General features: G+C 37.4%; 4 protein-coding genes across 12 annotated transcripts; 2 read left to right on the forward strand and 2 right to left on the reverse strand.

Annotated features, from left to right (window-relative positions):
* Nucleotides 1-10,880: 10,880 nt before the first annotated feature.
* On the reverse strand, nucleotides 10,881-23,594 carry CRELD2 (cysteine rich with EGF like domains 2). The gene is made up of 10 exons (XM_056511201.1): nucleotides 23,322-23,594; nucleotides 22,337-22,419; nucleotides 21,340-21,450; nucleotides 19,052-19,143; nucleotides 17,853-18,029; nucleotides 16,519-16,617; nucleotides 14,887-14,964; nucleotides 14,008-14,103; nucleotides 13,035-13,175; nucleotides 10,881-11,453 (listed from the first exon to the last, which is right to left on the reverse strand). Exons 1-10 carry the CDS (start codon nucleotides 23,490-23,492, stop codon nucleotides 11,395-11,397), a joined length of 1,107 nt encoding a protein of 368 aa, XP_056367176.1. The 5' UTR covers nucleotides 23,493-23,594; the 3' UTR covers nucleotides 10,881-11,394.
* A 310-nt stretch (nucleotides 23,595-23,904) lies between these two features.
* Nucleotides 23,905-38,570, forward strand: ALG12 (ALG12 alpha-1,6-mannosyltransferase). Of its 2 annotated transcripts, none has more exons than XM_056516128.1 (10): nucleotides 23,905-23,995; nucleotides 27,562-27,751; nucleotides 27,894-28,026; nucleotides 28,547-28,720; nucleotides 29,865-30,059; nucleotides 31,349-31,452; nucleotides 31,906-32,129; nucleotides 32,859-33,028; nucleotides 33,213-33,288; nucleotides 37,252-38,570. In XM_056516128.1, the coding sequence occupies exons 2-10, from the start codon at nucleotides 27,587-27,589 to the stop codon at nucleotides 37,481-37,483; spliced, it is 1,473 nt and encodes a 490-aa protein (XP_056372103.1). In that variant the 5' UTR covers nucleotides 23,905-23,995; nucleotides 27,562-27,586; the 3' UTR covers nucleotides 37,484-38,570. The 2 variants fall into 2 exon arrangements, with proteins under 2 accessions (XP_056372103.1, XP_056372096.1); XM_056516121.1 differs by lacking the exon at nucleotides 23,905-23,995 and adding an exon at nucleotides 24,704-24,757.
* A 6,048-nt stretch (nucleotides 38,571-44,618) lies between these two features.
* On the reverse strand, nucleotides 44,619-70,508 carry ZBED4 (zinc finger BED-type containing 4). Its single transcript, XM_056507837.1, has 3 exons — nucleotides 69,949-70,508; nucleotides 63,547-63,623; nucleotides 44,619-49,917 (listed from the first exon to the last, which is right to left on the reverse strand). The coding sequence occupies exon 3, from the start codon at nucleotides 49,514-49,516 to the stop codon at nucleotides 45,998-46,000; it is 3,519 nt and encodes a 1,172-aa protein (XP_056363812.1). The 5' UTR covers nucleotides 49,517-49,917; nucleotides 63,547-63,623; nucleotides 69,949-70,508; the 3' UTR covers nucleotides 44,619-45,997.
* A 7,129-nt stretch (nucleotides 70,509-77,637) lies between these two features.
* Nucleotides 77,638-137,276, forward strand: BRD1 (bromodomain containing 1). 8 transcript variants are annotated; one of them, XM_056507823.1, is made up of 14 exons: nucleotides 77,638-77,703; nucleotides 84,695-85,375; nucleotides 85,883-86,075; nucleotides 97,527-97,683; nucleotides 103,883-104,014; nucleotides 107,083-107,211; nucleotides 108,047-108,359; nucleotides 109,041-109,301; nucleotides 112,471-112,959; nucleotides 127,756-127,891; nucleotides 129,053-129,180; nucleotides 131,018-131,127; nucleotides 133,298-133,452; nucleotides 136,154-137,276. In XM_056507823.1, exons 2-14 carry the CDS (start codon nucleotides 84,709-84,711, stop codon nucleotides 136,335-136,337), a joined length of 3,054 nt encoding a protein of 1,017 aa, XP_056363798.1. In that variant the 5' UTR covers nucleotides 77,638-77,703; nucleotides 84,695-84,708; the 3' UTR covers nucleotides 136,338-137,276. The 8 variants fall into 8 exon arrangements, with proteins under 8 accessions (XP_056363798.1, XP_056363751.1, XP_056363768.1 ...); XM_056507776.1 differs by having other exon boundaries at nucleotides 84,695-86,075; XM_056507793.1 differs by having other exon boundaries at nucleotides 84,695-86,075; nucleotides 131,021-131,127.
* The last annotated feature ends 6,903 nt before the right edge of the window (nucleotides 137,277-144,179 follow it).

Genomic DNA, 144,179 nt, shown 5'->3' on the forward strand with positions numbered 1-144,179 from the left:
AGCACTGATTCCTTGAACAAGAGGCTGTGTAAATTCTAATTATGACCATACAACCAAAGCTTGTATAATCAAAAGTAACTTTTTCTCACTGCCTGTTATTTTTCTTGAATTCTGGCCAAAATTGCAGCTGCCTGTCCTTACAAAGTTTACATTAATTGTCAGATTTGTTTGAACTGATATGTGTTAAGCTCCACAGTCCAAAGCCTGGAGTTATTTCATCATTTTGGACACTTCACACTGGAGTTTTTGAGTGGTTCTCCCACTTCTGTGGTGATGCAAATTTCACAGAAGCACTAGAAAGCACAAAATCCCTGTGCACTAGAAAGCACTATGATCCCTGTGCTCAATAGAGATGTTTGGTTTGCACCAGATACCACTGAGTTCATCCAAAGCCCAGGCTGCCACAGGCCTGTCAGATTCTCCAGAGTAAGTCAGCTAACCATACAGATGCCTCCAATTAACAATGAATATGTGTGGTGCATTTAGCCCACTAAATTTCCTAATTAAGGTCAATGCTTTTAATTCTGGAGTCTGGCCTTCAAATTCAATGAGAGGCACCAGAGACATTCCACCCTCTGTATTAAGCTCTCCTAGCTCACACTGGGATAACACTGTCCAGGCCAGTTTATCAAGTACAGGTCTGCCCAAAGGATAAAGCTCAATGAAGCAAACGATCCAGAAATCACACAAATCATTTACAGGATGGCTAGATCTAAAACTCAGGAATCTCATCCCTGCCTGCACTCCACCATGGATTTGTTTATGGATGTGTTATCTGAACATCCTATGCTTTAAAAAACGTACTTCAAAGGTGAACCTGCAGAAACTCAGAGCAATCTTTGCTGAAATCTTGCAGGATGAAACTGACTGATGCCTTGATGTGCTGCCATTACACACATCTCAATCCACTGGTCATCTGTCCTTGCTGACAGGTGTAAGTCAAAAATCTTTGGGGTTTCACAGCTCTTCCTGTGGAATAACTAAAGTAAAATGTCAGTGTGCTACTGGAATGAGTTTTGTGGCAAGGGTCTGCTCATTCCATTTCACTGGTGTCACATTTACCATATATTTTGGACTACCCTGGTTTTCAGAAGGTTCTATGTTTTGTTCTACATGTCACCATATCTATTTTTTTCCTATAGTCCTATTGGGTTTAAAAAAAAAAAAAAAGAATTGCCGAAACTCGCTTAGTTTAGATGCTTTGGTAAAAATCTTCTTGCTGCTTATTCATAGAGTGCAGCAGGATTAAAAGAAATGGTATTAGAAATGACAAAACTCACCAGTGACTATTTCCCACAACTTCTTATTTTAACAAATTCCCATAAACTCTTCCTTCAACCTGTTACTAGGAACTGTAAGGGTTTTAAGGTTTTCCTGGAACCTTTAATACAGTTATCATGTTTGCAGAATTAGGAGGTTTCTTTCTCCTCCTTTATATTTGTAAATACAAGGACTCAAAAAGTGTTGCCTGTCCATTCTTTTACTGGCAGACTCATAAGCCCACAATCCTGTGATAAAATCCCTGTCTATTCCAAAGAACAGTGAAACTTTTTGTCACAGTATGAGTATTTCCTAGAACCATTTTTAAGTTCAGAAGTAAACAAATTTCCCATGAAAGTTTATTCAACTGCTATTCAAAGAACATTAACTCATATAGCTGCTTCTTTCCAGTACTGTGCTTTTAACTCATATAAACACTGTGTTCTTACTTCACATTGAGGCAAGTCCAAATATTATTACAATACAGAATGCAAGCCAATACGAAGCATGTACCTCCACTGGTGAGGCTTTCCCTGGTAAATATCAGACTATTTTCAGAGTAATAGCAGATAACTCTTCAGAAGTACTACATATTCTTGTTTATAGATTTCTATGAAAGCTGGCAGGTTTTTAAATTGCTGTTAATGGACACGTAAGTTTACAGGATTTGAAACACATGCCCTGATATAGATAAATTCAACAACTACGAATGTTTCCTGTGAAAGTGTGAGATGTAGAAGAGGGGTCAGCATCTTTTCAAGTGCAGTGTGCCAGGCTACTTTTTTCCCCCCAGCTAGAGGCTAAGTACACTTGAAAAAGCTCAGTGGCAGCTAGAAAATACTACATCTGAAGGGATGACCTCTCCCCCACTTGTGGCACTTTATGTTGTTGACCCTTGCCTTAGATGGAGACATTTCAGCCATATGCACACCTCTCTCTCTGCAGTACCTTGAACCCGCCAGGCTGATGCTGATCCCTTTCCCATTAAAATTTAAATACATCAGTTACAGACTGAGATTATTCATAACCTTAAAATGAAACAAGTAACAGAAGACTAACTTCACCTTTCTTCAGGCAACAAGAATGGTAACTGTCTGGTCTATACATATTCCAGCACTAATTCCCTCTTTGCTAATCTCTTACTTTTTCCAAACATAAAATCATAAAAAATGAAATTAAAAGAGAAGTACACATATTTTTGCTGATCCAGTACATTTCCACAAGGCTTTGAGAAGAAATAGGTGGAATTTAATTTGTCATAGTGTCAAGTCAAGGGTCTTGTACAAAATACTGCTATACTGCCCCTAATGAATCACCATCTTTCATCAACTCCTCTGGCTCTTGTGGTGCCAGGTTGCAAATTGGTCACTAAAGTTGTTCCATTAGTCTCAGTGCTCTAACAATCCTGGGAGCTCCAGATGCACAGCAATAATTCTGAAAAGTCCCAGGTGTTTCTTGCCACCTTATTGCTAAGCTTGTGATCTGCAGAAAGCATGCAGCTGTAAACAGTGGGAGTAACTGGTGATATAGTTGACTGGCAGAGGAGAAGACTGAAGAACAGTGAGGGAGCAACTGTTGTGCTTTAATAATCTCTGTGTCTACACATGAATAATGACATAAATATATTTGGTTTTTAGAGAAAGATTATGATCCTTTAAAAATAAAAGTAATACTTATAGTGAGGTTTTCATCACTCTGTCAAGTTAAATGTCCATTTGTTCCTTGTACCTTGACTATCATATCACAGGAGAGATATGTAAGCTATATAAGAAACTATTTTTCTTCTTGACGTATTATTTTTCAAAGAAAAGATAAAACTCTGTCCCTCTGTTATTCCCTGAATAGACTAGAAATCCATGATGTAATTTTGCAGTTTAACTTGTAGTAACATTGTGTACAAATATGTAATCCACAAGCCTACAAATTTTTTAAACTTCATACGTGGTTGTAGTAAATTCATTCTATTAAAGGCAGCGGAATTGTTGATTTGAATGAGAATGGAGTGTAAATATAAGAATTCATTAAAAAATGGGATCTAGCCAAGATGGAGGAATGGACTGACAGTGCCTTATGAAACTCAAAAAGGACAAGGCCAAATTGCTGCCCTTTGGAAGGAAGATCCTCTTGCAGTGACACCATCTGGGGACTGAGAGCTGGACAGAAACTCTGTGAAAATAAAGCCCTGGGGGTCCAGTGAGCAGTGAGATGAATGTGAGCCAGCAGTGCCCGGGCAGCAGAGACAGCCAGCAGCCTTCTGGGGTGCATTAGAAGGAGCAGAGCCACTAGATCAAGGATTCACTGCAGTGCACAGCAAGAGACAAGAAATAGCAGGTGTCAGCTGGAACACAGCAGGTTCAACCTGAACACACAGATGAACATTTTGCCTGTGAGAGCAGCTGCCAGAAGAGAACAACGTGCAGTCTCCATCCTTATGGGTTTTCAAGAGTGGGTAAAGCACTACTCAGCTCTCACAGCAGCCCTGCCTCACCACTTGTTTGGATGACAAACAACCTGGAGTACCTCCAAGCCTGAATTTCCCCGTTTTTAAGATTGTATTAAACTGACAAGATCTTGTTTTGTGCTTTTGGAAAAACAGCAGTGTAGGTTTATTCAACAAAGTATGTGGCCTATTGAACACTTTTACTTAAGTACAATGGGGCCCATATAATTAAGCGCTCGCATTTTCAGCCCCTCCCCTCAGTACAGTAACTCTGATGCAGTAACCCACTGAGGCACCCAATCTAACATATTCTGGGAAGCTGAAGAGTACCCTCTGCTGGCTTAACGCTGAAGTTGTGAAAGTCTGCAGCACAAAATACTGACTAGGCATGGCAGACAGAAACTCCTTTTCCTGAGCTGTGCATCTGTGCATGGGGCAAACAGCTGTGCTGTAACATTTATCACCTACAAAGGGAATGCCTGAAGCAACACTGCACCACAGGCCACACAGCTCTTTCCCAAACAACTGCAATTCCAGACCAGTCCCATTAGAATGACTGTCTTGTCAAACAGCCTGTCAAGTACCATCTGTGTGAAGAGCTCTAGTCTAAAACAAAACTTATTCTAGGGACACTCTGTTTGTTTTGAACATGAACAGTGTGCAATGAATTGATAACAGAATTATGTCCTAAAAGACACAACAGCTTGTGTCTTAGTGACTCATTTTTTCTCCCTTGCAAGCTCATGGGAAGAGTTTATCCAGCTTCTACAGCTCACATTGCAATAAAATTTCTTGTTGCAAAAGTTGACATCAGGTAGGAAGAATTTATTTTAATCACTGCATATCTTACGATACATAATAAAAAAAAAATTAAAAGTTATGAAGTACTTCAATTGGCAGCTGTTTATCTATGGCACACAAGTCTATATATGCCTACCTATGAAAGTGTTGCTTTGTAAACAAGCATTTTGATGTATAGATGAGTAAATGAAAAAATGGAGTAGAGACAATTCTTTATTTCTGAACCTAAATACCAAGAAGCTGCTGCTTCAGTGCAGGCTCTTGGCCAAATTATTAAAGAGCTCCAAGAGATTGTCACTGAAGGTGGATACCACACCATCCTTTCTGGAGGCTGCTCCATACAACTTTGTGGTGACTTTGTATTCACTCTTTTCTACTCCCAGTGATGTGTGATCTTTGCCCATGCTGAGCTGCCACAGCTAACCTTGCTGTTACTTGATAAATAAATGAAAATAACTTTCTTGAAGTTACAAAATCACTGAGGGGATGCACACACAGAAAAACATCCTGAATTTCCCAAGAGCAAGTTGATTTATCTTAGAACTGAAACTGTGTTTCACTGCTGCCAAGAGTTATGGTTAGCCATTTTATTTAGGTGACTATATTTCATACAAAAATGTCAGCTGCTGTTATGCTTTTCTAAATGGTTCTTGCTTTAGTGCTTGAAAATGTGGCACTGCTTATTTCAGTAACCAAAAAGTTTGAAAGCCAACTAAAAGGCTGCATATTTTTTATGCTAAAGGTCAAAGATGATTCTCAGTTCTCGGAACGTGTTCCTCTTCTACCTTTTGCAATGCAAAGATCTTATACAAGACTATCTTTTGTGTCTGTGCATTACCTCAAACAAATGAGGCATAACCACAGCTGCACATGGGAGAGTTCTTGTTTATTGTGCTATCAAATGATAATATATTCTGATAAATAAAATAAGGTGGAATGATGGAAAATATATTACCTAGGCAATTTTTAAATTAGATACTGTATTTCCAAATGGCACAGAGAGAATAATTCCACACTGGCGAGGGAAGAATAAGATGACCCACAAAGTCTCACTTGTTAGAATACTGACTAATTTATTAATATATCCCTTTTTTTGGGGCAGCCATTTTTATCTATGAAGAAAAAAACCATACCAAACTACCAAACAAAAAACACCAACAAACCCCAAGTATGACACTTTATATCTTAGTTTTAAAATGTGTATCCCTTCTTCTTCTATCTCATTTAAACAAACAAACAAACAAAACAAACAAACAAACAAACAAACAAACAAACAAAAAAGACAAATTTTCTTAACTAAAAAATACTAAAGAAAATCAATGTTTGGTTTTTAATTACAGAAAATTTCTTACAGGTACACAGAATGGGCAAGAATAACAGGACCAAATTCCTAGAAGCCACTGAAAAAAAATCAGTGTGAACCAGAACTGATTTTATTTAAAGAGCTTTTTCCTTTTTCCTCAAAGAAGATAAATTTGCTTAGCCCAAGTATGATATCTATCAGAACTCCCCCAGAGATACAGAAAGATTTATGAAGTTACTGTATACATAATCTACCACAATGATACACTATGTGGACATCACAATTTGCAAAACATGAAGCACCACATCCATAATTTCTCAAATATGCTTAAAAATACTGACATAGCAGCCCCAATATGTATTTAAAGATCCATTTACTTTTTGCCTCCCTCTTGGATTTACTGTGCACTGTAAACACAGAATTCAGCAATAAAACACATTCTTCTAGCTGCACAACTTTCCAGCTACTGCTCATGCAGTTTCTGCATTAGTGGATGCAGAGCTAGATGTGAATCCTACACATCAAATGCAGTGATGCAAACTGGGGGACATGTGAGGATCAGGGCATACCTCTAACAAAAGCACATCAAAAAGTGACCCTGAGTCCAAAGTGCCTACAGACCCTACCCCACCAACTAAGACGGGTTGGATTCAACAAAAAAGCACCATTAAGTAGAGACAGTATTTTTACCTCAGCAGTAGACCAAGAAGTGTTACCAAATACTATTTTGCCTTCAAAGAAGTAGCAGGATCATAACCCTTTATATCAGAAGAGTAGATCTGGGCAGTTCAAGTATCAGCATGAGAGGAAAGCTAAGGCAGGCAGTCCTAGACAGAAGGGTCCAAGGCAGTTGGTTGATTTTCAGTGATCACTTTCTCCAGTTCTAATGTGTGGGAAATCAAGCAAAGGTGGCAGGAAGCTGACAAGCTGACAAGAATGAACAACCAGCTCCTGATTAAAGTCATAAAAAGGAACACGCAAGGTGGAAACAGTGGCAAGTGACCTGGAAGGAATACAGAGCCACTGTCTTGGCATGAAGGGATGGAATTAAGAAAGCCAAAGCCTGGTTGGAGAACAGGCAAGGGATTTGAAGGGTATAAAGGGCTGCTACAGGCATTTCTGCAGCAAATGAAACCATGAAATTAGACAAGGTGTGAAGTTGCTGAAAGGAATGAGAAAAATTCAGTTTTGATGCAAGGAAGGGAGGACAAAAAAAGCACAGGCAGTTGCTTTGAATACCCTCAGAAGATTCCTTTCAGAACAGATAAAATACAAACTTAGGCAACAATTCATAGCAGTCTGACAGACAGAGGCAAAGAAGGGGTATCAGGTTATCTAGGACCATTATGGACAGCTGTCCTTTATATTATTGCTACATGTGATTCAGAACTTCTTGGATTTTTTTAAAGATTTTCTTGCTGGGGATTTTATTGTTTATTTGCCTCTCGACACATTTTTTTCAGTTAGTCATTTGTTAATGCAAACTTGAATTACTTGTGTGCCTTACTTTGTGCAGTATTAAGAATGGTCTGAAAGTAACCTGAAGGGCAGGGTGCACCCTGTTCATCAGGGAGGAATGTCTCAATATATCCACATAGTGCCACATACACCAAGAGCTTTATGCTAGAAGTGTGGTTTGGTGAATTTCACAATTCTCAGTGTTTTTTTCAATTTGCAAATGTCACTGTTTGACTCTTCAATTGACAACTGCCTGAGTAGTGCCTCTCCCATACAAGTTAGGATGATGTATGATCAGTCCTCATCATGCATAAAACATCCTGTGTTTGTACATAAAATATATCGCATATATTTTACAGTCACCTGTGTCCTGATCTTGTCTATAACTTACAGACTTTGGCTCCTTCCCCGAGAAAGAAGATTATGATTTGAACCCTTTCAGGTAATCGCTGACTGCCTAAATCACTTAAGTCATCAAGGTGTTCTGCAAAAGAAAATTCATTTCCCTTATTTAGGAATGGATGATATTACACTTTGAAGAGAACTCAGTGTCTACTACAGATATGCTGGGAATTTACATCAAAGAAAATATTCAATGTTCAGCTGAAAACATTGCAGCACATACCTTGACTTCTAAGTTTAGATACTGCAGGTTGTGGTATAGATGCTGCATACTTGAGATTGCTTTCCTGGTCTTGTTTAGAGCCTTAACTGAAACATGAAAGTCTCTAAGTTTCCTTGCTCTGCAAAGTGTTTCTGGACCTTCTGTGGAGTCCAGCTATCACATACAAGAAAATCTTGTCCTCTCAAGTGCCTAGCTACACTGTTCAGTACTATTTCCCATAGCAAAATCCACTTAGTTTTAGGTCAAGAAACCCCAAAGAAATAGGAAAACAATCTAGGAAAAGTGATGCTTCTTCCAGTTTGATACCACAGTATGACACTTACAAAATAAATCATAGGTGTGGGTCTAGAAGTTCACCTTGGTATTTACGACAGAAGTACCTAACAAACACTTCACTGAGGCACAAACCTTGTTTGTTGGATATCTCAGATCACTTCTGAAATATTTACCAACACATCTGTATAGTTGAACATGAGACCTATAATTCCAGACAACCCTAAATACAAAGCCTAGTACCACATAACCAGATGTCCTAACAATGCAATGAAAAAAATAAATGGAAACAGCTCACTTTCTCTTAGCACCAAAGTATTAACATACACAGTAGAAAGCACTGATAGTCTGGACTGGGTTGGTTAACAAAATGCACTTCATCACCAGCTTCTGCTAATCAGTTCAAATTCTGCTCCTCCACCCCTTTTATTCCGATTATAAAGGGCAAAACCCAACAAAACTCAGAGTCCAATTCCCACTGTATTCAAGACAGAGAGGGAAAAAAAGATTAAGTTCAGTCAAAACAATTTTTAGTTTCAACTTCTAAAATGCAGCAGTAATTACAGTCTGAAACAGTGAAAAGAGAATACAGAATAAAACAAGGGAACTAACTTGTTAAAAACTCAGCATCAAGAGAGCATAAGAAAGTAGCATAGTACTAAATATTTACTGCATACATACCTCGGCCAATATTCCCTCAGTCAAAGCTCTAAATATTTTAATTCACCTTTCTGGACTCCACAAGAATTTAATACAGAGCAACACGTGCCTTATAATTGGTGGCAGGAGAATGGGAGAATTGAGGAAAATAGAATATTAGTGACTCCTAATACCCGGTTACTACATCTGTATGTTTTGTAGGGAACACCATTATAATGGTTCTACTCTGGTAATGGAAAGCTGAAAACATTTCTCTCCAGAACTGAAAGACAGTCTGGTTGTATCAAACTAGTCATTAATTTTGCAGGTCAGGCAAGGAAGAGTTTCTCCTCTTTATCACCACAGAAAAACAAATTATTTAAGTTTTTGGTTTTTATCAGTTCGTATCAGAGTTGAGCTTAACTAAGGCAATTCAGCTAAGGCTTTCTGTCCAAAGCTTTGGGAGGTACGAAGCAAATGCTTCCACAATTTAGTTAAGCACGTTACCAGGTATCCCCCAGAGTCCCAAATAAGATGAAAGGAACTTAGTAAGGGTTTTGTTCATCAGGAAGCATTATTTCAGGCTTGGAACATTAATAGTAGAGTTTGTATTAGAAAGACAACTCCCTTGAGTATGAGTGGATGGTAGTTTCTAAACAGAACCAACATTTCCTGTTATGATTAACAGTCATTCATACCACAACCTGCAACACCTGGAAGTTAAATGTGAGTGAGTAACAGAGAAGCTACACTCCTGCAGGACCCTTAGGGGCTAATACTAATGGAACTGGCTACACCTGTACTAAAAAAAACCTTACAGATCCTTGCATTGTATTCCATATGCTTCCCAAACTGCCTACTTTTTCCTCCTTTTTTAGTACTCATTAAATACAATGCCTACTCTCCAACTTGCAAGATTTTGTGGAAAAACAAGCCCATATTTGACAATTACAGCTGAGAAAGCTGTATTGAAGATTAAGCAAGATAATATTAACTTGGCAAGTTAAGAAATATCTAGATATAACAGCTAAAGAAAATTGACTTAAAGAAAACTGTTACAGATACTGTAATACCACTAGGTATTTAAACTACCATGCACAAGATCAGCTTAGACAGTTTTTGACGTAAGAGTCTAACAGAATCAGATTTTGTACACTACTCACCTAGGTATCTATCACACATACAAATTTTCCATGCACTGTGACTTAATTTGAACAAAAGTCTTCAAATGTATGTAGATGTCTGATCTTTATGTTTATGAATAGGTCAATCCTATTCATAACCTTTTTATGTCCCCTTACCTCAGGATACTGTTTATAACTTCTTCATAGTCAAGCCTAAACTATGCTCTTCCTAACTGTATTCTACAACTCCTTGCTATACACCCTGTATCCACCACCACAATGTATTCTAAACTTAATTCACTTCCTCCAGGGACTATATGTGGATGGTCTTTATTTTATTTACAGCTATGACAGTTAAGGATATATCCATTTTAGCTCTTATACTTGCCTTTAAGGTTAGAGACAACACATAGAAAGTTGTGTCTATGCAATGCTTATAAGCTTTTCCTCTGAAACGGCACAAGAGAAAAGATGAAAAATTGATCGTAGTATGCTTGCTCTGCAGTTGACAGGAAGCCATTACACACAGAAGGCTGCAGTGAAATTTCTGTATTCATCAATTCTAGAGAGTACTCACATAATAACTATGAGCCATTGCAGGTATGTGTTAGCCAAACCTACCTTCCATCACTTTGAAATCTAGTTTACATAGTTAATGCAAGTATCTGTCAGAAAGACCTGCTCACCTGCCTTTGAAAAGTTAAGTTGACATCATTTCCTTTAGAGGAAAGCATGTGTGAGAGAGGGGATGTTGTTGGGATGGGGTTTTTATTTCATGTATATTCCAATATAACTGAGTGCTAGAATTCAGTGCTGAACAAAAATATAGTTCACAAGGCTCTGGGATTTTGGTTCTTTGAGGGTTGTTTGGGCTGCTTGTGTGGTTTTGGGATATTTGAAGAAAAACAGGCATGACAACACATCAAGGTATTAACATCTTAAAAATTTTAAGGCACGTTCAAACAAAATAAACCTTTATTGAATGCAATATTAGGCATTCTATTTTGTTTAAGGGAACAGTGCTTCCCTCCCCCCCAGAGAGATTTCCTTTGACAATTTCCAAAAACTGTATTTCAATTACAGAAATATTTCTCATGATTAGAAACAACAAACTTCAGTCTAAATTTTCCTTGAATTATGAAGTGCAACTAAATTCTTCCAGAAGGTAATAGCTTTCAGTAGGCACTAGAATGAGAAGCCTGCAAGTTGTTTACAGTTGCTGGGTACAGTGTTACGTTCATTCAAATTTTATAGTAACCCATCTAGAGTGCTGTTTTTGAAGAATTATATAAAAAGTGGGATTTAAGAAAAAAGAACTGCAGCTTAAAGAGTAGGTTGTCACCATTGTAAAAACAAAGTCTTAATGGCAACCTGTGTATTTCATACCACTTCCACAGTATGTCAGCTAGCAAAGGCTTAGTCCAATAATTTAAAACTGTAGATAGGAATGTCTTTTGGTTCTGAATGCAGATCATAAGTCAACATGTTCAGTATGTGAAGACTCAGTTGTTTCACTCTCTACTTCCCCTCCTGTGAAGTTAAAATCACAATTAGAATATAAATCTACTATCAATTATATATATATAATTAATTTTATATATAACTATGATTTTTGAAATTAGGATTTTTTTTTAAAGAGAAACCCAAATTAACATATCAAGACCAGAGAAGCAATTAAGCCATATATAACACCTGCTTGCATCATTCACCCAGCCTAAGTTTGTATTTATTTATTTTACTATATACAAACAAAATTTTTCAAATAAATTGGTATTACACTATTAGTGGAAGGAAAAAGAATAATCAGCACAGGCACTTCTGTTCTTGGCTTTTCTTTTCAGCTATTCACAGTGAATTTCCTCCTTTCCACACAACCTGTCAGTAGTAGTTCCGGTATTTGGAAAAATAGGGCAAGTCTTACTCTGAACTGTTTTTTATAGTACAAACTGCTCAACTCAGATGTTAAAACAATCTTTAAAAAAGCAGAGCAATTTTATTCTATTGGGAAAAGCATTATCTAAACAAAAAAAAAAAAAAAAGTCAATTCATCAACCTTCTGATTTCCCTTTTAGTCTCAAAATGTCAAACCACATTAACAAAAGTAGTAACTGATACCCTGCATACCTGTAACAGAGAAGTATGTAACTGATTCTAAAGGAATAATAGCAGTAAGCACTGAGAGTAAAAGGAATGAACCAAGTGGTCTTGAGAATCAATGCAACATCCATCTTTACAACTTATTAGGATAGTACAGGATGAAAAAAATCAGTCTTGGAGATAGAAATGGGAGGACAAAAAAACCACTCAAGCTAAAAAGGGGAAAGAAAACAAAGGTATGAAATTAGGTGTTTCTCATCTATTTTTCTATAGCTGTTACTGCAAAATAATCCCATCTTTCTCTATGGAATTGTAAAAGAGGCCTAGATGAAGTAATGGAACATTTAATGAATGTAGTTCTGTCCATATGGGTTAACACATCCTAGAAAATTGATAACTGAATTTTTTGACTGAAGGGCTAATTTAAGTGATGCTAAACAGTTCTCTATGACTGACAGATGCATGTCTTCCCCATTCTCACCTTAAGCTCTGGCACTTACATGATCAGAAAATAAAAAAATTCAGCTTTGTTACCCAGCAAAAAGAATTCATACTTATTTTTTTAATTTGTAATTTTTTGAGATTTCAATGAGTTGAAGATTGCATACAATCAGATAAACCCTTAATTAATGATAAAGGAAAGAAGTGAGGAGGACAAATTCGTTTTCATGACAGCGGAAATTTGCTAGCTCATTTTATGTAACAAAGCCAAACCCTTAAGTGACCTAAAAACACAACCTTGAGTTAAGCAAAAATGTAGCAACACAAGAATAGAATAGAATGTTTAAAAACATAATTATCTTTAAGCAAAAAAAAAAAAAAAACCCAACAAAAAAAAAACCAACATATCAGAGAGTGGTCTACACTATAAACTATTGATACAGACCACACCTGTATGAAGATGAGAAATAATACAGAGGGGTTTACAAGTAACTAGACCCTTAGATTTAAATAAAATTCCAAGTTGTTGATACAGCATATTTTTTTAAAAATTGTCCCTGAAAAGCTACTTGCCTGGTTTTACAGTTTGAACACAGGTTCCATCCTTATCTTCAAACCCTTCTGAACATACACACTTGTAACTACCTGATGTATTAACACAGTCTTGATTCTCTTTCGTGCAGACCTTTTCAGGAAGGTTACATTCATCTATATCTAGAGATAGCACAGGGGAAGAAAGAGTCCACTGCTGTTATTTTGATATAAACCTTATTTGTGCTCAGTCATATAAACAAAATCCTATTCAAATATGAAGAACTGATTAGCAGAATGCTGCTGCAAGATTTAACTTCTGATAAAATAATCTAATTCTTCTTTATTTGAACTGTTTCAAAGTTACTCAGGTAACACACAATACTCTTGTTTTTTAATGTTTTGCAGGTCCCTTATGGAGAAATGTTAAGCAGTTATATTTGTAACAATTAGGCAATTTGTCTTAACCCATTTAACATTTCCCCCAGAGTAATTTTCTATTTATGCCATTCAAGTATAGCTAAAGGGAACAGAGCTTGTAAGTACTACATAATCACAGTTAATAGCTACTTCAGGTTATGCATATGTTCTGCTATTTCCCACAGAGGAAGTCTAATTTCATGTTGTAATTCTGTAAGAATGAATATCTTTGAACTTGGACACTGATGGATTATCAGAATGCCTGCCTTTCTGTTACAAAATGAATAGAAACACAGATCTGATAAAGTGGTAAATAACTGACAAAAGACTCATATAGCTGTTTTCTGAACCTACTATAAAACACCTTGCTCCTTTGTACCAGTGGTTCACTTTAAGCCTTGTCAAGCATATTAGCTCAGTAATATAAAGGAAGTTACTGAGAACGTCCTTGCAGCTAATACCAGAACGACTGGGTTCATTTTGACAGGCATGAAAGCTGAAGCACACAAATGTGAATGTACTTATGAGCTCCTCAGCATGGCTAACCAAGAGTGAGCTAACCAGCATTCTACCAGGTACTGCTAAATCCACCAACCTGTACACTTCTCATCTTCCTTCATGTATCCAGATGCACAGGTCTTACACTTTTCAGAACCCTCTCCTGTGCAACCGACACAGCTGGCATCACATGCTAAAAATAAAATATTTTATGCATAAAAAAATTGTATATCTGGGGTTTAAAATACCACTCTTAAAGTCAGACAGTTTACCCACACAAGGAATCATAAAATGGCTTGGGCTGGACATTGACCCTAAAGATCATCTAATTCCAAACTCCCGCCATAGGCTGGATGCCTTTCACTAGACCAAGTGGCTCAGAGTCCCATCCAAGCAGTCTTTGAACACATCCAAGGACATGGCATTTGTAACTTCTCAGGTCTGGTGCCTCAACACTCCCATAGCAAAGATTTTCTTCCTAATATCTAATCTAAGCCTACTCTATTTCAGCTTGAAGCTATTCCCCCTTGTCTTGTCTACTTACATGCCCTTGTAAAAAGTCCTCCACCTTTGTTGTAGGCCTCTTTAGGTACTGAAAGGCTCTGGAGCCTTCTCTTGTCCAGACTGGACAACCCCAGCTCTCTCAGCCTGTCCTCATAGGGGAGGTGACCCTCTTGATCAAGACCTTCACACTTGTCCTCTGGACCCCCTCAGGCAGGTCCATGCCTTCCTTATTTTGGAGGCCCCAGAGCTGGCTGCAGTACTCGAGGTGGGGGGGATCTCACAAATGGCAAGTAGAAATAATCAGAAATCTCTTGTTTAGCTCATGCAATAGGTCTACAGCCTCATCCTCCCTGTGCCCAGTGAGGATCAGATGACACTGCACCAAATAGCTATTACACATTTTCTAAGCATTATCTCTAGCATTAGTTTAGAATTCTAGACAGTAAAATACAACAGCAGTTTGAAATGAAACCTTTGCATGAGAAAGATCCATCTGTGTTCAAACAATACTGGTGATCTTTGCAAGGAGAAGCAGCACATTCATCTAAATCTGAAAGATAAAAAGTGACAAGTTACCTAAAATAGTCATGATTAAACAGCCAGATTAACACTTGAATCCTATAAACTGACTGCACTGTTGCGATGAGTTTGGGGTCAGGTATGCAGCGTGGTAGGAACTGGGATGGTAACATACACTGTTTTGCTCAGCTTAAACCTGTATTAGAAAATCAAAACTGATCCTCATATGCTTTGTGATGACAATAAGAGATGTATCAGAAATTCAAGAGCTCAAATTAAATAAATTTCCAGGATACCTGCAATCCTTGTCATTTTCAAGTCGTGCATTTATGCAAATATAACAAATAAGCACACAGACTATAGTTCTGGAACACTATTTTCTCCTGTATTCACATTACCAAGTTACAGACTTTTTATATGACTAAAAAACTTATACTAATGCACGTACATGCAGCTCTTAGTATTCTACACAAAGCAAATTGGAACAAACCAGATTATGATTAGGACCAAGATGAAAATCAAGTCTACTGTAGAGTTAAAACATGCAAACCTTATGATTTTGAGGAAAGTTAAATAAAAACTTCAAACAAAGAAGGGCTATTTCAGTTCCTCTCTTCCTGTCATTGCTGTCACTCTCATCCTGTTGCTGCACCCATCATTCATACTGATTACTCAATTGATTTATAGTTCATTAGTGGCAATAATTATTTGGAAAAAAACCTATCCGTACAGAAAACGGTATCAAAGCATCTTAAAAATGCCCTGGGAGTGTTCAGTAGTTGCCTAAGCAGGTATTGCAAGACCTGTAATTCAAGCCCAGCTCTCTGTGGCACTTTGTAAAGGAAGCAGTGTTTATATAATTTCTAAGACACTGTTTCCGGGCATTATGTTAGAGGTCTTTAAAGGGTCACATTCAACCACTTAAGCAGAATATGTTACTCTCCTCTAGTGCATTCCTGCATTGGGAATATTTCTAGTGTTTGCATTTTTTTTCCTGAAGTTTTTCCCTCTTATCTCCTCATAAATCAAGTTAAATGCTAAGATAGAAACAGGTAAGAATTAATGGAGGCACACAGCTTGATATCTCCCGCTATTTCTGGAGAAGTTAGCAAGCATGGCTTTTAGTGAAGTGGTTGAACTCTATTAAGGTTGAGCATTTACGACAAAGTTATGTGAAGGTAAATGTGCAATTAGTATAAAATATGCAATTAAGTTTATACTAACCTTCTACTAATTGACAAAATAGCTTAAGTCAAGAGCAGAACATTGCTTAGTATTCAAACAAGCACCAAGAAAACTCATCTAAAAAGAAACACCCCACTTGCTGCTCTTTGTATTCCACTAAAGACATACAGTGAACAGTATGATAAAGATAACTATCATCACCAGGCAATCAGTGGTGAGAAAATACTGCCTTCCTGCAACATGAAACAAGTTAGGAAGAGAGAGACTTTAATAAAACTGTAGAAATCTAAACTGACAGATCATTTCCATAAAATACAATAAAACTAGGAAGTGATGTCATCTAATCTAACTAGCCATTGTTACTACAAAACCTGCTTGAAATCAGCCAAGCGTTACTCACCCACACAAGCTCCACCTTCATTTTTAATCCAGCCTTCTTTACAGTCCTGGCAGTCCTTGTTACTTGAACCAGTACAAGTCTTACAGGCAGCATGGCAGGCTGAGAGAAGAAAACTACAACCTGAGTTTTGTTGAGAGATCCCAAGACAAGTTCAGGCATACAAACTCCCAGAGACAAGTTTATTTAGGATTCACTAGAAGCCATAATTTTTTGGTAGCTTGAAACTCCCATTCACAAGACAGCACCTCCATAAGGTCAAGATTTAATTTAGAAACATGCAGCTATCTGACTAAAACAACTGCAAAATCCAAAAATATCCCTGGAAACCAAACCTAGCAATTACAAGTTATTTGCACCACTGAGAACACTGCCATGAAATTCTAAGTGACTAGAAGTGGAAGGTCCAATTTCTAAAATATTTTGAAAGAGGAGATCAGGAAGGCAAACTTAGCTCAGCCCCTCCAGGCTAGGACATGAGTTTAAACATCAAATTCTGCACTTCTCTACATAATGAATCCTCACATACTCACATTTACAACTAGCTATGAGAGCAATGTGTGAAGTGACTTAACTCTGAAGAACTTCAGAAGGAAATATCCTAGAAATATATATATATGCAGCTGTATATGCATATTGTAGACATATATATACATAACATGCATATATGCATTCTATGTAACATATGTATGTTACATATTGCAATCTAAAACAAATCATATAGAAAAATTACTACACAACCAGATTAGAAGAAAAAAAAAAACAACCCAACCCAATATAGACTATTTAAAAACAATCTTATTAGACCCCAGGGTCAGGATGTAGTTGTTGCAGAATCTCATCAAGGGTCTAAAAACAATTGAAAAATCTGACCAATGAAAAATTTTTTTCCTATGACCTGACTTTGCTTCTCTTCCAAAAGTACTGTTAAAATCTTTAGGTGAAATTACTACATACTAGACTGCTTTAAAAGCTAGGTTTTCCTCATGTCTCAGATAAGCTTAAATGGAATAAATGAGCATGGAAAAAGTTGATCTGTACTACAAACTACTTAAGATTCCAGTTAGATCTGCGTAAGTTTAATTTTGAAACAAAGGCTTTTATGAATTCTGCTTCTTAAAGCAGAAGAAAAGCCAATTTAAAAATGAAGGGCAATGTGGAAAGATGACTTAGCAAAACCTTAGAATTCCACTAAACTAACATGTCTTTTATGCTTAAAGCTGAGTGACCAAAATATGTTTTGTTTCTATATTTGTTAGGTTCAACTCTCTCTAGCTTTGCTTGCAAAAAATGAAGTACTAAGACAAAGATATAAACACATGTTAAGACTTTGTTACCTGTACAAACAGAATGTGTCTCATTTCTCAAGGAACTGAAGTAACCACTAGAACAGTCCAAACAAAATTGTCCTGTGTACTCCTTCTTACAGCTACATGAGCCATCTCCACCTCGGGTACCATCACCGTCACAGTGGCCGTTTCCATGGCAAGGTCGCTCTGATCCACCATGACAAGCTACAAAAAGACCAAAAATATTTTAAAATCAGATGTTTAAGGAAATAACTTTCTACTTTCAGACACAAGCACCTGAAGTCCCTCCCCCTTCACAGAAAATAAAATAAAAATTAATTTTTAAATGTCACACAAAAGCAGAATATAATTTCCAAGAGTCTTCTCCACTCTTGAAAATAACCAAAAATTTTGCAATAAGGCAATGCTCAATAATATATTCAAGTATAAGGGAAACACAAAACAATCTCCAGGAAAGTTCAGTTACCAATTTGATTTTGGGTAAAGACCATGGCTCAGAATTTTATTTATTTTTCTAGCTTCCCAGATAAAATTGGTATCTTCTATTTTTATTTTTTCTTGATCTCTAAGAAGGCTCATATCACATTTGTAAAAATTTCCTGCTATCATTTAGATCAATAGGGAATGGAGAATTAATTTTTACCAATATATTAGGTGGCCAAAATCAATCTCTTAACAATGTGCACAGTTTTAGAGATTTATAAATTTTACCAGGTTCAGAGGCCAAAATATCTCTCATCACTTTTGCAAAGACTTTTCACCTCCCACATACTTTTACCCAATTTTTCTCATTGCTTTTTTAACTGATCCTCAGTTTCAAGTTTTTCACTTAAACCCCAGCACCACTTGGGTTGTTTTACTCTTGAAACTGGTCAAGGATTCTTGTTTATACAGATTCTGCAAGGTCACCTAAACAACAGACTTCATGTTACAGAGAGCCTTTAAGGATGTGTCAGGTGTGGATATGAGCATCAGATTGATTGTTTCTGCACATCTCATACCCTTGACAGCTTTGCACATTACTATATGCCCAGAAGACTTTTATTCAGGCAGGATATTCACAAGGTAACCACTCAATTATGAAGCAGCAAGCAGGTACATATTACACAGCAGCCTGTGTCTCATGCAAAATATCATACATCACGTATTTGTCCATGACAGTAAGGGCTGAAACAAACAGGTAAAAAAACCTTATCTGCTACGGAATGTTTCAGAAGAAAAATTACCAAGGCAATCTGGTCCATAAGTTCCAGCAGGACAGCAAACTTCTATAGTTTCAATGCAAAACCACTTAAACAAATCTGGATACTTCTTCTTCCTGTATATGAAAGACATTCATTTACAACCAAAAAGAACAAAGATTCTTTCAAAGCCAACTCACACAACTAAACCAGCACAACACAAGAGAGAAACCTATTGCACATTAGAAACCTATTTCTTCTGGAGGTTTTGGGAATCAGTTTCTAGAAGAAGTCCTCCAATTTTAAGTCCTCCTTTTAAAATACAATACTATTAACAAGTTCTACTCAAATTTTATAGATTATATTGAAGAAAAAAAAGTTAAATAAGAGCAACAAATAAAATCAATTCATCTTCATACATGCACACACCCCTTTTCTTAAACACCTTCTAGGGAAGGTTTATATATAGTTTAGACAGTCTTATTTATGTCTTTGTCTTACAGATAATTGCTGTATCTCTACCTCAAGTGTACAGAAGGTAGTCTGGAAGAGATGTTAACACTTGCTCAAATTATTGGCAACTTGACAATAGGGTTAAAATTGCTCCCTTTCTTTAGTATTGACCAAGTATTATTTAGAAGACATTTTTAAAATTAGGAAGTTAGTTATGTGCTACTTGAGCACTGCATACAGCCCAAATAGAGACCAACTCCCTACTCCTCGCAGGACTTCCTACAGTAAACTATGTGAGCAAGAGTGTCCTCCGAACTCTGACAGGCTTGGTGCTGTAGGGAACCTGTTTCAGTGATCAACCACCCTTCATGTAACAACTTGTAAAAAATGCCTAACGTATCCATGGGCAAGGAAACTGTCTTTGTACTCTGCCACAGAAACCAAATGATGTTTGGATACTGCAAACATCAATTGCATGCAGTCAAAAGGTCTATTAAATATAGAAACTTTCCAAACCCCAATGTATTTTATTAATTGTTTTGATAATTTTAGGAAGGTCTATTTCGGCAAATTTTCTGGTTTAAGACCAGTTCTGCAAATTTCAGCTGAATTAAAGACTCTGGGTTGCATAGTTTACCTTTCTGGAAGGCATGTCCTATGAGGAGCACCTAAGGACTCTGTGCTTGTCTAGAAGCAGGTGGAGGGGGTGGCCTCATTGCCCTCTGCAGCTTCCTGAGGAGGGAAAGGGGAGAAGGAGGTGCCGATCTCTGCTGTATTTAATGACAGGACACAAGGGAAAGGCTCACAGCTGCACCAGGAGAGGTTTAGACTGGACATTAGGAAACAGTTCTTTACCAAGAGGGTGATCAAACACTGGGACAGGTTTCCTAAAGAGGTGGTGGAGGCCCCAAGCCTGTCAGTATTTTAGAGGTGTTTGGACAATGACAACATGCTTTAACTTTTGATCAATCCTGAAGCAGTCAGACAGTGGGACTAAGTGATCATTTTAGGTCCCTTCCAACTAAAATATTCTATCTTCTGCTCTGCTATTCTATTCCTTTCACAATGTGTTAATATATATACATCCTGTATAGTTAGGTAAAAAGATAAAGCAGTCATTTAGATGGAAGCGGAGTATCAAAAAGCCTTATCCAGTTATGAAACATTATAATGGCAGTTCACCCTATTGAATTCTAGCTAATTAGGAGTGCTGACAGTCTAAATTAGTAAAAAATACCTAGAAGAAATGAGATTTGGAACTAAAAAATCTAAACATTAAGAAATCTAAATGTTACACAGCCATCCATGCACTAATTATGTTTAAGACTGGTACACAAAAAGCTTAGCTATAACACAAATCTCAGTCTAACTTAAAATGCAGGTAGAAAAGGGAGCTGATACTCTACCACCCTCAAAAGATTCAACTTCTACACTGATTAGCACCAACTATTCTTTTGATTGCCAGGAGAACAAAATGTAGTTTCAGGAAAAAAAAGCAAGCAACCAAAACAAAAATCACAAGAACCAAAGAGCCCCTTGCAGTTTTGTGGCAAAGGAAAACAAATAAGAGCCTAAACTTCAAAACTTTCCAATGTTAGTTTACCTTGACAGCCCACTGGTAAGTAAGTAGACAGTGAGTAAGAAATAAGTGTAGATGCTTTGGTGCAACACTGCTGGAATTGGAAATCAAAAAGAACATAGTACAGCAGCACATGATACTAAATATTAGCCTGAAACCAGCTGCACACAATGGCAACTCTTCAAAGGCAATGAAGAATTACCCATACTGCTACTGTTCAGGCACAAGATTTAACATTATTAGTCCATCCTCTTAGATCATTTATTGACACAAAGATCTCCACCAACAAAATTATACTTACAATTTGAACCACCATTTCTCTATAAGTTCTTCATGTTCTTCTACCATGTTGTTACATTCGAAGTTACTACTGTCACACAGATTCTCTATGATCTCAACAAGACGAATTTCACTACAAGCAGAGAAGGAAAACTGTAAATTTAAATTAAACATTCAATACAACTCAAGACCTGACAGAGCAACCAGACTTCAATGAGAATATTACATCAGTTTATGGGGTACCCTGAATTAGTTTCAAAACATACCAAATATCAGAGTAAAGAATTAATAAACATTATTTCAGCCAAAAAAAACCAACCCAAAACCAGAATAATGACCACAAGAACCTTGTGACTTGCTTGCATTTACTATATTTGCAGATTGTAGGTTTGACAGATTTTTAGCTTCCCAGAAAACTGGAGTGCAGTAGTTTGCTCTTATGTTCAACAACAAATTTAATATATTTTTTATACAAGCCTGTGAATCTCACAGTAACATCTCAGTGCTCCAATTAAGACAAAAAATGAATTTGAAATACAGGAGAAAGGTATCAGGTTACTCTTCTCCATGGTTAACCAGATATATATATACAGTAATCTGCTTCCTCTTTGGTACTGAAATAGTGACAACTCTAGGGAGGAGATACTGCTTTAATTCTAAATCAAGTATTTCAGTACACTGCAATTTTTATGACTAGCAATAAAGTACTGACCATTATTTAGATTCATTATTTTAAGACTTCAATAGGTAAATAGAAAAAAACCCTACAACTAATAACAGAATTAACTTTTGCTGCTTTCAGAAACTAGACAAATAAAGGAAATAATAAAGCCTTCAAGTCTTTACTATAATCTTTAGATTACAATGCAATGTAGCATTATAATCGTTAAGAATTTAAGGTTTGGACAAGAGAAACCTTAGCTGCCAAGCTCAGTATTTAAGTTCCAAACAAGCACTGGTATAGTGAAGTTAAAAACAGTGAGCACGAAATGCAGCTGAATAAGAAGGACTGAGCTCACCTGGACTCATACTTTGACAGCGTCTTCTCTTCCCAAGCAGTGTTTCCACCACCAAAGTTTTTTTTAGCTGTATCTGCTAAACCCTACAAATAAAAAAATAAAAGAAAATTACATAGGGTTTGTTTCTAACAAAAGTTGAGGGCAATAACAGATGCTTATATAAAAATTGTGAAAAGCGCCATGCATAAACTAGAGCTCTCAAGCTGCTGATCAAATTCCTGAGTGAAAGCAATACTAATAACAATATGAAAAGTGAGAAAGTGTATGTTACAGCATAACATGATTAAATTTTCCTAATGCATAAGCAAGGCCATGTTACAGTCTTGATTTACAAAAGAGAACAAAAACTCATGTATGTATGAAACTTCATACCCTTCTCCCTCAAGTTCTCAGGAGATTTATTATTTATTATCATTCGAACAGAACCTCTACTTCATTCGGTTTAGATAACAGCCCGGTCTGCACCACGTTGTAAGTTAAGCACACAAGAGGGCGATCAGCACAGCTGTCACCAAACGCAGACAATGCCACCAAACGAGGGCTCGCAGAAATCCCCGCAGCTGGAGCGACCTGCGAGCCGCAGCAGCCGGTAAGAAATGGCGAGTACAAAGCACCGGGCTCCAGGCGCAGAGTTTACCGTGTCACACGTACGGCTGCTGCGAGTGGCAACAGATAGTCAATGTTCGGGGACGTTCCACCAGCACCTCCCATGGAGCCGGACACGCTCCAACGGAGCCAGGCTTTTTACACAAAAGCACCGAAACACCTTTTGCGGCAGAGATGGAGGAGCTCCGCCACCCGCCCGCCTCAGCACCGCGATCGCTCCGGAGCGGGACCCGCCGCTGCCCCATCACAGGGCCGGGCGCCGCCAACGCGGCTCCGGCGGAGGCGCTCCCGTAGCGCGGCCTCTCGGCACAGAGCCCGCCGGACCTGCTCGGCCCCGCCGGCAGCCCCCGCGAACCCCTGTCCGCACCCCGCGGCCCACCTGGTTGAACCTGTCCACGATGCCCCGGCAGGTGGAGCACGCCAGGCGCCGCCGCTCGCCGGCGCCGCGGACAGGCGGCGGCAGCGCTAGGGCGGCACAGAGCAGCACGGCCAAGGCCGCGCGAGACGGTCGTGGCGCGGGGCTCGGGCGAGGAGAGGGGCCGGGCCCCATGGCGAGGCGCGGGACCCCCGGACGCGGAGCGGGGCCGCCCCAGCCGAGCCCCCTCAGCAGCGGCGGCCGCGCTCGCCCCGCCCCCGCCCCGCCGGCCCGCGAGCTCCATTCAGATTTCCGCGTCAGCCCCGCGCGCGCGCCAGCCGCGGGCGCTCGTTGGCCGAGGCGGCGGAGCGAAGGGACGTGGTCCAATCAGCGGCCGCCACGCTCCGGGCCAATGGGAGCCCCCCGCGTGCCCAGAGAGCTGGGCGGGGCAGGACTGATGAGCGAGAGACGCCCAGCGGCCGCCATCATGAGAAAGGGCAGGCGCCGGCTCCGTAGGGGCTTCACAGCCGCGCGCCATTTGTATTTGGCGGCCGCCTCGGAGATCTTCCGCTGCCGGGGGCGTGCCCTGCCCTCACCTAATATGGCCGGCGGGGGAGGCGGTCACGTGCTCGCGGGGCCGGCGCTGCCGCTCCCGCGCTGCCGGCGCCCTCTGCGGGGCGGCCACGTGGGCGCGCGCGGTGAGTGAGGCCGGGCGCGGGCGCTGCCCGGGGCGGCGGGCGGGACGGGCAGGGAGAGCCGCGGGCTGCCCGCGCCTTCGCTGCGGCCGGGCCACAGGGCGCTCCCGGGAGCCCCGCCGGGCGCTGCCAGCTCTCAGCGTGGTGTGGCGGGACGGAGCGCGGCCGGGCCGGGCAGGGCAGGCGCTGCTGAGGGGTGTGCGCGGGGCGCGGTGCCGGCCCTGCCGCGGGGGCCGGGCGGCCTCGGCATGGCCGGTGGTGCTGGGTCTCGGCCTGGAGCCCGCACGGAGCCCCCTCACAGGAGCGAGCGGACACGGGCGGCACTGCAGACCCGGCCCAAACCTGCGGGGCTGGGCCGGGCGGCGGTCCGGGTGTCCCCTGCTGGGGCGTGCCCGGGAGCCGTGAGGGCTGGCTGGGAGGGCAGGGTGTTCGGGTTGGACTTGGGTAGGTGTCAGTCCAGAGCATTTCTGCATGCTTGTTCCCCGGCCCCAGAATTTCCACATTTCTTTCTCTGTCTTACCTTTGTGTCTGATTGTGTCCCACACTGTATCTCCTCCCTCAACTTTCTCTTCTTTTTTTCCCTCCTAGTTTTTTACTTGTTTTCTTGGGTTTTTTTTTGTTTTTTTGTTTTTTTGTTTTTTTTTTTTGGCAAGTCTCGAAACTTATGAGGAAGTATATATAAGAATAGTGACTGTAGATTTTTTCCTAATGCAAGAAGAAAAAGCAATCCCAGCAACTACGAGGTTTAAATCGGACCTCATTGAGGTATTAACTCTAGAGCGAGCTATTAAAGCATAGGAAAAAAGCCATGGAAACTTAAGAAAGTACAAAATGGGTTTTGCCACAGCTAGATCAAGCTAAAGAGGGAAGACCTTATGCTGGGGTGCGCTTGGTGGTTCTGCTTGGATGCCTCCGTGTGAGGAAGTGAAATGACTATGGGCAGATTTAACATTCAGTTTGACTGCAGACTCTATCATAGCTCTTCTGAAGCGTGTCTGAAAAACGTAAGTGGACTAAATATGGTAGGTTTTTCACGGGAAGAGTAAAAAAATATATGTGAGCCAATGATGTTTCTACTGAAAAAGTATAAAACAGCAACAAACCATTTTTGATGGAAGTACCTTAGCTTTTTTTTTTTTTTCCCCCCACCCAGTGTAATCCCAGGAAAAGATAATTCCTTTGTTTTAAAAACTCCTGCTCTTTTGCGATTCAGTCCTGATGAAGATTCCTGTGGCTGTGTTGTAGAGGCCTGAGGAAGACTTTTCTGAAGTTGCCAGAATGTAATCAATGGACAAATCTAAGTGTATTTGCTTATGATTATCTAAGCTTCATTATTAAATTATTTTATTAAGTGAAAATCTGTTTCTTTGTTTCTGGCATTTTAAAAATAATAAAAAATTAGTAGCAGGTATTTGCTTTTATATAGCAAATTTATTTTAATCATCAAATTCAGTGTCGACCTGTCTTCATAAATTCCACTTGAATTTTGATGCTTGTCAGCATCAATTGTCAACAGAGCAAGTTATCTTGAATCTTGACAAGACCACTGAATTTATTAGGCTTTATCTCAGAAACCTGTGTGTTGTCTTCATGCTTTGGTTTTTTATCTTCTAGCATGTTTCCCTTCAGGGAATTTCAGTATTTATAATACATATAATTATCTTCAAGATGTACAGGTATGCTGGCATGCTTACTTTTTTCAGGCATACAAAAGGATTGGAGTCAACAAGATTAAAAAAAAAAAAAAAGCTTGTGTATGGGATATGTATCTTCACTTTCATTCTGATTTAGGAAGCTGGGGTCTGATTACTCATGTGGTTATCAGCTAAGATAACGAGCAGGCCGTGTTGTAGATCGGTTGGGGGATAATTAATGCAGTATTTATAGGTGATTTACAGCTCTGTGTTATGCAGATGATGTAGTTAAGATGGAAAAAAAAAAAAAAGCTTGGCACTTGGGTCCTTTTGTAAGGATTTATTGGGTCCTGAAATACCTGCAGTGTTAAGAAACTGTGAATTTGGAGTCAGAAATACCTACCTTGCAGGTGAATATCCTGTTTCACCTGATGCATGAGCTGCTCAAGTGCCGTGTTGCTGTGTGCAGCAGTGGAGTGACCCTTCAGTGTCCATTCTTCTCCTCAGTTAAGCTTGGCCAGTAACATGAGATTCTTCTGCATTATTGGAAGAATTCAGCAAGATTGCCTTCTGTAGACAAGATTTTGTGCAACATAAATTGCCTGTGCAGGGACTTAATTCCTGCCAGAAACTTTTTGAGATATCCTGGTGTGGGAGATGAGACCTCAAAAAGCAGGACTGACCCTCAATCCCTGCATCCTGTGTCAGTTCCATACCTCTTTTCCTACTCCTGTGGGAAAACGATTCTGTTGTAGCATAAACCATTGTTATCTATTCTTGTAAAGAAGTAATACTAGCATGGGTTAAAAAAGCTATTCCCACTTCCTGGGATGAAAGGTTTGTTTAGGCTCCTGACAATGCTCTGTCTTTGACCCCAGGCTTAGAGCTTCAGTTACAGTCTGCAGCAGAAGCAATCATCAGAAAAAGAAATGCAGTCAGTGAGGTATTTAAAATAATATGCAGATACATGCAATTTACAGGGAGTACACAAATTTTAGGATTTATTGGTGCTAGTTGTGAATACAAGGAACATGAGCTCACTCATTTTCACTGATGAGCAGCACAAACATCAGTTCAGGAAAAGCGAGCTCTAGGAGGCAGCTGCTAAGTGATCCCAGGAAATCTACCAACTACCTTACATCTGTTTGATGGACATATTTAGACCAAAACACAGGAGAAAACATCTCTAACCAAAACTCCAGTTATACCTTAGAAGTGCTGGTTTTGATATTTGTCTCTGTGAGAACAGAGCAAGAATAAGAATAAATAAAATCTCTTGTCTTTTATTAAATTGTAAACTTACAAAAAATTGGGAAATTTAAATTAAAAGAACATGAAATAGACTTGCTCTGGCATCACCTGGACATGTGATTTTATCATAATAATAAAACACAACATAAATGCTGCCCTAAGAATGGCTCAGTGGTGTTGTGAAATGAAGCACTAGGGAAAGGTGGCCTTCATTTCTGGGTAGAAGTGTGAGGTAAGGGTACAGAATGTCTCTTGCCATAGTGACATGTGTGGGTGCCACAGGGGATTTGTCCTTCTCTGGCTGAGTCCAGACCTAGCTGCTGGCAAACTCAGGAGATCAATGTACTCTGTCCTGAATATTCTCATCCTCGTGGATTCTCTCCCACTGGTTTTGGAGCCCTGAACAAACAAGAAATTATGTCTTAAAGATCAGGTGTAAATCCAGTGTGCAGTTAAAGTGATGGTAAATTACAAAGCTGTTCAACAAATCACAAACATAACTGAGGTGACACTCATCTGTGGGGAAGTACAGAATGCAAAGGGATTTGCTTTCTTAGGTAGAAAGGGTCCATGCTTTTTAGGTGAAAACTAAAACAATTGCATGATCAATCTTTTTTTCTGATTGTATACTTCATGCCATGTTATTTATGTAATTTTTTAAAATTTTCTTTTTATTAATAATAGCATATATCTGAATTTCAAACCCAAGATGGCTCAGAAGAGGAGCTCAAGTGGGCGGTCATTCCCGTTGCTGCTGCTGCTTATTGTGGTGGCCTTTGTTCATTTAACTGTCTGTCCTTTTACAAAAGTGGAGGAAAGCTTTAACCTACAAGCTATCCATGATGTGGTGTACCACCAGCTGGACTTGGATAAGGTAAATTGAAAATGTCTTCATTTTTGGACAGTGTTAAAGACGGCAATTCCCTGCAGTATCTGTGGGACAAATGAGGCATGAATATGATTTATTTTCCCTTGATTCTGATTTACCTGTTTTAAGTAGATTCTCTTTTTTGCAGTATGATCATCATGAATTTCCTGGAGTTGTCCCAAGAACGTTCCTTGGACCAATTTTTATTGCTGCTCTTTCCAGCCCAGCTATCTACGTACTTTCTGTGCTAAGAATGTCCAAGTTTTATTCCCAGTTGATAGGTATGAAACTTCAAATCCTCAGAGATGTCACCCATTAGAGCATCAGTTAAAACATTGTTGCTACATTTGGATAAATGGTTAAATTGTGATATTCTTTTCATCAGTGATGGAAAACCCAGACTGTGGTACTTGGGTCCAGCATGGCCATTCAATTCCCTCTTTGGGGAGTAACTAACAGCACACAGAAAGTCTGTGCTAACAAAGGTCAGGCAGTGTAGAAAAAGCAAATGTCTTAAGTCTCTTCAGAGAGTACACTCCTGTATATGCTGCAGAAAGGATTGTTAATTTTGGCATGGAAACATTGACCTTTGTGCAGAACTACCAGACAGGTTAAAAGTGGATTAGAATAGATAAACTATATTGAGTTTTGTTTGGCTTTTTATTTCTTTGAAGGTAGTTGTGTTGTGGTATCTTATGTATTAATCTTCAGAACATCATCCCACTACATTATATAACATGGCCATTCATCGGTGATCCATCTGTTGCTGTTCTTTGATTTCCATTTTTATTCTTCTGATAGTCCGAGGAAGTTTGGGGCTCAGTGTGATTTACACGTTATGGAAACTGCAGAAAGAAGTTAGAAAACAGTTTGGAGCAACTACAGCATCAATCTTCTGTCTCATCACTGTTACTCAGTTTCATTTGATGTTTTACTGTACAAGAACCCTCCCTAATGTGTTTGCACTTCCATTTGGTAGGTATTTAATGGGAAAAAAATTAAAATCTAAAACTTATTTTCAAATGTATCAGTAGTTAAAGCACATGGAAAGTATGGTCAAAACAAGTTAACACATCCACTTGATTAAGTTGTGTGTTAACAAGAGTAGGAAGTTTGAGATTTTTCTCTTTTTTTACCATATATGCTTACAATGACTGTTGAATCTAGTTTTATTGAATGTGAGTACATGTGGGTTTTGTCAGATGGCTTTGATTAGCTATAGGTTTGAGTACACATCTAGTGCATGAAGCATAGAGTTATAAAAGGGATGAGGTACACCTGCAGTTCAGAAAAGCCCTGTGAACTTGGCCTGCACTTTTTCATGGGAGTGCAGAAGAAATTCCTACTGCAGCATCTCCATCTTCGTTTTCTGGAGCTGTCTACAAACGCAGCAGTTTCTATACTTAAAGTAAAAAAAAAAAAAAAAACAAAAAACAAAGCCAAACCCTTTTTTACATATAAAGTTTTCACCCAGAGCTGATGAAGAGGAGAATAATCACATGTGACAGATATTAACTGAGTCACTAAATGCTTCACTGCAAGTTGTTCAGCTAATAAAATTGTGAGGTTGATGTAAGAATCTGTATAGATGAGAAATGAGAAACAAAAACAGATTTATTGTCAGATAAACAGGTAAACTCCCACAGCAGTAGTCTAGTCTCATTTTTATGTTTGAAATTGGTTGGTTTTGTCGTGAATATAGAATATACTTAACCAAGAGAATAAACTAACTGCCCAGCTGATATTGAGCAGTAATAATTATGAATCATAGTTTGAGAAGCTTTTAGTATTCCCTTAAGGTTTATTTTTCTTTCCCCCTCCTCAACAACTATTAAATATACTGCCTAGAAAGAGTTCCCATGTTTTCCTTCTGTGGTTATACTTTTCCTAATTACTTAAGCATCAACAGTATAAAGCTGTGTGTTACTCCAAATTACATTTCTCTAACAAAGGAAGAATTTCTGGACTAGAAGTGGTAGGAAGACCAAGGGAGGATTGATGGGAAGTTAGAGGAACAAGAAGATAGCATTGAGTGTTACCCTTTAGAAAATAAATATTTCAGTGTGTTGGATGATGTGTTTTGGGGTTTTTTGGTTTGTTTTGTTGTTTTTTTTTGCAGTGCTCCTGGCATTGACATTTTGGATACAGCAAAAGCAAAGGCCCTTCATTTGGTTCTCAGCTTTGGCAATTATAGTCTTCAGATCAGAGCTCTGCATATTCTTAGGCCTCATGCTCCTGGTGACGTTATTAACTAAAAGAATCTCCATTTTCAAGGTGCTTTCCCATGCTGTTCCTGCTGGAATATTTTGGTTGGGTAAGTGTTTTCTTGGAAGAAAGCAAATGACATAAAGTTCAAGTGGAATTTTGACTGAATTATCTGTTGAATGTCCCTTGAGGGTGTTTTTTGGGGGGTAGCAGTGAAGAGAGGGTAAGTGGGGTGTTGTAAGTTGTTTGTTTTAGTTTGATTTTTTTGTTTGCTAATAATATGACAAGATTTTTTATTTCTTTGAAAATTTCTGTGTGAGGAAGTAGATGTGTACAGAGCAGAGCAAGCTAGTGTGGCCTCTGTCTTTAGATGCTTACAGTGTAATGTCCTGGTATTAAAGAGGCTAGGATGTGCAAGTTGACTTCATTACAATTAGTACCTGCTTGTAGCTACTTGTGCATATTATCATTTGTAGTGTCTGTTGCCATGGTGATGAGTCCCAGGATAAAATACAACCGTGTGACAGACAGAGATACCAAGCAGGAGGGTTCTGGGGAGAGTTGCAGTTCAGCTCTCTTCCATTATTAAATTCAATTTAACATCTTAAGTGATCTCCATATTGGAGAGGTTGAAAAATTCCCTTATCTCTGTCCATCTGTGGAAGACCCATGTGTATATGCACATAAATACTCCAAGCTGCTCTGCCAGCTTACCTAATTAAAAATGCTGTTGTCAGATATGTGATGATGACCCCTGGCAGTGTGTTGTCCCTTGCACAATAGAAACACTAAAACAATTATGCCAGGTGCATTTGGTGGCACCTCATGATGTAAGAGTTTGGAGGACCAATGGGAATTAACCACTGGCACTGCCATTTCTGAGCAGAATCCTTAAATACCAGAGCAGTTTTCACTGAGCTGGGTGGAGGAGATAGGGCTGACAATTCTGCTGCTTTCTTTTTTGCCTTTCATCCCTTATTCTCCTTCTCCCTCCACCTAATGAATAGTAGCAAACTTTGTGATTGTTTTTTTCTTAACAAAGAACAATCGTAGCTTTACAGTAAAATTTATTTAATACTATTTGACATTAACATGAAATTCTTATCATTCATTACATTTAATGCTCTTAATACTAAAGCAAAGCTCAATTAAACCATTTTTTTCAAACCTAAGGTTGGGGTGGGGTGAATCCCAATTGGATTCATGTCTACTGTGCTTCTTTTAAGGCCTCTGTTCAGAAGTGCCTCCCTTCCCTGCATTTCTCTGTGGTCTTGGGTGATGCTTACAATGCATGTTTCAGTTTGTTGGTCTCAATATGCTGTGTGTGTGCTATTCGGATGTGTTTGCTTTTCCCTGGTTTTTAGTTCATCCAGATTTGTATCTCTTTAATTCTTTTAGGGCTAACAGTTGCTGTGGATTCTCTGTTTTGGAGGCAGCTTGTGTGGCCTGAGGGGAAAGTGCTCTGGTATAACACAGTTTTAAACAAAAGTTCCAACTGGGGAGTATCCTTTGAAACATCCAGAGAAAAAGAACACTAGCAGCCAAAGCAAAGACTTGATGTGACTTACTCCTGGGACTCAGGATGTTAGATTCTACTTTTCATTATTTAAAACTTATGAGACAATGTCTGTCTTTTAAGTGTTCTTGCAAATTGTAAGTCTCCTCTGCTAACTTTTTTTCTTGCCTCTCTATGTCCTACCAATTTAAAGCCAGTTTCTTCCCCTTGTTTTTTTATGTTGCCCATCATTAGTGCCATTTGATGTGCCTCTGGGTGATGTGAATGTAATTAATCAAATGCTTTTAGTTTTCCAAAGATAAGACAGGAAATGAAAGGCTGGAAGAATGTGTGTACAGAAAGTATACTGCATATTTGCAAAATTTGTGAGTACTAATGTGAAGAATACTTACTTTACTTGTTAGCAGTGAAAGTGTCCTTAACTCTTTTCACCTGGAAGACCTCTCCCTTCTTGTGGTATTTCTATTCAGCCCTGCCTCGTGCCTTGGGATGCAGCATAATATTTGTACCTTTAGGGGTAACAGAAAAGAGAACTCGGATTTTACTTTTGCCAGCACTGGGCTTTATATTCTTGTATTCGTTTCTCCCACACAAAGAGCTGCGTTTCATCATCTATACTTTCCCTGTTTTCAACATAGTGGCTGCTAAAATGTGCTCACGAATGTAAGTTCAAAATCCTGTTGTTTGTTGGCATTTTTTTTCCTCTGAAAATGCAAAAGGAAAACTATTAGTACTATTTCTATGCACTTTTTTCCGTCTTGAATTTTGGATCATATTGAAATATTCATATGCTGTAGAAAGGAGTTCGAGGTCTTTGTACCCACTTGACTGCAGAGAGAAGTGCAAACAGAGAAGTCAAATGCTATGATGGGACTATTAGGAAAGTCTGAAGGAGAACTAAGAATAGAGCCCTGATTTTGCTGTTATGCTGTTACAGTACAGTTTATTTTATCTACCAGAAAAAAGAGACATTGCAGTGTACTCCTGAGCTGTTAACACAACTTACCTCAGGAGATAGTTTAATACACAGGCGAGGCTTGTGAAACATGGAATTCAATAGTTATGTTTGAGTATATTGAGTAAACAAATTGAAGTTCAGAGTTTAACCTCTTTAAAAGAGAATATATTCATAGCTGAAGTTTTTAAACACAGAAATACTTAGCTTTATTGATAAGTTTGTCTTAGCTTTATTAATGAGAATATTCTAATTTAAATGTCACTAGAAGTCAATCTTCTAGAAATTGGTAATAAATTCATGCCGTACAGGATTAATAAAATTTGCATTCATCTTTATCTAGAATTGGAGTTTCTGTAAAAGTTGTCACAGTAGTGAGTGACCAGTATGAATGAAAACAACAGTTTATTCTTCCTTGTTTTTCTCTTCCTCAACAGTCTGAATAACTATCGGAGATCCTGGCTGTACAAACTTGGATCTTTCTTTATTATAATACATCTTCTACTCAACGCTGTTTATTCAGGAACATCTTTGTATGTTTCACATTTCAATTATCCTGGAGGAGTGGCAATTCAGAAGTTGCATGAATTGGTACCTTCAACAGCAGGTATGTAAAGCTGGCTTGAGGTATGTTCACCTAATTTTAATTTCAGTATATCTTTTCATGTATTGAATACTGCTTCTCCAAACTAGGTACATGCATCTTCTTTGTTACTGTTTTGTTAATTTATTATTAATCAGAGTGTACCTGGAAGAATTTTTAAACTATTCTATTTTCTTTATTGATGTAGATGTCTCTGTTCATATTGATGTGGCTGCAGCACAAACAGGAGTTTCTCGGTTTCTAGAAATCAATTCTGATTGGAGGTATGTTTTGAATCTGAGGACAGTTGCCTGCTTTTTCCTTTTTTGCATATGCACAGGGACAAGCATTGCAACCACAATTTCTGCTACAGCATAACTATTAAACTAGCTAAAGAACAGTATGAATCTTCAGAGAATTTTTGATGTCTGCAGTGCTGCCATTTCAGAAATAAAGTACTGCAGTGTTTTTTCATTATTTTGGTTGATTCTGATTTGCCTATATAGCATAGAATAGTTCAAAGAACAAGAGGAAATGGCCTCAAGTTGTGCCTGGGGAGGTTTAGGTGTGATACTAGGAAAAATTCCTTCATGGCAAGGGTTGTCAAGGATTGGAACAGGCTGCGCAGGGAAGTGGTGGAGTCACCATCCCTGGAAGTGTTAGAAGTGTGGATAACTTGGGGCCTTGGCTTAATTGTGGATGTGGTGCTGGTGCTAAGGTGATGATTGGGCTTGGTGCTCATAGACATCTTTTCCAGCCTTAATGATGCTGTGATTCTAAAGACATCAGAAACAGCACAAAAATTGTTAGTTTACCAAAATTTATACCAGTTTAATGCAGCTAGGTTTAATTCCCCACTAGACCTTGTAAAACAGCTGTTCTTAGCAGAAGAGTGCATATAATGATTTGTTTGAATGATGTGTGGCATGTGAGGCTCATGCACATTTTAATATTGAAAGTCTGTTTTTATGTGGATCATCCTTTATATAGATGGCATTGAAGGTGCTGCTGTGAACACATTCATTAGCTCTGAGGGAAGGCTGTTGAGTGCTTTGCTACTATGACCAGCAGTAATACATAGACACTTTTTAAGAGTTGGAATATTGGAATGAATAGTAGGAGACATTGTGGGGTGGCATCATTTGCTTTTCTGGATGAAAACCAAAAAATAAACCTTTCTGATTCTTAGGCCTACCTCTTCAGCTGAAGCATAACTTTTTATTTTAAATAAAATTTATATTAATGATTCATTAGAAGGTGACACACACCCTCCCTCCATACTGCACAAAACAAAAGCAACACAAACAGATTTTAAGAAGTATTCTGCCAGAGCATTCTTTTTCTCCAGTTACAGTATTCAAGATCAGATGAACAAACATAATTTAATTATTCGTATGTTTAGAGATAAAAGTACTTTGGAAGTAGAGCAGAAGAAGGGGAAAGAATGCTTCCAAGGGAGTTACAAAAATCATTGATCTTGCTATGCCTTTTTATTTGCAAGCACTCTCATGATGGTACAGACAGTTTAAAGCCTTCACAATTACCTATCTACTATTTATTTCAGATTTGTTTTTTTGTATGTTGAATCTAGAGAGTCTTAAGCCAAGAACTGGGAGGAGACATTAAGATGCTAGAGTGCACGATAGCTAAAATGTTTCAGTCTTTGGGGTTTTTAAATATACTTAAATACACACACTACTCTGAATACAACTCCACTCTCTCAGTAGTAGTACTTCATTATAATGACCTTTTTGAGTTGGTGAGTGTTGTATTGCTTTGGATTTGTAAGGCTTGTAAGGCCTTGTAGGGTTGGAAGGTGAATTAATAATATCCCTGTCACTGATAGATGTTTCATAGTGTTGCAGCTACAGAGCAGTTTCTCTCTCACTTTTATCTGTACTCAGCAGAGCAAAGGCTCAAAGTTAGCATAAAGTTTCACGTTAAAAAATCAGGCAAAATCCACAATTGAGCATCATACACAGGACTACCTCGTGGTCTGACAGCACAGCAGTGCAAGGTGTAGTGGCACCAACTGTCCATTTTTTGGTTGTCCAAGAAAGTGACAGCCTTTCAGATGGGCTTCAGAAAACATCTTCATAGACAGTATATGTCAGGTGGAAACAGATTAGAGATGGAGTGGCTGTGAAGGCTGATGATTCATCAGATAATTGCAATCCATAAACAAAAGTGTCTTACAGTTATCAGCTTTCAGTAGTGTGCCAGATTAGATCTATTTGCCTCAAGAAAAATGTAAGCAATCTATTATTTTTCTTCAAAGGGCGATTGAAAGGAGCTCGATGCAGGTTCTTACATGGAACAAGTGTTACAATCTTGTCTTCAATTAATGCAGTCTCTTTGAACCCTGAATAAAGATGCTGTGTAAGCTTAAAGTATTTAAAAATAATAAAATTGAGAAATGCTTGCAGCCAGATGAAAGGCCTTTTACTTGCTGATGAAGAAGATGTGAAATTAGTAGTTAGTAAGGTTGTTACAAAGTAATGCTGTTCCCTCTGCCAGTTTGCATGTATCTACCAACCTAAGGGGAATTGTGATATTTTTGGAAATAGCAGATGAAATTAGCATGCAATTGTTTTAGAAGAAGAAAACACCTGTTTAGTGTGCAAAGTCTAATTCTGCATGGTGTATTTAGTGACACTTAGGAATCTTGTCAGCCTGAGTTGTCAAAATTTTAGTTAATAATCCACACAAAACCTCTAGTTTTCTGTAAAGTACTACTTTCAAATATCTTAAATGTTGATGACTGCCCTGTCAGGCAGGATTACAAAAATATCAGAATATCAGTAGAGATTTTTTTTTTTTTTAGGGAATCCAGGCAGATGAGAGGCCAGGCCTGCAAAGATGCAGGCTGGATTTAATCCTAGGTGAATTTAAAGCGTATGTAGGGCTGGGGTTGCACTGCTTTCCTACCTGTATCCACATCTGCAAGGAAAGTCACAGCCTGAGTAAAATACCTGTGAAACATGTGGAAGGGTTCAGGTGCCTAAGAATAGGAGTTCCAAGTGCTGGTGGAAATCAGTTCACAGAACAGGGCAGCAGAAAAGGTGAAGAATGGGACACTGCTCTTCACTCAGGTTACAGAGTCTAACAGTGGTTTATGGAGTGCTTTGGAGTGAACTTACCTCTTTCTTCTCCTTTGAAGTTGCTGGATTGAGGACTCAATCAGGCAGCCGTGTCCAGTATGAATATCCTTACCCTTAAGCTGCTGTAAATTGCACCTGACTCTCCTCAGTGAATGAACAAATAACTATTGCAAAGTAGAACCATGTCCTCATGACACAGTGAGGATGATCTGTCTCAATTCCTAGAAGATTAAAGGGATTCATACAGCTCTTAAGAGATAATGAACTTCAGTTTTGGGCTTAGATCAGATGAAAAGTGACTGAAACTAGATCTTGCACATCCCTGCCAAATGGTTGTAATTTGTTTTCTCATCCTGTAAATTCCCTCAACAGCTAGATTAAACATAAATCCTTTTAAAAAATAACTGTAAGTGTACATAATAAATAGTCCTAGAACTCTGTAGTTACTTTAAAGTATTTTTTAAAATTTATATATATAATTTATATGTATTCTAGTACTTAAACAGTTTATGAAACCTGACCCAAAGTGACCTGCCCAAACATGTAGTAGATCAGGGAACTGAACTTAGAAAAAACAAGTGCCATATTAGTTCTGTAATTGCCAGGCTCTTTCTTTCCTCCAGTGTTCAAGGTGGTCTTCTCCCTGTTATTTTCTCAGACTCCCACTCTAATGTATGACTACTAGAAGAAAAAGGTTTCTGCTTAAGTACCACATAAGGTGTTTTTTAGAATTACTAAAAAAACCCAACAAACAAACAAAAATCATCAAAAAAACCCAAACAAAACCAAACCAGAACTCTCACATTTGTCCAAATGCAATTCTTGTAGAGTAAAACCTAAAAGTGGTTCAGTTTCCTATAATCTTAGGCTTTGGAGTATTTTTTTCCACTGAATTCAAATAGGGAACTAGTAAGAAATTTTGTGATTTATATCACAATAGCAGCAGAAAGACTTGCATGGAATAACTGAGTCCCTACATTCTTCAAAAATACTATTTCTTCCTCCAGTTCTATTTAATCAGGAGATATAATTGAGAATGTTAGTTTCTTTTTGTGTTTCATCTTGGATGCTGCATACGTCTGCAATAATGACCATCTTTAATAGGTAAAGCAAGGAATAAAAATAAACCTTCTTTATTCTTCACAGGTATGACAAAAGAGAAGATGTTAAACCAGGAGACCAGTTGATGTTTTCTTACACACATATACTGATGGAAACAAATCCTCTTCAAATATCACATTACAAGACAACCCACAGGCCACTGGCAAATATACCTGGCATCAGTAAAATTGGGTTGAACCTTACTGCACTACCTCCTTTTACTTTAAACTTGAAACCAAAATTAGTACTGTTGGAAAAACTTCCTCTATCATCTTGACTGTGAATTTTAAGTAAGTCTTTTGATGTGATTTTGCTGATGACTGAACTATACAAGACAGCAACAAGTTGTCATTCCAGCACTGCAACTCACTTTCTGTGGAAAGGCACAGAAAATCTCTGTACTGATTGGTATTTAGCTCCGTCCTGTTTCTTACATAAATAATACAGTGCATTCCTAGTCAGTACATACTCAGTACACTGAGTTGTATTGTTAGATGTTTGAGAGAGGTTGCCTGCAAGTTCAGTGGTATTAAGTAAAACCTGTCTACTTGGTTTGGTAGTCTCTTTCATTATGTAGCACAGGTATGTCCTAATCATCCTATATAAGATACAAAATCAACATGTTTGTGCTAGGGCAATAATTTGATATGTAATCTATATGTGCAAAGATGTATTACTTTAAGTATCTGCAGGATTGTAACCCCCTCAGCTGTCAGATTGCCTGTGTGAAACCTAATGATGTTATCAACATAGGAAAGCCATATTCATCATATCTTCATCATAATATCTAATTGTGCCCTATAGGCTACCAAACTAATGAAACATTCACTTAAAAAGCAGTTGGGCCTCTTGGTAAGTGCTGTTTCATAAGAGATTTGAGTACTAAGGATGATTATCTTCATTCCAACAGCTCATGAAAAAGCAATAATTTGGATTTCCCAGGAAAAAGCATTTTTAAAATAATGTTTCCTCTCTTCTGTTGTAATGATATCTTAATTTGCAGTGCAAAAATTTACCTATGAAAATGTCCACTTTAAGATAGATGCTGTTTTCCTTTTTTTTATAAGTAATCCCTTTGGAAAGGAATACTCTAATGTGCCATGTGCTGCATTCTATAAACTAGAGTAAGATTGCATGCTCTGTAGTTTCTTTATTAGATGTTTTTGTTAAAGATGTCTGCATAGATTGCTGAATGGAATGAGGAAAAAAGGTTAGAATTTTGTTTAGGGCCAGTTGTAATGTGAAAGAAGTTCCATTAGTGTAAAATGTCAGAGTCACTGAAATTATCATGGGCAGAAAACTATTCCTTGCTGACTGAAAAATTGACTAAAATATAATTATGGAATAAAGTGGTTTGGATTTTTTTTGTTTGTTTTCTTTTTATTCTTAAACTTGCTTGTTTCAGCAACTACCTTTCAGTTTGTTTCAGTTTTTGGGACCATGTTTTCTTTTTAACCTCTAGATTATGTATCAGTGGAACTGATCTGGTGGGGTGGAGCTTGCTCTCTCGTGGGTGGCTGTTGCCCAGGCTTCCTTGGCCTGAGCAGAGCTGGCAAAGACAACCTGCAGAACTTGTTGGTCCAGTCTCCGGCTGCTCTTGAAATTTAAATCATTCAAGTATTATCTCTTTGACTTGTCTTTGGAAGAAAATGTAGCTTTCTCCAGAGCCAGTTTGAACATCAAACAATTCAGAAGAGACAGAAGGAAATACATGTGCAAATAGTTGCAAATTTGGAATGACACAAAGGAAAACTTCTGTTTAAGGATTTAGGTAGCCTTCATGTTAAGGCTAATTACTGACTTCACATAACTCCCCCACACTGGCATCCACAACTCAAAAACCCTAAACTGAAATTTATCCTGCCCAGGTGTATACAAATGTCTGTGTGGTTGCTTTGGCTTTCCAGATCCCCAGTTGTCAGAATCCCTCTGCAGGAACTTGCTTCTCTCACCTACAGAGAAAACCTAGGGCTACTGTGCTTGCAGAGTAGGCATCTCAAACTACTGTCTGAAGTGGCACTGAGTATGTTACACGAGGCATTTGAAGAGTTTCATCTTGCTAAATGTCATACTCACATCATATAGAGTCCTTCCACAGACTTACTCTGGTGTCTAGGTGCTACCTGTGGGACTTAAACCAGGGATAGTGTTCAGCTGTGCAGCTCGTGTTCCTGTTCACAGCCTCATCACCCAGCTCAAACTGGCCTTTGACTCTCTTTGGGGTAGACAAAGATAAAATACATACAAGGAGATAGGAAAGAGATTCTGGATTTGAAGTTTTGAATAGTGAAGTTTATTTGGGTCCTGTTACAGAAGTTATTGAAAGTGCTTAGTTTGAAAATCTGCAACTTTGGTTTTATAGCTAAAAGGGCTAGATTGTGACCCAAGCAGCGCATGGAACACCACACTACCTGTGGCTATATGACCTCTGTAACAGCAGGTGTCAGGGCTGGTTTAAGTTGGATAATAGGAAAAGGTTCTTCACCCAGAGGGTGGCGGGGCACTGGAACAGGCTCCCCAGGGAAGTGGTCACAGCACCAACCCTGACAGCTCAAGAAGTGTTGGGACAGGTGGTGTGGTTCTTGGAGATGTCCTGTGCAGGACCAAGAGCTGAACTTTGATGATCCTTGTGTGTCCTTTCCAACTCATGTATTCCTTTCTAACTATGATTCTATGGGTAACCACCTCAGACACAGGCCATGAATATTATTGTGGCCCACACTTGGAATAAGCAGGGGCAGCTGGCAAACTGGGATGAAGATTACTGCAGTTTTTCCCTAAAGGCTGCTTGAATAAAACAAGCAGTCCTTGGAACAGAACCTGAAGCCATCTTTCTCATAAATCAGTCTTCTCATCTCCAAATCTTGTGTTGCCTTTCTTTAGCTCCACAAGAATAAGAGCTTATTTTCTCCTTTAATATAAATTAGTATTCAGTGCACTTGCATGGAAGAAAAAGATTCCCTTAAATACAAGAAGGCATAAAGTAAGTCTCTTGCTCCTTCTACAAACTTGAAGTCAGGTATTACAAGTTTTTCTGCATTTGGGGGGCATAGGAGGGAAGCACCAAGTTACAGAATGAATGGGGCAGGTAGAAGGACAGAGACTGAACACTTGGGATTTTTGAAGGGACTTTAAAGTAATAAATTTCTCATACCTATTAAAGTTCTTCAAAGAAAAATACCTTTTGACTTTCAAAATAACTTTGACTGATTGCAATCCTACCATAAAGTTCAGCTTTTCTTAACAAAAGCAGAAATAAAGTGAGCATATTGAATTAACTGAAGGTTGAATTAAGCAAAAAGACAGATACTATAGTTCATCTATAGTTCTGTTATAGAATGAGATCTATTTTAGGGTGTCTTGTTTAAAATCTCCAAGGGTCAAATGTTGTGTAGCATCATACAACTTAATTTCTTGGAAGCAATGCTTGTTCCTGTAAAAAGTCCAACAGATTATTTGGACAAAAATACATCACTGTACCATTTCACATGGAGAAGGTGAATAATCACAATCTGATAGCCTGAGATATAGGATGTTCTTGTTATAAAACTAAATAAAGTAATTGCATGGAAAAAAAGTTGTGGAACTTGCCAATAGAGGACATTTCTGGAAGCTGAAAGTAAAATCTGCTTCAAAGTAAAGGTTAACTGATGACTCTTGCATCAAGAATGAAAAGAACTAAAGATCAAGGAACAACTTCCAGTTCACAGAGTTTCTAATATCACGAGCTGGAAAAAAACAGACTACACTGACCTTATACCTGCCCTAAGTACTTGCTATGGGACTTCCTCAAACTGAATTGGAGTGAGGAGACATGGAGAATGGTTGTACTGGATCTGACATCAAATACATTTATCTGCTACCGCTGAGGAAAAATCAGAACATGTCTCAGGTTCTTGCCTTGTTTGTCCATCAGAACACAACCTCAATGCCATCCATTTCATGCAACACATTCTGAAGCACTGAGCACAATCCTTTTTCTTGCTTCCTGGCCATTTCACACATCCCCTAGTGAGACAAGTTTCACATGCAGAACAAGCTGGAGATTGTGCTGCTGCTCCTGCAGTTACAGTTGTTCCAGGACCATCCTTACTTTCCTGAGTACTTCTAGTCCTTCCCATAATGTTAAGGAGCTTGAAAACTCATGAGTGGTTAGTATTGGTTTGCTGTATCAATTTCAATGCAAGAGAGTGTGTTCTCCTTGCATCTGACAGCATTTTTTCATAACTTACACAGAAATTCCAGCCTACTGTTGCTTCCCTTTACTACATGTGCTCACTCTTACCTACTCCTGTTCTACCACAACCCTCAAAGAGCTTTCCTTTTTAGTATTTAAAGTTTCTTTCTTGCACAAGTGACGTCACTTTGTTTTTGCAAGAAAATATGAAAACTTGTCATCAAGCTGAGTTTATGACTGATGTAAGTGTTCAGCCACAGCTATCTCAGTGAGCTGAATACCTAATTAGCCCCAACTACACAAAGACTCATGTTAAAAGGCTGTTAAACAGTGATACATGAAATGTATCACTATCTGCTTAACATGTGACACCAAAGACTAAAAGGGTATTTGTAAAAATTCCATCAGCTACGTAAAAATACCTCTACAAAGGTTTTCTTAATTTCCTATTTATATATGTGTGATTTCAAAGTGTAACTGGTCCACTTTGTATGCACCTACCTATTTTAGATCAGTTCTTTAGATAAACACGAGCAGCTATAACTACTTTTTGGTTGCTCAATTCAGACCCTTATGATAGAAGGGGCAGCCAGTGTTTCCTCTGAAATTCCACATTTTACCGTCATGGGCAGTCTTTCACCAATTCTGCTTTATTTCAGCTACAGCTGCCCTTGATTCTGTACCAAGGCTTCATCTGTCAGTTTGTGCCAAGTATAAGGTTAAAATGCTGCCTGAAATGGAATGCACGTTTTCCTTTAAAACTGCCAAGTTAGGAAGTTGGAAGAAGACATTGGTTCAGAGATTAAAAAAAAGGGTCAGGGACAGCTTAAGCAAAGACCCAGTCTTTAGAACCCAAATTGATAGCTGAGTTGGGGACATCGTCATGGTTACTGTTTCTGGTTGCCATACTCATTTGATAAAATCACTTTTGAGTCAGCTTTGCAATGGAACCAAGAAGGTAACGAATCACTAAGATTTTGCTAAGAAAAAAGCAAAAGAGAAAGATGCATGTGAAAGAGTAAAATGCTTAGTTTATAAAACCTAAATATTCTAAAACTAGAAATTGTTATTTTCCTGTGTTTGGAGGTAATGAAATTAAAGTGTAATCTGGTCAGCTCTGAATAATGGTAGGGAAAAAAGCTACTGTAAGGGAGAGATCTCAAAACTGTAAACACCTACTCTGAGCTGTCCTCATCAATTCAATTACATCCTTAACACTAGTCTTGACACTGCTCTAGTTGAAATATGAGTTCTTTATAAATCCAGAAGCTACTTTTGGGAAGCAAGGTATATGAGTATTTGTAGTAAATGCTGACTGGTTAAATTCTGCAAACACATTTCCTTCGCTTGGACTTGGTGGGCAGGGAAAGATGGCACAAATAAAAAGAATCTCAACTGCATCCCCTTCCTACCTTTATATATACAAACTATTTCTTGTTGCAGTGTATAGTTGGTTACACTTGCCTGCTTTTAAAAGCAAAAGATGCTTTAAGGAAGCTTTAAGATTTTTATGATGACCAAGTATCATCTGCGCTAACACTGAAAAGAAGTCTGTTTACTAAATTTATTTCTGAAGTTGCAAATGTACTGAAAGTATCTGTTTAAGTATCACTGTTGCAGGCTCACCATATTATGCACTGTCTGCTGCCACAGGGATTGGTGTAGCACAAACTCAGGTTGATGAGAACTCTCACTGTTTACAGCTTTATTAGTCTGGGGGGAAGCACTGTAAAAATGGGGGTGTCTATCAATTACAAATATGAGAAGGGTTGTAAAAGCATAAAATTTTAGCAATCACTGAGAATGTACATTAAAAATAATAAGGCAAACCCAACACAAAACACAGTCACTCAATAACTTACCTCAAGCTTCAATGAAAGCTTTCAGCCCTTCTTTTGGAATAATTATTTTCTCACAGGCAGCAGTGCCTGATTGAAGGAGATGCTCCCGTAATTCCTATAGAAGGATCAAGGCTTACAACTGAAAACAGCAACTTAAGGTTCTCAGTTTCCCTCATATTTATTTAAGAATTATATGTTTCAATTTTAAGGTCTTTTGGGCCTGCATATTAACTTAAAAAATTATAACATAAGCATTTAATTAATTATTAACCAAGCTGTCACTGAAACAGTATGGTCTTAAGAACTAAGACCTCTAAAAATCCACACCAAACCAAAACTAAAAAGGGAAATCACAGGTATAAATAGACTAACTTGATGAAATTTTACTTTTAAAAATAGTGACTAGTTCTTGTGTTCTCAGGATGTTTTGACAAAAAGCACGACTATACAATTAATTATCTGTATGACTAAGGAGCAGATTTCGGGCTACAAAATTTCATCACTACAACTTTCCACACAGGGAGTTGGATAGGAGCTACAGCAAAGACTCCCTTCAGAGGAACCGAGATTCTGGCATCCAGAGAACTGTGATTTTCAGGTGAACTTGTTCACTGCCAGCATTCCTCCTTGTTTGATGTGACTCCACAATCCTTTAAGTCATGGGCTGTATTTATATTCAAGCCTTGAGTGACAATTATATTGCTTTTTTAAAAAGAAAAATGTTTTCTTCATCCTCTCTCCTCTCCACTGGTTTGGAGAGATTAAAAATCTCCTTTTCAAGGGTCAAGGTTATATTCACAGTTAAAATGTAGGAGAAAATACTGAGATAATAATTAACCAGTAACCATTTAAACATGTTTCCCAGTAAGCTGCTTCAAACTCACCTACTTCCAGCTATATATAAACTAGACCAAATTGTTTTATTACTGCAGGAAAAATGTGTGCTGTTCTCATGTAACCCGAGAAGAACAAAGAGATGCTGATTGTTGATAGAAATAAACATTATTTTTTAAAATACTGCAGGGAAAAAAGCAGTATTAGTCTTTCCCAAGTGCATTATGTACTACTTAAATACTTAAATAGTACAGGTATAAACATAACATGATGGAATAACACTTGAAATACCTGAAACTAAAATATTTAGAGACATGACACATGGAAACATGTGAATTACTTGGGAAGTAATTCAACCAATTTTCCTGAAGTTAAAACAGCCTTTGGAAAATGAAAAGAAGCAGAATCCAGGCTCAAGTCCAAAGAGCTAAATGGAAAACCTGTCTTTTCACGTAGCTTGTTCTGTGGTATATTTATGATTATAATTGTTTTAATTAATTTCTATTCAATGGTTGTCTTAAATCCATCTGAAAATAAAAGGCAGTATTGACTACCACTGGAAAATTGCAAATAAAATGTTTAATTTCAGAAACTGAGTTCACCATTTATAAATACACTAAAACATAGTAAATGCAAAATTGGATTAGGCATAGGTAGAGTATTTTAACAAAGCTACAACTTTTCTAAAAGGTCATAGGCAAATGATGACTTGTTTCCCAAAAATGTATTCAATGAAAACTGAAATTAAAAGATGAATCTTTCTAGTTAAACTAAGGAAAACTTTCCTTTCAAATTAAAATGCTGGCTATTTTTTCCATCTTATTTGAAGTTTTAAAGGCTCTATATCCCATTTGCCTGATGGACACCAACAGTTAAGAATCAACCTCACTATATAAAGTTCTAAGCAGTGCACCATATCCATAAGGCTATAACTGAAAACCAGAAGATCAGTTATTTCTGTACTAGGAGCTTTAAGACAGGCTGTTCTACACAATTGAAATTACATTAGGAGTAAGGGCTCAATTTTTACAATAGGGACCTTATAGTTTTGATGCACTAAGGATTAGAAAAGTCTTCAGAATGACATTAGAGTCTTCTTGGTAAGTTTCTTGCCTTTTTTTGTACATGGCATTAAATAACAAGCATTAATTCATAAACTTTGAGAGAACTTCCAAAGACCTTTTATAAATACCCAGAATATTTCTGTAATTCACTTAAAATGTAAAACGTGAACAGGAGAACCCAGAATGGGAAGTTTTACTGCCGATTGCTGTATAAGTGACATTCCATCTCATGTTAAATTTAAGATTTATTTTCAGATATTAAGTCAACAGTCTCCTGTAAACACATCTTCCTCAATAACTCTTCTTAATCCTTTAAGTACTTTAGGGCTTGCAGTTAAAAACACCGTATGATAAAAAGACAGCTTGAACCCCATCTTTCACGTACAGCTTTCTTTTGACAACTACAAAACCTTTTTTTCTTGCAATTAAAGCAATGTTCAACTAAAATACAGTACCTGGTTTATGGTTTTTACATAATAATTGAATAAAAAACTACAGAATAGAACTGTTTACATCTTTTTTTTTCTTTTTTTTTTTTTTTTTTTTGGCCATTCTATTAAAACAAATGACTGAGCTTTAAAAGTTCATTTACAATTATGGATTAAAACCTACATAATTTTGTATAATTTTACGAGACAGGCTATCTCTAGTGTGAACTTTTAAAAAACATATATACAATATCTGGCCTGAAGTACTATGAATAAGGCACATGTAGACATATTGAAAGCTGAAAAAAATGAACCTAAAATTTGGAATTATAGTCACTGATTAGATGTCATACATGGCCCCTACTGGAGCAATTTAAAAATCCAAGTTATAGATCGTTAATATCCAGTGAGCAACAACAGATTTAGTCTAGAGTTTGTTCATTAGTTTCAATATTGGAAGTATATTAAAGGAAGATTCACTTTCAAAAAGATAAGCTTTTCAAAGTGTTCAATCATTAACCTTGACTGACTAAAGTTGTTGCTTTCATTGGATGTATTGAACAATCTCTCTGAAGGAACAATGCTTGGTGGACAACCCAAGAACCTGACAGCCAATTTTGACAGTACTGGCCAAGATGACTTCTTAAAGTTCCAGTAAGTTAGAGGATCACAGTTATGCTCAAGCACTTCTTCCTCCAAGTAAGAAAGCACCATTTCCTCTGGTAACTTTGCTCTCTCTTTCAGGTCTTTTGTTTTCTTCATGTCACCCATGAGTGACCAGAGATTATCTTCCCCATATGAATTTGTAGATGGTGAACCTATATCACATCCATTGGAAACAGGTTTATCATCATCTGAGGTAGAACTCATTATTTCCAGCTCCCTGATTAAGTCTTGTTTATATTGTTCAGCCTCCTCTTCTGTAAATAATGATGTTTTATACCGGGGATCCAGAAGTGTAGCAAAAATGTACCTTGGATCATGAAGGGTGGAGGACAATCTGCTCACCATAGCTTCTTTCAAAGATTTCAGCATAGTATCTATGCCCATAGTTTCCTCAAATAGCATTTCTATTTTCCTGTTAAGTATATGAATCATTGGAATCACTTGGCTTAGCGTAGACATGTGTGTACTCATCTCCCTGCTTGCAGCTTCGAAAGGTTTGAGAGCATGACACACTGACTGCATGACTTCCCACTGATCACAACTTATTAGCTCCCGAAAGCTGCACTCGATTGACATTTCATCAATTGCTCTTTTCTGTTCAATAAGACGTTCAAGCATATGAAATGATGTATTCCACTTGGATGGAACATCTTGTATTAGCTGATGCTGAGGCAACTCATACTCTTTTTGCAACTCAGCTAACTTCTCTTTTGCTTTTGCTGACCGGTGGACGCGTTCACAGATCTTTCTTGCAATACTAAGCAGATTCTGAACCATTCTCTGGCTTTTAATAGCCTCATTTACAATTACATTAACAGTGTGACTAAAACATTGTACACTTGAATGATCACCTTCATTTAAAGTTTTCTCTATACTCTGATTATCAGTAACAGTAATCCCAATTTGAAGTCCAATGGAAGTAATCCACGTTTCCCACCAGTATTCTAGCTGCTTTTGAATACTGATTCCGTTGTAGTCGCAGTCGATCTGTGATACATTTAATAGTGCTGAACAATGGTAATCCTCACACTGCGGTCGAAATGAAGACTCAAATGTCACCCAGTGAGCGGTCAGGGTTAGATATTCTCGTGTTTGGTTGCTCATCCATATTCCAGATGTAAAATGGATCACTCCACTTTCAGCTTCTTTAAGATGTGAAATAATTATTTGTTTTACATTATCATACATATCTGGAATTGCTGTCCTAGAAAAGTAAGATGGAGAAGGTAAAGAATACTGAGGTTGCAAATATTCAAGCAGCCTGTTAAAGCCAATGTTGTCTACAAAAGAATATGGCTGAAGGTCAAGTGCAATCATTTCAGCTACAAGACTTGTGATTTTTTTGGCAACTGGATGAGAGTCACAAAACTTGTCATTGGTTTCATCAAAATTTGAAGATCCTAGTAATTCTGAGCGGAGTGGCATATGATTATCCGTAGATGAGGATAATACTGTCTCTGGGACATCAGTTTTCAATACATTGTTATGAAACCGCTGCAAATGTCTTAGAAGGCAACTTGTGCCTAGGTTTGTTGGCTTTTTCCCCCTACTTATTATACGTCCACAGTGTGTACATATTACTTTTGTTGAATCTGCAGAACAAATTGAAAAGTGATTCCACAGTTTTGAGGTCTTCTTACTATTAACCGGAAATATAATTTGATTATCATGTGTAACCATTGTAGGCAAGTCAGTCAACTTTGAGGATGAACATTCTGCAGAAGCCAAAGTGGCATAAGGAGAATTTGCCAAACTCATATCAAGAAAGCTCTTTTGGTTTCCAATTACATCAGGATGGCGTCTATATAGATGCCGCATTAAGCAGCTTGTGCCCACGTCTCCTTTCTTACCACGACTTATCATACAACTGCAGTATCTACATACTGCTTTTAGACTGTCTGCAGGTGACAGTGAGAAGTGGTGCCAGACTTCTGACTTAAGCCTTTTCATAATCCTTTTATTTTGCTGAAACACAGCAGTAGGTTCAAATATTAGTGGACCTAATCCCTCACACTGTTTTTCAGGAGATGAAACAAAGGAGACTTCACCTATATCATCAGAAGATGACAGCATTGAGTCTTCCACTAGAGTATCTCCAGAAGTGAGATTGGTATGGATCTCCTCAGAGATCCTGTCTGGAGAAGAGGAAACAGAAGTTGGTTCTTTCATTAGTTTTCCAGGAGAGGATGACATAGAATTCAGATCGCTGTCTGACGGTAATAAAGAGGGCAAGAGAGTAGGAGGTGTGGTGTAGAGAGGTGGTATGCTGGTACCACCCCCATTCTCTTGCAGGACAATGGAACGATGGGCTCTCCACATGTGCCTTATTAAACAACTCGTTCCTAGGTCTTTTCCATTTTTTCCTCTACTGAATTCATTCATGCAGTGGATGCAAACAGCTTTAGAATTATCTAGAGGTGACAAATAAAAGTGTTTCCAGACAGCAGATCTCCTTCTAGAACCTGATGCACTCTTTGGAATTACAACTGTTTTTTCTGCTACATTCTCAACAGTGTCATCATATTGGTTGTTGGCTTGCTGTGGAGGTGAACCAATCATGACTTCTTCTTTGCTGCACTTTTCAGAAACTGAGAGATCTGATATTTCTTCAGAAGAAACAATGGAAACAGATTCCTCAATTATTCGATCTGGAGATGGTATTTTAGAAGCCATTTTCTTGACCAGTTTTATGGGGGATAACATAGAACTCAGATCTCCAACATCTGCAGACTGAGGTGGCAGCAATAATGTAGATGAAGAAAAGGAAGATATACCTGGCATAGTTCCATTTTCTTGAATTAGTACAGTGGGATGTGCTCTCCTCACGTGTCTCATGAGACAACTGGTACTCAGGTCCTTTTCATTTTTACCCCTGCTAAATTCTTTCATACAGTACATACATATTGCTTTAGTGCTATCTCTAGGAGATATAAAAAAATGGTTCCAAGCAGGTGACTTTTTTCTGGAGCTTATGTTTCTGCTAGAAAGGAGGCTTTGTGTCACAGCTTCCATTGCTACATCGTACAGCGTATTACTATACTGAGAAAAAAGAGATCCATAATCATCTTCATTTTCTGTAGACAAATATTTGCCAGGGTTGTTGGTAATGAAGTTCTTTTCTTTGTCTTCCTGTTCATCACTGCTGTCTGCATGTTTGAAATCATCTTGTTCTGTCTTTATATCCGTTCGTTCCAAAGTACAGTTAATGCTGTCGTCTTCTTGCTCTACTTTCAAGTTATTGATTTTACCCAATACAAAAGTATCATCCATTCCGGGGAAATCTGCTTTACTCATGTCCATGGATGATCAATTCTTGCCGAGACTTCATTTATTAATAAATATAGATAATTTAAAGATTATTTGAAATTTGATTAAAATTACGTGTCTTGTATACTGGATGTAAAACAAAATGTATGCATGTGTTAAAATAATCTCTGGATTATGAATTCTGTATCTGTGTTGCACATAAGCAAATATAATTAGTCATGAAAATGCATTTAAAAATTATACACTTAATTAATGGAATCTCATTTTTTCCCAGGATCAGGACATTTCAGGTCATAGATGAATGTTCTCAAAGACAGCTGCTGCTATATGCTTCATGTTGTAAATATAATCCTAAAATATGGATGTTCTGTTTTCTTGTTGAAGAAAGCCATTCTGTTCATCTTGATTGGGCAACCGAGATTCTTTTACACCATCTACAAAAAAAATCAGAAGACAAAGTTGACTAACACACATTAAAAAACTACAGTAAAGGTGAAATGAAAACAGGTGCTTGGGGTTTTTTTCCTTTGAGATAAAAACAATTCAATGTACTATTGAAAAAAAACCCCAACATTTACTCAATACAATTTATGTAGGCAAATGTGTCTACACATGCAGCCCTGGTTCAACTTTGACAAAAATCTGGAGTCCAAGCATCACTTTCATATTTGTTTGCACATGCCTATACCTCATCCTACATCACCATTCAACCACTGCATGCATACACACACCAAAGTACACACACACACACACATCTAAACTCATATACCATAGAGGTGTCTGAATCTACCAATATACATGAACACAAGCAGACATTTAATTACATTAGCACAGAAATATGTACTTAAAACCAAACATTATATCCCAATCCTGTATGTGAGTCTATCATACTGACAGCAGTTCTTTAAAAGAAAACAAGTAACCTCTGTAAGGTTACAGCCTCTGTAACCAATGCCTCTGGTAAGGCATTGTCACATTAATCACTCTTCCTCTGACCATAGTCATATGTTTGTATTCATGCTGTAACACTCCCAGAAAACACCATGCTATAGAAACAAGCTACTTTTAGAGTTTCATTATTAAAAACTGACACGTTTAATTTAGGACAACTGAGCTCTATACATGTCATACAGACAGAGGTCTTCCAAAAGCGTAACAATATCACTCAGAAGCAGACACCATGAGTTGCATAGGCTGGTGCCCAGTGCAGCACTGCCAGCTGAAGTCCCTCACGTGCCCAAAGGTCACACTAGAAAGCCCATTTACAAGACAACTAACTTCAGCTGTGAGTAAAGATTCTTCACCACCAATTCCAAAGTGTAGGTTTTAGAAACTGCATATAAAGTTACATACAAAAGGGCAACAGCAGCCTCAAAAACTAGAACTGAGTAGTCCCTCACAAATATGAAGAAACTATCTGCATTATGTCACTTTTTTTCCACAGCAACTATATTAGAATATTAAATGTTGACAAACCCTTTCTCATTTATTCTTCTGTGTCATTAATGCAGTTATTGATATCTTTATTCAAGATAACAAATATTTTTGGCCATACTGCTGCCACACAATGCAATTTCTGCAAACTAAATTTTATGGAACTCTTTCTACACAGCTGAAGCCAAAACACAAATCTAAATTGATTATTTTAAAACCTTTCCACAATTTGTATGTGTTACTAAACACAGGAAGAACTGGGGTGACTCTTGGGGTGTCCTGTGCAGGGTCAGGAGTTGGACTCATAGGTCCCTTCAAAATCAGCATATTCTATTATTTCTGCAATGGTAAAATTAGCCATAGCCACAAATCACATTAAAAAGGCTGTTAGTCACACTGACATTTCCCCCTGTATCAAGATCAATGTTTTATTACCTTTGTAAACTATTTTGACTAATTTTTCTCTGAGGTTTTTTTACAAAGAGATTAGGAACACTCACTTTCTGTGGAATTTTAATTTATGGAAAGCCTGTCATCATGGTAACTAACTTCCTTTCTTTTCTAGTACAACTGAAGGGGTAGGGAAAAGGAGGGGCAATGATTTTAATGCAGCTATTTTATGAAAAGGGAGATAGAGCAGTCAGAACTTGCTAAGAGGTAGGGAGCAATTCTGCTTTTTTTTTCTGCGTGAGTTTTAGTATTTGTGCCTTTCTTTCACATTCTTGGGGGGAAAAAAATGTTTTCAGATACCAAAAGATATGAGGGTTGAGGATGAAGATCAATGAAAGGAGAGATTTGAAGAAAAAGAAAAACCTTAAATTTCTACTAGAAATTAACACTACAGAGACTTTCCATTGGCTTGTGAAAACACATCTGAGAACAATTCTGGCAGCCAGACTAAATTTACATGACTCAGTATAAAATTGAATGAAACAGAAATTAGTGATCACACATGTACTGATGATACGGACATATGTGGATCTGGGACAAGACAGAGAGTGTAACACAGTCAACTTTTTTTAATAGCAATCCGATCAAGAGGATTTTTGTTGCATCTTTACTTTGATCTAATCTGTGAATCTGGAGCTTTTACTACATACAGGAAAAGCAAGAAAATATAATAAGCTGTTGTTACTTAAGATCACAGAATAGAAAGGCTCACAAGCAAGTGGCTTGATGCAGAGCTTACAGAATATAAATTATGCAAGGAAGTGCTATGTTACAGTAAGGACATTAGAGATTCCTAGCTAAATTCACAAAATATAAATGTGTGTATCCACTGTGTACAATTTCTTTGGCTCAAAACAGGTAATCACATCTTTATCCTGCAGTTCCTATAAGTTCTAAACTATACAAAAACAATTCTAGGCTTTAAAAAAAAAAAATCTGCAGAGACGCTTCAAGCGTCTCTGTCCTGATAAGCAGTTACTGCTCAACACAGTGAAGCTTAAGGTAGCTGTGATGGGAAGATTTGAAAACCTGATAAATAAGACCAGTTGCAAACTTTATAACCACACTTAACTAGATTGACATTCATTAACAACACATTGCCAGTGGTTAAGTTCTTAATCATTATCAGCCATTATCACTACATATTCAAACACTTAGGCCCTAATCACCTTATCCTAAATTAGCTTTGAGTACACAATACCACTGAGCTGATGCCATGTAGTTAAATACCGATGGCTGTAGTTCTTGACAGTCTTAGTTACTGAAGCTGAGGTGAAGAGGTGAGGGAGTTGTTTGGACTCTGAAGCAGGAACCATGGTGGTAGACTTCTTTCTTCCATATTTTTCCTTGCTGGCACAGCATGTTTTTCACATTCATGCTCTCCTCCACCAAAGCAAGTGGGAAGGAATCTCGTCTGTTCCTGACCCTACTACCTTCATTTCTTTAGGACCAAAAATTGTTCTTGCTCCACCAGAAATCTTATTATTCTGTATCCTTGGGTTTTGATTGCAGTTTTTACTGCTTGAATTGTTGATTCATATGGTTTTTGTCCTCCTTTTGTGCAATTAAACCCTTTGCAGCTATGTGTTATTTCTATATTTCTGCTTAGCTGTGAAAATGCCTGCATACGGTTAACAGAGTTATTATGCTATTAGCAGTGTTTAAAAGCACTTACAGACTGTGGTCACTTACACTATTTTAGAGTACTTTTGACTGAGTGTAAGACAAAGAAAAAATTATTTATATCTTGTCCAATTTATGGCTGTTATAGGTCTCTGGCTATATAGTACGTATTTTTCCTGGCCTTGTTTCTGCCTTCTAGAAATGAGCAGAAATAGCTGAGATTAGAGGAGACAATCACTTCCAGGGGAATCCCCAAAGTTGGATGCCCCTTAGAAGATTTTGAATGTATTTTTTTTTCATTTCCTTTCAAACATCTAAGAATCATTTTTGTTGCTTTGAGAACAGGCTGAATGGCACAGCTCAGAGGGTTGCAATCAGCAAGACAGTCTGGTTAGAGGAAACTTAACTAGAAACCTGAAACACAGGAGGGTCCATCTGAATAAAAGGAAAAAAAACTTTCTTTTGACAGTGACAGAGCACTGGAAGCAGTTGCCCAGTGAGGTTATGGAGTCTCCTTTGGAGATATTCAAAACCAGACTGGATAAAGATAAAAGCAGGATTGTCCAACTTGCTCCAGCTGAACCTGCTTTAGCAGGAGAATTGGACTAGATGATCTCCACAGGCCCCTTCCAACCCCCATCATTCTCTGATTCTGTGTTATGATGTTACATCACATGTAAAATTAAGTCAAGCTCCTTCCTCTTGAACACCCTCGAATATTCAACTGAAACTTTCTTTAGAATACAGTACACAGAATACTCAGAGTTAGAAACATAAATATGTTTTTTATCTCCTCCTCCCATGCCAACTATATGTACGAATCAATCTGTTTTAATAAGAAACAAAAAAGGATGTTTTAAAATTTTATAGTCACCTAGAATGAAGCATGAATTTGATTATGACCACGTTTCCATAGCTTATTTATCCTTGGACCCAAGCTACTCAAAATTAAGGACTACTGCTAAACAAACAGGATATTCAAGAAGGAAAATGTTTTCAAAGATACAAAAAGCTATAGGCAGTTAGCTCAAAGTGATTTATGCTTTTGAAATCTCCACAATGAGATAAAGAGTCACTTTGCAACAAAACCATCTTCAAAGAAAATAAATAGAACTAAAGAACAACTATACTCAAATGCACTACTCTGGACTATTAGCTCCTGAGCAGTAGTTTGCTGTGGTTAAGAAGCCTACAGAAACATTTTATAGGATTTTCCATTCAAAATGGGATTATTGAAAGCATATAGTGGTTGACAAGAAATGTCCAGAGAATGCCACTGATCCTGAGTGCCACAGCAAACTGCCATGACCAGAAGAAATCGCTGCTGAAGGAAGGAGGTAAAAAGTGAAACACTGGTGTCTTAGAATTGCAGAGACATACATAAACACACAGAGAAGTATGAAAAGTATGCAAGAACACTGAACCATAAGCTGATTATTTTTTGTAAAACAGAGAGTGGCCTGTAAGCTTTAAACAATTTTAGATTTTAGACTGAATAGTCAGGCAATAATCATTAACTTGATTATATGACAGAATCTTGGAGCAAATAATGGTCTAGAAAAAGTAGTGTAAAACAAAAAAAAATTACATTATTACTGAAGAGCATGTGGTATAAATACAGAGACACACACCTGCAAAAAGCAAGAGCAGTTTGTTCAAGAGAGATGTGAAGTATGGAGACAGTGAAAGTAAAAGCATTTACTAGTTTGAAAAAAGATCAAAAATAGTGACAGATTTTGAGCATAAGATGTATATAAAAGCTCATTAGTAGTAATTTGCACATACGGATGTCAGTTTTTACCTTATTTATTTTTGGAAATGTACAGGCATCATTAGGAATACATAAGAGCAAGCAATATCAGCAACAAGAAACGCATACTTGAAGGAATTGTTAGCTTCAACTGCAATGGCAGGTACTGAGCTAATTAAGGAATATTTGCTAAAGCAAAACAACCAAACAAAATAGAAACACACACAACAAAAAAACACTCAAAAATCCAAAGAACACACATACCAGATCCTAAACAAATAAGCAGAATATATTTGTATAATTTTATAGTCCAGATGAATCTTACTGCTTTTCAAAGTTATAAATCCCTTGAAGAAGAACAGTGCATTTTTTTCTACAGAAATTTCCTATGACAAAATATCAGTACTAGCTCACCTGTAAGAAACCACAGAGGTTTGCCAGATACTGATCAATCAAAATGCAGAATTAGAAATGCAAAACTGGCATGTCAGTCACACTGAAACAAGGTGGGTCCTAGTCTCAAGTCTCACAGAAGCTCACAGGAATTGGCAGATGTACAAGCATGAACTAGAGGTATGCAACAGTTTAATCTTGAATAAAGTGCAGAAAGTCAGGCTTAATAGAAGAAACAAGTAGTTCTGGACTTCATGGGAAATATGATTTGTAGAGAGCTGCTAGAAGAGAAAAGAGGTGACACCTTTACTATTCTTTTACTTTTAAGTCACCTGAAAAGCAGTTCTTATGAAAACTAGCAACTGCTATGATTTTTCAAAGGTTTCTCTCCATCTTGTAAAATAACCTCTCACATCCACAACCCCAAGTGTTCCATCTGGACACAAAGGAATGAAGAGTGCAAACAGCACCACCAATATTGAACACTGCCCCTTGTTGACATGAATAGTCTTCTGTGAGCTCCCCAGTGTGCTCGTGCTACTTGTTGGGACACGACACAGAGACCTCTGATTTGCTGAAGTATAAAGATCACTCATGACCCCTTCATGTTACTGGGAAATTCAGGGCTTGGTGTAAACTGGGCCTAAATCAGTCATTGCAGAGAAAAAAACTCAAGGTGTAGGAAACTGAGTGTTACACTCTGAGTACTCAACTCTAATTACAGATGCAGGAATTTAGCTGAAGCAGAGACTAAAAAGATAAAAATGGCCCCTAATGTAAATACTCCCCTCTTTTTTGCCTCTTGCCCCACAAAACATCAAATAATTTTACTGTGAACACAGATGATTTTAAGCAGTAAAACAGATCTGTTAGGGCCAAGTTACAATTTTCTGGTTCTGTGGACTCTTTTCTATGTTTTCTGTTTTCCCCACCACCTCCAAATTGATAATAATTCAAGAAGATAACAGCTCAGAAGTGAAAATTGTAGTCATTAGACTATTGTTAAATGGGCAGTGTTGAGTTTAAATGTAACCCGTACACAAAAAACACCTAACGCTAAATTTGGTTTCTTACTCTTGAAAGATGTTTTTATTTGTACAGCTGTTTTCTTGTTGCTGTAAACATGGAAAGTCAATGGGATGCTGTTTACTACTCATTTTCAAATAGTCCCTGAAACCTCAGATAATATTCAAAACTAAAAGCTCCGACTTTGTATCAATATTTCCATCTGCAATACAGTGTGCATGCCAGCTCCCCCTGCACAAAACTACACTGGCTTGTCTCCAATGTGTAAAAGGTTGAAAATAATTTATGACACTGGTAAAACCAAAAAGAAAGAATACGATTTACAAATTAGCATCATTAAAAAAATACTTTGGAACAAAGTGGAAGTGAAGATGTATTTTTTAAAGTAATATTTATTTTAATTCAATTCTTACAGTCATATATCCTCAATCATAAAACTTCTTAAAATAATTGAGAAGATGCTTTTAAAATATGATACATTACTATTACACATTATTATACATTTCATATTAATTAAAGAGTCATAGAAATAAGGATGTTCAAGTTAGCATGTATATTATTTACATCAGGCTGACATTTAGTTCTGGTATTTGTGTTTAGTGGTGTAGTAGGATGCTCTGCCTAGAATGGGGTAAACCAACTTGAACAATGCTGTTTGCAAACCTACAAGTGGTAAATGAAGAAGGGGAGTGTTGAATAATGCTGAAACCAGCCTGACTCATCAGTCCCAAAGCTAAACATCCTGACAGTGAGATGAAGGTGTGGTAGATCTGTTCTGAATAAATGAACAAACGAGTGATACTACTGGTAACTTGTCCAAAGCTGCTGAGCTGACACAGCTGGAGGCATCTGACCATCATCAGTCACTTTACACTATAAAAGCCCAGACCAAATTTTAATGCAGGGTCTTCTGACATAACCCTTCTTGGAGTGTATGTATTCCAAGATTCCTCCCTTGAATAAACATCCCTCAAAGTTACTCCTCTTACTCCTTGAGACTGAGCTAAAGAGATTTGCCAGAGGTCATTGTTATGGGTGAGTAACATCAATCAACTTAATTGTTTTGCCAGCTTTGATACAACTGCTTCAATACAACTGCTTCATAGTGTACTATATTATAATAGTTGTTACAGTTCCTGTAACTGTGTAGTAAATAATTCTGTAAATTATTTGTATCTAATCATTATCATAATACATCATATATATTTATATAAATATATATAGTTTGTCATCCTTAATCCTGCAAGACAAAGTTGTATAAAGGTTCAATTACACCTCTATAATCCTTTAGACAAAAACCATTAAAAGAGTCTGGACAAGACTGGATCCAGCCACATTCAGGCTCCTCTCTGAGAAAGATTTTAGAAAGCATGGAGGTCCTTTCTGCACCCTCTGACTCACCACAAGGGCTCCTTTAACAAACTTTGAAGCTCCCATTCATCCCACCGGGTTTGGTAAACAAGCTCAGTACCCAAACGTTTAATCAGACTCAATGATGCAGTCTCACTGCACAGCATGTATAAGAATAAAGCAGGTGTCTGATACAGGGTATCGAGTCAAAGCTCAACCCTATTTCTGGAGAAACCAATTTTCATAATTTATCTGCAAATGTATTAAGCATATATCTATTTGAAACATCATCCTCCACCACCGAGACTTAATCAACACTCTGAAACATGCTAAAGCCCATAGCACAGAAATCCATATTCCGCACGGTTTTGAACAGAATTTATCTTAAAGGTAAAATAAAAATTTAAAGCTACAACAACAAAAAAAAAAAAAAAAAAAAAAAAAAAAAAAAAAAAAAAAAAAATCAAATCACACTGGTCAAAACCTCACTCTCAACTTTTAGTACAAAAACAAAGAAGCATGTTGCATTACTACCACACATAACATTATCAGCGGAATTAGTAGCACTATTCACACCTACAACTACCTGATAAGCCTTTAATTGTTGCTATTTTTTTTTACCTTAGTGCACTAAAAATATCATCAGATCTTAAATGTGTCTATATCCCTTCACATGTCCTTTAGTAACTTCCCATTGCAGCACAATATAATGAAGGACAAAAATAAATAGGTTCTACACATGCTGATAATTTGTCTCAGCTTCTACTAAGAAGTTACTCATAAAAAACAGATCTATCACACTAAATAAATCGTGTCAACATTTGTCTAGAATCCAAACTGTCTTAAGTGTTGAAGTGTTACTTCTCATTATCAGGCATGCAATACTTGCAGGACATGTTTCTGAGCTATTGTTCACACCTACCAAATATCAGATCTTTCGTTTGTTAAAATGCCAATGTTTTAAGCAATAGTTTCATTAAAACTTTAAGCAGGATTTTCCCAAGTCTTACACATCAGTTCAGTGTTACTTCAGCAAATTATAAATTTATTTTTTATATTTTTATCCTTCATAATTTCTGACAAACAAATGTCATATGCTGATATGATGGGGAAAATCTTTATGTTACAAGAAATAAGGTGGTTTTCTTAAGAAAAAAAATCAGTTGTTTTTTTTTTTTTTTTTTTTTTTACACAGCTGAAGCATGCACTGTTTGGTTTAGAGCATTTTTGGAGCAGGACATCAAAGCTGCTTTTAGTATCACATGCTGTACAGTTTGAGGCTGACTGGAGACAAATGAAGGTTGCAGTAACACAACACAAGGGTAAAATGAAGATGATAAAAATAAGAACAGAGTAGGAAAGATGCATCAGTATTACTGCAGAATAGGAAAAGCACACAACCAAAACTGCAGTAACAACAGATAAGTCAGAAAAGAATGAAAGGCAAAAGACTAAAGATTTACTCCATATTGCTGGAGAACAGCAGCCTGCTTTCAGAAAAGCATCAGAAAATTCAAAGCAAAGCTCCTCTAACATCTCTTCTCTCCAAGTGATCAATTCTCTGAATAGCCCATTAGACTCTTCTCTTCCTCCTCCCATGCAGCCCACAGCTGATAAAGTAAAAGGGATAGGACTGGGACAAGGGATTTTTCTCTACCTTCCTAGCTTGCAACATAATAAAAACCATATATTTTTGTGGTTTTTTTATTTATTTGTTAAATGTGTATCTTTAAATCCAGTAAGAGTGAAACTTCAAGCACTCTATGGATGATTTCAAACAGTAAGAAATGAGACACCTGTAAAGAAGAAAGCTGAACAGGCAGGATGATGAAAAACAACAACAACAAAAAAACCAAACAGTCATAAGAGATACGCCATGTTTTGTGTAGTCAGTCTTCTTGGAACTCTTGCTGAAAATATCCATGTAAGTAGAAAGTGGAAAAAGATCTCACAGAATGTGAACTGAGTCCTTTACAGAATATATTACATTAACTGTTACAACTATAATTCTTTCTGATACACAAAATGGAACCATATCTGTTAAACTGCTAAGACTACCATGTAGTAGTATTTACTTTCATGCTAACCAGATGAAGTCTGAAGATGTCTGTTTTAAAAACCCTGCACAGCCCAATTCTGTGCTCATATTGATGCCAGTTAGTTAGATGCCCTCAGATAGTTTCAACAGTGCTATTGAGAAGTTTTCCATTATTTATATGATATTTGTATATGTGTTACATGACATAATACTGTGCTTCTATTAAAACATTTGTATCCTGGAATGCTTGTGAACTCAAAGGAAGATTAAAAAGAAAATTCAATTCATGGTACCCAAAACAACAAAAACATATTTTCAAGAGTATGAACAGTAGTTTAAATACTTCAGAGGGATTTTTTTAAACCTAAGCTGAATCCTTCTTTTGTCACAAAACTTTATTTCAAGTCAGAAGACACCCAGTATGGAGAAAAAAAAAATTCTTTGGAGAATCATTTGCAACTGAGGGTACCTTCTTTCTTCCTCATGCAATAAACTGAGACACAGAAAACAATATTCACAATACAATCCAAGGTAATTAGAGTTCAGAAACACAGTTTCACCACAGTGTCAATGAGTACAAGAACTGTAACAAAAAAAAAAGAGGTAACTTTAAAACCAAGCTTCCATATCACATGCAGGCATAATGCACATGCCCACAATAGGGGTGAACTTCTTATGCCTCTTTCAAGAATTTTTTGTCATTCTGTATTTTCTAAATAAACTGTACATTCATCTGTAGCATCTAAAATTTTCACCTGAAATCCCAGTTTAAAAAACAATGATCACATCTCTCTCCCTCTCAAAACAAACCTTTTTATTCATGGAACAGGGAAGAGGAAGGGAGGGAGGAATAAGTGTGCATATCTCTGTATTCACTTGTCAACGAGCCTGTTCCTAGCCTCCATGACAAGAGCTGCTCTCCTCTTAATCTCTTTTAGGGGTATGTTCTCTTTGTCTTCCTCAAGGCAAGGTGAGACATTGCAAAGACTTAACTGACTCGGACAACCAAGATAAGGGAAGCCAACACTGCCCACCAGCACCACATTGAGCACTAGCAGCAAGTGCAAAGAGACTCTCCCATCCCAGGCAAATAGCTCCTGCTAATAGCTTCTTCTCCCAGAAGAAATGATTTTTAGAAGAACCATCTATCTGCCATAGATAGATCTTAATTTGATCAAAGAAGGTTTTGCTCAAGAAGCAAACAGTACAATAAATTTTAAACTAAGAATAAAGCTTTTGGTAGTACTTATTCTAACCAGTGCAGTTCATGAGCTTTAATTAATTAATGCAACTTGCTTTTTAGATAAGTTTTACACAGTACAACTACATGGGAGTCCTATTCAGAGCAGGATCCACAATCCTATTAGTACAAGAACAGGTAAAAAAATGGATAACCCTTTCCATTACTAGATTTCTGTTATTATTAATAATTATTTTAATAAACCTAATATTTTGTGAGGTATAGAAAAAGGAAATAAAAAACATTTAGAGAAAAGGACAAGGAATCTTCCTGCTCTTTATCAGCATCATTGTATTTCCTGTCATAAATGGATTATGGTCTCCCCACAGTTCAGTAAGCCAACGAAGACAATTCAAGATCACTAAGAAAGGAAACAAACAGAACCTCAATTCCTCCCATTTCCCAGAACCAAAGCAAGGATGCTGCCGACACAGCACAATCTGCACACTGACTCCCTGAAAGCTGACCCACTCTTCCCATGTTTCAGCAGCTATTGATGCAAGTCACAGCAAGTGACAACCTCCCATGAAATGAGTTTTACACTCTTGTCTTTCAGTTGTTTTTTTTTTTTTTAACTCCTGTCTGTACATACGCTCCCATATCATGCATATCATGTTTCCACCTTTAATGAAGAACAAAGTAGGGGAACCACAGAGTAAAAAACCAGAAAAATATTATATGATTGTCAAGAGCTATGCCATATTTTAGCACTGGGATTTGCAGTCTCAAATCTTAAATTAAGAAAAATTGTCATGAGCTAGAAACCAGTAGTGAGACACAAAGAGGCAGCAGTTTTCACACTGCTTTGTTCTCTCCCACTTTCTCAGGGCACATCTAGCACGACTAGATCCATTTAACTAGAATTTCTTCAGTGATCTAAACTGCACATAAAACTTACTTTATAGCATAAACACTAAAAGATGATAGTGGATGCTAAAGGATGTAAACTGGTAACACTGTTGACCTACCAAAATTTAAAATTTTAACAGAAAAGGTAACATCTTGACAGCAGAATCTTTGTTCTCAGGAGGCTCCAACTCTTTATAAGTATCTGTTTTTAGGGTACCCACTGTCAAGAGTGTACTGCTTTAATCACAAATTAAGAAGTATCTATCAGAACACTGAGCTTGCAGTCAACAATTATTTCATATGGGACTACAAATCAAGAAATAGTTCTTGAAGGTACAAAGACCATATACTCATTTTCATTAGATAGGCAGTACTAAAATGGCTTATTTTCATTGAAGGCATTCCACCTTGAGAGTCACAATGGAAAAGACACTTTATAATATACTACAGTGCTTCACATCATACAATGAAACTGTGCAAAGCATTCAGTAACCTTGAAATAAGTATATTAGAATACAGCATTAATTACACGGAGAGTGAACTTTTGGATATTCTGGAAAAAAAAATATTGTCCCTTTGTCAGATTTCTTTACAGTGGTATAAAAATGACCTGGGGGGCTGGTACAAACAACAACTACTCTCTCTTGCTCTTCAGCTACCCTGTGGGTTTGGAAAGCACTATCAGCTCATTTTTGCTTAGACTGATGACAATCCACAGGCTGATTTAGTTTGTAAGAAAATCTCCCACATCTTCTGTATGTGTCACCTAGGAAGAGAATGGAATGAATCTGAATCATACTTTTAATTTTCTTTTCTTCCAGAGACCACAGTCTTACAGGGAAAGGCTGTGAAAGTTGGAGTTGTTCAGAAGAGAATGCTCAAGCAAGACTTTAGACTAGTCTTTCAGTAACACGAGTTTGTAAGAAGGGTGGGGACTTTTTAGTAGGGCCAGTAATGACAGAAAAAGGGGTATAGTTTTAAATTAAAAGAGGGTGAAGGCAAACTAGATATAAGGAACAGATTTTTTACAAGGATGGTTAAATGCTGAAACAGGTTTTCCAGAGATGCAGTAGATGCCCCATCTCTGGCAACACTCAAGGCCAGGTTGGATGGGGCTCTGAGTAATGTGGTCTAGTTGAAGATGTCCCTCCTCATGGCAAGGGGTTTGACTAAGTGGCCTTTAGAGGTCCCACTTCTATTACCACACCAAGACTTCGTATCTCAACATTTTCTCCATCTTAAACATTTGCCCATCTGTTGCTAACATCCATATTAACTAATAATACAGATAGCTTAAAAATTGAACTATTTTATTCAGGGCATAGAGGGGTTGGGATAATACATACAAAGCTCTGAAACACTATACAAGAACAACATTTATTGTTACTCCACATATAAATGCTTATCTTCATATGAACAATTTTCTCTCTATGGCATCTTATTCAGGAATCTCAGGCTTCCAAAAAACCTGTATTCAAAAAAACCTTAAGAAGAAAATATTAAAACTAACTCGCTCAGTGAAGAATGAAATCTTCATTAAGACACCTGTAATCTGAGTACAGGGTGAATGTAGCATCTAAGTTGCCTCCCCTTTTTAAACAGTATAATTCAGGGTAAGGATGTATATATGCCAGCTGATACCACAGAGTAAGAAGTGCCCCATAAATCATAAAATAGTTACTATTCCTGTACCACTCTAAAGATATCCAGGCTTCCAAACTTAATCTTTAAGGCTCAGGCCCTCATACAAGCCTCCTGCTAAATTATTAAGCTCCATACAAGTCAATGCATAGGCATACACTTATTCATTATCTTTTTCCATTCTTCCTTCAAATTAATAAAAATAATTATACAAGACCCAAAACAAACAAGATGCTCACTATTTTATTGAGAAAAACGAACAAACTTACACATCTGTTCCACTGCAGGCAGGCAGCTTCATTTGAGGTTAAATACTTGCCACTCAAACTTAATGAGATGATTGTATCTAAGGAAAAGAAGAAAGTAATTACTTTTGATATTTTTTAAACACACTAACTATCACAGTGGCAACTCATGGGATGTTTCAAATTTCTCTTCAGGTGACAGCTCCAGGAGCTGTACTTACCTGACTCAACTTTTTTTAGATCTCTAGCCCTCACAATTATTAAGGAAAATTCACTTATGGAGCTCAAAAGCAAAATAAAAATAAAAATCCCTCAGATGGTTGCTAAAATAAAATTTAAAACTGAAATTTTTGTATTTATTTTAGCACTGCTCCATTTTTTAATGCTACACTGAATGAAACAATCTACATTACATGCAAGATTTCAAAGGAGCTTGGTGACACCTTTCCATGCACTAAGGATTCACCTTACCACACCTTCTCTTCATAAGTTAAATATATTGCTTATACACTTTACCAACCATGTGTATTAATCAACATGCAATACCATAGGATCAACAGAAGATTATTATTCCCCATGTATAAGAAAGGAGTGATTGCAAGTGGAGCATATTAGATCACATATTTTGACTCAATGTGCAAGGTATTCTCTCCTATATTGCAGAGATCACCCTTCTTGATCAGACTGAGATGTTTAACACTATATCCATATACAAACATGCATATTTATATGCACACTTAGGGTTTTTTTCCTTAGGAAGGAGATCACCTCTCAGAGATAGTCCTGATGACTGGCTTAGTGTGCATTATGAAATTAACTATATATCACTTCTCTTACTGACATTTTTCACTTAAAAATACTCCTAAGTGGCTCTTAAGCAATTGAAACACTTCCAGAGCTGTGCTGCTGGCTAATTGACTGTTGAGATACTTTAGCTATCCCTATTACAGCAACATTTAAATAATGTATGCAGAGAGGAAGGTGTCAGCCAAGGAGACACAGACCCACCAGAGGGAGGGTGATCAGTGGAGCAGTTAGGGAACTCTCCTCAGATGTGGATTAAGCTCCTCAGGCAAAGCAGGGAAGTAAACTTGGCTCTCCCACATTCCTTGCAAGTGCCAGAGCCATCAGACTACAGGCAAAATAAAGTACAAATATGCATCCTTATGCTCCCTAATGTCTTTAAAAAACACCAGAAGCCCTCAACCCCTACATTCCCATTTTCTCCCTCTCTGTGATTCGTTAAAGATTTCTTAAACTTGTTATAATTTCAAGCCAGCCAAACATCTTGTTCTATTCAAATTAATGTTTGGGTTTTCTTGATTGTTTATTTTTGTGAGAAGAATAACAAAGAAAAAGTAATTTTAGCCGGATCTCAGATTATTTTCTTTAGATGCAGGAACTGATTCAGAAAATAGCACACAGAATTACAGCAACAGGTAAGAAGGGTAATTATTGAAAAGCCACTTAACTTATTTGGGGTGAAACAGGCACAAATTCTTTGATAATTGTCACATGAGAGAAATATATTATTAAATATATTTTCCCATATATTTTGCAAATAGCTGCAAAAAACTATTGCTAAAATGTTCAGCTTTTAAAAATTCTCTTTTCGGCCTTGATTTTCAAGCTTGTGAGTATTAACCCCAGAACTGGCTTTTATATTAAATATACAGGAAATCTGAACAGTCACCTCAAAAATTACTCTAACACATCTGAGAAAAAACATATCCATATGACACTAGTGAATGCAAACTAGAAGATACAAAAATCCTAAAACCTTTTGCACAGCTGTAACAAAATCTAGTAACCTTCTAAACCTTCAGAGCTGGATTGTCCAACCTGTGTCTAAACAGAGGAGGAAGAGAAAGAGGTGAGAAATGGAAAGGATGCAACTGCACAGTAATTGCTAAAGAGAGCACACAGGTTGTGAGTTTACACAAAGATTATAGTAATATAATAATATTTCTCATGTCAACATCCACTGAAAACCAGTCTTAGACTATAGAAAACACTCATATCTCACCTTCTAAAATGTTGTTCAATATAAAAAAAAAACCCTCACCATTTATCCTGAATCATCACACCTGAATGAAAGCATGGGCTTAAAAATCAAGCGATTTTGTTGCTTTAACAGCCCATCAAATTGAGTTCTATCTCATCACAAAAAAAAACCCCAAAACCAAACTAGAACCCCAAATCTAAACCAATACTACCATGGTTAACTATGTATCACATTAATTTAGGAAAAAAATTCCTTTGCTTCAGCAAACAAACAAAAAAAAACCCAAACAAAACAAACAAACAACCAAAAGAAGCACCAAAAAATTACAATTAAAGGTTTAGTTTTTCTTGATCTGAGAGCTTTAAACTCTAGATTTCACTTGAAAGCTACTATTAGGCCACAGAAACTACTCAATTTTTTTCACTAATTGGCTGAAATGAAACAATTCCACAGCTGTAAATTGACTAATATTGAGAATGCCAGTAACAAATACAAAATAAATAGCCAAAGGTGTGCAGAAAACAAGGCACATTTGCCATATAACTTTTTTTTTGTGAAGTCTGTTTTGAAAGTATACACTACAATAGGTAACATGTAAATTACATTAACTTATGTTGATACTACAAATACACAAATATCATCCTTACTTGAAGAAAAAATGTCAGTCATGAGAAACACTCTGCTCTATATAGTGCAAAATTCTCCACTAAACTATCTATAATATTCTTTCTGATATAAAACTAAGCCAATATAAGTGTATCATCATGTTATTTGCATACGGCTGATTATTTAACTGTTCATTACAGTGGCAACTCCATAGCAAAACATGCTCACTTTGAAGATGAAACTCTTAAAAAATTAAAAGCAAGCTGCAAAGAAACAGGATTTACAAACCCCCCTGTAAATATTCTTCACTGTGAATGGCAATAAAATGCAACAAGCTGTTGGGAAATACAACATGTACATTCTTTAACTCATTTTCTTTTTTTCTTTAACTAACACTTTCTCAGAGGAAAAAAGAAATCTTTCAGAAGTTAATGTATTTAGGATTCTAAAAACACACAAGAGAACTAATTCCAAGATAAAAAAGGGAGAAGAAAACAGAAAGACCCAGCAGGCTCAAAGGCCACTTCCTTCTGTAATACCTAGTTTTTACAAGTATTTGATAGGATATTCTACTTCAGTGGATGGACAATTTTAAATAAACATGTAAAATTCTGTTGCCCTCCTGTATTTTCCAAGGCCCTGTTATAAGCCTTAGTGGTGTGTTAATGTTTATTGAAGAAGACCCCCTCTGCACTAACCACCTGTGACACTGGCTGTTCTGCAAACATGATTCTTGCTCTGGACATTTACTGTCTTGGTTTAAAACAAGCCATAGTAGGGGGAAGCAGCAGATAGAGAGGCTGCAGCAGACAAAGTAACAAAAAGATAGCAAACATTATTCTAAGCTCATCACCTCTCTGGCCTTATGCTGGTTCTATACCTTGCCTCTCACATTATCAATGACAGTGCCATACCTGTCACAATTTTGCCTTATACAGATGTCATGAATGAGAGGTTTGACTGCTTAAAGCAACACTGTCAAAGGTACTGGCAAAAGCAATGCTTAATATGGATATGTGAAAATGCAATTTTACAAAGCTCAATGGCAAAGTTCCCTCTACTACTTAACTACACAGACTAAAGCATACAAAGGAAGATCAAATAAGAAGCAATTTGGAATTATTTACACGAAAGCTGTGAATGCAAAAGCAGTAAGACTGCAAAGGGTATGAGTGGAAAGATAAGGGTGCAGAAGGATTTAGCAGTGCTTAATACTTGAGTACTTTAACATTTACAAGTGATTTGATAATTTTCACAATAACCATAACAATGGCTTAACTATGGATTCAAAATAGTAACATTTGTAGCATAATCAATTCTCATACACACAGGTAAATTATGTATATGCCTATTTCTACGTATGTAAAGGCTCCTACGAAAAATTCCCCTCGAATTCACTAAAATATGCCAAATCCCTTTGCATTTCCCAATAGGCAATGGTTGCACCTTGAGGAACATGGAAATGGGGGGTGAAGGGCTGACAGTCCTTGAGTACCACAAACTTGAGGGTTTGCAAGCTCTGGGAGGCACCAACACAGGCTGCTGCAGTCCAGGCGAGCTCAGACAGCCTCACTTAGGACTGCTGTTTAGAGGGTCAGAAGGTGATTGACTTTGGTCATCAGTAACCTTCCTTCCTGACCATTAATCAAGTCAGTAACTACTAAGCTTTTTTTCCCCAAAGTGCAGTAACAATGATACCGTTCCACTCGGGCTCCATCCAGGTAAATGGTTTACCAAGACTACAAGAAGTAATTGCTTATCCTTTGTTTCCCGCCTTTACCACGCCAGAGCTCCCAGTCGGATCAGGGAGTGCCTCGTGGCCCAACTGGTACAGTCAAGGCTCACTTCACCACTCAGCTGGTTTGGTCAGGGCTCACCAGGAGCTTCTAAGAAGGCAGAGCAGTCATAAGGATGGGGGGTGTTACACCAAAAGAAGTAAAAGAGTTATTGTTATGTAACAGTACAAGTGTTTAGAAAGACGTTTAGTTTAGGTACTTCATTTTCCTTATCCTCAATCAATTCTTACATTTGACTCCTCTGGAGAACCCCAATGGAATAAATTCCTTAACATCTGTTAAACCTGCAAAGTACTAGCAACATAAAGTACCAAAGTAGCACCTTGCCTGTTTGTCTTACAACTAGCAAACAGCACTCAAACTTCTAAAAGCACACAGAAGAATTTATTTTGAACAGAATTTTTTCCTCTGCAAAACCAGCCTCCATAGTGAACAATAATTAGAATGCCCCTGCCCAGTATTTGCACAAACACAGGCATCCTAGTAGCAGCATAGTATCTTGGGGATAGTTGATTAAGACTTTCAGACTTCACTCCCCCCAGTTTGTAAGCCACGAATGTCCTCCCAAGGGTGCACGCCTGCTCTTAAAGTGAAACACTGCTTTACTGAAGATAACCTTTAGAAGAAAAGTGCTGTGCTCATGCTCTTGAAAAGCAAAACAGATACACATGTATAGTGGGCCACAAAGACAACAACATGTAAGGAAAGTCTGGAAAGTACATTCACATTATGGGAGTTTGAAAAGCTTTCTCTGCTTAGTACTATAGGTATAGTATGACAGCTCACACTAAATTATTGAAATCTCCCAAAGGAAGCCCCAGAAACAAGACAGAACTGCTTCTAACACATAAGTACTACGGAGAAAGGTCTCTACATGGCAAAGCCTAACTGTGCTAAACTTAGCAATGATAAGTGGAACCACCATTAACGCAAATGAGGCTTTAAACTTTCAGTACAATAATACATGTTTTTATACTTTTAGTGGGCTGTATATGCAGCAGACAACTTTGAGAGTACTGGATACCCTGAAAACTCCAGTAAGCATTCTAACACAAGCACTCTAACATCAACAGCTGCCTCAGTGTAGATCTAGAAGCTGCAAAAGACACTTTTAAGCAAAGTTACCACGCCCCAAGCAGAAAACGAGAGCAGCGCTACAAACAAGAAAGCTAAATCCTGCACTTTTCCGAGACACCATTCTTGAGCGCCTCTCCCCAGAAGGGATGGCTGGAACTTCACCGCACTCAAGCGCAGACGCGGTGCTTACGCCGCGGCCGAAGCCGCTGGCGGGCGCCTGTCCACCTCGTGTCCCGTTTCTCGGGGGGAAACGCTTTTCAGGATTTCCCGGGCTTTCCGGTCCCGGCAGCGACTCGGGAGCCTGCACGGAGGCGGCCGCCAGTGCCGGGTGTTCGCACCCGAGGAGGGCGGTGGGCTCTGCACGCCGGGGCTGCCTGGGCCATCTTGGGTCGGGATGGCAGCGGCCACATGGTCACCGCTGCCTCCGCGGGCCCGGCTGCTGCGGCCCCGCCAGGTGGGCGCGGGGCTCAGCCCGGCGGGTCCCGCTGGCCCGGCCCGGCCCGCGCACAATGCCGGGGCTGGAGGGGCTCTCGGCACCGCCGCGGGCACCCCTCTCCGGGCGGGGGGCGCTGGGGCCCGCCGAGCGGCCCGGGACAGCACCGAACCCCTGGGCACCGGCGACCTCCGTTCACCGGGCCGTCCGGGCCCCCTGCGGGGCCCCGCAGACAATGGAGCCGACACCGCGGGCCTGGCTCCCGGCTTCCTGCACTGCCCTGCCGCCACACACCCCCTCCCCGGCCTAGCGGCGCTGTCCCGCGGACGTTCCCGGGAGGGACGAGGCGCCGCCGGGCCCGGGACGCAGGTCCCCGGCCGCGCAAGGCACCGAGGCCGCTGAGGCCAAACGCGGCGGTGGCGGGCACAGGAGGGGAAGGGGGGGTGCGGGACCAGACAGCCGTACCGCCCCGCCCGGTGCCCTCCCGGTGCCGGAACAGTGCTACTCACCTCCCCGGGCGGCCGCCGCGGGGGAAGCCGGAGGTCGCCGCTGCCGCCGCCCGGCCGGGCCCGAAGGAGTTAAGAGGAAGGGCCGGGCGGGCCCGTCCCATTCATTACCCGGCGCTTTGTCTCCGCCGCCGCCGCGGCGCTGAGCAGCTGCCCCGGCTCGGCCGCCGCGGGCGCGGGGCGCAGGCGCGGGGGGCGGCGCCACGCACGGCGCGCGACATGTCAGCGCGCCGGGCCGCAAAATGGCGGCGCGGGCTGCGGTGCTGAGGCGCCGCGGGGTCCCTTCGCATCCGCGTCCCGGCGGTGCCCCAGGCGGGCCGGGGCCCGATACCGGCCTTCTCCGCAAGGGCGCGGCCGCTGGTCGCTGCGTTCCGCTTCGTTCCTGGGGCGGCTGAGGGCGGCGGGCCGGGGTTGGGGCGGTTCCTGCGGCGCTTCAGGCCTGCCGGGACCTCCGGGGCCTCTGCCCGGCCGGCTGCGCCTTCCCCGGCAGGCTGCGGGCGGGCGCCTGGCATTGCCCATGGGCCGGCCGTGGAGAGGCTTTCCCGGGCATCGCTCCGCTGAAGCGGGCACAGACATGCTGTTCCGAGCGCAGCCCTCGCCTTGTCAGGAATTTAGCCTCCTTTATATCCGCAGTTAAACCCACCCTGATGTGTACGCGTGGTCTAACGCACAGTGGGCTTGGTTCCGGGCGCAGTTTTGATGTAGTGAGTCTGCCTCGGGAGGGCCCTTGGCGTGGCGCTCGAGTCCCACCCGAGCAGGCACCCCAGGGAAGGATGTTCAGAGCTGAAGGGAGAGCACTGCGCCGCTTCAGCCAAACAGTGGCCTGCTATATGCTCGAGGTCGTGTTCTGGATAAAGCTCTCCACTTCTGGTATTCGGTTGTAAGTCGGTGATTGTCTGCTCCGACTGAGAAGCATTAGTTAAGGTTATCAATGGGCCGAGTGATCCGGGCTTTTCAGGTGAGATGAGGGTGATGAAGGGTGGTTTGTTGGGTCCTTTTGATATATGTTGTTTCTCCGGAGAGCTGAGAGAGATATAATCTGCTGTGACTGTGACATTTGTCAAATTCCCAGTGGCAGTCATGACTTGCTTCTTACCTTTGGAAGTGAAAACAAGAGAAAAACCTTAAGAGTACTGTAACCAGTACTGGCTTGGAAACAATGTTAAATTTTAGGTTGAGACACTGTTCAAAAAGAGAGTGCTTAAGCAAGTCCTTTAACTCCTTGCTTTTTTATTTGAATTACTTGCAACAATTAATTTTCTTTTTTTTTTTTTTTTTTTTCTTTGTAATTTCAACAGACAGTGTTTTGGTTGGATATATAGCAGTATATGAAGAGATCAGTGAACAGCTTTTTGATTTGAATTAGTGGAGCTCAACATTCTGCCATATTAGATGTTTGTTTTAACTTAGGTACTGGTGTGGTTTTCTAAATGGATTCTGCCAGTCAATATGCAATAAATAATTTGTTGTGGTTAATACTTCCTTTGGAAATCTCATGTCAAGTTTTGTTGGTTTTTTTTTGTTATTCATACACTACTCAAACTGCCTACAAAATAGTAATTATGCTGTGTGCAGGCAGTCCTTTGTTCCTTATTTTTATTTACAGTTTCTTTTTATTGGTAGAGTTCAACTGTATCAGTGTGTATATATATGTGTATACAGACAATATTTTATATATATAGTATATATATATTAGTTACTATAGATGGCTGAGGCCAAGCAGCTGAGGCCAAAGTGATTTGAGGTGAAGTTACTTGTGTTCCACTGCTTAAAAATTAAGTTTGATCTTGGCTAGATCTGCCCACTAGACACAGTAATAGAGGTGCTAGAGCTTAGTTGACAGGACATTGAGGTGATGATAGCAACAACTGTTATTATTAGTATCAAAATATAAAGCCTCTTTTAGAGCACTGTAAAATTGCAACAGTTGAAATGACATAGTTGTGCTTATCACAGTGTGGAAAGATTAAATATCAGAGTATTTGGCTTTGTTAGCAGCCTTTTTAACAGCTGTGATTTTAGAGAGTTTCACAATTCATAGTTGAAAATTTTCCAGACTGGAAATTAATTTTGCACTTTTGTACTGCATGTTGCTCTTTCTGTAATCACCTCTCTGTACCTCTTCATTTTTTCATACATCCTATTCTAAAAATTTCCTTAAGGGTTAGGGAAGTTGAGACTAATGAAAGTTAATTATTTCTTTAAATTATCTTTTAGGTGGCTTGAGAACCTATCAGTGATTCTGTATATCATCTACAGGTGTATATCACAGATTGAGTGGAATAACTGCAATTTGTCTGTTCTTGTTGTTTTACAAAAATACACTGGTAACTCCAGGAATTTGGTCTTGAATATCTGATCAAAGCTGGATCCAGAGAGTCTTCTCACCGACAACCAAGTATTGTGATGAGTAAAACACAGAGGTGGTGATCTGGTGATAAGGAAAAGAAAGAGTAAATAACTGCAATTCTTAGAGAAGGCTCCAGACTGCCAGCTTGTGGTGAATGTAGCAGCACTGGTGTGGTGATAGTCTAAAGATACAGATTTCCATACAGGTTGAAGCCTGAGGTGTAAATATGTGAACAAATGTAGTCATTTAGGAATAATAGAAAAGATTAGATAATTAGGAAAATCTGGAAAGCATCCTGACAGGAAGAACTCAAAACTTTGGTTATTTAACTTCAGCAGTGTAATTTTTTTCTTTGATTTTTCCTCCATTTATGCATTTATAGTCTTATCTGTTTCAGATATTGTGAATAAACATCTTTATTTGCATGGTTAACTGAACCTGGCATGAATTAAAAGTGATACGATATTAAATGAATATAAAAAAGTAATTTCTCACTGCAGTCCCTGGAGCAAACTGCAAATATCTGGCTCCCCATTATGTTTAGTAGAATAGCAGAAATCTAGGAGACCATGCTTCCAACTAAATTGTTCGGGTTCTCTGGAAAATAGGTATTACAGGTTCAGAGAAGAAAGAAACATCACTTGTGTAACTGTAAGTAACCATCTCTCTGTCATTCTCTCTACAGGGATGTACCTTGAACTTGGAAAGCTCTCAGGGAAGCTAAAGCAAGAGCCTAAGACCAGTTGGAAACTAAATCAAATTCTTATATCCCATCTTACTGTGACAGAACTTAAAATATGTCTTAAATACACCTTAACCTATATGTTATTAGCCAAATGTAGATGTTTAGTGCTGCAGAGAGAATTTTGTGGTCCTAGGGTCTCTCCAGTCACTGGACTGTTCATCTTAATCTAGTTTTATTGCTTCCTCCTTTCCATTTCTTTCTTGGTAGTAAACATAATGTTGATACTGCAGTGATAAAGTGGTGTAGTTCTGTCTTTCTGTATTTGTATACATTAGGAAACAGTAAATGTTGATAATAATAGTGTAGTTAGTAGTATTGATGCCGTTACCTTTTTTTAGCAAAATTAAGCAGTTAATATTTATCTCAAAAAATATTCTGGTAAGCTTATTTTCACTCAAACCTCTGGCTTCACCTCTAGTAGCTTCTCTGCCTCAGTGATGCATTTTCCATATGAAGTAATGAAGAGTAAAACTACATCAAGAGAGAACAATTCTCAAAGCACAAAGAATTGCAGATTTTCATATGCACTGAGGTAACACATTTAATAAAATTATCTCCTTTCCTCCTTGTATAGACTCCAGCCTCTTTCAGGAACCTATCTACGCAATGTCAACTTAATGATCAAAACCTTAAAATAGAGGTCAAAATATAGATCTGGATGTCAAATTTAGTAGCTACCACAAGCGGTATGGTTGCTAAGAACCTGTAACATAGGAAAGTACTTCTATTTAGCATACATACCCATTTATTTCAGTGGGTTCTGCTCATCAGATCCAAAGTGTCAGGGTAGGTGCTCAGGAAATAAGGGATGAGCAATCACACAGTAGTTAGGAGCAAATGTTCACTGACAAAACCACAGTGCCCTTGTGCACTTTGTTACAAACACAACTCTTTCATCTGTATAGTCCTCACTCTATAGCATATCAGAGGTGTATGTCACTGATTTTTGACTTGGAGTTGAGCATATAATAGCGTGTTGACATACTTGCCCTTTATGTAGAGTGAGCATGGAGTGAGCACTCCATGGTGCTGGAAGTATGTCTTTCAGGAATGGTGAATTTGAAGTTCCTATTCTAGCATTTTTATTGGGCCTATGGAGATTTTGTCTACATTATGAAGCCGTCAGTATCAGAACTGATTTATATATCTACATGAGTTTGGAAGTTCTCTTTATTAGACAGCATCAGGCTTTGCTGAGGCAGTAGCAAGTCTGGGACAAAGAAAGTTGTGTAGGGCTCATTACTGCTTATTAAATGATACACACAAGTTGGGTTTCTCTGAAGAGAGGAAGCTACAGGCTGTGTGGGTTGCTCTTGGTGTTTCAGGCTTTTTTGTGGATGTCATGCATTGAGCCTTGCTTCTGACTTATTTTTCACTTTATTTTTCCTTCCCAGATTTTGATGTCACCTTTTGTAGAACTTCCCCATATAAAGGAGGAAGCAAGGTTTTAATTCTGAACTATTCCAACTATTTTTTAATTTCTTCTGTGACAAATTAGTAGGGATTCTAACAGTTGAACTTCCTCCATTGCAAACCATCTTAATCATCGGCAGACCGGGTTTGTCCTCTGGAATGAATGAGGAAGAGATAGTAATTAAAACTGGATTTGGGTCTTATTGCTAATTGAATTTTAACTTAATTATACTAAGACTGAAGTTGTAACTCATTGTAAACATTGGAGATAGTTTCTTAGGGGTATATGTTTGTGAGTGAGCTAACTAGGAAAAGAACCCCTCAGAGCTTATACCTCATCTCGTATTATATTTGCAAGTTTTTTAACTGACACCAGAGGAATTCAGAAGTCACTCTAAGGGTTTCAATAAATAAAATAAATTATATGTATGATTAAACTTTATGAAGGCAGTCTTTGCTTGGATGAATGCTGTTTAGAGAATCCTTTCCAGTGTAGAGGAGAGGATCAGGAAGTAGGAAAGGGAGACAGTAACAATTTATTTGTATAATATTGTTTACGTGGATTATCTTAGGAAGCTACTTCATTTATCACAAACTCAAGTATCTTCTGAAATCCAAACCTGGTCAGGAGAACAACCACAGAAGCTAGAAGAAATTGTATTTCTCAGAAATCATTGTGTATCAGATATAGGTATGGCGTGCACTTTATTTTTTCTTTGCTTTGGCTGCATTTGACAAAACAGTTCAAATAGGTCCTTTTTTTGCATTAATTTTCTGTAAATTCTGTCTTATATCTTGCCAAAAATGAGGTCAAAATCCAAAGTAGATTGTTTAACCACACTGTTTTGTAATTCTTTGCTCTGTAAGTATGATATTTTTAGAACTTTTTGCATAGCAATTGATGTTTTGCTTTTTGATTCCTACCTATTACCATTGACATTCTGTCTTTGCCCATAACTTGGCTCAGTTAGTTATGCTGTGCAAATTAAGAGACACTCCAATTCTAAACATGCAGCTGCTTTTGTAAGCTAAGCTAATGATGGCTAATAACTGGAGATGCTGAAGGGGCACTCCCAAATCCTGGATTTACTTTACTGCTGCTCTTTTGTGCTGGTAATCATTTTCATCTGATCATGCAGGGATGTTCTCCTGGGAGCTAAACAGAAAATTGGTGACTTGTTTATGAAGGGCTTGTTCTGATTGTAGTTATCCTGTAGCAGGAATAGCTTCCCATAAAGACCTTTTCAGGGGGAGTTACTATGCAGAACATAATAAAGGTGCCAAACTGTAAACATTAGGAATTGAATAATTGATACCGGAGAGACAATGATAAAAGAGAAGGGGAATATTATTCTCTTGATTATGGCTGTCTGCTCATTTGGAAACAGCAATATCATTATACATATGAGTGCAAATAACTCTGTTCCAAGGGTTTGTTCTTGATAAAATAGTCTCTAAAATAGTAGGTGGTAGTTCTGCTGTTTGGCAGACCTACAGGTCAGTACGTGGGCAAGCTCTGTGCTTGTGTTGCAGCATGTTGTAATTTGGATGTGGGTTTTTGGTTTTCTTTTATTGAAGCAGTTTAAATATGTTTCCATGTATATCCTAATTGTGAAGTTTGGTTTTGCATCTTTGCAGTGTCCAGAGGAGTGAGGTCAGTCCTCACCTTCCACCATGCAACTGTTATGAGCACATTTTGTAGAGAGCGTCTTAAAACTGCAAAATCTTAAAGGTATGATGTTAAAGGATTCAATATAGTGGGTAAGTAAAGCAGGCTGTAGGTTTCCATGTCAGCTGTGTACCTCAGCAAAGTGCTTAGTGTATCTCTCTGTCAGCGACAGGATACATACCTCTTCTTGCAGTAGGTGACCCCAAGCACTAGTTCCAACAAATGCTTAAATGGAAATGAAGTAAGGACTTTTGCATAGCAGCTTTACTACTTGAAGACCACTCTGTCAAATGATCTTCAAGCTTATCTATAGATAACATTCCATAGGACTGCTTAGCAGATGCAGCTCACAGAGGTATTTCTTAGCAAGCACCCTGATCAAATGTGACTTCTGGTGGAGCTTTGATGATAAAAGGTCTTTGGACCTTCATCAGTGCCATAAAAAGCACTGACACAGCTCTCAGTCTGTTTTTAAACTTGTGTTTTGGTGAAGACTCTTTGATGGATGAACATGAACTGTTTCTGAAGGGTCAGAGTAAATGATCTTACCAATTTATTAACAAAGAACCACTTTGGCTGTGAGAATGAGAAAGGTGCTACGTGCAGAAAGTGAGTTACTGAGGCTGTAAGAAACAAAAAATCCTTGATTCCTCAGCAGTTGGTGAACATTATGTACACCAATATTATTTCATTTTTATTCCCCCTTTTGTCATAATACAGCTAAAGCTTCCAGATCAGAGGATTGAGAAGGAAAATCCAGACAATTCTTCCTAATTAGAGAACAAGGAATATATTCAGTAAACAAATAGGAATAAAATGGACCAACATTTCTATTATATATTTGAAGCCAAAAATTTGTTCTTCATTCTGGGATGGTCATCTAGGATTTTGGACCATATATCCCACTCAGTCTAGTATGACATACCAGTCTTTCTGACAAGGTATCAATGATAACCAGGAGGTGGATCAGTGATACATGTATTTTTCTGTAAATACAAAAATTTGCAAAGCACCCCGAAGATGCGGAGTGATCCTGCACCACCATCCCAGAGACTGAAAAAAAACAGCTGAAATTTTGTCAGCACACTGCTGTAATATATCTATTGATAAGGTTACAGCATCTTTTCCACAGTGACTGCTATTCTGGCTTCAGTGAGGTTTGGGAACAACCTGTCTTTTGTGAACTTGCAAGTCATGCCCGCAAGTATTCTACCAGTGCCACATATGATGGCTGATGAAGTAAGTGAGATCTGAAAGCATTCCCATGTAGGATGAGAGGACCATGGTAATGTTGTATTTCATAGATGAGTGTGAACGTGTAAATTGTAAAATGGAGAAGCCAAACTTGAAAACTGACTGGTGATACATTACCTTCAGGCATCACACAGAAGTATCAATGCAAGGTTAGGCACATTTGTCATCATCATAGGAAGCAGACTCATGCGTGTTATGGCAGTCCAAAACCTTTCTCGAAATGCATATTCTTGCAGGTTCTAAGGAGGCTGTAGAGTGAGTTCTGGTTCTTGTCACTTCTCCAGCCAGCCGTCCAAGCTAGGAGAGGGATACAAAGTTGCATCCAAAGTAAGTCAGTACCCCTCCCAGTATTTGTTGCTGCAGTAAGTTTTGGCTTTACTTTCACTAATTTGTAAAACAAAGGTGATACACTTTAGAAACTTTAGAACTGTGTGGCATGAAGTTTGATTCTAGGAGAAAATAGCAGAGGATGCTGAGGCAGATAAGTGTGATTGTGTTTCTTTGTGATCTTTCTTGCAGTGATTCTGTTGAGAGTTTGACAACTAGTGGAGGTGAAAGCTGGTAGGCAGAAGATCCTCCTTCTGTGCAGTTTTTCATGCAGTGTGAGTCAGCATTGGCATCTTGGTTAACAGTTTGCTGCTGTCAGGTAGGGGTGTGAGGATTCTGAAGGACTGGGACTGAAGCCCCTTGCACATGTTGAACTGGCTGTGAAAAACAGTGGTGAGGGATCTGTTGCCATCAAACTATGGATCAGAGGGCTTCTTATTTTTGGCTTGAAATTGAACCGTACACTAGTAGAATTGTATTCTTTTGAGTAACTATGTCTCTTTTGTGAAGTGAAAAAGACAAAGGTAACAGGTCTTTGAGGTTACAGGCATGTGCTGAGGACTGGTCAGATGCCCCTGACAATACTACATACTGTTCTATTTTGAAATACATGGGCTAATGTGCTAATACTTAAAATGGAGAGGTTGAACATTCTGCTCTGGTACCCTGTCATAAGGTCAATGAGGAATTATTTTGACCTCTAAGACTCCCAATACAAAGCTTTTTGTTGAGTGTACCTTGATCTTTGTGTCATTGTTCTGAAATACCATATGAAGGAATGACATGAGTTCTGTGTTCTAGCCTGGATGGTCCAGAGCAAAAACAGTACATACTACCTTCTTACGGAGAGTAGTTTGGAGAATCTAGAAGCATGAGTTTAAATTACAAAAAAGTAGTAAAATGGTGAAAATACCAATAAGGAATACCACATTCTCAAAGGGATGTCCAGGGATTATGGAGTGCTGTAGTTCACCTGGCAGAAAAGAAACTGGGAAAAAGCCAGACTTGCTGTGTGTCAGACACATTAGAATGTGGACACCATGAGGTTTCTGTGGAAAAATGGTCTTCACTTAAAAAGTATTTGTACAGCTGCACTAGCAGATACACGTGAATTATCCCTTAAAAGATAAACCAACATATTTCCTTATTATAATACTATTAAGTTTTTGACAACATTATTAATTTTTATACTTTGCACACTAATGTACCTGATGTGGTATGATGCTCTCTCTTTAATACTTTTCTATCACAGGTTGTCTTCCAGTGCAACAACACTAACATATATCAGCGTGCTGTAAGACTTCTGAGACTGATGGCAGGATCACTAAAACAATTTAACTGGAGAGTTGTTCCTCACAGGCAAGTACACAAATGCCTAGTTGGCCTCCATAGTTAATGTGAACTTTCTTATATTGGAAGTTGAAGGTACTTTCTCTGCCTGAGCCTAGGGATCTATTCCAACACTGAGCGGACTGCACAAGTGTTAGATGCTTTAATAGCTTGTGTTTTGTTCAGAGATCAGTGTGCTAAATGATCCCTGATGAGGAAAAAACTATTTGGAAAGTACATTTCATATTCTACAAGATTTCTGTAGCATAGTTGCTTAAACTCTCTGGACCTTAATTAACTATCTACAACTAATAACAGGTGTATCTATTTTTGATTCCCTAGTCATATGTAAATTGTAGGACCAACTCATTTTTGAAGCAAGGAAACATCTGACTGCTAGAGAAAACAAAAATGAATTGGTAAATTGTTCTACAGCAATTTAGCTAAGTGGATACTAAATACTGATGGGTAAAAATAATTACACCTACTCTCAATCACTTGCTTTTTATTATTTGTAGGACTTGTTCTGGATGATCAGCACCGGCAAGTGTTCGTGTTAGGTTGGGCCAGCTTAACGTTTTTTAAGGATGTGGGTGCAGCTGCCTATTGCAGAAAAATCCTCCATTTCTCGAATATGGCTTTAATGAGTGTCTAAAAATAATACCTAACAAAGGGTGTCCTTCGCAGGGGGAACCAGAAATAACCTTCTTTTTCTCTGTCAAAGTGTAAGGCTATTATCAGTTAATCTACAAGCAGCAGCTTGACCCAGAGACCACGAAAGGGCTGATTTTCAAGCACATTTTCTCCGTAAGGATTCTTGAGCTTGGACTTCCCCCCCCCAAAGAGATAATAAATACCACTCGCTTCAACTTTTGAGCCTCGGTTTTGTAACGAGCCGCGTCCCGCCTCCATCCGTTCCCTGGCCCCCGCGCTGGGCCGTTCGAACGTTCTGCCAGGGACGCGCGGCGAGTTCGGGCTCGGGCCCGGCCGGTCCGGGCGGGAGCGCGGCGGCCGCGGGGCCGGAGCGTTCCCGCCCCGAGCGCGGCCGGTGCCGGGCGCGGGCAGCGGCGGCGTGAGGCCCCGCCCCGCGGCGGCGGCAGCGGCGGGGCTGGGCGGCGCCTGGCGCCCTCACGTCCCTTCCCTCGCTCGCTCCCTCCCTCCCTCCCCGCCCGCCTCTCCTCCTCCCCCCCGTCGGCGCAGCGCTGTGGTGAAGCCGCATTGTTTGTGCCGCGGGGGGAGGGGAGCCGCTCAGCCCCGGGAGCCGAGCGCCGAGCCCGCAGCCGGACGGCGACGCGCGCCGCGCCTCACGAATGCGCCGCGCCCGGCGGCAGCAGCAGCCCCGCACCCAGCGCCGGGTGACCGCCGCGGGCAGCGCGGCCCTCCTAGCGCCCGCTCGCCCGCCCGCGGCTGCCGGACGCGGGGCCAGGCGGCAGCACCGGCGGGGCCTCCGCCATTAACCCGGCCGAGCGTCGGCTGCAGCGGCGGAGCGGGAGGTTTGTCAGCCGCTCCTCGGCGGCTCCCACAGCGTGAGTACGGCCGGGTGGGCGGCGGGGGCCGGCGGGCGGGGGCTGCGGGGCCGGGAGCCGGCGGGTCCCGCCGCAACGGGACGGCAGAGCGGCATGGGGGAAAGAGCAGGGCGGACTGGGCACGGCAGCCTGCGGGGGCGGCAGCTGCGGGCGGGCGGGGAGGCGAGGTGAGCGCAGCGGTCTGGGGGAGGGAGGGAGGGCGCCGCTGGAGCTGTTTTGTCAGCCGCCATATTTGTGGGCCGAGTATTTTCGCGGCGGGGAGGGAGTGACTGTTGGGAAGGGCTGGAGATGATGGGCCCGGGCAGGAACCATCCTGCCGGGGGCCGGGAGGGGGGAGCGCCGCGCCGGGCAGGAACCATCGGCGGGAGGGGAGGCAGCGCGTTGGAGGCTCGCTGGGCGTGGGCAGGAAGTGTTGGCGCGGCACCGGCGGGGCGGGCCCGGGGGCGGGCGCAGCCGCGCGCGGGAGGCAGGATTCCGGGATGGCCGCGGCTTTTTCCGCCGGCCCGGCGAGCAGAGCGGCTCCGCCGGTCCCGCGTGCTGGGCCGTGCCCGCGCACGGTCGCTGCGCTCCGTGAGCCCCCGCTCCGCTCCGCGCCGTGCCGCAGGGAATCGCTCCTGCTGCGCGGCTGAAGCGGCGGGCGGTGTCCGCCCAGAGTGCGTGTAAGCACTGTTTGCTTACCGTCCCTCATTGTCTAGGACTAAAGAGCATTCCTGTGTCTTTCTCTTTTTAATGGTCTGCATGAAAGTGCCATTGTGAATGGAATTCCCTAGTCCATTGAGCAGGGGATCCAGGGACCAAAGACAGTTTATTTGAAGAGGAGGAAGGTAACTAGGGCAGAGATTGTAATTTGGAAGTATATGGTGCTGTACTTTTCATGTTGGTTTTAGCTGTTCTAAGCCTTGATAAATAGCCTTTTTTTTATTTTTGCCTCATACCGTGTATTTCAGAGAAACAACTGTCCCCGTGTACTTCTGTTTTGGTGAGGAAAAACGTCTGCTGGTGATTTCCTTTCCAAGTAGCTGATGCAATTCTAGGAGATGAGTGCTGTGGATAACTTTCCTGGTGTATATCCTGCAGTCTTTGAGGGCAGGACAGTGCTAACAGAAGTGCATTAAGATAATTTTGTGTACGGTTAGTGCAGTGTTTTTGTGAGCATTGAATGGAAACTTGTCTTAGTTTACTCCTCAAATTTAGGTCTTGGTCCTCATTCCTATCGATCTACAAGCTTACTGGGAAGGGGTGGGAGGGAGAAATGCCTAGCTGGTAATTGCCTAGGAAGAGCAAACCAATTGTAGGTCATGAATTTGCTATGCAGGACTCTGGTCTTTTTCCGGAGTATTTATGGAACACTTGCAAACAGAAGAATTTTGGAGAAACAAAACAGTGCTTTGGCCTCTGGGGCATTCAAGTTATTCACACTAAATTTGCATGAAAGTCAGGCTGAGTACCACCAGTTTCAATTCTGTGTGCATTACATTGTATTTGTAGGGTATCCAATCTGTGTTTGAGACTGTAGCTTCCTTCCTAAGTCAGCTGTATTTACTGTTTTAATATTTAATTTAATTATTTTAATTTAATATTTTTGAATATTACAGTATACTTAGATGTTCAGTCATTTTTTTAATCAGTCTGGTTCATACGGTTTATTTGGCTTTTGCAACACCCGACTTAAATCTTTAAGCAAGATTAAAGATCTTGCACTTTTGAGTATTTTCTTCCTGTTTTTAATGCCTGAAGCCATGCTTGAGAATCTTGGGAGCAGAGGGGGGTGAAGAGCTTGGAAACACAGCCTTAATGTATTTTTCTGTGGTATACTGGGCTAAGGTAGTGTGGACAAATTACACGTTTTTGATTTCTGAAGGTCATCTCTCATTACTCCCTCAGTATTTTTTCCAAAACAGTCTGTATCCTCTGGAGTCACTACGAACAGATACACAGCCAGCTAAAATGTAGGAAGGGGCATTAAAAATACCAAAACAGACTTTGACATCTAGACAGAATTGAAATGCAATTATATGAGGTAAACGTGCTGTCAAGTGCGTTACTTGGTTGATGAGTAATTTGAGTCCATTCTGATCTGTAAAAAGTTGCTGTACATTGACACATCAGTGTGTTTTAGCTGAAGAATCCATCATTATTTGTTCACAATTACAGAAATTACCTTTGGGTCTCTGAATTACAAAATCTGTATTGAAACTGGGAACTAACTTTTAATTTTGATTAAATTACTGGTATATTTCTGGTTTTAGTTGTTGGACCTTCTTTGGCAGTATTAATTGTTTAAACTGTTTTTTACCGTTAAGAAACTAATATGATGGAATCCTGTGTTGCTTTACAGAATTTAATTATTAAATTATTCTTCCAAAGTTGTTTGAAGAGGTGGAACCTCTTTTATTCTTCTGTTGTTTATAAAGAGCAAATCAGAGATCCATCATGATTAAGCACTGACTTTTGGCTGTACAGTATAGAAGCTAGTAATAAGGGTTAAGAATTAGTTGTGTAAGTCAAATCATTGAGAAGCACAATTCTCGCATGAATAATAAAACTAGCTTCGATTATGAAAGCAAAGTCCGTTTGTGAGAGCAGACAGATCAGAGCCTTTCTGGAGCTTGTCTTAGGGTTACTTGCCTAAGTGATCTAATCTTCCTGTGAAAGGAGTTCCTTCAGTACTTTGAGGCCTTTAGAAATTGGCATCATCGACTAAAGCAAAAGGCAAGCAGCATGGAGTGGTTCATGTAGTTGTTCAGTGCTTGATGTTTTCTTTCTGAAATAGATGTACTGGTCTTTCACAGTAGTTGTGTTTTGATTTCTCTATTTCTCTGCTATTTTGGCAATACATGCTAAGACTAGTTGTGTTCTAGTGAGCAGCCCTGACTCAAAATGCAGCGTTGAAGTAGTGAGGCCCTAATAATACTTTAGGCAGAGATTAAATATCGAGGAGTTTTTATGTAACTGAGGCTGGATGATGTTATTTCTTGATGTTTTATTGAGAAGAAGGAATGAGTGAAATAGTTTTAAACTTGACAATGTCCATCAGGTTTGCAACATTTTCAACCCTTATAGGAGAAAAACCCCACCCAATGTGAAGATGCCAAAAGGCATGAGTATGTGTGGAAGCTTTTAACTTAGGAATTTTGTGACCAAAATGCGTGCTCATCCTAGTCGTGGGATTTGGAGCTGAGAGGGAGGAAGCTATCCTTTTGTATGGTATGTGATCTTTTTGCAGCAGGTTGTAAACTTAAAAATTGTTCTAAAGAACTTGGGAATGGGCTTATAAACAGGAGATTTTTATCTGTCAGCAGTTGATTTGAGAACAGCTCCTGAAGAATCTGTTGAAGGAGAAGGGTGTGTGAACACGCATACTTAAAAGCAGCGAACATGTTTTGGCCCTAAGTCAAATCTGCTTTACAGGTGAAATATTTACTAGTTGCAGTCCATACTGCGCCATATTGGGCACTGTGAGTTCTGTCATGTTGTGAAGAATAATGGAAGAGTAAGGATTGAGGAAAGTAAAAAAAAGTGTAAGGCTGTCAAACTGCCCGCTTGCCAAATGTGGACGTATGTGTGTTTTTCTAGCTTTCAAATATAGCTCTTGTAATTGAGTTGGTAACGAGAGTGTTTCAAATTGCACTGGAAAAAAAATATCAGAGAAAACTTGTTTTTTTTTCACAATTGCATTCGTTTTTTTGAGAAGAGGTGTAGGGGACAATCTCTAGCTGTTGCAAAAATTTTCAAACTGCAGGCACCCCTAAGGTGTTAAGTAGTATTGTATTAAAGGTTTTCTTACAAGGTAACGAATGCATTTTTTAAAATCTGTGATACTTCTGAAATGTTTTTGTTCTCATGCAGTGGTGTTGCCAACAGTGCTTCTATCAGGTTTCTAGGAAGGATTTTTTATAGCTGTGTTTACTCAGGGTAGCTGTTACTTGGAAGATCTATTGATATTTAGGTTAAACTTGTACGAAACTGACCAGTCCTGTTGAGTAAGAGTGACAGGCTTTTGGTTTTGTTTACTTTTAGTTAAACGTATGTATAGAGGGCTGTAGAACTGAAGGGTTTTTTCCTTACTACAGTAAAATTGCTGTTTTACTATGATTGTTTGGAGTTCATGGTATTAACTGTTGCTCTAATTTTAGGTAAACATTACCAAATGAGGAGAAAAGGAAGATGCCATCGAGTATCGGCAGCAAGGCATTCTTCTTCCCCATGCAGTATTAAGCACTCCCCGACACGAGAAACCTTGACATATGCTCAAGCTCAAAGGATGGTTGAAATAGAAATTGAAGGTCGCCTGCACAGGATCAGTATCTTTGATCCTTTAGAAATTATATTAGAAGATGATCTTACTGCCCAGGAAATGAGTGAATGCAACAGCAATAAAGAAAATAGTGAAAGACCACCAGTTTGTCTAAGAAGCAAACGCCATAAAAATAACAAAGTGAAAAAGAAAAATGAAGCTCTTCCGAGCTCACATGGTATACCTGCTACAACAGCTCCTCTTCCAGAACCAAAAGTACGGATTGTTGAATACAGTCCCCCTTCAGCTCCTCGGAGACCTCCAATTTATTACAAATTCATTGAGAAGTCAGCAGAAGAACTTGATAATGAAGTTGAGTATGACATGGATGAAGAAGATTATGCGTGGTTAGAACTGATAAATGATAAGCGGAAAAGTGATGGCGTGTCAGTTGTTTCACAAAATATGTTTGAGTTCCTTATGGATAGGTTTGAAAAAGAGTCTTATTGTGAGAACCAAAAACAGGGTGATCATCAGTCTTTAATTGATGAAGATGCAGTGTGTTGTATATGCATGGATGGTGAGTGTCAGAACAGCAATGTGATCCTGTTTTGTGATATGTGTAATTTAGCAGTACATCAGGAATGCTATGGGGTGCCATATATACCTGAGGGCCAGTGGCTCTGCAGACACTGTTTGCAGTCCCGCTCCCGGCCTGTAGACTGTGTGCTGTGCCCAAACAAGGGAGGTGCCTTTAAAAAGACAGATGATGATCGTTGGGGACACGTGGTGTGTGCTCTGTGGATTCCAGAAGTTGGATTTGCCAATACTGTTTTTATTGAGCCAATTGATGGTGTCAGGAACATTCCCCCGGCCAGATGGAAGTTAACGTGCTACCTCTGTAAACAGAAAGGTGTTGGTGCCTGCATCCAGTGCCACAAAGCAAACTGCTATACTGCATTCCATGTGACGTGTGCTCAAAAGGCTGGTCTATATATGAAAATGGAACCTGTGAAAGAGCTAACAGGCAGTGGAACAACGTTCTCTGTGAAAAAGACTGCTTATTGTGATGTACATACTCCACCAGGTTGCACACGGAGACCGCTCAATATTTACGGAGAAGCTGAAATCAAAAACGGTGTTTGTAGAAAGGAGGGATCAGTCAGAACTGCTAGGTCTACGTCAAAAATCAGAAAAAAGACTAAAAAAGCCAAGAAAACAGTGGTTGAACCTTGTACAGTTATGCCAACAGTATCTGCTCCTTATATCCCCCCCCAGAGGTAAGCAAACCATCAAAATGTGAGAAACCTTTGTATCATTATTTATTTAATTTTAAACCAGGGCTCTTAGATGCCACCTTGAAGTTTTTCTGCATTTTTTACATGCTTTCTTTAAAGGCCTTTTTCAGACAATTGCTGTTAATTATGTACATTGCACTTCTGTGGAGTTGGATTAAAAATGCAGTAACTTCCTCAGAGAAATTAAGAGATCAAGTGATCTGTCTTGTCGTCAGAACATTTTGTTTGAGTTTTTTTGTCATTCTAAGTTACCTTGTGTGTTCACTTGTCATTCACTGTACTTCTAAGAATTAACCGCTGAATTCGGAATAGTAGATGCAGTTGGTCTTCATATTAAAGAAAAAAAAAGCCAAGCTCAAAGTTAACTTTACTTGTAATTTTGGATTCTGAGCTTCTTACTCTAATTTTAAGATATCCAAAATAAAAATTACAATTGTGTATGTAAGTTTTGAATCTTGTTCATCTCACATAAATCAAGAATAAAGTTGTAGTGTAAGATCTATGTAAGTTTTGCGAAAAACCTTCAAGGAAGTGTTTTTCCTTGTGAGGCAGAATAACTTCTCCAGAGGTATTTCTGAAATTTATGTTTGTATGTCTACAACACCAGTATATTTGTTTACCCCTTGAATTGAAATCTTGTTAATTCAAGAGCAGTAGTTTGGAAAGTTTCTCAAACAGGCACTAGTTCTGTGTGCAGGCTCATTTCCTGTACTGTGACTGGACTCTGCATGCACAGAAGTGAGGGCTTTTAAAATAATATGATGCCTTTTAAGTAGGTGACTCACAAGTCTCAGGTAGTGAGCAATTAAACCTGGTTGAATTAATTTAAATAAATACATGTTTAGAGATTGCAGTTTTTCCCTGTAGTAAGTTTTGGTAATGTAAGAAGCTGCTTATTGACTGACTTTGACAAACAGCCTTCAGCTCCCATGTGGTGTTTACAAACATCAGATTTATTGCTCTGTTCTCTGTTAGGATTGGCTTGGTAAAATGGTATTTTTGTTTAGTGATGCACTGCAGAAAAACTTGAGTTGTCAGTAGGCGATTAATACTGCTATTTAAACAGGAACTACTGTCCATGGGAGGGGGAAGTTGGTGTAAAATAATTCATCTTTATCTTAATTAGGACAATCCCAGTTGGTAGTGTAGTGTGTTTTGTTTTTTTTTTTTTTTTTTTAAAACAATGTAAGAAAGAGCATGAACTAAGAGGAGGATTAGAAAGTATGTTCTTAGTTGTGCCTCTGGCAGCTCATTCTATTGGCAACTTTAAAAAAACAGACTCTAAAAAGCTGCTATCATCAGATGGCTTTTTCAAAAATAGTCATTAGGTGCCAGGAGCAAAAATACAAAGACATTTTCTTCTTTCTTTTTTTTCACGTTTATGATTGAATTTCTTTTCAAGATGGCAGAAGAAGTCACTTTTTTTCTATTTATGCTTCTCTTCATATTTCTAGAAACAATGTATGCCATAAGTGTAGAAAATATGCACAGTTTAAAGGTATTTTAAAATTGAGCTTTATTATAAATTGCTTGTCTTTGGCTGAGGGAGACCCTTGCTTAAGTACTTCTTGTAACATGAACATGTTCAGTCCTAGAAAACTGATCCCTAGATTAAAACAGAAATGGGTGTATTAAAAGGAAAAGTGATTACACTGCAGACCCAAGTCTCTAGTTTTAGAACCAAAGTTGTCAGGTTTTCTTTGGCTGTTTTTCAATATTTTTCTGTTTTGGAAATACTCTTTTGTTTCTGTAGGTACTAAGTACATACCCAAAAATTATCAAAAAATTATTTGGATCATTTCACAATAGCCTTCATTTAAATTATTCTTTTTCTCTAATCTATTTTTTAAATACTTTTTTTTTTCCCCTTGGACCTGAAGCGTGATTTTTCAGAGGTCTTGAGGAAGAGCAATTAAGCTATTTAAGTTACTAGAGAATAAATATATACACTCAGGGTTTAAACACTAGTGCTTTTTTACCTGAAGAATTTGATTTTAATACGTTTTCAACATCTTTGGGCATTGAGGAACACGTGGAGATGTTTGGTTTGGATTGCATTCTTAATACCTGGAGTATACACCTCCTTGGCATATCACTGGCTCTTCAGAGTTGGTGGTTGGAAACGTCTACAGGTATGAAGATCATGGTGAGCAGGAAAGTACATGCTGCATGCAGCCCCTGAGTACATCTGGTGAAGCTTGAGGAAAACCATCTTGCAATTTATGTTCAGTTTAAGAAGAAGGATTTTTATCCTTTTCTGGATAGTGAGAGTACATGAACAACTGAGCGTTCTAGTAGCACAGTTTGTAATAATTCTGTTTTCCAAAACAATTATCTTAATGTTCAGGATATTTTTAAAAGACTGTGTGTTGAACAGCATGCTTCATAATTTCTGCACAACTTTTGTAGCTTATGAATTTCTGGATCAGCTTACCTTAGGTCAACTTTCTATGCTATGACATCTCAGACTTTCATTTATGAACTCTTGATTTTGGGGTGCAGATCAGAAGTTGCTAGCCATTGATCCAGTGATGATAGGAGATAAATGCTTACCTTTCCTGACTTTTTTTTTTTTTTTTAATGTAATTTATTTTTAATGCTAGGCCTATATCTGTCCTGTTGCCTAGGTATTTTGGAAAGTCTATACCTAAGTATCTACTTCCAAAGGTGCAGTAGTTCCTCTTAGAGCCTTAAGGTGGTTTCAGTTTTCAGCGCTGTCAGTGCTAACTTGTAGATTGATTAGCACTTGTAATAATGTATGGGACTGCCAGGGAACTCATATTTTTGGAGGATGTATGTCAGACCTGGCAAGAGAGATGTGTTGTTTCTTTACTAGGAAATTCCATTCAGTTTTTATTGAAATACAAAACTCTTGAATGTGGTTGCTTACATTGTGCTGTTTGTACTCATCAGCTTTTCTGGTTTGCCTGTTTTTGGTGGGTTTGTTTGTTTGTTTGTTTGTTTGAGGGGTTTTTTTATTGTTTAGGGGTAGATTATTACTATTGTTTAGAGCATGATCTAAAAGTTGTGTTTCTGGGAAGTGCCCAAGCAGCTGTGCTGTGTGGGGAGGAGAGTGGGAAAGGACGCTCTAAAACTGTTCCACCATATGTGAGGGACAGACAGTACTTTCTCCTCTTGGCAAGTGGTAGTCAAAAAGTAGCCTCCCACTGCCACCAGCTAGTTTGGCTGAAGGAAATGGCTAATTTCTTCTTGAAGTATAGTATTGCTACTAGGGATTTGTAATGGTTGAATTTTGCTTAGTAGAGAGATTTCCCACTTGCCCTAAATATATATATATATATATATATATATGTATTAGAAGACTACTACTATATATGTATTAAGACTACAGGTCCAGAATTTTCAAGACAGGATTTCCTAACTTTGAGGGTTGGCTTGATGATCTAAATCTAGTTGCTTCTCTCTGTTAGTTGTCTTGTGCTGACTCTATGCTCAATTTCTTGTGGGTGTTTTTTTTTTTTTTTTAAGTCTGCTGCTGGTCATTCTTGTCCTTTATAACTGTTGCCTTATTCAGCAAGCCGGATGGGTACTGAAGTAAAAGTGTTACAATGTTAGCTGAGAAAACTACACAGTTTCTCTTATTGTTGAGTGCTGGATTCTTCAGTACAAATAGCGTTGCTTTTGTGTAGCCTCTTATGTGTCAAAAGGGGCATTTTAAAAATGTTTACATGTCAATATCCACGTTATATAAAAATGCTGTGAAACTATGATACTGGAGCTATATATTTGGAGGGAAATAGAATGTGATATAAAATATTTGTTAATCTTCAGTATCTTAGAAGTATGCACTGACATACAGAATAATCTGCTTTATTAAAATGCCATTTGTGCAAGTACTGCTCTATTAAATGGAAGCTGACATTAAAAGTATATAAATATTTACTTTCATCTGTACTTCCTCTTTCTGCAAACATGGCATGTATCTAATGTCTAAAATTAAGGAAATACTTGAAATGCAATGCTTGTATAGAGAGCAAAGAATAAGTAAAAAAGCCCCACTTTTGTTAGAAGTAGGAACACTGTATGTTGTTGAATGGAGTGTATTGCATCATTAATATTAAAAGAAAATTTTAAGATTGTTATGAAAGTAGGTAAGTAGTAGCCAACAACTGAGAGTAAAAATTGCTGAGACTCTTACAGAAACATTTTCAGCTCTTCTGATGGATCAGCATTTATGTGCCCCACATTAACGGATTTCTCTATGTTGATCTTTGATTTTATAGGAGGAATACTGTGCCTGGTAGTAAGATGGATTTGTGTTACTGTGTCTCAAGGCAGAACCAGTGTTTTCTTTTGGTTTATAATTTACCCAGTTGAGCTATCCTGAACTTTCTTACCATGTTAATTAAATGTAATCTTGTTATCTTAACACAGGAATCTTGATTGTCCCTGAAGGAAGTGTGGGCCAGAAAAATAAATAATAAACACAGAAAGTGTTGAAATGCAGTATAAGAGGAAAGGAACATTAACAAAGCTGTCAAGACACTTTTAGTCTGCATATTCACAGATAATGCTGCTTGTTGATATATGTAGCTTGTGGATTTCTTTTGGGGATTTTTTAGGGTAATCTGTTTTTTTTTTTTTTTTTTTTTTTTTTTTTAAACATTCGTAAAGTTTTTAAAGTGGGGAAAGATCAAGAAATTTGGCTTAAAATTCAGTGTAAAAAAGCTATTGAAAAATGTTGCTGGGGCCCGCATTGCAAAGAACTTGGAAGCTGAATAAATCCAGACTAATGTATGTTAGCTCTTTGTCCTTGAATATATATGTATGTATAATTCACAGAATCATATGAAAATGCTGATTTTAATTACAGGGGAGAATGATGAAGGTATGTCTTGTGACTGTACCTAATACTTGTGTTGTAGAATCACCTAAGTGGAGGGAATGCCAGAAGTCATGGGCCACTGACATTTCTTGTTTTGTCACATTGTTTGACTTTGAAACCTTTCTGTTACATGTAGAAACTACTGCTGATGTCATTCTGATCTCTTTGCTTAAATAAAAAAAGTAATTTTCCCTAAATTAAAAAAAAAAAAAAAAAAAACAAAACAAAAAAAACCTACTTTGGTGTTCAGTAGTTTTGCCTCAGTGGTATTTTGAAAAAGTAAATGTAACTTCAGAGCATTATTTTGAAGCTAGTTCGTCTTGACACTGGTTAGCTTATTAAATAAGGATTAATTAATGTGGTCAGAGAAGTGTAACTTACTTAGCAAATTGTAAAGTAGATTTTGAGTAAAAATAATATTTTTTTTCCTTCTATTTATTTTATGTGTACAAGGCCAAAAAGCTTAAAATAAATTAATTTTACTTCTGTAAGGCATATCAGTAATATCCTATGTGCTTTCTAAGGGGTTTAATCCACAATTATTATATATGTGATCATGCAATTATGAAGATCAAGATTTATGTGATTTTGTTTTTCAGAACTTCTGAGTTTCACCAGTTATGTGAATTTCCAGTATTTTTTTGGGGGGGGAAGCAAATAGAGGGTGTTGTGATATGTGCCATAAAGAATGCATTTTCTGAAGAACTGTCTCCTGGCAGGTGTTTTTATTCAATGATCAAGTTACAGAGTGCACAAAAAAATTAGAAGATAAGTACTGAGCTTTCTTCTTACTACAGATGAAAATGTGATTTTTTTTATTAATACATCTGATGTGAGTTTAGCCTTTTGATATTAGATTTCAAAATCCTGTGTGGTTGCTATTTTTGTATAGTACTGGCAGAAGTAAATCTGTGCATAGGATTTCTCTGAGAAGAGATTTCTCCAGCTTGACAGAATGGGAGAATTTTATTGTTTGAGTTGGGATTGGTTTTGTTTTTTATTTTATTTATTGTTTTGAGTTTTTTTCCTTATCCAGAGTTTTGGAATATCACAAACTCTAGTTGTTAGAATAGGAAGAAGGTAGCAGAGAATTATCTGAAAAAGCATTTCCTCACCTCTTCAGTTCATTGTTCTACTTTTCCTGTCCAAGCAAAATTTTACAAGCTGCTTGCTCACATAGAAAGATGAGGGGTTCACAGTCATGTAAGCAAGACAAAGTGCTTCCTACATATGCATTCAAAATCAAATTCTATTTAAATACTAGTAAGTGTTGAATAAAGTAGAGGAACCTGGAGAGACTTTCAGGCTTCAGAAGATGTATCAGTAGATTAGGTATGTACTGTTGGGCTCTCAACCTAGGAGAGGCAAATTCAGTAGCTAGACTTTTAAAACATAACAGACAGAAAGAAATAAAACCTGTAAAGTAGTTCTTATTAAGAAGGTGTGTACTGTTGCATGGGGGTTCTGCAGACTTGTATTGCAGAGGTTTAAATGAAAGCTTTTTCAGTCTCTCCAGTGTTTGCCATGTGTACTCTGTTAGGCATGTAGGCTGATTTCTGCTTGGTATTAAAGGAGTGTTATCCTTTTTCGAAAGGAAATAAAGACATGCAAATGGATTCTGATTTTTACATAGTTATTAATTTACCTCTGTTGTCTTTCAAGTTGGTCAGAACAGTTTGAGGGTTTTTTTTATTTTTAAGTTAATAAGTCATATAGTAAGTTTTAACTTTTATTGGGGAATATGATAACAAAGTTGTGGTATTTCAGTGTTAAAAAAAAAAAGTATTGAAAACCAAGTTTTAAAAACACTGTTAAACAGCTGCTCCGAAGGTTTTCCATGAGAAGAGTAGAGAGTTTCATATGTCCAGGTGGGCATTCTGATCTTCAAAAACTGAAGTTTTTGTATATGGAGCTAGGAGGAATAACAAGATTACATTTAATTATCTTAGTAAGAAAGTTCAGGATAGCTCAACTGGGTAAGGCTCCAGAATTAACAATTCCCCAAACAAATTCTTCCATAGCTTTTTATTCTAGTTTTATGCTAATTGTTTTCCAGTATATGTCATTGGAATTACTATAATTATCTGTAGGGAAGTCTTGTGTTTTTCCTGCTTCCAACAAGTCTCAGTATATTTTGTGGAACTTTGCTGAACAAGGCTTGAAAATTCAAGTGTTCTGGAAACTCAGTTTACTTTGTTGCAACTTGTTCAATATCTTTTTTTATATTTTGTTCTGCCAGGTTTTAAAACACATCTACAATATTTGTATGGGAAAATACGGGTATTTTATTTGCTCTGTAAAGTGGAACGTAATTTGATTGTTAATGGATATTAGCATAGGTCAAGAGAAACTGGTATTTTAGTGATACTGAATGAAATTTTACAGAGTAAATGCAGTTTTCCTGTGTTATGTGTACCTTTAGTCGTGCTATGCTGGATAAAGGACAAAATAACAAACTGATAAAACTGAAGACTCAGGACAGTGTGGTAATGGTAATTAATACCACTGGTATTAATACCAATGGTACGGTAATTAAATGATGTGGTAATGGTAACTATGGCAATTAAAATACTAGGGTTCATTCATGTTCAAAAATTGCTTACTTTTAATGGATACTTGATCTTCCTTTGTGTGTTTGATCAATACAGATTTTCATATTGAGCTCTTTGTGCTTGAGTTACTGTAGTAATGTCAAAATCATATTGGCTCAAGAAAATGTTCTCTCCAGTTTATATTTCAAAAACATAAAAATCTTGAGATATTGTAATACTAAAAATAATACTTGCAGAGGTAAAAAGCATGTATGATCTGTGCAGTGGTTAGTAATGATTGATAAAAAGTGGCTGATTATCTTTCATTGGCTTTCTTAGGTTAAACTACCAACACTGTTGGTTACATAAAATACTGGTTTCACTTTTCCCTGTAACCAGTTGCCCTAGTTTCCACAGTAGTGTATAACTGAAACTGAGAAAGGAAGTCATGAGTCAAAGAAGGCAGCTGTGAGATTTGCTAATATGATAAAAGCACATCTCTTACATTGACAAAATTTATTTTATGCATTTATCTAAAAGGTGAAGAAACAAGGACTGGGTAATGCACTCAGCTCTCTGAATGCATTGACCAGTGCATTAGGTGTATCATCCTTTACAGGGTAGATTATCCATCAGATGTCTCTATGTGAGGAGACTAAGTACTATTTTGAAGGTTCAGTTTCTAAAGGGACCTTTGCCTTTTTAAAGATAAGCACGAATTTTATGATATCCCTGTTTGTAGTGCACATCAGTGTTTTACAGGGCTGGGGAAAGGAAGTAGTTCTGGCTCACTCAGTTGGCTGTGGCACAATTAAAACAGTTCTGAAAAATGTTTTTGTCATCTGTGTAGTTTTGGCATGTAGCTCTAAAACAATAAAAACAAGAATTGGTATGACTGCTAGTGCTAAGACATCAAAAGGCTGCAGTAGTCACCAGTTTGAAACCTAATGCTTCTTCTATGAGACCAGCTAGATAACAGCAGTCACTGAATATCTTTAGAACACAGTCACCTTTTTAATAATTTTCAAATTCCTCTGTCAGTGTACTTTGTTTTAAATGACTGGTAAGTTGAGGGAAAATTATGGGGATAATTTCTCCCAGTAGTTGGTATGCTTGACTTGCCTTTAGAAAATAATACAGAAAGCTGTTCTTTTTTGATGTGCTTATACTGGAAAAAGTGCTAGTGTGGACAGGTACCTTAGTAAAAAAATTCCTTTGCTGAGGTGTTTTCTGTATTTCTGGGAGGTGTCCTAAGTTCTCTAAGCCTTGCCTCTGCATTGGGGATTTATCAGTCTAGTGTAGCAATTAATCCCATCATTTCCAAGTCAGATCCTGATTGCAAAATGATGAAGTCTTTAAACAGCTCTCCCTTACTTAGCCCAAATACATGCCCCTTTCTTTATTCTTCAGTATTTTTTTTTATGACATCTTTATTGGAAAAAAGAAGTGGAATGTATGTAAAATTATTTTAGGTGATATGAGCTTCAAAATTAGTACTCAGTCTGTGCAACTGACAGGGTTCTACAGCAACGTTGTCTCATTTCCCCAAAACTATTGTATTGCCCATCAAAAAAGTGCTTGGGATGGTAAAAGTCTACCTGGAAGTATCAGACTAAGCAAAAGGATGGTTAAAGAGCCGTGATGTAATTAGAGGAGGATGTGGCATCCTCCTAACCCTAAGTTCATAGTGTAGAGGCTCTGTAGATGTCTGCCACATGAAGAGTTTCAAAGCTCTGTATTTTGGCAAGTGTATAGCTGCTACCCATATGTGGTGTTTAAATGAAATTCTTGGTTTCATTTAGAGGGGAAGGCAGAGACGAGTAGCTTCCAACCCCTAGTTAAGTAGTCTCTGCACTCCAAATTACCTTCTTATTTTGATTTTGAAAGTTGGAGGGTGTCTTCTGTAAACATCTTTCTTAAACTTTTTAACAATCTACTATTATAATTATGTATGAATAGTATGGTTGGTAATATGAATTAGTAAATGTACTTAAAGCTGCAGCTAAAGATGTTTGCATAGTCTTGCCACATCTGATGGGCATGAAGCCAAGTCACCTTATTTCATGTTATGGTTCTCTGATGTTTCCAAATAGTTGTATATTTGGTTGTGCTTTTTTTTTTACTCAGTTCAGTAGGTTTTGCTGTTTCCAAGAGATTTGTGAAAGCAGTTATTTGATTTTGATTGCATTCTATAATTAATTTTAATTATGCTGTTTGAAGTTTAGTAGGTCATCTGTTCTGCATTGAGTAAATCTTTGTGGAGCCTATGTCTGCCTTCCAGTGAAAGATGTACAAGACAGTCTGAAGTCCATCTGCAAACCTTCTAAGCTTTAAATTAAGCTAGAATTTTTCGAGAATGCCTAACTAGCTTAGTTATTAATTGAAAAAGCAATGTCACTGAGGAACCAAAGGACACAATAGCACTGTATTTATATAAAGAAAACCTGTGTTTGCTCTGTCCTTGCCTGGTGATGACTGAAAACTTTGCCTATAGTTTGTAGCACTGAATAGATCTATTGCACCTTATCTATACAATCCAAAAAAACACCAGGGATAGATGACCTTTGATGAACTCACACTATTAGTCTGAAAAATAGTTGTTATTCCCAGATATTCTTAAAAACCTTTTTACCTGAGCCTTACTTCTAACTTTACATTTTCTTTACGTGTTTTGACTTTTTAGGTTTTATCACTTACCTACAAAACTTCTTTCCTCCTAATACAAAAAGGGAAAAAGCAGAAAAATATTAGTATGTGTATGCAATCATGATTTTTATTTAAACGTCTCATGGTACTGCTCTGCAAATCAGACACCTCTTGAGTAAATATTTGCTTGGTTTAGTATTACATTTTGGAGAATGTGATAAACTCTCCACTATGGATTGTAGAGTTTTGCTATGGGTAGTAGTAATATTCTGAGTGAAGAATTAACAGATTTCTTTTTTCATTGTTATTATCCGTTTTGAAACTGTTTTACATCCAGCTCTCTTTCCAGCTCACCCCTGCCCCTGAAATGAAGGAACTATCTCTCTTGCAATACAGAAGATTGATAGCTTGGGGTGTTTTGTGTTAATTTTACAAGGGCTGCCACCAGTTACAAATGCCAGCATTATCATACAAAGAGAAAAAATTTTCATTCTATAACTATTAACTTTTTCTAACTTCTGTTTTGCTGTAATTTCAAGATACTGTAGGCACAGACAGCTGAAGATTTGTTTTAGAGAAACTTCATTTTTAATATCTTTTCAGAAGCCAGTGTCATGTTTGAGACTTGGACATCTATCTAACATGTCATTATTTGAAAACATAGGAATCAGTATTGTTTTGTGTGGTGTTCATAAAGCACTTTCCTTGAGTATTTGTAAATGAGGATATGCGTATTTACATTTGTTAAAAAGCATCTTTGGAGAAAATACTAATTGATTTGATTGAAATATTTTGTTAACTGTTTATATCATCCTCATGTTTTCTCTGTTTGGTTATTTTCATTGTATGTGTGGGGTAAAATAATAATTCTTTCCCTGTTTTATAATTTTGTTTATTTGTCAGAAATTTATATTAATAGAGCAATACAGGGCTTTCATTGCATGTTTTTATGCAGGAAGTTTGAAGATGTATTGTCTGTAAAATAAACTACTGATTCTTTCTGTAGATGACAACAAATGATCTGATGATTTTCACTGTGATTTGGTGCTTTTTATCAGATTTCATTTTCAATAGGAAAATCATTTTGAAACGCACATAAAGCTTTATTCTCAGCCCTAATCTGGGATTGCTCTTCCAATAATGATTACAAAAAAATTGATTCCCTTTAGCTTTATAAAATATCTTAATGTGTTTGGTAGAAACCGCAGTGTCAAGCAGATGTATTTGGTTGTAATTTATTGCTCGGAAATCATTGTACTAGAAGGGATATTACTGAAGGAAGTTAGTAACATAGTGATTACTTCTGGTTTTAGGGTATGCATTCATGTATATGTGATGTTTAACTTCCTTAGATAAATATGTTTTATGCTTTGCTGTGAAAAATACAATATCAGTTTTTCCATGTTTTAGATTAAATAAGATTATGAATCAGGTGGCCATTCAGCGAAAGAAGCATTTTGTTGAACGCGTGCACAGTTACTGGTTGCTTAAAAGACTGTCTAGGAACGGTGTTCCACTGTTGAGAAGGCTGCAATCCAGTCTACAGTCACAAAGAAACACACAACAGGTATGTGACATACTTTTTGCTTACGAGAAGAAATCGGAAATTTTCTATTTTATTGAGTTAAAAATAAGCTAGGAAACCTAGTGCGAAGTAAAATCTTTCTTTTACTCAGGACTGAATAAATTCTTTACCCTGAAAGTAGATGTATCTGAAGTGGTGTTACCTGTATTGGCAGTTGGGAATTATCTAATACTTTTTAATGTGTGAGATATATAAAAAAAAATTGTGCAGGTTTTTCTTCTGTTTTGCTTAGATGTTTCACAGAAATACTATAACCACAAATATCATAATGCTATTATTCCTTGGTAAATGTTGTAGTTTTTTGGAACTCATTCTTCACTGTATTGTCAGACAAAATATAAAAGTTATTTTAAATTCATCAAAAGATGCAAAGCAAATGTCTTATTTGACACTTGAAAAAAAAGTAGATTTTAACAGGGTAAAGGGTTAGACATCTAGTTTACAGTTCTCAAATTCAGATCTGTATTGCCCACCTTGTTTAGTAATAACAAAATGGAAGTTATTGATGAAATTCAAACTGTTTCAACTTCTGGTTTTGCTGTTGACACAGTTAAGTGGGATTGTAGACAAGCATAAATTTAGTTGAACACTCATATGAATAAGTTGCCGAAAAACATCTTAACAGCAACTCCAGGTGGGCTGTTTTGATTTTAAGTTACTGGATAGCTTAAAATATAATTAAACCTTATGAATTGGCTGCATCCATGTGTGTAGACTTTAAAATGCTGTGAAGCATCATGGTCTGGAAATTTTTACTTCATCCCAGTTACCATTTTTAATGGAATGGAATGTGTAGGCTATGTTCTTTCCATTCTCCTGGTATTTGACTTCCTGTAAAATAACTGTAAAACTTAGGAATTAATTCTATAATAATTTACTCGTATTAAATAGAATTTTTCCCCTCTGAAGTGGAACTGTTATTTTTTGTTAGAATTGTAGTTCTGTTTGCTGATTAAGTCATTGATTGATTTACTCATATACCGTGGTCAGCACTGCTTCCTAATTGTTTGGTCTGTCATGTTTTGTGTGTTTATTTTTTTAGCTTTTCTTGTGGAAAAACTAATTAATAATTTCCAGAATAATTGAGATTGGGAAGGGCCTCTGGAGGTCATCTGGTACAACAGCACTGCTCAAGCAGGGCCACTTAGAGCAGGTTGTCCAGCACCATGTCCAGGTGGCTTTTGAGTATCTTCAGGGGTAGAAACTCCACAACTTCTTGGGGCAGCTGTGCCAGTCCTTGGTCACCCTTCCATATTAGAAAAAAACAGGAGTCTTCTGCTGTCCTTCTTACTTTTCTCCCATTGCCTCTTGTATTGTCACTGGGCACCACTGAATGGAGCCTGGCTTCATCTTCTTGCCTCCCTCTCTTCACGTATTTGTGTGTATCAGTGAGATTTCTGCCCCTGAGCCTTTTCTCCTCCAGGCTAAACAGTTTGAGCTCTCTCAGCCTTTCCTCATAGCTGAGATTCTCAAATTCCATTTACATGGACTCCTTTTAGGTGGAGTCAGCTTTGAATGTGAATTGCCCACTTGTTTATTTTGTTTTCATTGTTTCTATGAAACGCTGTTTCTATTATTCCATTTTGAAGTTTGATTAATCTTTTATTTCTGCATGAGAGGTTCTGAAGAGTGATACCTGGCAGTGTACCTAATTAGTGTTACCCAAAAATAGTTGAAATTCATTTTTTCAGGTAAACTTCTTTTTAAATGAGCTTGAGTTCTTGTAAAATACTGAAGTCAAACACAAGTGTAGTGCTATTGTGGCAGTACAGAAGTAGACCATTGTTAGTGTCTGAAAAATTACATGAGCCAGTTTTCCTCTGTGATAGCATGATAAGGGTGCAACACTTCTATATATTTAAATAATGACTATCAGAATAAAATTTACTGTAATTGATGCTTGATTAAAATAAAATAGGCCTTTAATATGAGAATTTTAAAATTCAATTGCCTGTTTCCACTTCTGTACAAACAGTGTTTATTTTCTTTTCTAATTTGAGAATGATCCTTAAATAAGGAAATAATATATTCTAAATAAATTGGAAGCTGTTTATATTGGTCCATTAAAAATTCTGTTCTTTTGAAAAGTAAAATCTAGTTTCAAGGCAAGCTGAGTATTAGATCATTCTGTTGATGCAAAATGTGTAGTTACTGCTTTTCAGTGAGTAGCCAGTTCCTATGTACTACATTGTGTCTTTTCCATAGCACCTTCAATAGCTATTTATTAAAGCAGTCATAACTGCAAGGCATTTAATGTATTTTGTTACTCCCAAGTGTAAACCAGTTTATAATCAAGGCAATAAAACAGCAATGGCATAGCTGTTGTGAGAACACCTTAAAAATTTCTAGATAGGCATATTATTTTGTTCATTTCAGTCCAGATAGGAAAATTCTATTTTATATGAAGGGTCAGAATATCAAGAAACATACGTAGATTTTTCAGTTAATCAAATATTCATAGTGATGTAATACAGGGTCAGATTTAAAAAAATTATTATTTAAACAGAAAATAAATGTTATAATGACGAACCAAAACCCTGAAAATGGTTTCAGGTTGCGTGATGAAAAGTGGTTTTGATCCCTTTCTGGTTACTAGAACAAATTTGGTAGAGGGAGAAGTCTTTACGGCCTGGGCTTACTTCCTAATAAATGAATTTCAGAGTTCAGTTATGATATGGTTTTGAGGGTCTAAGAGTTCTAAACCAGGCAAAAAGACATGGACTGCCTCACCATTTGCAGGAACAAGGAATTTTGTAAGAGAATGGTTTCTACTCTCCTCTCTCCACCTAGAAATTAAGGAAAGATAGTGGAATATTCTAATAGATTTACATCCTCATTATTTTAGTTTTTTTTCCCTGAACTTTAGGAATGCTTGAATGAAAATAAGGCATGAAATGTAAATGTAGAAGCTTGCTGCTACTACAATTTAAAGCCACTGTTAGAATAAATAAAGAAGGTGCTGATGACTTAAGGTCACACCTGCACTGAAGATCTCTTTAAGAACACAAGTTGCAACCACTAAATGGTTTTGTCTGATTGGCATACAAGTCCAGCAGAGCATGCTGTTAAAACTGGTTGTATTGCTCAAGGTCCAGTTTCATCACTGTCATTCTATTTTTGTTTGTATCATATTAAGTTGCAGTCTCTGTAAGGAGTGAGGCTGTTCTCACACATTCGAATCCAGCATAAGGAGGGATATGGTGCTACACTGACAGTATTCCTGCTGGTATGGAGACACTGGTAGCATACTAATGGTGAGACGAGTTCTCAGTTGCTGCATGTTCTTTGTCTAGACTTAAAAATGTTTTCCTCTTCCCTCAGTATTAATAAATGTGTAAGTTTTAGCTTTTCTAGGTGTTCAAGAGCGAAGTCCATTGGAAAATCATAGACTCACAGAATGGTTTGAAGTGGAAGGGTCTTTAAAAATCACCTAGTTCCCAGGGGCAGCTTCCACTAGACCAGGTTACTCAATGCCCCACCCAACCTGATGTTGAACACTGTCAAGGATGGCTTATTAACAGCATCTCTGGGCAGCCTGTTCCAGTGTCTCACCACCCTCACAGTCAAGAATTTCTTCTTAATATCTAATATAAACTTCCCTTCTTTCAGTTTAAACTCGTTGCTCCTTGTCCTGTCAGTACAGTTCCTGATGAAGAGTCCCTCTCCAAATGAGAATTTCTTTATAAATTTTTCTTGTGTCATCAGCCAAATGAAACTTGATGGCTCTCAGGACAGTTGTAGAAAGAAAGACTTGGAAAGTAACTTTCCTACCAAAAAGTTAATAGAAACTTTCTGTGTCAGAAAGCTAAAAATTTTGAAAGGAACTGTTTCTGACATAATTTTTTACTGGTTGGTTGTTGGAAACAACTTGCCTGGACCTTTTACTCTAATCAAGGCATATGTTATATGTCAGGTAGTGAATAGGTTAGGGCAAAGGACAGTTATCTTAGCTATTAAGCTGTAAAGTGTCTGCCAACATTACTTTGCATAGAAGTGTCCAAAAATTGGAGGCTTGCTATTAATCCCCAAGCCAGAGTGCCATTCAGAAGGATAGTGTATGTGTGCCGAAAAAAGGTGGGCAGGGTGCTCTTGATATTTTGGGTCACATCTGCAGATTGACAAGTGTGTGCCTATTATATGAAATGAAATTGGTAAAACTACCGATTAGTGTAAAAGAATTTTATTTTATTTGAGTGCAACTGCATCTTGAGGTTCAGCCAAATACTTAAGTGTCTAATAAACTACCATAAGGCCTGCTGTAACATTATTTTTTTTTTTGGTGTATTTAAGTTTCCTGAGCCACCCTAGAACTAGTACTCTTTGTTGACTTAGCTTTCATCGGGCTCGGTTCCCCAGTTTCTTAAATTATGCTATTACATAGGGCAAAAGAGCAGGCTCTGAATGCTTGCAAGCAAAGGGAGAACAAGCCTTCTACTTCTTGCAATTTAATTTTGGTTCTGAAAAACAGTAGAGCTGAAAAAATAGTACAGCTAAGAGTTGGGTTGCATTTCCACACATGAGGTTTATACTCAAAGATGAAGGGGTTTAGGAGAGCAGCAGTTAGTAACAGTGTTGATGTCTTATTTCAGTGAGTCTCTTGAGAATTTTAAGGAATGAAAAATTATTGAAAATATTAATATTCTTTTCTGTCAAAATTTCCTTTGAACTATGCTGGCCCCAGCAGTTAAATTATTTTGTGTCTATGTAAAGATTTAACTTTTCAAAAGAAACTACAGCAGTCAGTTGTAATCGTCATTGGGAAAGGCAGGTAGAAGTTTCTAGCTCCATTTTTTAGGTTTTGTGTTTCTTTTTGTTGATTTTTCACTTACTTAAAGGAGGAACAAACTATTATTTCTAGATTGCTTTGTTCTAGTGCAGAAATAGTTCATATTTTAAGTATTTTCAACTTCAGTGAAGACAGAGATTTGAATTAATCTTTACCTTTATAAAGTATATAAAGCAATAAAATACAATACAGATAGTAGAATTATAGCACTGGTAAATCTATTAGATAATGTTTTTAAGCTTCCAGTTTTTGTAATTCAATTTTTAGAGCTGACTATCCGAAAAATTGCACAAGCTGCCTTTAGAGTATCTGTGGTACTTCTAAATTGTTCTTCTCTTAAGGAATGTATGGCTTTCAGTGTAATAATTTGTAATGTCACTTTCCTTTATTCCTCTGTCTTCTATAGAAAGAAGCTGATGGAATTTACTGTTTTTGTTTTAGGTTTTAGAACACCCTTCAAGATGACTTAACAAGTGTATATTACATTATGCTAGTTATGGGCAAGCATGCAAAATTTTGGATATCTTTCAGAGGTGCTTTTATAAAATACTCATTTTTCAAATGTAAAAAATTTCCAAGGCAGATGTTGCTTTTGTGTACTTGGTATTAATATCAGGAATTCATTTTCTTTATGATCTCATTATTGGTGAATTACCAATGCCATTTGAATTCTCTAAGTTGTATTCTAGTATCTTCTCTTTTCCTTATGAGAAATGGTAATGGCAAAGAAACACTCTGGGTTTTTGTATGTACAAATCAATCTAAATACAGCAAGTGTTTAAACATTACTTACTGTGAAATATGTGTAAATTAAGTTCTTTCATCCATTTTCAAAAAGGGTGTATGGCTGCATTATTCACCTGCAGTACCATTTGAAGTTACTATATTGTCTAATAGACAGCTTTTCATTTCCTGTCCTCACAAGCCATAATTATTTTGTTTTGTTACAAGTGTGTCCTAGTTCTGCTGGGTGTGAGGGAGGAGGACTCTGTTGACCACATGAGTAATTTGTTTCTCCCAGGCTGGAGTTTCTGAGGAAACTGGTGGTGTTCACCTAGTTTGGATTTTGATGCAAAAATCCTGTATTATGTTCTGCAGCTTTTTTGTTTCTCGGTTCTGTTTGCTGTGTTGGTTCTTCTGATGTCAATAGCCATTGCCATAGGATTGCTTTCCAGTTTAGATTTTATTTTCAGTTAGACCCTCAAGTAACTCTGGAAGATACCCTGAACACAGATTTTTCTATTGTTGCAGCATAAAGCTTATGAGCAAGTGCCATACCTATAAGACAGTAGTTTCTCCTTTCATATGCATACATTTTGTAATTGTATAGAACTATCTTTTATATAAGAGGTATGCATTTTTCATTTCATGAAAATGTTTTGATTCTTTTCTTAGAGAGAAGATGATGAAGAAATGCAAGCCTTAAAAGAAAAATTGAAGTACTGGCAAAGGCTGCGGCACGATCTTGAAAGAGCACGTTTATTGATAGAACTTATACGAAAGCGTGAAAAATTAAAAAGAGAACAGGTAAATGGAGCACCTCTTAATTTGGTGAAACTTTTCTAAAGGAAAGATAGTTTAAGTATTCTACACAGTTTTTTCAGTAGAAGAACAGGTGTGTTTTAGTCCTCACAGAGGGTCAAGTAACTTACGTGCATGCTGTTCACTCATGCTATTTAAAATGTATAAAATTTTCATGGAATCATAGAATGGTTTGGGTTGAAAGGAACATTAAGGATCATGTAGTCCGACCCCTCTTCAATGAACAGGGACATCTTCAACTAGATCAGGTTGTTCAAAGCCCTATCCAATGTAGCTTTTAAATTTTCCAGGATTAAGGCATCCTACCACCTCTCTGGGCAATCTGTTGTTCCAGTACTTCACCCTCATTGTAAAAAATTTCTTCCTTATATGTAGTGTGAATATACGCTCTTGTAGTTTAAAATTGTTATCTCTTGTCCCGTCACTACAGGCCCTACTAATCAGTTAGTCCCTATCTTTCTTATAAATCCCCTTTAAGAGCTGAGAGGCTGCAATAAAGTCTCACTTAGGCCCTCTCTTCTCCAGGGTGAGCAACCCCGTTTCTCTCAGCCTTTCTTCAGAAGAGAGCTGCAGTCTGATCATATCTGTGGCCCTTCTCTGGACTCACTACAACTGCTTTATGACCTTATGATGGGGGCTGCAGAGCTGGATGCAGCAGTGCAGGTGGGGCCAAACGAGGGCAGAGTTGAGAGACAGAATCACCTCCCTTGACCTGGTGGCCACACTTCTTTTCATACAGCCCTGGACACAGTTGACTTTCTGGGCTGCAAGCACAGACTGTCAGCTCATATTGAGGTTTTCATCCACTCTCAAGTTCTTGACAGGGCTGGAGCGGTTCATCTCTTGGCTGGTATTGGTACCTGGGGCTAGCATAGCCCAGGTGCAGGAGGAACTGGATCTTGATCTTGTTGAACCCCATGAGGTTCCCTTGTGGCCTACTTCTTGAGCTTGTCTGGGTCTGGATGGGATCCTGTCCTTCTGGTGTCACTACACAATTCATCTTGGTGTCATCCGCAGATTTGTTGAGGGTGCACTTGATCCTTTGGTCTTACATCATTGGTGAAAATACTAAATACTACTGGTTCCAGTACAGACCCCTGAGGGACACGACTCATTTCTGATCTCCATCCAGAGTCCAAGCCATTGAACACTGCTCTCTGGATGCAGCCATCCAGCCAATTCCTTACCTATGGAATAGTACCCACTGAGTCCATCTCTCTTCAGTTTAGAGAGGATGTTACTGGGGACTATGTCAGAGGCCTTAGAGAACTCCAGATAGATGACATCTTCCCTTGTCTGCTGATAGAGTTATTCCATCATAGAAGGCCACAAGGTTGATTAGCCAGTAGGTTTGTTGGGCAGGACTTGGTCTTGCAAAGACTGTGCTGGCTGTCCTGAATCATCTCCTTGTGCCCTACATGGAAGCTTTGCCTTGTTAAGTTATCCATAATGTACTCCAGGAGCCTCCTACAGCTTGTCATGCTACATTTCCAGATGTCAGAATGGTTGAAGTCCCCAGCAGGAAAAGAGCCTGCAAAAGCAATACCTGTCTGTTGCTGGAGCAAGAAGGCTTTGTCAATAGGCTGCCATAGATCTGAAATAAGTACCAACCACAGGGTTCTTTATCTCATCTTGGTGTCTAACCTTGCAACCTGCTTGTGGCTTTTCTTGAGACAACTCTTCGCAGTATATTCATTTCTCAATGCAGAGGACAGCCCCACTGCCCCTTGGTATGCTCTTGGCCTTTCTGGCCAGCTTGTAGCCTTCCATAGTCACACTCCAGTCATGGGATTTGTCCCACCAAATTTCAGTAATGGAAATTAAGGCATAGCTCTCTACCAAGACTGTGACCTCTGTTTGTTGACCATGCTGTGTGTATCAGTATAGAGAAATTATTTAACAAGACATTCTCTTAGACTTGGAAAAACAATTGATTTGTGAAGAGCTGTAGAAGATTTGATCTATTCAGGTTTTCTCAGTACATGTCTATATACTTAGTAGCATTCTTCTTAGCCTTCTTTCACAAAAAATAGCAAAAATAAAAATCTGAAGTCCTACAATATTCTGCAGTTAGCATTGCCAGGAGGAGAGATTTGAAGAAGTGGTAATGCAGAAAGGTAAAATCTTACATGAAAACTGTGAATGCAGAATGTTTGCACTTAGGAGTTTTTAATGATACTTATTTGTAAAAGTGATTTCATTTTCACTTTTGCAAACTGTGAACATTCATTGCAAGCTAATATAATTTGTCCTTCTGGAATTCTATGTGTCATTCATGTGCATTCACTTATCACTTGCTTTACTTACAAATGTATTATTTATATTCATGTATTTTACATATGTATGTTTGCTTATACTTTATTTACATATTTTTATTATATATTTGTACACACACCTTTAATCTTTCATTAAGAATTTACCTTAGCCATAGCAAGACTGTTTCATTGCTGATAACTCTTTAAACTACCTGAAAATTAAGCTACAGAAGAATTGAAATAGTGTCAAAACTAAAAAAAAAATCTGAAGGATGTTCAAGTGTTTGAAGATGTTGATTATGTTTTCTGAAATAGTTTTCTTGGAATCTATGTAGAACATTGTCTTTCCAATTACTTTTTGTCTTATGTAGTTCTGTAAATCAGATTCTCTTTTTACATTTCAAACTGAAATTTGATTTGGAATGTTACCTTTAAATTCTTACTATTTTCACATTGTTGGTGAATTGTGAAGCTGTAACTAAGTAGCATCTTTAAAAAGAAAACATTTCAAAGTGGAACAAAATTCTTACATATAAAATACAGATTTGAGTTCTGGGAAGCTGGACTTGGAGGAATGAGAATGATTTTTATTTATTTATTTATTCTTATAAAATCATTAGCTTTTCAACCTATGCCAGATAAATGCCACCTGATGATATTGAAAGTAGTACTGAACTCATTTACTTAATTGTATTTATATTTTATATCTTATCTAAAATACTATACTATTGCTGCTAAACAACTTTAGTGCAGTCTGTTAATGCAAAATGCTCAGTTGTATAACTATTACTTCTTTAGGTCAAGATTGAACAGGTTACTATGGAACTTCAGCTTATTCCATTCACTGTACTTCTGCGATCGGTTCTGGATCAGCTGCAGGAAAAGGATTCTGCTCGTATATTTGCTCAGCCAGTGAACCTTAAAGAGGTATGCTTGCAGCTCTGTTTCCTGGTGTTTACATGATGTGGCTTGGTGGCCCTTAAGTAAAAGGAACAAGTCATTACATGCAGAGTTAGAACAGTGTTACCTTTTAATCTTTATTCTGATAATTAACAGTATGAGTTATGGTTTACTGCTATGAAAGTGTTTTTATGTTTATATACCAAAGTAATTTCTGGGGGAAATACTTGTATGGAATGTTGTATACATACTGATACTTCTCAGTAAGACTATGTTCTTATTTGGAGATGAAACTAGACGACTGTGTGTGTGTGTGTACATATGCTGCATACACATCTGTTTATTTTGTGTAGAATCACTAAGGTTGAAAAAGATTGCCAAGATCACCAAGTCCAGTCTTTGACCTAATACCACCATGCCAACTAAAACATGTTGCAGAGTACCTATTTGTTTTGAGCACTTCCATGGATGTCGACTGCACTACTTCCCTGGGGAGCCTGTTCAATTCTAAACCATCCTTTCAGTGTAGAAATTTTTCCTAATATCCAACCTGAACTGCCCCTGGCACAACTTTTTCCATTTTTCCTTGTCCTATCACTAGTTGCCTGGAAGTAGGAGTACATAAAACTGCAGAATTCCCAAGACAAAGTAGTTTCAGCATCTCTTAGTAGAGCTCAGACTTATTACCCGAGATGCAGAATATTGTAATACGTAAACTTCTGTTGGCATGCAAATGTTTGCAATATCAAGATGTGCAATTCTAAGTTACATTTTTAAATACACCTAAGTTGATCAGTTAGTAAGCTACTTTGCCTGGTATAAGACAATTTTACCCATTAGTGTTTCAAATATTTCTTCAAAGGTTCCAGACTATTTGGATCATATCAAACATCCTATGGATTTCTCTACCATGCGAAAACGGTTAGAAGCTCAAGGCTATAAAAACCTCACTGAGTTTGAAGAAGACTTCAATCTGATCATAGATAACTGTATGAAATACAATGCAAAAGATACAATATTTTATAGAGCTGCAGTGCGGTTAAGAGATCAAGGAGGTGTAGTTCTCAGGCAAGCCAGGCGGGATGCTGAAGGAATTGGTTATAACAATGAAACTGGAATGCACTTAGCAGAACGGCCTAAACTTGAGTCACCCCAGCCTTTCTCTTGGGAAGATGGTAAGATATTTTTCAATTATTTTTGAATGTATGTTCCACACAGACGTTCAGGATTGTTGCTGTTCAGTTTGCTAACGAGATTCCCCACTCCCATTAAAAGCATTGTTTGAAAGAGTCTGGTGTTTCTATTCTACCAGATCTGTCATTAGACATTCGTGCTATCTGCATTCTGATTTACCAGTATCAGAGCCTAATTTAACAATTTACATGGAAAAGGTTTTTAAGTTGAGTGCTTTCTTCCACATGATTGTATATGCTTGTAAGGCATGGAAAATGAATGCCAGTATTCGTAAACATCAGCACATTCCTAAATAACTTACATGAAAAATTGAGCATGTTTGTATACTAGGAATTAAATTTTTTTTTTTTTTTTTACATACACATGAGTTTTCTAAGGTTTGGCAGTGAGGAAAATAATTAACACATTTCTTTTATAACCATTTTTTTGACCTTTTACTTCTTTGCTCTACTACTTAGATTTTTTTTGAGCAAAATGCTGATTAAGAAAAATAATAAATATATAGTTCAGTATTTCTGGCTATAATCTAAATAGGTTTTTGACAGTATTTTTTTATTTTGGCATGTGAATTCAAGGGTTTTTTTCTCCTGTTGGTATTACTGTTCTGAGAAATGTTCTGGGAAATGCTAACATGTTTTCAATTGTACGTGTTTTGACTTCAGTGGATAGGTTACTGAATCCTGCAAACAGAGCACATATGTCCTTGGAAGAACAGCTGAGAGAGCTGCTAGAAAAACTAGATCTTACCTGTGCAATGAAATCCAGTGGGTCAAGGAGCAAAAGAGCAAAGCTGTTAAAGAAAGAAATCAGCATTATTCGCAACAAACTCAGTCAGCAACATAACCAAGCTCCTCAAATAGAATCAGGTATTGGAAGTTTTGAAGAAGAAAGTGCAGCATTAGAACAAGACGGAGAAGAAGAAGGTAAGATTGTAAACCAGATTTAAATTACTACTGTTCTGAACTGCTTCAGTCAGGTGCTGTGATGTAAGTAATAGTGTGAATTAAAGAATTTGATAAATTAACGTTAATTAAATTTAAAATTCTGATTTTGGAATTAAAAGAGTAGTTTTAAAATATGAAAATAGCTGTTTAATCACAATAAATATTTTAAGAGTAGAATGACCCTAAAAAACTTTCCTCCATTCTTTTTCATGGTAGCAAGGCTTTAAAAACTTAAGCGTTAAAAAATGAAAGTGCAAACAATCTTGTACACAAAGCAGTTGGAAGTGCCTGAGTGGAAAATACCTTTGTACTTTTGGAAATATACTTAAATGTCAAAATATGTATTAAGGATCATGTCAGCCTAGGTCAATGGTAATGAAGACTCAGGCTGTTGTACTAGGTTTTTAGCCTATTTATTCTCTACTCCAGATTCTAGGGAGGAGGGTGGGTAGGCTTTGGGGTTATTTACTTATTTATTTATCTGTTTTAAATAGAGCTAACTATTGGTAAGACTCAACAAATTTTATGTAGTAGAATCAGGTCAGCCATATCTGCCCAGCTCTTCCCCTTTTGCTTCTCTTCCTCCTCAAAACACTTGTCTCAGAACTTGGCTAATTGTCATTGATTTCAATGAGAGCAGTGTGTGGGAAGGACTGAGTTAATATTTTAATTAAATACCATATTTGCATTTTTAGCTTTTAAATGAGTTTCTGAGATTTATATTGCTCATTTTAAATGATGCAAAGAATATCTGTCACTCAAATAAGAATTCTGTTGACTTTGTTTCATGATTAGCTCTAAGAAATGAAACTTTTTCTTTAGGAGAGTTAAAGATGTGTTTCATTTTTGAGTAAGTGCATTGAATAGGAGGAGGAAAGAGCTCAAGGGAAAGTGGAAGCATGGTAATTAATAAAATAGTCTCTATTTGTTGTGGCTTGATGCTATCAAACCTTTTGAAAGGTGAAGTCAATAAAATGATTGTGCTTAACTGCCATTCAAACAGCAACTTAGTGTTTAATTCTAAACAGAGAACTTGCTGGAGATTTGAGCATTGGAAGAAAAAGCATACATGAGTCAGCACGTTATCTTGTCCTGAGGCTTTTAAGTGTTCTCAAAATGTATAATGGTTTGAGTTTTTTAAATTTGGGTATTTTTTTAATCTTCAAGTGAAAATGGTATTAAATATAGTTCTGTAGGAATGTCGGCTTGGGCACCTAATTAATCCACAATTTTTAAAAACTTGTAGCTTAACATTTTTTTTGCCACAGCCTTTAACTTCAGCCATTTTTTGTGAAAAAAGTAGTCCAAAGTAAGCAGCAGTGGTTTTCTTATATTTACAGTATGCTTTTTAAATAAAATATGATGAGAGGCATGATCCAGGGTTGGTTGTTATGGTTCTGATCTAGTGGAGAGTAATAATTAGTTCAAATTTCAGTTCTCAAATGGAAGGTACATAGAGGAGTAAAGAAAACAAACTTCCCAAAAAAGATAAGAAAAGTGTGCCAAGGATCTCTATAGGAGCTGACTTTGATTGTACTGTGAATTACCCCCTTGAAATTCTGTTTCCAGTCTTTGATAATGTGAAAAATACAGTACCAGAATAACCCCATGAAATTCAGGCTTTATTTCTAAATAATTCTCAAGTGGTTTTATGTTCTTCAATCTTTCTGCAAATATTTTCTAATTAGTTGTTAGAAAGGAACACAAAGGAAGTCACCTTGTAGATTCTAAAGTACAGGATTTTTTAATGGCTGGTAATTTAAATGTGCTTATCTGACTGTACATTTCATTCTACAGTCTTCCTGAAATATTAGTTACCAATTCTGATACCTGTGTGCCTTCAAATGATGAAAGCACAGTCACACTGTATTTTAAAAACAGTTTTTTTTAAAATATGGACTATGCTATTGTTTAATTAAACCTTAAGCAATGGGGTAAAGATTTTTCTGCAATTAGAAATTATTGATTTCCAAGTAAACATTGCTGGGCCAAAGCCAAACAAAATAAACTGCAAATAGAGAACTTAAACACATGGGGGTTTTACCCCTTTTATTAGGTGGCATAGAAAATTTAATTAAGTTTAAATATTTTGTGTGATGACATACGTAGTACATTAATGTTATACAGTTATTCTACAATAAGTATTTATTTTCTTATGTTTTGAAAGATTCTTCTGGAAGCTAGAAAGATTTTATCATATTTTTGAGTTTATAATTATAGGTTGGGACATCCTTCTATTTGTATTAGAGAGTGCTGCAATACTAGAATGTTTATTTTCTTTCCCATCACTTGTGATGAAAAACTGGAACTACTTTTATACACTACCTGTCATATCTGTTGTGTTTTCCCAGCATGGATTTAGTGGAATTGACTGGGATATAATCATACTAAAAAAAAATTAAAATGTGTGGGGGGAAGGGGCCTGGAAAGAAGCAGTAGAGGATATTTTTTTCTGATTTCTCATATCAAATCTGCATTATTGTGTTATTTGTCAACTCGTGGCTAATCAATCTTCAAGATTTTGGGGGTGTTGGATTTTTTCTTCCCCATTTTTATTACTTTTTGATAGATAAAACTTCTGGTCACAACTTTAAAAAGGCTTTATAAATCATGCCCTTGTGTAGATTTCGTAACACGTTTTAGTTCACTCAATTAGAACAGGTTACAAGTACTTTTTTTTTTTTTTATTGGTTAGCTGATAAAAATTTTTCATAGGCAGGTAAGGTGAATATTGATGAGGTGAAATAGATAAAAATGTATGTTATCAAAAAATTAACTTGAATGGCAGTATAATTTCATTTAACAGATAATCATCCACCACCCCAACTTAATAATAAAAAAATAGATTTTGTAGTTTTTAGTTAATGAAACTAACATAACTGCATGAGAAGAAGAAAGTACTTATCCAGGTATAAATTGTTAACACCAGCTATATCCATCATCTTTTCTACCCCTGTTACATTTCCAGTATAAAAGTAGGAACTACTAACTAGGACAGGTTGTTGCTAGACAAGTTTTGGTTTTAAAATGTTATGCTTTGTTTCCAGACAACAATTTATTTGGTGGGCTGCACATTTATAGTGAGTTTTATAATAGACTTTATAACTACAGGTTTTCAAAAATCACACTCTATTTATAATTTTTTCAGGAGATAAATCTCCCCCTAAACTTGAACCATCAGATGCATTACCTCTTCCTTCAAACTTGGAGACTAATTCAGAACCACCAACCCTCAAACCAGTAGAACTCAATCCAGAGCAGAGTAAGCTTTACAAAAGAGTAAAATTTGATAATGAATTATATAGCACTTCCATTCAGAAAGAAATAAATGGACACACTCCAGAACACTTACTTGACAGTAATCTCAATGAGTCGACTGTTTCTGCTGTAGCTGAGTCATCAACTGATGTAAACAGACGTACATCCATTCTCTTCTGCAAATCGAAAAGTATAAGCCCCCAAAAGTCTGCAAAGAACACTGAAACCCAGCCAACTTCTCCACAGCTAGGGACCAAAACCTTTTTGTCTGTAGTCCTTCCAAGGTTGGAGACACTTCTGCACCCAAGGAAAAGATCAAGGAGTGCATGTGGAGATTCTGAGGTTGATGATGAGTCCCCTGTAAAGCGCTTGGATACAGGTAAATGTTTACAAAACTTATTTGAATGGATGCATCTGCAAAGTTACGTACCTGTTCATTTTTACATACATGTGATTGTTAATCTTCAGATTTTAGCACTTGAAACAGTCCTCACAGTTGTCCTCACAGTTGAGTAGTTACAATTCAGAAAATTATTATCCATTTTTGAGTTGGCCCTTAACAATTAGTCTTACTGAACCAAGTTTGGGTTCTTCAGTTTCATGCTGCAGTTTTTAAAATTGCACAAATGGGTGTATGTGAAACCTGTAGGAAAGATGAATTGGCTCCTCTTTAGAAAATTCCCTGTTAAATTACATGGAAACTTGACATATGTTGCCAAAACTAGAAGGCTTGTAAGCAGGAACATGAAAAATACTTGTGCCATGTGTGTTTTCATTTTGCTGATTGTTACTCCAAGCATATTGTTACATTAAGAAACTGATGGCTGTGTGGGGCACTTTGTATATCCATGTATTTTATGAAAGTGTTAAAATCCCAACATACAGTGACACTTCATGTGGTTCTTTTTCTTTAGTCTGTACACTTTAAGTAGAATTAAAAGTAAGATTATGCTCTTGAGACTTCTCTAAAGGATATTATAAAGAAAATGTTATCTTGATACATTAGTGCAGAGCAGCTCAAGACATTAATTATATCTTCTCTTAGCACACCATAGTTCTATTTATTTGAGAAGTTCATACAAAACCTTTGAGGAAGAAAAGCAGCATGAGAAAATTACTTATGGATAGTTCCTTTATGTCATCCATGGCCATTGCTATGACTTTTATATTACCTTTGACATAAATATTCTGTTTCATTGTCATGTTGGGAACACTTATCCAGTATGAAAACAGCATGTGAGGATTCCGTTTCTTTCAATGGAAGAGTTGTTTCTTTTTTGTTCAGTGGGAATTTTTTTTGTTTTGAATAACAGGATTTTTTGGGATGTGGGGTGGTGCACTTTTAAAAATTGGTTTGTTGGCTGGGTTTTTTTTTTTTTTGAATGATCAGGTGAGGACATTAATGATTCTAATGCTGTAATCATAGCATGAGAAAATATTATATAAGATTTAGTGAGGGGAATTGTCTTTCCATTTGTACTTTTGGGGTTTTGTTTGGAAAGCCTGTTTGGAAAGCCCCAACTTCCATTCATTTTCCTAGCAGCTTGGAAAGACCATGCAGATTTGATCTGGTACTTTAATTCTTAATTAAGTGAGCGCAGTGTGATAATACAAACAAGTTAATCTTTGTTAATAATATAAAGAGCTTTGTTTTCCAAATATCCTAATTTGCCAGTTTATAATCTAGATGATTTCATTATGTGCCTGTATATAGATTGCATTTTATCACACACAGTGAATCATTTTGTGCTAGATCACACCAGGAATTAGCACTAATTCCTTGAAATTTTTTATATTAAACATTGTGATTTTTTTTCTTTGGGAGAAGAAAAGGTTTTTATTTTGCAAGAAAACTAACTTAAATGGAAAAAGAAGGCAGCAACAAAACCAAAACCCACCAGATTTCTGAATACATTTAAATTCAGCCATTTTTCTTTCTCTGTGTGGAGTTTAGGTATATGTAGAGCAAATATGCTTTTGATTATCTTCAAAACTAACAACCCAGTTACAGGAATAAAATCCAGACGTTAAAAAGTTTTTCTATTGTTATTATAAAACCAAATTATATAGTCTCTTCTTAAGCCAGCAAAGATACAAAAATAATTAAATATATATAGAACTAATAGTTGGAGGGTATTTATAGTTAGAATTTGTACTTGTTCAAGAAGAATGAATTGAAACAGTTTAGCCAGTTAATGGTCACCTGAAAATGTTTTAGTTATTCTTAATCTTGTGTTTTAAGCATATATGGTTCATAGAGATTTGGCAGTTTATCAGATCTTATTCCTTTGATTACTTTTAGTCTTCCTGACAACCAAACATTTTGCTTTCACATAGGAAATTTTATTCCTCATGTTATTTTCAAATTTGTGTCTCCACACTAATTTAAGCAATTTCCAGTTGGCAGCTATCTTGAGCTACAGTTCAGCAGGAAACCAGCACAAATGTCAGATACTTGCCAAGATTTAAAAACAGTTGAGTTTTTTTTTGTGTATGCAGCTGGTATTGATTCATGCAGATGACTGTGTTCCGATTAAAATGTATTAGGTGATGTATACAGCAATACATTCTTTCTATTTGGTTATTTTTTACAAAATTTAATCTCATGCTATAGGTAAAAATGTTTTTATTCAGTAGAGTCCAGCAGAGCTTTTCCTTCCAAAGCCATCCAATCACAGGAAAAGGCATGCAACGGGCTTCTTGTGTGTATTGATAAGAGTTAGCAGCTTTATGGGAAATCCCTGCAGTTGAAAATGAATTATTGTTGCACAGTTTTCTTTGAATGGTGTGAATATTGACTATCCTTAATTTTACTGAATACAGAAAAAAATACAAAAAGAACTTTGATCAATATGCAAAACATTGAAATTTTTAAGTGGTCAAGAGCTGTACTGTCAGATATTTTTTCTTCCTTACCTATTCATAACTAGTATGGGGGTTCTTGGCACTATTTAGGGATGTCTTGTTTCTGTCCCTTACTCTTCAGTCTCTTCAGTGCTTCCCCCTTTCTTGTCACTCCTGTATTTTTACACGATGAAGTTCAAAGGAAGACTCTGAAGTTTATTTAGTGGAGTAAAATCACACCTACTTGGTTTCATTATTCTTATAGACTGCTTTTATTGTGCTGTCTTGACTTACATTTAAGGTTGATGTTTTTTGTTATTTTCAAGAAAGACGCATGTAAGATTGATTCGCACACTCCTTTGTAAGTATGGTGTCCCTCATGCTGTTGATTTCATACACAACATTACTGAAATGCCAGCTCTTTTTCAGAAATAGAGGACTATTGAACAACATGAGTTAACCTTCAAGGAGGACTGAAAGCAGTTCATTTCAATACTCTGACCTTTCATATGTGAATCTTTAAAATATATGAAGCAGGAGTGTAGTGTAATCTTAAATTTAAATTTCCTAGTGCTCTCCTAGGGCATTATCACAGAGTATATCTGTCTTTGTAGTTGCTGTGTGGAAACTGACAGCTAGTGGAGACGTGCTTTAAAATTCCCTATACATGCTTGTTGTATTTTGGGTTTGCTTCACATGCTATCTGGCAACAACTTCCAAAAGAAGAGTTTTGGTTTACTTAGAAAATTTTGATGACATCAGAGATTGATGTATGATTCTTGAAGGTTGGGCATGTCAAGTCTTAACCGTGACAAGTTCAATGACCTTTTCAGAATATCCATTGTATACTTACCTTGCTCTTTTATTATAAAAATTAATCCTTTTTGTCAGGGACATACTTTGTGTAGCTATTACATCAGAGAAAAAATAAACTGATTAATGGATAGAAGGTAGATTTTATTGACCATTAAAAATTTGCCTGTATCAGTTGTGTATAAATAAGATAGCAGATGGAACAAATTAGTGTTTTAAGAAACCTTTTTTAACATTGTAAAAGGCTAGATTATGATCAGATGAGATTTGCCTGTGTACTTGGTTTTATGAATCATCTGTAAGCTTTTGTAAATTTAGGTTAATAATTCACAGTTACTGGTACAGTACTCTTTCTTTTAATTAGAAACTATTTAAAATAAACAACCTAAAACAACCACTGTAACTTAGCATAGAATCAAGATTTCAGATAGTGATTATTGTAGTGCAGTACATTGTGTTTCTATTATTTTTTGTCCAAATGCAGTAGTAGAAAATTTCAGTGAAGTATATAATTTACTTCATAATTTTGCTTCCAGCTCTCAACATACTGAAACACATGTAAACAAGTATTTAGAATATGGATCACTGAAGCAGAATATTCACACAATAAAAAGCAGAATGGGGGAATTTGTCATTGCTTAATACATACTTCACATACAGTTATCAGTATACAACAAAGATTCCATATTAAATCTATTAGTAAATGTTGGGCTGACTTTCTTTCTGCACAACTACTACAAGATGATGGCAAGTAACCTGTGTATGATTCCATTTGCATTTGATAGAATTTAATATTGCAGTGAGGACTGCTATTAATTTGATATGATAAGGGTAGACATTGCATCTGGAGTGAAATGGAACACAGTTTATTTTTTAAATTCTTGAGTACTTGGTTTCTAATGAATATCTAGATCACAGGCCAATTTGGCTAAAAGTCAGGCTTCATATGTACAGCACTCAGGTACCATTCACTAAATGGAGGAACTGAAAGTAAAACATGTACATATAAGAAACTTATGTCCTCAAAGTAAATTTAAAAAACTAAAATAAAGATTCCTCAGTGAAAAAAAACCAAAACCAAATTGGTGTAATTTCTAGTTAGCATAGACAGGAGTGATACTACATGTGTGTGTGTGTCTATATATGTGTGTGTGTATATAGATAATTGATATTCATTAATCAAGTGCAGTAGTTTGACTAAGTCTATTGACAGATCAGTAGTCCTGATTTGTTGTATTTAAATGCATAGTGATTGTTTCATGTGAAGTCTGATTTGAAATTTGGTTATTTAATATATATTATTTTTATTTACTTATTATTTATTATTTTATTGATTATTATTTTTATATATTATTTATTTAGTGGTGTCCAAGAACTTCAGCTGTCTGACTTGACTGCAGGAGGTTTAGAAACATAAAACATTTTAAGGTGTATTTGCAAACAAAGTATTGGAGATTGTGAGGAGATTGTGGAGTCCTAAAAGGAATTATTCTCTGAATTGTTAAACGTGTCTGTGTAGAGACCTGGGGACTGCAGGAGCCTGACAACATGTTGAATTGTCAGGATCAGTTTGGTTAATTGGTTTTCTAGTAGGTTGATAAGCCACTGGGAAATGTAGGACCATTTGCTAAGAAAATAAGACAAATTAAGGAGAGAAATTAGGATGAAAATAAAAAAAAAGAACCCTGCTTTATTTCTTAATTTTTTTTGGCCCTCTCAAACTTTAGACAGGGGTTCGGTCAGCCCGATGAAAATTTCTGCCAATTTAATTTCTGGGAACATTCTGAGAGATAGAGGGTGGTTTTGTAATATACATAGAATAAAATAAGTGCATAAGGCAGAAAGACCGGGTAGGAAACTATTTTATGCCAATCAACACTTGTGGTGGTTTTTAAGAAAATAAATGTCCCTTCTGGTTTTATTAAATAGAAATAATCATAGTATTAATTACCTGACTATGAAAAATCCTTTTCCTATTTCTTGATTTATTTTATTAAAATAGGGGGAATTTTGAGCAACATAGTTGAGAATGTTGGGGGTTTATGAACACCTGGATAAATGTCAGCTTGGTGCTTTTTTCAAGGCTTGTGAGGTGTGTGCATGCATAACGTACATTATACACTAGTATTCTGGAAATTTTGCTTGGGTCTTAAACATGTTAATTTCTTTGAAATTGATGTGTTTTGGGTTATTTTTAAGATCTTAGTTATTAGCACCCAACATACAATTGCTGTGTTTATTAAGATGTTTATAACCAAATCTTTTGTAATAATAAACAAGTATTTCTAGAATCCCTTCTGTTTTTCTTAATGCTGTTAAGAATTGTGGAGCCTTTCACTGTATTCTGGTACTGCTTTTTAATTTTTTTTTTTTTTCCTTTTTTTTTTTTTTTTTTTTTTTCTTTTTAAAAGACTTAGCTCATTTTTTGGCCCAAGTTTGTCTTTCTAAAAAATTAAATGTCATAGTCCCCTATGTGCTTCATCTGTGACATTTAAGGCTATTTTTTTTCTGTGTGCTGCAGATGGTAAACAGAACCGTGGGATTTATTGAAAATATTCTAAAAGTCAGTGAATTTGTATATTCACACTATACTTTTTGTAAGTGTGTTCTTAATTTATTTAAGAATACACTTGCCACATTGCTGGGGGCTGAGTATAGATGATCTGCCTTCAAATTCACAGGCTTAGATTTGGTGAAGTCCCCTCTTACCAGACAGACATACAATGGGTCGTCAGCTGACCTGTTTGGAACATCATAGAATAGTTTGGGTTGGAAGGGGCCTTTAAAGGTTTTCTAGTCCAAGCCTCAGTTCCTGACCCACAGATGGGGTTTAAGAGGTGGACAATAGAAAAGGTTAATGCACTGACTCCGACAGTAGTGTCAGGCAGTGAACCTGGCAGGCTCAAGTACCTGTCACAGCCCTTTCTGCTGGGAGTGGAGAGAGTGGGACAGTTTACACTGTATGACTGACTGCAGATTCATGTCTCTCAGCGAAGGCTTGTGTGTGGATTTGTGATTTGTGATGGTTTTTTTCCCTTTTCCCACTCAGTGAGAACAGATTGGATTATGTATTTGCATGCACAGAGCAATGTCCTCCATAAAGAGAAATTATGGTAGCATGAACTTGTCCACAGTATCATATATGCAGTCCAGTGTTTGAGGATAATTTTAATTGAATAGCTCTCCACTGTGTTTCTCATTGTAGTACCCAGATGTAATTTCTTTGGCATGCACAGGGGAAGTGTTCATGTTCAGAAGATATCCCATACAAAGAAACATGTAATACTCAAGAATGGGTATAATGGAAGCAAAGTTGCTTTGTTTTGTTGCTGGCAAAACAGTGGTCATGCAGTCATTTTGACAGGCTATGCTGTCCTAATGTTGTAATGCTCCCACTTTGATTTCATTTTCTCTTCTCCTTCCTTTTATTCTATTGTCTTCCTTGACTTCTTTTTCCTTTCTCTCCAAAGCTGAAATAATGCTCATAAATTATTTCCTAACAGCGTGGCATTGGAAAAAAATTGAGACAAAAGCAGATGCTAAGAACTAACCTTCAGCTGATAAGCGTGGCTAACTCCTGAGTTCTTGAAAAAAATTCTGTGTTGAAGATAAAAGTACTTTTAGTCTGAGGGGAAAAAAGCAACTATGGATTCATTTGATTAGACACAAAGACTTGAACATGCAAGTCAGCCTTACTTTAACTCTTTTGTTCAGTTTTGCTTAAAAATAGCAAAGATGGGCTGGTATTTAACAGCTCTTGATTATGTTCATTTGACAGTGCTTCAAGCACTGTCAGGTTGGCTGCATGAGCAGTGAAACTGCTCATGTTATTTGGTCTTTCCAGCTCCTGTTGATGAAGCCAGTAAGATAATCTTAGGATAACAAGCACTCTTAATTTTTGCTAGACTGGACTAATTTTTTAGTATGATGTTTCAGTCTCAAAGGACTCAGGTCATGCACTTCCTCAAGGACTCTGCAAGCTATCATAGAAGGAGGCTGTAAAGCACTGGATCTTTTACACTAAATCACATGAAGTTTTAATCTTCCTGTGTGAAGTACCTCTCAAGGTAAAAAAGGCCTGGAAAATGAGGACTGGGAATGCAGTAGTGTACCTTACTGAAGTAATTCAAAGATTTACAGTTTACTGTGGTATCTTGTATGTCATCTCAGGAGCAGCAGATCTCTGCCTTGATCTTTCAAGTAGCAACTTCAGTTTCATTTTCTGTTCCCTATCCTAGAAGGAGGAACAAATTATGAACCAGTTTTTCTAAATAGCTGTAGAAGGCAAATAAATGTTAAATTATTTCTTTTTAATAGAATAGAATTGCTGGACCTGCTTACATAGGAGTGTTCTGGAGTTCTCGATGTTCATCTGTTTCCTTTCCTTTGGATACTATACCCAAAAATTGTGTTCTCACAATTACAGGGAAGCCTTTACTTTCACTGAAGAAAAAACTGTTTTCATAAAAGCTCTGTGTAAAACCTGTAGATAGTAATTTCCAAAAGTTAGTTCCATTCAGGAAGAGCTCAGCTTAGCAAATGGAGCAGCCTTTTTAGGTGCAGGTCCTGCTGGGCTGCTCTGAAAGACTGCTAGGCACTAGGATTTTCATGCAGTATATTGATAAATAATTATCATGCTTTTTCATTATATAAATTGCAAGTTAAAATAATATTTATTGATTTAAGTATTTAAGAAATCTCTAAAGGTTATTTAATTTATATCAGGATTTTTTAGGTGAGAAAGTAAAAAGCTTCAAATGGAAAATGTTTACAAAATTTGTTTCTTTCTTAAGGATCTTAACTGTTTGGGCATAAATCAGTAAAAAATGATCCTAAATATCATTGACTTTCTATAGTAATTTCGTGAATACTGAATGCCATACCATTGGTCTGTATATGATTCAGGCACTTACAGCTTATATTTTGCAATCATCTGTTTTACATGTCATAAATTATATAAACCAAAGCTGATTCAGGACTTCAGTTTGTAATGTTAGCTTTGAATTTTTCAGATTTTGTATGTGTACTTTTTAATGACATTTTGTACTCTGCTGCTTCATCAGACTGTACCACAAGAAAAGCTGATACTGTCTTAGGAGTTGTAAGTTTTGTTTTTTTGAGAAATGTTTCTTCTGGTATGCTCTTTTTTCGTTTCAGAGTTTTCTGGAGTGTTTTCAAACTCCTCCACTAAGGTTGCTTCCCACTTGCATATTTTAAAATGCCTTGAATAGTCATCCTACAGTACAGAGATCCTGTTGTAGTGCAGAGCAATGTATGATCCTTATCTTATGGAAGCCATAGTTATTAAACGTGGATTAGTTTTCCTTTCTGTTGTGTAAGATTTTACTGTTGTATCAAAGTCTCATCTTATTCTCAGATTTGAAGAAAATTAGTAGTCACAAAAATAATTCTTTGCCATTCTTTTGGAACCCATCAAACAGGCCATTCATTGAGCCACTGAAATGTATTTGCTCTGTGTCACTTAAACCTTTAAAGGTTAACATTTTCTGGTTAGGATCTTGAAAGGTGCTGCTGTTTAGTGTGTAGGTGCCACATCATGGGCTCATATTGAGCTGTCTTTGCTGTCTTTAACCATGACCAGGTTTTAAGCAAGTTCTAAAAGTTTTATTTCCAAGGGGATTCTTCACACCAGGCTTTGTAGTCTTGGAGTAACTGGCTTCCGTTTTGTCTGCATACTGAAGACTGTTTTAAGCACTGAAAGCTTTGATGTCCTCTGATATTCATCGTGTATTCTGAAAAGAAGAATTGTGTTTAATACTCCTGCTGCACTCTAGAAGTTACTATTTGAAGTAACATTTTAAAGTGTTACTCTTAGGGTCTTAGGCTCTTACTTTTGGAAAAAGAACTTAATGGATGCCTTCCTGTTTCTGTAGTCTGCCCACTTCCGAGGTTTGCATTTTTAAGAATACAGTAACTTTTGATGATTTATTATCTTCAAGTATTCCATTAGTCTTTGTGTGCTTATCTCTATATATAAATCCCCCTAAATCAATGACATCCCCTTTCTTACTCCTACTGGAGGTATTTTTAGATATATTTCTAAACTGTGTTCTTGATGCATATCATACTCGTGGAGGTTGTATTCTGTGTTTTCAATGACTTTCAGTATTTTCTTTTCCAAGAAAGAGGCCTGAATCAAAGTGAGACTTACTTAGATTGTCCCTTTAGAAACCTTAGTTTTTAGTGATAGAATATGTGGGACACTTGTGTCATTCTCACTGTCTCTGGACACTGCTGTAAGGATGGCTTATTTATTTGAAAGCTCTGTTTCCTTTCAGAGAGACTTAATGACTTTTTCACTGTCTTCCAGGTTCTCATATTAACTAATATCATGCTGGGTATTTATCTCTTTGGATCCTAATTATTTTCTATTATCCTCAACATGGAATGGAATTCAATTAAATGATCATTTTGGAACGCAGAAAGACAATTACATTTGAAGTAATTAATTTGGATCATGTTGGAGACACCAGCCATCCTTAAAACAAAAAACAAATAGAAATGAACTCTGTTGGAGGAAGTCTTTGACATATATGAAACTATGCTCTTCATTCAATATATTGCCCCATTTCCGTAAGTTACAAAGTTGTACGTGTTGTAGTATATGTGACACAGATTGGTCGCAGACTTTTACCAGTCCCAGCATTCTTATTCCCAGAACATGTTCTGTGAGAGCAGATTAGCTGAGAATGCTACAGCTGCATCCTCTTCCCTTCCCCCAAAAAAGTCTTATCTTCCTTGGAGAAGTGAAACCTACCAAGAAAAAAAAGTTGTTGTTTTTTTTGATAAAACACACATTTTCCTCTACTGTATTTATATTTTAATGAAGAGTTGACATCACTGGTTTTGGGTAAGTGCACAAGTTGTGACTGAAAATTAGACTAAATAGTGTTATAGAAGTGCTGGTGCACTGTGTGCAGTGATTTTTTGAATACTTCCAGTTTTTTAAGTGGTTGAATCTCAGCACTTCAGCCCTAGTTTTAGGAGAGTACTTCATCTTACATTTGGCTATGCTTGGTTTTGCATCGAGCTATGTATAGTACCGTTTTAATTGCTTTAGAATAATTTTGTACAAGTTCTGTTTCTTTCTTTTTGTTTCAGCAGAATTGTAAGATGTAATTACAGTCTGAAATGTACAATTCAGTATTCTGGGGCAGCATTTTGTACATTTGTGGACTTGTTATGCTGCTCTTTGGACTATACAGAGATTTGTTCCTCTACCATATTTTCCAAACTTCTGCTCTCTTTTGGAAATTGCCTTTTCCTGCTTCCATTAATTTAGTATGGGCAACAAGATTCTACTAACTTGCTTGTAGCTTAAGAACAAACTGGCACTGTTAAGAAAAGTTTAAACTTTGCTTGATAAATACAGTTTTCAGTGCAGTGAGAGAGCTGTGGAAAAGCATCAGGCTGAGCATCTTTGCCTTACTTTTTTCTTCTTAGTTAGCATTTCTTTATTTTAAAAATGGTTTCTTTATACTGTGATTGGCAAGGCAGTAAATTTTCCATGTAAATTGAAATTGAGCTGAAGATTAGAAATGGCAGTAACTCTGCATTTAAGACTGATAGCAGACTTCATTCCCTTTTTAATTGAAAAAAGTTCTGCCTCTTGAGAATGGGCTGCTTTTTTGAATAAACCTAAGAGCAGAGGGGAAAAATAAAGGAAATGAACGATTAATGAAAAGCTTTTAGTTTGATCTTAAGGACTTTTGGAAGGAAGAAGGGGATCATTCAGTTGTGTTGGTTAGGCAATATATGTAAGAAGTTTAGTACCTGACATAAAATTTCACTCCATGATTGTAGAGAAGGCTCATTTGATCCAGAGAAATCATGAGGTTTTGGAAAGTTGCAAGCAGGATGAGTTAGTTCTCATGGATTTTCTTTATTTGGCCTTCTTAGTTATATCTACTGATTCAATAAAATGTAAGTTCCTTAAAGCAAATGGAGTACTTTAATTTCACTTACTCTAGCATTGGGTGTTTCATGATTCATGGCAGAAAATAGTTTTGTAATGATAGAACCTAAATTGTGTAGTATATCTGATCTTTTTTTGCACATCAGTCCTCCTACCATAAAGCACTTACATTTTATTGCCTTGATTTTTTTTAATAAAGTTACAAGATGACTTGTGAACTGCTTTATCTATAACTGGATATGAGGGTGTTTTGTTTAAATAAATCTTGAGGTTTTCCTTTCTTAAAATAATACCTATTCCTTATAACTTCTGAAATGTGAACTGTATAAACTGGAGTCTCGTGGATTGTGTAAGCTCCTGTCATTCGGGGCTTTTTTTGCTCAGGAAAATTACTCCTCCTGATAGCTTGCATATTCTTTGCTTTTCATAATTCCACAAGCAAGAGAGAAATATGTCTGGGAAGCTCTAAATTCTTTTGCACATCATTATTATTCCTTTTTTGTTAAAAATGTTGGGGGGTTTTTTCCCCCCCCTTACCATAGTTTAACCCCAGCTGACAACCAAATACCACCCAGCCACTCTCTAACTTCCCCACTCCTCCCTCCCCACAGTGGGATGAGGATGACAATCAGAAAAAGGTAAAACCTGTGGGTTGAGATAAGAATAGTTTAATAATTGAAGCAAAGTAAAATATGATAGTAATGATAATAGGAGAAAGGAATAAAACCCAAGAGAAACAAGTGATGCACAGTACTGTTGCATAGCACCCACTAACCAATGTTCAGCCCCAGCAGTGATCAGCCTCTCCCAGCCACCTCCCATCAGTTTATCTATGGGGCATGGCACTCCACGGTATGGAATATCCTTTTGGCCAGTTTGGATCAGCTGTCTGACCATGCTCCCTCCCAGCTTCTTGTGCACCTGGTCACTGGCAGAGCATGAGACACTGAAAAGTCCTTGATTTATTGTCAGCACTACTCATGAACTCAAACATTTGAGTGTTATCAACACTCAAATCAAAACATCACTGTACCAGCTACCCAGAAAAAAAATTTACTCTATCCCAGCAGAAACCAGGACATCACTGTTAGTAACCATTCCACAGATTGATAGGACATTTTTTACTGTAATCTGAAGTGAATTAAATGAGTCATTAAACTCACAGCTTATATTTAAACCAGAATAAGGCTGCCACCTCAGAGAGCTGTCTCCATTGCTATAGTTGCATGTTTCTATTGTATCCCTTGTTTCTTAACTTCCACAGTCAGGCAATCACATGGTTGCTTTGTCCAGTGCATTGCTGAAAACTGGCTCCTTACCGTGACCACATATTTCTTGGTGCTGACTTGTTGACAATGAGAGGATGCCATTGCCATTGTCCATTTTGGTGACAGTAGAGTTATAAACTGATTGAAATAATAAAAATATGAGGCCTTTTTGTCCTGCATGTACACACAAAACCAGTGTATGCAGAGATAAGCATCCAAGTTACATTTGGCTTATATATGGTTTAAGTGTTTTGCACATGCTCTTTATAACACAGGTACTACTTTCCACTTTCACAGTCCATTGGGAACCTGAACTGTGCCCTTGTTCTAGCAGCAATCATTACTTGATGTCTTCCTATTTGAAATTCACTCTGTGATCTGACTTGTTTCTGATGATAGCTGTTTCACATTAACTAGATACCTGAGCAATAACTTGAGTAATATGTCTCCAGCTTGTGGCAGGATGAAAACAAAACAGTTTATACACCTCACTTGAAAGATAAATCTGACAGTATATTGAAGAATGAAAAATAGTTTTTGCCAAGACGTAGGAGATGTCCTTTGCAGAATGGGGTTTTTTTTAGCTTTTCATTTCAAATGCCATGTGAAATGCGCTGTGATAACTTAAATTCCCCTATACACTTTTTCATAAAGCATACTCTGTTCCAGCACAGTCTAGGACTCAACTCCTCCTGAGTCTGCAGATATTTTTATCAAGTTGCTGAGAGTGGGATTAATCAATACCACTGATTAATAGCTTGGTGCTTGACATTCAGGGCAATGCTGCCTTTATAGTTTTTTTTCTGTAGGAAATCAAAGGCAAATATAGGAGTTACAAAACAAACACTCTTGAATGAATATTTACAGTGTAAACTAAGTGACAATAAAAGAGAACGCTTATATGTAAATATTTCAGAACCTTGAGTAAATATACCCCTTTTTCTCTTAAAATTCTAAAATTGTGTTGATAATCCAAATGAAAGGTCTCCTGGGGTGGAGGGGGAACACCCCATAAGTCACTGTATGGAAACGCCTGAAAAATTACTGGATTGTACAAAGTAACTTGCTAAGCTCAAGTTCCTTAGTTATCAGCCTCCTGTGCAGAGGTCTTTGTAGCAAACAGACTGGAAGAATAAATAAAGGGAGTTTTGCCATGATTGTTTTATAGTACAGTGCAGTGTGCAGGGGAATGTGAAGTTACATTACCTAGTTTGACTGTCTGAATGTACAATGATCATGATTGCCTTCAAGTCTTGGTAGTGGTAAAGATGGCTGGGATGGGTAGTTCTTTCTTGTGTTGTGAGCAGCATGCTCAGAATTGAATTAGTTTTAAAATTTTGTTTTCTTTGTAGCCTACAGTTTGCAGTAGCTGACTGCAGGCTGGTACCATTGCCTTTAGTTGAATGCATTTCTGATAGTATTCGAGAGTCTCTGTTGGATTCTTTCCTTGTTAGTCCTAATGTCTGCATCTCTGCACACACTCCCACACACCCTGGAAAGTCTTCAGAATGCTGTCTTTAAACTTTTCATTGCCTCTTTAAACAAGTATAGAAATGGCTTAATAAGGACTATACTGTTTGTATACCAAACCCAGAGTAGGATTGGCAAAAGCCCATCAAATAAGTAGATTGTAATATAAAAGCCTTTTTAATGTTTCTGTTACAATTATGAAATTAAAATGTAATAAACTTTGATGTATATAAACTTGTGTTAGGGGAAGGCTAATTGAAAACAGTACCATATATATTATTGATTATTGGGGAGAGAAAACAGTCATCATCGTGTCAGTCAGTCTGACTTCATTAAAAGAGAAGGACTACCAGGAAGAATTAGATAGTGTCATGAAGAAATCCATACCAGTCTGTACTTGCAGTGTTTGAAAAGGATTTTAATGATTATAGCATTGCATTCAAATAAGCCTTTTGTTGACTTGGTAATCTGCCTGATTTGTAACATTTTATTTTCTTTGTTTTTTTCTCCTTAGCTTTTGCAGTGTGATTGTTTTAATAGTTGGAAACATTACTGCAAAGATTGATTTGAAACTCCATTTAGTATTTCCCATATTACAATCTTGCTTATTTTTTGTACCTTACCTGAAGGTTCATCCTGTCTTTAAAATCTGGACGACAGGAACTTTCTATTTATAATACTTCCTTGAAATTACATATTTTGTTAATATTCACGTTCTTTTTCATCACACCAAAATACTTGAAGAACAAAATAATAATGATACACTGACTGAATACAAAAAGTTGTTATTGAAAATGGTGTGATTTCCAGTTTGATGCAGTTTATTTTTTGTGTTGTGCTGCAGGTCTATCAAATGGTTTTGGAGATGAAAGTAAAGAGAGAGCATTAGATGATACTCCAGGAAGAAAAGTTGAACCTCGTCGCCGCTGTGCATCAGAATCTAGTATTTCATCTAGTAACAGTCTCTTGTGTAACTCAAGGTAAAACTGTAAACATGAAATACAGATTTGAGACTGGATATATCAGTTTTCCATAGTGCTTGTAACCCACATTAAAAGATTGCATAAATTTAGTTAAAAAGAGTTCATTTCAGTTTTCCCAGTTATGTCAGATCGAGATGCCTTTCAGGATTGCTGGGATTCTTCTGTTGAATTTGGGTTATAGCATATACAGGCAGTTACATTTTTAAACTGACTATGCTTCTCTTGCTCTGTAAAGGCACAAATATATTTTTGCATATAATATCTTGGCTTAATTACCTTCCTAATCTGGAGGACTAAAAATGTGTGTGTTTATTGTGAGGGCAAGAGAGAAGCAACTTACAAAGCATAGTCTTGTACACAGAAAAGGTCATTTGGCAGCTTTGGAACTGTGGGTTGTCAGTCTGTGGGTTGCTGGTTGGGTACTACAGTGATGATAGTAATTCTGTACCAACTATTGACTTCCCATGGAGTCTATTGTTGAAGGCAGGACTGTCAGAACAGATACTGCTGCCACTATTGATGTGTCCATAACCAGTGGGGTATCTTCTGAAAGAACACTGATCTCTGGGTGAAAGGTAGCTGTCTCCAGTCCTGGGCTAGGAGAGTGTAGAGTAAATCTGTTAGACAGAAAAAGAGGACTTTATTCATGTGTTTCAGGTTAAGGGAATGGTGTTAATGCAGTCATGCCAAACAGGTTTTCCGAAACAAAGATAATTTAATATTGTATCTATTTTAAATGTGATACTTTAGATCAAATTGTCAATGTAATTGTTATTCAGATTCTGTGATTTCTTGAAGACAACTCAAGTGTGCAGAGAACAAATTTTCCATTTTGACTAAAGACTTTTCACAATTGAAAGACTGGAATTTGTAGTGAAAAATTAAAGAGAGAATAGCTGTGTTTTCTATGTAGTAGAACTGTTGGAGCAGTGGAACTATCTTTTGCTGATAGCCAGGCAATTCTGTGTATGAAAATAATCAGAACTTTGGCTTTTATGTTGTTTGCATTTGTTACTCTAAAAATATTTTTAGAGCTTGCTCCATTGATTTTACTCTGTACTGATGAAATTTAAATTCTTGTTCAAAATTTTGATTTATAGTGAACAGTGTTAATTTCTCTTGATAAACTTGATGGTTTTAATATTAATGTTTTTGTAGTTTCAGTCTGCCTAAGTGTGGTAAAGGTAAACCTGCCCTGATACGGAGACATACACTGGAAGATCGAAGTGAATTGATATCATGCATTGAAAATGGAAACTATGCCAAAGCAGCAAGAATTGCAGCTGGTAACTATAAATAATTGAATTCTTAATAATTTTGTCCATTTATTTGACAGATTCTAGCATTCTTATTTTTACTGCTTAAATACATTAAGCCTTCTGAAAGTTTTTTTGATATCCTTCCAGAAACTACTAAATTCTGCTTTTGACTCTTTAGAGACTTTTAAAAGAATAGCATCTGACTGATTTTAATTTTCTCTCCTTGCTTGAGGAAATAAAGAGGTTTTTAAATAAAAAGAGAAGATGAGTTTTCTTTTACAGATCTTGTAAAAGAAAATTAGTAATCATATGTGCTAGATAAGTAACCCCTTACTACCATATGGAATAAATTCAGGCTAAGAAGAATTCTGGGACTCTTAATTGTATATACACCTGAGAAGTCTCTTGAGTCTGGCTGTACAAATCCTATCAGCTTGTGTATGATTTTCTATTCAGTATTAAAATACCATTTTCTTTGCAGAATGAGAATAGTGTAGATTTCTTTCTTGTTAGCTGTGCTGAAGAGGACTTGTACTGTTTTTATATACTAGATACACTTCTACATACATATTTTTTAACAGTCTGTAAATGAAAGATGAATTAATTGAAACCTTCATGGCTTTTTCTAACTGTCATGTGAATACTTTACAAACTGTAACTAACACAGCAGAGAAATAGAACTTACTATGCAGAATGATTGAAGTAATTTTTTAATGTGATCACTTTAAACACATTTTTCTTGGTAATTCTACTTTTAAAAGGTCTTAAACCATTTTTTTCCCTAGTATGTTTTTGTAGTGTTGAGATAGAACATGTTTCTGCATGCCACCTTTCATTATAAATAAATGCCAGTTTAAAGTGCATTTTTCTCTTGGCAGTAAGTATTGCCTGACTGCTGAGAGAAAGTGCAGCTGCAGCCCCTGAACTGTATCTTGGTACCAGGTTTGCCATACAAGAAGTGCTGCCTGACCTTTACAGCATATGAACTTGAATAACTTTTCCCCTTTTGATCACCACCCCGAGTTCATCTTGAGGGTGTAATTCACGGTCTTCTGATCACTCTCTGGACTGTATCTAGGGGACCAGTTGTGGTTTTGGTTGACAGAAAGGCTTAAGCCTGTCTCAGACTTCAATCCATTGCTGAGCAACAGAGAAGAAAATTGAGAATTCTGGTAGAAGTGCACAGTAACATAAACTCATTGTTCACTACCCTGCTTTTTGAGAAGAAATAAAAGTAGTGCTGCTGCCTGGAAACCTATTGATGTTTTTGAACTTGACTGCAAGAAAGGGCAGGGCCAAGAGACCAAGAAAAATTGTTAAAAATAAATAGAAATCAAAATGCCAGTTAGAATTTAGACCTAAGAGTAGAAAGGTGTACCAGAGAAGTATTGTTAAGTTACCAGGTGCTAATCTCAGTGTGGATATCCAGGTGTCCAACACTTGGAAACATACACCATGCAACTTGCATCTTGAAAATCATCACCTCTGTGACAGGATTGTCATCATAATAAAAGAAACTATTATCTGAAGTACCATAATTTTATTTTTTCTTTGGAGCTTTTTCGAAGGGAAACTTTATTATTGGAACTTGGCAAACACTAACTAAGAACAAAGATGTTTTAAGATAGGCTATTTCTAGAAGTGTCTAAACCCTTATTCTTTATTTGTAGTCTTGGAATAAAGTAGTTGTATCATGTAAAGAGCTCTTATGAATACTACCTTGTTTTTATTGGTATGTATGGGAAAGTTGGTATAAGTATGTGGATTCTAAGGGTCGTGAGCTATTGATTAGGAAACCAAGAACTGCAGATTTGTCTGAGGTTTCATTCTGGAGCATTTTAATTTTATATTTCTTTGCTCTTAGAAGTTGGGCATAGCAGTATGTGGATTTCAACTGATGCTGCAACATCTGTTCTTGAGCCTCTAAAAGTAGTATGGGCCAAATGCAGTGGATATCCCTCTTACCCAGCTCTGGTAAGTGCCCAGCTTCCCAGAAGTACCATAGTGACTGTTTCTGGTCTATCTGAAAACACCATGTGCAAACTTAAGGTAATTGGTAAATTCCCATTCAGGTTGAGTAAAGGTGGCTTATTCTACCCTCTTTAGCCATGCACTGAGTTTGTAAAGTTACTGCAATATCAGATTTTAAGTCAGTAATTTCTGCTGCCCTACCTGCCCTTTGAGCAGTACTCCTGTGTTGAGGTTTAACCCAGACAGAAGCTGAGCCTCCTGCAGCCACCCATTCACTCCCCTTGGATGGGGGAGAGTGGAAGAGTGCAAGTGAGAAAACTCAAGTGTGGAGATAAAGACAGTTTAATAGGGAAAGCAGAACTGTGCACACAAGCAAAGCAAATTCTTTCACCATTTCCCATGGCAGCAGGCATTCAGTCATCCCCAGGAACACAGCCATCACTTGTGTTGTGGGAAGACAGCACCATCACACTGAATGTCCCTGCCTTCCTCCATCTTCCTCCAGCTCTGTATACTGAGCATGGTGCCATATAGGATGGAATATCCCTCAGGTTGGTTGGGGTCAGTTGCCCCAGCTGTGTCCCCTCCCAAGTCCTTGCAGTTTTCAGCCCAAATCCAAAACATAGCCCCATACCACCTACTATGAAGAAAATGTCTTTATCCCTGCTAAAACCAGCATGCTTGTCTCAGTAGTCTTTCTTTCTGCATTATATGTTATTTCTGCTGCAACATGAATATAAAAATAATCTTGCTCTTGCAGCTCATTAAAGAAACAAAAATCTCAGTAGCTGGTATAAACTGACTGATTGCAGCCAATTGTGAATGAGGTACTGGAAACTTAAAGCTGTTGTTAATGCAGGATATATATATATATGTGTGTTAATAAAGGAGAAACAGACACAGTTCTATTTTTATCAAAGCTTGCAGAGAAAATATTGATGAGGCGTTTGGCTTCAGGCATTTGTGGTTATATGAACAGTTCATACACTGGCTTGATTTATATATGAGTCTGGACAATCATGACTTTTTATGTGTGTGTCCTAAGGACAACATGAAATGTAATCATACAGAATCAGGTTAAAACCTCTGGAGGTGGCATTCAGAGCACTTGAGTTTAGGTACTCTCAGTGGGTGGCTCAAAGACACTTGGGTCAGGTGCTGAAAATTTGATGATTTAATGATGGTGAAAGGTGTTAGCGCTAGATGTAAACTGATAAAGACCAAAGGGTTCCTTTTCTACCTTCTCCCTTATGTCAGCATTGGTGTTGCTGAGAGTGGAATAAGTTAATTGAGGAGTTAAACCTCTGTCAAGAGAAGAAAATTCTTCTGATTTCTACAAACTCCCCACAGTATTAGCTTTCTATTCCTTTATTTGTCAGTTTACTATGTTTATACTTCTTTTACTCATTTATTACTCAGTTTACACATGCCAGTGTGGATGGTGGAAAAACAACAGGAGTTCATAGAGTAGGAGATGGGTGGAACAGGTATGGAGTAAAAACCTTTCTTTGAGTGGAAACTAAGCAGTTCATAATGCTGTGAGCTGCCTGCAAAGGAGTTTTTCCATCAGGATGGTTAGTTTGTAACTTTAGCAGCATATTCTCTCTCTCCCTCAAGTTTTGTTCAGAAGGACTTTGTTACTGTAACTGCATGTTTTTGTGAAGACTGAGTCATTAAATCTGATATTTAAGTTATTTGGAAACAAACATTTTTTTGTTTTTTAAATTTTTCTCCAGAGTTTGAGTAAGGGAGCATGTATTTTACAGAAATACTTACTCCTTAGCATAGGTTGGTTCTTTAAGGTATATGAATTTCAAACCCCAAAATGTGAGGCCAGTTACAGCTTTTAGAAATCCTGGTTTGACTTTTTCATTCTAAAACCTGCTTGTCAGTCTCAAAGTTGTACTAAGTGGAATTTAAATGGGACTTTTAAGAAGAACTGATAAGAGTGAAAAATGCTTTTTTTGGTGTTTCCAGTCAATCTGCCACTAGGTCTCCACTGTGCCTATTCAGCTTATGTCAAAAAGTTGTGTGCAACACAAAGTCAGTTTATATCCAGTGGCTATTCAATTTATTATTTATTTCTTGTTAACTTAATTTGTAATACCTTTTTAAAAGGAATTAACATAATTTTAAATATGAGCAACCATCCTTTCTTTCTTCTGTCTTACAGATTATTGACCCTAAGATGCCTCGTGTTGCTGGCCATCACAACGGTGTTACTATACCAGTGCCACCTCTAGATGTACTGAAAATTGGAGAACAAATGCAGACCAAATCAGACGAGAAACTATTCTTAGTACTATTTTTTGACAATAAAAGAAGTTGGTATGTTATTGAAATGTATTGTTTGATGCAGTGACTTACGATTTTAAGTACCTGTACCTTTGGTCGAGAAGAAAATTGAAGCATTATTTTTCCATGGATATAATTCCTATGGAAGTGTAAACTGTAAGCTTAAAATTTTGTAGTTGAGTCTGTTTTTGGACCAAGGTATATATCACTGAAAGATACCTTTTCATTGTAAGTTTAGAAAAAAATATTAGAAGTCATTAAATTTTTTTTTTTTTTTTTAATTTACAAGCTACTTTCTTTTATTGACCTGATGAAATTGCTTCATTGCTTCATAGGTTTTTAATAAGTAATAGTCTAACATTTATCTCTATCATCCTTTATCGCTGCTTTCTGAATTGCAACACTTCTCCCCCCGGTCTGCTCATGCATTTTCTTTGAATTCTTAACTTCTCTTTAGTTAAATGCTTTATTAACACTTTCATTTGAGGTTCTTAGCCTTTTCTAAATTTTTTTCATTAAACCTTTCCTATTTCCGTTTATTTTAGCATCAACAATGTGCTGTGTAGAGCCTGAAGGGGGATAATTCACACAACAAAACATTCTCTTTCACTCCCCCATGGCCTTCAGTTTTAGGGCTGGTAGGGTTTTTCTGGGCATGTAGGTGGAGGCACACTAGGTTTTTTGGTATTCTTTTGGTTTTTAGGATTGTTTTTTGTTTTGGTGGGTCTTTCCTAGGCATGGGAGCTTCTCATCTACCTTTCATCAAACTATGTATTACTCTTCTTTGTTCTCTGTAGACCCTCTCCTCTCCTAGTTTCTCTACAAGTCAAGCTAACTGTAAATCTGTCCATGTCTTGTTTTTCTCTTGAATTTGCTTAGCTTTAGTTATCAGTTTCCTCTTTGGATGATTATATGTGGTGTCTAGTGATGCACATTCTCCTGACTCCTGCCTGTATGCTATCACTTAAATAAATTCCTGCCTAAAATTTATAACTAATGTTTGCTCTTCTGCCCCTTAGATTTTTTTGTCATAATTTCTCTGCTCTTCAGTTATTTTCTTAATTATTTGGTTCTTCTTCATAATTATCTTAGTTCAGTTGCTCAGGATTCCGTAAGATCCTGCATTTTTCTGCTTTTGTTTGTAGAGAACCTCTGCATTTGAACATACTCAGCCTTCTGTTTCTCATTTTTTCCTGATACTGGGTGTCACAGTGTAATACATGTTTTCCCTGGTCACTTTCTTAAAAATTGCTCTATTGCTTCTTGATCTTGGGAGTCCTCTGCAGCTTAAACTTTTTTGATCAGTCTCTATATGTAGGTGGTCCTAAATCATGTAAATGTTGTGCAAAGTTGTCTCTAATGGGTACTCTGCATAGATGGACAGGAAAAGACTGTACTTCTTCCAGCCCCTTTCCTCCCCTTCACCCTGAGCCCACCAACTTGTTTTGGTAATCATTCTTTTATTGTGATTATTTTGGCACTCATAATTTTATCTCTGTTGTGTCTCTTAGTCTTGAACTCCTGTTTGTGGTTCTCATTCATTTGCAGGGTGTGTGTCACCTTCAGTGTGTAATACCAGTGTCTATCTCCTGTGGATTTTTGTATTTGTTTCTTCTTCTTCCCCACTTATATCTGCAGGACTTGCAAAGCTTTCTTTTAAAAATACCTTTTTCAAACTTAGTCTGATGTGTATTAAAACTGATAATAGTTAGACTGCTGCTTTTCATATGCTGTTACCATAATGTCTCTGTTCTTGTACTCACTTTTCATATTTTATTTCCGTGTGTGTGTTCAATATAATATGACTCTAGTTTAGAGTCCTTTAAGAGAATGAAAATAATTCAATAACCAATTTTAGTCATGTAAAAGAAAATTTTTGCAGATTTGGCAGTCTGATTTCCTGTTGGTTTGGCTTCAAATGGGCTCCCAAACTAATGGTTTTAAACGAAAGGAGGTCTTCTGCCTTTTGCAGGATTAGGATTGCAGGCTACAGTAGGATATCTTAAAGACATTAATTAATTTTCCTAATTTTTGTTTTCCTTAATATCTGTAGTTTCAGGAAACAGGATTACAATCAACATTTGTGAAAATGAAATAAATTTAACTTATATTTTTAAAGTAAATACTTAGAAAGCTTTAACTAGAGCAACAGGGTCCCTTATCACTCCTCCATTCCCAGAATTTGAAGATATTTGTGGAGCTTAAAACAGAAAAATCCCCTGAATATGGAGCTATTGGGATGTCATACTGCAGGGTAAAAGCATGCTAAAGAACTTTCTTACTAGTTTAGCTTTCCCCATAAAGAACAAATTGAGATGCCTGAAATGTAAGGCAAAAATCCATCATCTGAAAATTCTTTTTAATAATGGAAGGGAAAGAGTGAAGAGAAACAATACTGTGTCAGGTGAATCTTGAGCTATGTCCATTGTTAGTTGCTGCTGCCTATTCTTCACCTGCATCAGTATTTCAGGCTATTTTTTTTCTGTTCACACTTAATCACTAAGTACATATCACTGAATTGGAATGTATTCTCTGTTTGGTGGAATAGATTTTTTTAATATTTTGTGTTCTTCAAATATTTAAGGCAAGTAAGCATTATCTTAAAAGGTGTTTTATTGTTTTAAGATGGTAAGCTGATCTGTGATATGAGAAACATGGCATAGTAGCCTTGATATTTCTGGGCAGACTTCTTGATTTTTTTCTAACAGATTTATTTTTTACTCTTTTCTTACAGGCAGTGGCTTCCCAAATCCAAAATGGTTCCCCTTGGGATAGATGAGACCATAGACAAGCTCAAAATGATGGAAGGACGTAACTCGAGCATACGAAAAGCAGTAAGAATTGCTTTTGATCGTGCTATGAATCACCTGAGTCGAGTCCATGGAGAGCCAGTCAGTGACTTCAGTGATATTGACTAACAGAGATTCTCTAGCAAGGCATGAAAAATACCACAGAGACTTGAACTCTACTAATGAACCTCTTTGTCTAAAAGAATGTATTGAAGATACAACCCCTTAATTGTTGATTCAGTGGCTGAGTTCTGCAAACTTGAAATAGTTGAGCAATTCTTCTAAATCACCATTGCCATATTGATGAATTATTTTATTGTGTTGTAGATTGGAGGATTTTCCACTAAACCTGTTAAAATGTCTTGTTCATAGTGTTCATAATTGTACATAAATGTATATTCAACACTTAACTTATTCTGATTTTAGAAGTAGCTCCTTAATTCCTTTTATAATTTTGCTGGGGAGGGATTTGGTTTTTGTTTTTTTCCACGCTTTTTACTTTTTTTCTTTCTTTTTTTCTGAGGTTAAGTTACCTAAGCACCATCTTCCAGCTTTAGGTGTTTAGTGGATCTTAAAGCCTAATATCAAAATGGCATCAAATATAAGTTTGCCTAAATCATATACAGTATGGTGCTGCTTGTATAATTTCTTCCTTGGTCTGTAGCTTCTGAAAAAGACTTCTGAATGTTTGTGTAAATTGTTGCTCTTTGCACAAAGTACCACATATTTAAGATTGATGTAAATTTACAATTACAAATATGTATTTTAAGAAAGGAAGTTGTGTTATTTTGGAGGGTACTTTGTGAAAAAGACATCAATAAAAATTATACTATGTACATCACTTGCAAATCACCAAAAACACTCCATTGTTGCCCAAAATGACTTAAGGTTGTTATTGTTTTAAACAAACCTGGCTTAAAGCCTGCAAGCACATTATTTCTTTCAAAACCATATCCCATTTATCTCCCATTGGTTTAATTTTGTTGATATGCGTGCCTCCCTGTGTTTTATTTATTGTAGAAAATGTATTAATTTGCTTTATAATGAAAAATAAAATTGACAAATATATTGATATGCATTTTTATACAGGCACATGAGAAGACAACTTGCTTTGGGAGAAAAAATGTATTGGAAATTGTATAAAATAACTTGATGGTTTGTGTGTAATTTGGTTTTTTGGTAACTTGTAATCTTTTGTTTCCAATGAGGGGATTTATGTAACTTTTAATTTAGAACACTTTGGTAGCAATAGAAACTTTGGATACATTTTTGTATGGTACATGTGATGTATATAGAATTAGTACTTTATTTTTATTTTTAAGAAGTAAAGCATTATGTTTGGGCAGGGGGAAGAAGGAGGGTGGGTTTCCAGAACTGCATTTTTATATTAAAAAAATAAAGTCAAGATATTGATTGTTGTAGCTACTTTATTCCTACCTTCACTGAGATACTGAATTTGTAACAATGAAAATGGCAAGGTATGTTTGCAATGTGATTTATAATGGCTCCATTATTTATAAATGCACTGTGTTTGAACTCTTTTGCAGTGATATCGTAAATACTGTACCAAGTTATATAATATGAAACACCAAATAATGCATATGAATGCACGAAGTATTTATGCCCAGCTTTTTTATAAAGGATTAGCAAATACAGCAAAACCAATACTTTTTAAATCTTTTTTTTAAAACTTCATTGAATAGCATACTTCATTGTTAAACCTGCTTGAATCTTTATTTTAAAGGGACAATTACTTTTTAAATAGTTTTTAATGTTTTTATTCTCTATTGTTTGTAATACCCCCGTAGAAGCTTGAAATAAAATTTCTTTCTCAACTGTAAATTTTGTCCTGAATTTAGCCCCTGAGATTTTGCTGCAGTGCCCTTTTTCTTACTCCATGACTGAGCTGTTCCAGAGGCACTGGGCCCAGAAGCTGAATGTTCTCCTGTGGCACCCAGCATTACTGAGCCCTTTGCATAGGAATATTCCAGTTAGCTGAGGCCAGTTGCCTGTGATGGACCCTGGTAATTAGGGATGAGTTGGATAAATTTCACAAATGAACAAGCAAATAAGCTTTCTCAGACTTGACAGCAGACACAGCTTTAGGGAGAACAGTGATGGCAGGTATCCTGGAAGGAAGGACCATTGTTGAGGAATGCTGCTCTGATGGCCACAACAGCCACATCAGTTGGAAAAATTAAAATCTGCTTGTTTGCATTAAATATAATGGCTTCAAGGATCTGCCATATACTCATGCTCTTTAAAGGGAATGGAGCCTAATTTGGGCAGTGTTGAGATAGTGGAACCACATGTCATCATTAGGACTCTGTAAAAAGTATTGAAAAAAATGTGCTGCATCAGGTTTTATTTCAGGCTGGTTCCACAAAATGTACTCACATTTTGTATGTAAAACTAGATGATGATTCACAATCTCAGTTTGGTGCACAGAGAAATGGACTTTTTCTTCTGTTTTGAACCTTGGAAATGCAGTTACAACAGAAGTTGGAAGATTAGGTACTTGCATGATAAGAATGTTGATACCTGTGAAATACGAAGTGCCAGTTCAAAAAAAAGCATAGAGTTGCAAAATGCTTTTTACATTCACAATTGCTTTGCACACTAGCAACATTGTGGGGGGGAAGAGCTTATCTTTTGGAAAAAAAGAAAAAAAGGATTACTTTAATTATTTTGGAACCTTTTCTTAGAATCTTCAGGGAAAGCTCTAGTTTGAATTTTGCTCAGACTTCCGAGTCTTATTTTATGGCTTTTCTGTTCAGAGTTGGTTTCATCAGTTTTTGGAGAAGGAAAATGTGCTGCCTTCATCTTACAGGGGGGACTATATGCACTTGGGAGAATTAACAGCTGGAAAACTTCACTGATTAAAAGAAGCCTCTTCAGTATCCTGACAAAGCACACTGCATCTTCTGATGAAACTGTTACGAAAGGCTCATTTTTGTTCTGGATTTGTGGTGGAAACTGCCCCAGGAATTCTTCCCAGATCCTGTTGAGAGGAGGTTGCAGCAGCGTCAGTTGTTCCCATAGTCTTGTGCTGAAGTCCAGTAGCATCCAGTGGCTCTTGAGATTGGGTTAAAGTTTAAAATAATATCTCAGACTTGCCAGTCTTTGGTGTGACTTGGGTGTTTTTAATGGATTTCGTACCTACCTAGGAAGGGAAGTCTGAGCTCCAAAGCTTCTTCATTTCCAAATTTGGGGGCCTAACCAGATACAGAAGTCAGGTGAATGTGTGCATATTGGAGTGTACTTCACTGTTTCAGACCAGGTCCTTCTATGATGGTAATAATTAACGACATGGAGTGGAAAGTAGTATTCTAGTGGAGAGAAAAGCCTGCCAACTTCTTGGGGAGTGTTACAGTTTTAAGTAAAGGGTGTAAGTTTGCACATTCACTGCTCAGTTCTGGTGTGATCATAGGAGCATGAGACCTACATCATCAGTTGGAATTATGTGAAAATGTCTTTCTTTTATCAAAATAAGAGCAATTACATTATAAATATTTAGGGGGATAATGTGACTAGAGAATTAATGGTTTTAAAAAGTTTTTTACTGACCTCTGATTTTTTGAGGAATGTTTGTTGTGATTTTCTGTCTTTTACACTAGAGGGAGCAATGCACACAGACCATCAACACCCACAAAATAAGTATTCAGTCTTTCCTTTTTTAAAATGCTGCTATTAAAACTTCCTGCTTGTAAGCAGTCCTTTTTGCTTCTAGTATTTCTAGTCCATCAAAAGTAGCTTTCTCTGTTCTTGCTGCAAGTGGGCCGATTTGGGAATGCTTGATTTTAACTAGAGCTAGTACAAAGGACAAATAGCTCTGGATTTTCTGGCTCTCATGTCTAATTGCAAGTGACAGATGAGTAACTTCTTACACTTTTATTTTGTGTGGGTTTTTTTTTTTGTTTTTTTTTTTATTTTCACAGTTGCATTCTGTAGTGTTAGAAAATGACTCAGAGGTGGTTGCTGCTGGTAGCACAGTGCAAGTCAAACACATTAATTAACAGAAATACCCAAGTTTGGAGGTGAAGGTTCCAGACGAGACAGTTGCACTGTCCTGCAGCATGGCAAGGGGAGGTTGTCTTGAGGATGTGTGCAAAGGAATCAAATAAATTCATCTCAGTCTTACTGTCATAGGGGTAAAGGTTGTTGTCTCTGTGAGAAAAAATTTCCTCACCCCTTGCGTATCTGTAACAAAAAATACAGAAGTGGAATGTAAATGGAGGAGACATTTACTGTCCACATCCAGTACAGCACCTTTAGATTTTTTTTTAACATCATTCAGTTGCTATGACTTGCCTGTTTTGTCAATTCTTCCTTGAAAGATTTATTTCCTCCAAAACTTTTAATGTAGAGAAATATTAAATTCAAGGTAATGAAAGCTTGGAAAAATAATATTTTGGAATAGCACGAAGTTAAAAAGCTTATTAAAACTTTTGGGAGTTGATATTTCATGGGAAGGGGCTGTAAATTTATTTTTACCTGCCTATTCAACTTTTATTTGCTGTGCATAGAAACTGCTATCAAATCTTTGATGGTCAGGAAGAAAAATGCAAGATCTCAGAATCTTTAATGATATTCACAATCTTTTTCAATTGTTTCTATGTGTTTAATAGTGATTGCAGTCACCCCGTTCTATTTTCTGCTTATACTACAATGGAGAGAGGCAACAGAATAAGAATTTTATTTTTCTTTAATAATTTAAAGTATTCGTTAAATTTTTAAAATTGATCCCCATGATATCACTTACCTTCTCATCATGCTGCTGCTCTGCTGCCTTTTTATTTTCACAGTTCCTCCAAGCTCAGTTCATTTTTTGGTCATTTTGGTCTGTTTTGAAATCTTCACTGCAGCAAGCCAGCACTGTCAGCAAACCAGGGAGGTCTCCACTTGCTGGGCTAAAGTGGCTACAATCTATCTATACAAGGAGGTCTGGGGTAATGTGAATAGTTTCCATGTCTTTGGTTGCTCCTCTTTATATGAAATTTTATGTATTGATACCTATTTTTCTCATCTGTCCTATTAAGCTGCATTTTAGGTCTTGTCTCAGCTGTCTGAAGCCATTCTCCACCAATTCTCTTCCTTCACATTGTGAATTCTGTATAAACACCAGATGTAGCTGTATTCTCTGTTCAGCTTCCCTGGCAACAGTCTCAAGTAGGTTTAGCCTAAGAAGATGGGTTAGGAATGCTCACACATCTTCCTCTCCTGTGGTCAGTTTCTGGGTCCTTCACTCCTCCACACTTGGCTCTATGAGGAGACATTTCCTGTCCAAATCCAGGATAGGAACTTTCACACCCTTATAAAAAAAACCAAACCCAAACCCCAGAAAAATCTTGTCCAAATCCATGGTAAGTACAAGGAGGACAAAGGAGAATCTACACTTGTCATTTTAATGGGAAAACAGAGTTGCTAATAGATGGTGCAGAGATGATGAAGGATTGGAGTTGTTTTGATTATTTTTTTGGGCTTTATTTGTCACTGTTTTTGAGATTGTGACAGTTCATTTTTTCAGACTTCTTGTTTATAAAACATTGATAATACCCTCCTTTTGTAATTTTGCTTTAAGGCCATGTAAACTTGATGCTCATGCTCAAATAGATGGAGAACCACAGGAACATGAGTAAGTTTTGTCAATTATCAATAGAGAGCTATTGAAAAACATTAACAATTTCTCACCAAGAGACTTGTAGGATTTTGGGACTTTGAAGATTGTGTAATTTTTCAGTGTGGAAAGTTCACAAAGGTATTGTAACACTGTAAACTAGTTTTAAGAAAACCAATCATGTCTTCTTTTCTTAGGGGTTATTTAAAAAATAATTTATGATTAAGGTGTGCATAAAATGTTGCTGCTTAAGGTTTTCTGTTTAACACTTCTGTAAGGAAAATTTTATAAGGAAACCATTCGATAAGGAAAATAAGATAATGAAATTATCTTAATTAAAAATGTAATAATGTAATAGCTATAATGTAGATATAATATTTAAAATATCAATCTGAAAAATAATGAAGACAATATAGTTTTATGTTGTAGAACAAAGGGATCTGCTTTATTTACCACAAGTTTTTCTTTCCTAATAATTCTCACAAAATGCACAAAACAGAAGACACAAGATGTTACACAGATGAGGGCAGATGTTTGGACAATCCCATTTCAGGTGCTCAGTGCATCAGTGCTTCCCTTCCATGAATCACACAGTGCAGGAACTCCTGGGCAAAGCAAGCAAACAAGCTTCCTGTGGCCATTGAAGCAGTGGGATAGAGGCATTAAAAGCAAAACAAAAGCTTCATAATTCTGTGACAGGAACCATGCAATAGCTTGTTGTCCTTGATGGCCCAGAAGGTCTCTTCAATGCTGAGTTGCTAATTCTTAATTGTTAAGCTGCCTCAGGACAGGTTAATATGACTTTTTACCTGATTTTCTTAAGTCTAATTTTACTATTTTCCTTTCTCTCCCCTCAATTAGTATGTTAAAATAAAGTCAGAATAAGTAATCAGAATTAATGGTTCCCAGGATGAGAGAAGTAAACATACTGTGTTTTTTTGCCTTCCTTTTAATTTACTTTTACATTCTGTTTATTATTTACTTCATGATATTCTGAGTTGTGGTGGCAGTGTTTATACAAGCCATATCATTAAGAGGTATAAAAGTTCTAGTTTATATAAAGATAATGATATTTTATGTAAATAAAATGTGTCATCCAATATTGTAATTTTTTTTTCAGTTTTCAGAAGACCTTCTGGAGTGGAATTAAAAATACTACTTATCAAAATACAGAGTAAGAGAGAATTGTTAGCAATTAAGAGAAGCTACTGAATTATTTGATCTATCAGGGACTATGCCTGTCAACCAGAAAATACAAAGAAAAGGTAAAGAAAACTGAAGAGGTAAAGAACTGACAACAGGAAAATAGGTTTTACTTTGAAAGTCCAATTTCTAGGCAAGGAAAAGGAGGCTGCATAGAAAACAAGAGCAGGATTCTCAGTTTAGAGTTAGAATAAAAAAAAAAAAGGTCAAAGACAGAAACAGCAGCAGATATTCACATGACACCTCCTCCAGAGCTTTGTATGCCAGACTGTTGATGCTGCTTATTACTGCAATTGTTCAAAGTGTCTGTCAAGTGTCCCATGCTCCATATGAGCTATTTGCATAAAAATAAACCATTAGCATTTTAACACCTCAGCAATAAAAAATTTTAGTTCTGAAAACTCTGGTCTTATTTTATATTTAGCATTCAGTAGTTTCATTAATCTTGGTTAGTGTGACACTGTCTTTTGTGTCCAAGGTTACTAGAGTTGACAGTGATATATTCAGTCAGGTTAGGTGTAGCTAATGAACTACACAAGTCTGTTTTATTACCTGTCTCTCTAAAAATTACTTTTGGGGACAGCCTGAAGTTCATATTAGCCTTTGTATTCAACAGTTTCTTTAATGTCAGCTATATGTGTACAATTACCAGCTAAAGAACAAACAGCCTTGAGAGTGAAAACACAGTTGGAAAGCTGAAGCTGAGCCTGTTCAGCTGTTGCATTTGCAGCAAGAGAACACAGGAAATCTTTGCAGCAGATATTGGTCCTCTCAAACACACACAATCAAATTAACACTTTCTTTTCTGATATTCATGGGATCTGCTATAAAAGAAAATCACAGGCTGTTTGGCTTTAAGTTTAGACAACCTCTTACTGATTAATTTTATTACAAACAAGAGGTAAAACAGTTTCAGGGCAAGACAAAACTATACATGGCTTAGTGCTGCTGCTGCTACTGCTGCTGCCATTAAATTAGTTCTGGTAAAGCTTCTGTTGGTGGAAATTGAGTGATTTCTACTCCTGAGTTGCAGAAGTGAAACACAATATAAAACTTTGTCTTATAAAACAGACACTAATTGATCTTAATCTATTTACTGCTATTTTGACTGCTGGTACCAGTTGTTCCCAGTATCCAATCTGTATTGATAT

This window comes from Oenanthe melanoleuca, chromosome 1A, assembly GCF_029582105.1.
Source record: "Oenanthe melanoleuca isolate GR-GAL-2019-014 chromosome 1A, OMel1.0, whole genome shotgun sequence".
In the NCBI taxonomy this organism is placed as follows: Eukaryota; Metazoa; Chordata; class Aves; order Passeriformes; family Muscicapidae; genus Oenanthe; species Oenanthe melanoleuca.

Bases quoted from the DNA above. Each gene is read 5' to 3' on its own strand.
- CRELD2 (XM_056511201.1), bottom strand. From the start codon at position 23,492: ATGGGGCCCGGCCCCTCTCCTCGCCCGAGCCCCGCGCCACGACCGTCT. The intron at 21,451-22,336 runs GTGAGCTCAGTC...CTCTGCTTGTAG, and splicing joins CTGTCAAAGTATGAGTCCAG to TGAAATTCGTCTTGTTGAGA. The intron at 19,144-21,339 runs GTAAGTATAATT...TTTCATATACAG, and splicing joins GAGAAATGGTGGTTCAAATT to GAAGAAGAAGTATCCAGATT.
- ALG12 (XM_056516128.1), top strand. From the start codon at position 27,587: ATGGCTCAGAAGAGGAGCTCAAGTGGGCGGTCATTCCCGTTGCTGCTG. The intron at 32,130-32,858 runs GTAAGTTCAAAA...CTTCCTCAACAG, and splicing joins GCTAAAATGTGCTCACGAAT to TCTGAATAACTATCGGAGAT. The intron at 33,029-33,212 runs GTATGTAAAGCT...TTATTGATGTAG, and splicing joins ATTGGTACCTTCAACAGCAG to ATGTCTCTGTTCATATTGAT.
- ZBED4 (XM_056507837.1), bottom strand. From the start codon at position 49,516: ATGGACATGAGTAAAGCAGATTTCCCCGGAATGGATGATACTTTTGTA.
- BRD1 (XM_056507776.1), top strand. From the start codon at position 84,709: ATGAGGAGAAAAGGAAGATGCCATCGAGTATCGGCAGCAAGGCATTCT. The intron at 104,015-107,082 runs GTAAATGGAGCA...TTACTTCTTTAG, and splicing joins AAAAATTAAAAAGAGAACAG to GTCAAGATTGAACAGGTTAC. The intron at 108,360-109,040 runs GTAAGATATTTT...TTTTGACTTCAG, and splicing joins GCCTTTCTCTTGGGAAGATG to TGGATAGGTTACTGAATCCT.